This window comes from Rhamphochromis sp. 'chilingali' (assembly GCF_963969265.1).
Source record: "Rhamphochromis sp. 'chilingali' genome assembly, chromosome: 9".
Classification (NCBI taxonomy): Eukaryota; Metazoa; Chordata; class Actinopteri; order Cichliformes; family Cichlidae; genus Rhamphochromis; species Rhamphochromis sp. 'chilingali'.
Window position 1 is genome coordinate 32,035,660 of NC_137936.1, and position 144,179 is coordinate 32,179,838.

General features: G+C 39.1%; 4 protein-coding genes across 10 annotated transcripts in view; 2 read left to right on the plus strand and 2 right to left on the minus strand.

The window, feature by feature from the left end:
- Positions 1-12,678: 12,678 nt before the first annotated feature.
- Positions 12,679-51,177, minus strand: pacsin1b (protein kinase C and casein kinase substrate in neurons 1b). Of its 4 annotated transcripts, none has more exons than XM_080892285.1 (10): positions 51,037-51,177; positions 21,677-21,802; positions 17,779-17,935; positions 16,663-16,898; positions 16,412-16,567; positions 14,815-14,990; positions 14,607-14,727; positions 14,201-14,319; positions 13,907-14,103; positions 12,679-13,747 (listed from the first exon to the last, which is right to left on the minus strand). In XM_080892285.1, the coding sequence occupies exons 2-10, from the start codon at positions 21,734-21,736 to the stop codon at positions 13,638-13,640; spliced, it is 1,332 nt and encodes a 443-aa protein (XP_080748411.1). In that variant the 5' UTR covers positions 21,737-21,802; positions 51,037-51,177; the 3' UTR covers positions 12,679-13,637. The 4 variants fall into 4 exon arrangements, with proteins under 4 accessions (XP_080748411.1, XP_080748414.1, XP_080748412.1 ...); XM_080892288.1 differs by lacking the exon at positions 51,037-51,177 and adding an exon at positions 38,612-38,732; XM_080892286.1 differs by lacking the exon at positions 51,037-51,177 and adding an exon at positions 29,299-29,559.
- Positions 51,178-52,259: 1,082 nt separating this feature from the next.
- rps10 (ribosomal protein S10) lies at positions 52,260-56,555 on the plus strand. Its single transcript, XM_080892690.1, has 6 exons — positions 52,260-52,374; positions 52,829-52,978; positions 54,284-54,458; positions 55,103-55,180; positions 56,142-56,197; positions 56,470-56,555. The coding sequence occupies exons 2-6, from the start codon at positions 52,829-52,831 to the stop codon at positions 56,509-56,511; spliced, it is 501 nt and encodes a 166-aa protein (XP_080748816.1). The 5' UTR covers positions 52,260-52,374; the 3' UTR covers positions 56,512-56,555.
- Positions 56,556-57,556: 1,001 nt separating this feature from the next.
- nudt3b (nudix (nucleoside diphosphate linked moiety X)-type motif 3b) lies at positions 57,557-69,519 on the minus strand. Its single transcript, XM_080892673.1, has 5 exons — positions 69,221-69,519; positions 67,890-68,000; positions 62,384-62,428; positions 62,210-62,294; positions 57,557-61,882 (listed from the first exon to the last, which is right to left on the minus strand). The coding sequence occupies exons 1-5, from the start codon at positions 69,317-69,319 to the stop codon at positions 61,686-61,688; spliced, it is 537 nt and encodes a 178-aa protein (XP_080748799.1). The 5' UTR covers positions 69,320-69,519; the 3' UTR covers positions 57,557-61,685.
- Positions 69,520-83,680: 14,161 nt separating this feature from the next.
- Positions 83,681-144,179, plus strand: part of LOC308402357 (metabotropic glutamate receptor 4-like) — a 202,232-nt gene continuing 141,733 nt past the window's right edge. For all 4 annotated transcript variants that reach the window (XR_013972741.1, XR_013972742.1, XM_080891126.1 and 1 more), the window contains exons 1-2: positions 83,681-84,092; positions 118,646-119,698. Coding sequence is in view for 2 of the 4 variants with exons in the window: in XM_080891126.1 (XP_080747252.1) it covers positions 119,132-119,698 (567 nt within the window). In the remaining 2 variants the exon portion in view is untranslated. The remainder of the gene's footprint in view (positions 84,093-118,645; positions 119,699-144,179) is intronic.

Below are 144,179 nucleotides of genomic sequence, written 5' to 3' on the forward strand. Positions count from 1 at the left end.
TACAGGGCGAACATGCAAATGAAACACAGAGAGGTCCCAGGCAACCACTAGAAACCGCTGCGAGTCACGGGTTAACTTTTGTTTTTAAATGCTCAATTGTCAAACGATGTCACGATCTCAGTGTCAACTTACTGCTGCACCTGTTAAACAATCAAAAAAGTCAAGATAAAAAATAATTCAACTGCACCATGACAACAAAACTGTAGGTAAACTTTTGAAATGAAAATTTCAAAAGTTTAGCATGTCATTCTTGCCATAAAGTCTGGACACAGAGTTTAACAATCTCACATAATCTCACTGGAGTTTTAGTAGCGGTTTGTTCTGTTGTTGCGGACGGCAGCAGGGTGAAAAGATTGTGGCTGTGGCGAGTATTTCTTTATAGGGTCCATTGGGATCTGCACAAAAACCTAACCTTCAAAACGGTCCTGGGAAGCCGATCTCTACAAACTAATGTGGCACAAAGAATACATTTGTGAAGGACAAGATGCGGCTTGAGCTAAAGCTGCGCATGGTCCCAAAGTATTGATGCAGCTGTTTTTTGTTTTTCTTGTATTCTTACACCACTCTCTCCCCTTTTATGTCCCAATAACTGTAAAAACAGTTAACTGCTCTTCCACAGATTGGCAGTGTTTTGAGCCAAAGGTGCCTAGTGACTCACATGTTGACTTTGCAAACAGGAGCAAATTAAACTAGAGCCAAGAGAGAAAAACAAAATGTGCAATACAATAGGACACCGGGTCACCCTGCTCATGCCAGATGCTTTCTGTTGCTCCTGAGGGAACAAGAATGTAGCACATGAACTTAGCCTTCCTTAGAGCACTTAAAAAAACAATGTGTAATTTTTCTGAGTTTTCTTTACCAGAACATAGATGTGTGATGACTGGCCAAATGGTTGATAAAAACCAAGGCTAGGCCCATGGCAGCAGATATGGTGCAGGCCTGCTTTTGTTTAATCTACAAATGAATTTGCCAGGCATTACATTTACACAGCTCTCGTGGTTTCCACCAGCAACAATCACTAATTGGGAAACACCTGCTAATGAGTCTCACTTTGCTTGTATCATGTTTCCTTTTTTCACAAAAGCGATGTAAAAATGTCTTATATTATAAACTATAATGAAAGCTGTCACCAACACCAGACATAAATAATTAATTTACACTTAAGTAAAACACTAGTAGAACACTAAAAAGGCCAAGCAACTCCCCCATACGATTTCATACTTGGTCTCTGCCAGAACCTTTCAATGATGTTCAAACCCCCAGAGACACAATGTCCATATGTCATAACACAGATGATTCATTTTGCACACATAACCTATGCAAATGTGCTTGCATGTGGTGATCAATGACATTCCTGTTGCCAATATTGTGTTTTTCTGAAAGTGCAATATCGCCTAAATAAGAAGCAGTAATGACATACCGTTTATTTACAGGCAGCTTCTGTATTAGTCATCAGCTTTGGTAGGCCTTTACCCAATAAGCGTATCCTTGATTATCCTCCTCACTGACTCTGAGAATGATCGGGCATTGCAAGATAAATTTCATATTTTATTCAGCAGGATGTGAAACTAGTGACTGAACCCAGATTGTTACGAGAAAAGGTTTTGGGTTTTTTTAGTTTTTTTTTTATTAAGGTCAACCAAAGAACTCGCCCTTTGATGACTTCACTTTTCAGACTTGAATTTGATTTGATTTCTTTTTCATTCAGTGGGAGGGGATACAAATCCCTGGGTGGCTGGGGGAGGGGTGGGGGGGGGTTGCACCAGGAACCGTGTCAAAATCTACCAAATCAAATATTTGGAGCTACATACCACGATGACCCCTTGTGACTCGATGAGCAGCCGAAAGCAATTTTTTACTGTAGAAAAAAGAACAAATTGTTTTGAAACGGCCTTACAAGCCCTCCCAAATTGATCGACAGCAACGATATCTGCTCTGACATCATTCTTGATGTCTCTCCTCCTCTGCGTTGTGTTAGCACATACATACCTGTAAACTCTCTAGAGGGCACACATCACATCTGTCTGATACAAATTCACAGGAGACTAAAAGCTGCTCCACCCCACAACTATGTTCATGTGAACATTACTTGAAGTTTATGTTAGTTCCATGTACTCTGATTTAGCTCTTTCACACCAGTTTAACACATCTAGTTCCCAAACGTTTTTTGCTGGGCCCCCCTTTGTTTTACAAGAAAAATATTCCCCCCCTCCGCGCGCACGCACAAACACATCCTCTAACCACACACACCCATATTTTGCTCCATTGCGGCTTATTTCACACCTCAAACATTTAATAAACAATTAAGCAAATACAAGTAATCTGCAGGTAGTAATAAAATAAACTACTAAGTCTTTTACGCTGCGTCCCCACGTACACGGGTGATTTTGAAAACGCAGCTGTTTCGTCCACACGTAAACGGCGTTTGGAATCACCGAAAACTGAGATTTTTTTAAAACTCCTTTTGGGGGTTTATGTGTGGAGATGAATACAGAGTTCATCACACAATGTTAAAGGTGCCTTTTTCCACGTCACGCTGTGCGCCACGTTATTGTTTACATGAGAGGAATTGCAGAATGGCAGATAGTCAGATTAACAGTATTTTGTCTCTATCTTCAGGTTTTACACGCTTACATTTACACGCAGTTACTGTCCCTCTATTTAGAAAGGCAGAGGCGTCATGGTGTAATTATTTTACATGTAGTTGTTTTTTCCCTGTGTAATAATATTCAACATTGCTATCAATACATTTTTCAAAAAATGCCTCTGTGCAAAATGGGTTTAAAAACACTAACAACTGTGGGATACTGTTTGTCCGTGATTTGAACCGAGGGAACAAACCCTGGCAGGATCAGCCTGATATTATTTGTATCCCACTTAGGGTTGCCAACCGTCCCTTAAAATACGGAATCGTCCCGTATTTAGAAACAAAAGTACACGTCCCGTATTGAGCTAATAAGGGACGCACTTTGTCCCGTAATACAGTGAGAATCAAAAGTAGTCTATAAATGTTTATGGAATTAACACTTTGTTTGAAAACATAATTCCCAGCCCCTCTCCTGCTTTGTGACCAATGAGCTGACAGCACACTTATGACAATTCGAGTATGACAATTCAGATTACCGCTCATCTCATTGGTCGAGGAAAGGTCGCTTACGGAGAAAATACCGGAAGACAACAGATGACCACAACAAGAAGCATGGCCAACAGGGAAACAAACGCCGTCACTGCGGTGCAAGTCTCGGACGACAGTACACCTAAAGCTGGGCAAACACTGTGCGATTTTTTCAGTCACGTTATTCAGCTCCTGCTCAAACTGCACGATTGACTCACAGGGGTTAGAAGTTGGTAGGTCACGATGCAGGGTCTCACACTATACCGCCCGATGCTCTGATGCGACCTGAGTGCTCACACTGTGCGTCCATAAAATTAAGGTTATAACAGAAAATCTGTCGCTCGCTCTCTCTGTCTCTCACTCACACAGACACACCACCACCATCAACTTTGCTAAATTGCTAATGAAAAACATGATCAGGCAGCTGTGATTTAGCAGCGATGTAGATCCAACTATTTTCACGGTTGTTGTGGTCGTGATAATTTTGTGAGGCCACATCGAAAAGGCTCGGATGAGCTTTTCAAAGTTCTACAAGTTGTGCCTCCATCGCTTGTGTCCAGATCACACGCTGCACAGCCGTGCTGCTCCGTCTTTTTCACGGCGTTTACGTGTTTGCGCGCGCGCAGTGTGAGCGGCTCACGAGCGATTGATGATCGGGAGCTGGTCGTGAGGTGTTAATCACTTCTCGTTACCCCACGTATACTACACGATGAAGGCCAAAATCGGTCCGATCACTCAAAAATCGGCTCAAAATGGGCCTAAAACCGCACAGTGTAAGCCCAGCGTTAGAGCAGCAATGTTTGTTCCCCCTCAGAGAAAGGGAAGAATGGGAAAAGGAAAACACCTGGCTGGAAAAAGTTAATATGGGCATGTGCAGTGAATATCAGCGCTATGTGGCCAGAAGTGTGATAATATAATTTATTTTGTGTAATAAACGACTGCAAGGATAGATGATTACAACAAATAGATGACTAATACATAAAAGTAATACATAGATGAATAATGATGATGAGTTAAGATGCGTAATCATGGGAACAAGCGGGTTTACAAACGGGAGCAGCTGATTAGCATTAGAAAAGCTGAAATAATACCTCAGCTGAAGCCGATTGTACTAAATGCACTAAATGTGCACTGTTACAAGAATATTTTTCTTTCTATTGTTTTCTATTATTTTAAGTTAAGCAGGACAGAGTTCTTTTAAAGAAAGATTTACTTATATTCTCAAAAGTTAAGCATGACAGGCTTCTGTTTAAGAAAGAGACCTGTTTTACTGTGTTAATGTTGTCATTTTGAGCTAAAAATAAATGGCTAAATGATCATTTGTTTCACATGTGTTCATATCACAAAGAATACACATCTACTTAAATCAAATTCAAGTCAAAGGGTTAAAAAAAATAATTTCACACACAAAAAAAGAGCTAGAAAATTCACCACACTGGGAAGGGTGAAGACAACTGGGTCGCCCGGCCCTGGCCACGAGGTGTCCCTTATTTATTTTTCAGGGAGTTGGCAACCCTAATCCCACTGTAACTTTACTGCAAGGCTGGAACTGGGACAAAAAATCGGCCCGGGCATTTTGACTAGAGACGGCCCACCAGGATAAAGATTGAATATGTGACGTCATTCAGGGGTAAAACCGCAAAGGATTCTGGGAACTTGTGGCAAGAGGTACTAAAAAGAAACCCAAAAAATGGCAAGACGCTGTTGTATTATTAACTGCAATAGCCGGTCGCATGACAGCCACGGGAAGCCGACGGGTAAAGAGATCGTTTTGTTTTTTTTATCCGATTACGTCGTTGAAGAGAAATTTTTTAAGCCATGTTTCCGAAGTAAGAGCCGACGGATGGTCTGGATATACCAAATATAACGTCTCAGAACACTCCAGCTCACATGTTAGTCTGCTCCAAGCATTCCCACAAAGGTCAGAGTTTTGTAGTAGTTAATGCGTCATTTTTCTTAACATAATTGGTGATATAGGTTACAAGCAAGTCTGACGCTGAACAGAAATTGTCGCGCTATGCTCCTTTATTTATTGTGCATAAATAGTGAATTGTCCTGACACAATATTAAATTCAAATTCAAATTCAAATTTTACGTTTCGCTTCTGTTATTACCATGGTACACTGACAAAAACATATATTTTTATTCACAGGATAAAAAAGTTGTTTTGTATCACTCATTGTCCTGTGCGATTACAACATACAATATTATTGTTACTGCTACATTTCTGTAATGCTACCAGAAATTATTTCCACTACTAATTAATTACGGTTGAGCTCAAAGGTCCTATTAATAAACGGTTAACGGATGTGTATTTATGACGACGATATGTGAGACTGGTAAACTTACCTTTGTTCATACGATGGTCTTTCGTTCTACACGGTGCATTTCAAGGTCCTGCACCCATCCGTCGGTAAACTGTACCTGGGCTTGTTGCAGTGACCTGAAGTTACTAAACTTCATGAGTGTATGCGCTCACTCCAAGAACCGTGAAAGTTGGGCAGCACACTGACGTCTTTTGTCCACTCTGTGTGCTAGTAAGGGTCTGACCCTTTCACTCGTATCTTTTCTTTGTCTTTTCGTCGAGTCTGTCTTTGTACGGACCAGCATTGTTCTCCTTTTGTTTTGTACATTCCTTTTTTGTGCGGCAAAGAAAAACAAGAAGGTATTGGAACCGGAGAATGAACGTTTTGCGGTGCTGCAAATTCTTGCATTTGATGCAGTACTTGGATTGTTTTGCCACGAGTTCCCGGCATGCAATGCGCGAAAATCACGTGATTGCTAAACAAGGGGGAGGGTGCATCCGGCCTCCTCGGCTGTAATAGGTCCAGCCCAGAGTCGATCATGACCAATTGGCCAATCCAACACCTTTTATTATATATACCCTTCCTAAAAAAAACCCCAAATCCATCGGCCCATAAAAACAAAAAATCGCCAGCGGCCCACCGGGCAAATGCCCGGTATGCCCGATGGCCAGTCCAGCTATGCTTTACTGTATAAAGAGCTAATATTTCCAAAATGTCAGGAGTAGTTATTTATTACAACAAGTGTTTGTGAACTAAAATCAAGAATGTGGGATACTGTTTGTCAGTGATTTGAAGAGCCCAGCACCTGCAGGGAAAACCAATTCTGCAGGGGAGACCTACCTTGGCACTTGTGCAGGTGAAGCCAAAAGGAAGATATGCTTCACCATATTTTCTAGTCTTTGGCTTAGAATGAAGTTGGTTTGGAAACATATTCAGCGATGCTTCATCTCCTGCTTTGCGTTTGTGTGGGCGCCCCGTGCTAGCAGTGTCCAAGCGTTGTTTTTTCCCTTTTCATGCCCCCCGCAATGACTCTGCGCCCCCCTTAGGTGGCGGGCCCCACACTTTGGGAAGATCTGGTCTAAGCAAACATCTGTGGGATCAGAACTCTTTGTTCAAACCTTTTTTTTGTTGTTGACTGGATCTGTTTGCTGTGTCTAAGTAAATGAAGTGAATGTAAAATCAGCTTTGTGACGTTCCTAAAAGGCTCAACTCTTATCATCTAATTACTTTTTATGTATATTCTTTTCCGGTTCATGTCCTTAGTGTCATGTTAACTTTTCCCACCTCCAACTGTGCTCTCGAGAAGTCCAACAGGTTTTGAGAGATTTCACAATTGCACTCAATCTTGCAGCGAGTCAGAGGGAGAACATCTGCCAAAACGAGGTGGCCCGGAGCTATGCGGACCAGTTTACTGTTGTAGATGAAAAGCGGTTCTTTTGATGAATAAGAGGTGAGCCTATCCCAACGTGTTGTATACACGTTGGGATAGGCTCATGAGCCTCTTGATCCATGTTTCCCTCTGGGTAGTTTGACACATAGGGACACATGTTTTAAAAGGCTTAAGTGGAATTACGATGTCATCCTTTCAGTCAAAAGCTATGACTGTGTGATATCTGTGATTACTTTAGTCATCTTCACCATGCTGAAGTGACAGATAGGTAATGTAAAGCTTCAGAAAATTACAGTATTTTTTTTTTTTAACCCTTCTGACAAGATATAAGATCAAATACAAGATAAACCTATAGCAAAACATATCAGTGTTTGGTAGGTGTTAGGACTACCAATAAGATGTGCTGTTGTCTGTTTAGAAACATCCACCCAACCACAAAAGACAGAGACTAGTTTTGTAGCAGGTTTTTTTCCATTGCTGAATTTCCCTGTAAGTCATGTGACAACTGTAATGTGAAAAAGCATAACCACAAATTTGATCAGTAGCTCCATCAGCGAACTGACTTCGGCGCAGTGGTTAGCACCTTTGCCTGACATTAAGAGGGCTCTGTGTTTGAATGTTCTCATCTCCTGTCCCTTCTGTGTGGAGTCTGCATTGATTTCCTCTGGGCACTCCGAGCTCTCCCCACAGTGATATAGATTACTTTAGGTTAACTGGTGATTCGGACTTGGCCATAGGTTTAATGCAAGGTGGATGAAGAGTTTAATAACACAGACAAAAGTGCTGCATGAATATATATGAAAAGGCCAAATATGGCTTGGAGCATAATGTTGTCAGTAAGACTAGAAAGTGCTGTATAAGTGATTGCAGAATAAACAAGCGACAAACAACTACTTTCCTCTACATCATGAATCACTTGGCTTGGAAGTGCTGTTTTACTTTTTGTTTTTTTCACTGCTGCTTTTGTTGGGTATATGAAAATTAGAATATATGTTCTATGACTATTTGTTGGAACATCTTTAGTGAGTCTTGGGTTATGCTGCCCTCTTGTGGCAGGCTGCAGATTTTTTGTGAAATCATATTAAATGATGAAAATCATTATTAAATACACTGCTAGTTGCGGTTTATAAACGAGCCCCTCTCATTAAAGATATTTAGATTTTTTTCCCCTTTTGGTTTGGATTTTTTTTTATTACCGTGTGTCAACAATGCAAAAGCAGAAAACTAAGAATCCCACTTTGTTCATCACAGCTGACCACACTGTGGTCACAAAGGGTTTGACGTGGTCGGCAACAATACCCAGGTACACTGCATGCCACGAAAATAAAGTATTTGTGATGACTGATCATAAATGGTTTGAGCATCTCCCAAAACAAATAATTGGTGTGAAGCCAACCTGTAATTTTGTCCTCCCCTTAATTCATCTGACAGCCAGATAGAGTATAAAAACATGACGCTTTAACACCAACATATAATTTTTGTTCAAAGTGGCTAAACTTTAATTTCCACATTCACAGTAATCAATCTCTTTATGCTAACAGAGGCCATTTTTCTGCACACTAGACAATTTAACCTTTATACCTCTCTATAATGCCACGTCACTTTGAATGCTGGACCTTTCCCTGCAGGGTATTTCCGCTTTCTCATTCATATCAAATTGCACCATAATATCCATGTTTATGTGCAGCATCACTTGTTTTGGTCCGGCGATGAATCTAACCTTTGCGATTAATCTTTGACTCAGACTCTGTGTGTGCCTCAGTTTTCCGATGACATCTTTTATTTTTGCTTGAACAGGCACTACAGTTGGAAAATTACAGCACTATGCTAAATGAAAAAAGAAAAAATCAAGAAAGCCCTCTAATTCGCAGCATGAGCACTAAACAGAGAGACAAAAAGAGGAGTTGGAGGTGCTTGAGCGTTTTAAAATATGCTTTCCCATCCTTCAGGAGTTTCACAGTGGATGCTGCATCTGTAGCTTTTCCTTTTTCCTTTTCATTAAACTTGTAAATAGTCCCATTCAGCTTCAAATATAAAGATACATTGAGACAGTAAAGATGCTGTAGTGTTTAAATTTATATAATCTTCAATCAGTCAGAGAGCGTCTGTGTGTCATGTTGGTGTAAAGTGATCTTCATAAGCTGGAGTCAGATTCTCTGGTGATGAGCTCTCTTTCACTTCATTGAAGGCGGCGGCTGAGAGTTTTTGGAGTGGCAAGATGGTAGATTTTGGTAAGGCAGTACATATTTCACTCTGAATCCAGTGTTAACAGAGGCAACGCTTAAAAAAATAGTACACAGAGGCATTAATACGACAACAAGAGACATTTCCCTTCTGGATCCCGTGGAAATGAATTTAGTTCATGCAGCAGAAAAGGCGACTGTCTCATCAATATTTCAGAGACGGATCCTCTTTCCGCTTTTCACATTGGAGCTTTCTCTAGCTGCATCAGTAAAAGAACACCTGCCTTCCTCACTGACAAGAGAGCAGTCTTCACCAGTAGTAAAGCAATCAAAACCACGTATCGCGGGGCCACACACACACTCTGAATTCAAAATATTTAAACAGAAAGACACAAAACTGAATACAGTCTGCACAGGTGCTAATAATGCCCACAGCCTAGGAGTATTAATTTAATCAAAATTCAGTTGATAATTTGGTGGAAACTCATAAAGGCCATGCACTGCTTCAGTTCAGACAAGATGAGCAAGCAGTGTGTGAGAGCATCAGCATGCACCTAATCACGGAGCTGATAATGCCAAAACACCCACATTCACTCAAATCTCCGCACAAAACAGCTGCAGCTTTATATCTCCAGACAGGTTTTAGCTCGTGCTGTTGACGTTATTAACACACGTAGATGAAGAGAAACTTGGTGGAAGGTAAAAGTCTTAAACAGACACACTGCTGTTGAAGGGCGGGACAGCGGAGGTTAATGTAAACAATCCTCGCAGTGTCTGGTAGAGCACATATTTCCATTTCAAAGACAAGCTCGGCTTAGAGTGGCTGTGGTGTGCGTGTGTGTTTTTGTACTGATGGGGAGCAGTCTTTTATCTGGTTTCAAAATGCTAATTCAGAGACATGCTGCAGAGTGGAGCACGAAAACAAGTCAAGGCATTAAAGAATCAGTTCAGCATTCTGGGAAAATATGCTTCTCGCTTTCTTGCAAACAGTAAGATGAGAAGATTGACACATCTCTCGTGTTTGTATTCTACATTAACTCAAAACCTCTAAATAACCTCTTGTGCTATTGCAGCTGGTTTGATTCCAGCCAGAGAAACAAATCCTCTTCGAGGTTGCGTAAAATCTGCCAAATCATGCTTACAGAGCAGCCTGCTGTGGCGACCCCTTGTGACAAGCCAGCCGAAAGTAACTTTTACTTTTTTTGTCTGTGGTTTGAGGAACTGGACGTATTGCATGTATAAGCTGTGTGTTAAACCATTGTAAACTTTCACAGGTGAAATATGAAGCCACTGCTTCTATATTGCTCAAGCCTTTAAATCATATAAGGGCTTAAATTCATACTATCCAGCTGTTTGTTAGGTGGCATCTCTTGGTGCCTTTTGGAGCATTTAATGAAATTATCTGTTGAACATGGCTCACTATGTGGTTAAGTGCACTAATAGCCTGTCGAAGAAGACTGGATTCTAGTTTTTCTCAGGTTTTTATAGGTAAGCAACAGGTTAACCTGCCAACCAAGGTAGCTAGTGTTAATTCCAGGAGAGCAGTAACCACTGAAACAGCCATTAGTATGTTGTTAAAAAGCACTAAGCTGAGATGAACACTTTATGTTTGTAGCCTTCACTTTGTTCCAACTTAAAAAGATGCAATTTGGAAGAACTAACTTCCACCAGAGAAGAGAGTATTTGTGGAGTAAAGGGGCAAAGGTTGACAGAGTGGTTGCAATTGCTGACAGTTGCCAAGGGTTCAGTCACACTAGAGTAAAAACAGGACAGCAACCTACTTTTCACTAGGAAAAAGCAGTGGTTGCATTTCATTTTTCAGGTGTCAGAAACCAACTGAAAGTACAGTGACCAACTGGTTGTATGCAACGCCGCCAACTCCAGTAGCTGGCCACTTTCGATTGCATGTAGACTGCACAGGTTGAATGGTGGAGGCAACCTGACTTCACAGTCAGACTCAGACTGACTGCAGTCACTCTGAGAAAGTTTAGTGAATTTTACAAATAACTATCATCTAATTAATAAATCCAGCCACACTGCAACAATGTTGCAATCAATCTGAATCTGGTCTTTAAAACAACCACTTCAAAGGCGACAAGATCACAAGTTCACTGCAGTCGCAAAACCTTTTGGGAGGCTTAAACCACTGCTTTCCCTAGTGTGACTGTAACATAACTATATATCTAATTTGCTGAGATTTTAGCCAAAAGATATACCTATCTTTTTTGAGTTTGAACAACGAGCTGTTTTCAGACTCACATTCAAGCAGCATAAATCTTCTCATCTTGTCAGTCAGGACGAAAGCGAACATGCGCATTTCCCAAAATGTCAAATTATTCCTCAAAGGCTAAATGTGTAAATACTGAGAATGAAAACACTGTACTCAGTGAGGAAAAAAACTGTACAAGCATCCCAACTGTTAAAAAAATATATACATGAAATGCGCAACGCACAGCTCATTCTCGCTATCCAGGCACAGCTGACGTTACCACATCAATAATACAATGAGAGAACATCTTGTATGGCGTGTTAGCGTCACAACCGGTGTCAAACACAGCTACACACGAAAGACACAATAATATTTTGCTTCAGTTTAGGGCTGCCACGATTAGTCGACTAGTCACGATTATGTCGACTATTAAAATCGTCGACGACTAATTTAATAGTCGACGCATCGTTTGAAGCTTTGTAAGATCACAAAGGACGCAGGAATGAGTAGTAGGATTTAAGGGTGTAATAACGGACTGAAACAGAAGATGGCAGCACTGCATGTACAAGGATGCCAGCTGCCGTTAAACCCCGAAGAAGAAGAAGCTGTGTCCCATCCGGTTGTTCAGTGATGACGCGACGAATCCTACTTCCGGGTCTAAAGTAGTCTGCGTTTAATATGGCTTTTGTGTTGTTAACATGTTTAATGTTATGTATTTTCTTCTATTTGATCTCAAAAAGCTCCTAAAACAGTCAGTGATCACTGTTGACCTCCCTCGGCTTTTATTACCGCTAATCATTTATTTAAGCTCAGTTTTTAAAACCTTACGATGTAACTACAGCCCAGCCCATGCAGCAGTATATGAATGACTAACCTCGTATTGTGGATGGATTATCTCAGTTGTTCTCCTGGCTGAAGTTTGGTCCTTTTACAGCATCCTGCCATGCGATTACATTTGTTCCTGACCACCGAGAACACTCACATTAACTTTTATCGAGTGGAAAAAAAGTTAGCTTGTTTATATTATGCTAACATAGCTGTGTCCCTAGCGGTCACGTAGCACATCATTATATACCAGCTAGCCCAACTTCAGTAACCCTACAAACGTCACTGCTGTTTAGTTTTCTGTCTTCATTTATGCTGGAAGTGATAGCAGAGCTGTACGTTTTAATTTGTTTCCAAAACCCCGCAGTCAGGACATGCTATATTGTATTTAGATAGAAGCTAGCGAGCTAACTCCCTGCTAACTTCTAACTCCGTTAAATGTCATAAATTCCGTTTTCATGGATGCCTGGATGTTAAACTCAATTGTTACACCTGGTAGAGCAGAACGCTGATCATTTTATTAAAGATGAAAGACTTTAGACAGTTTTTCAACTCTCAGTAATCCCATAGTGATCGTTTGATATATGGACCTGCAGCGGAGTTTAGACCCAGACACGGCTAGTGACGTCAGACTGAACAACCGGATAGCGCAGTTGTCAACAATGGCGGCAGCTAGTTAGTTTTAACTTTACTCTTATTATTCTTTCTGGGTCACAAAATAAACGTTTAACATATTTTCAGGCGAGAATGTAGCTGTGTAAACCTCAAATATCTGCTCAGTTTATCAAGACACCACATATTTTCAAAAGCTCTCCGACGTTTTCGGAGACGTCTGTTACCCACTAGCTCGTTAGCTAGGCGGGGGCAAGGCTAACTAGAGCCGTGAGAACACCGGACTCCCGGCAAATCGTTTTCAAACCCACCACTGTCTTTCGCTACTCAGGTTAAACATGATATATAAGTCACTTAGATAACTTAAAATGTTATTGTTTGGCTTTCTTTAGTATTTTATTTGTTTCTGAGTAAATCGGTTTGGCTAAGATTAAAGTTATAGTTTTTGCACAGCTAAATAAACTTCAAGCAGACAGCTGATCGTCAGAAGTTTGAGACGCTGGATAATATACTCCGGTGTCCTGTTATATTTTAGAAAGCAAGGAGTTTATTAAACTTCATCGAAACAATCTGCAAATTTCATTAAAAATTAATAAACTACCATCTTGTCTTTATTTTTAGTTAGCACAAACACTTCAAGCTGTAAGCTAATGATAGTTATATAAGACCAGATGCTGCTGGTGCAATAAGCTGTACGCTGTACGTCCAATGGATGATGATCTGATTAGTCGACTAATCGCAAAAATAATCGGTGACTAGTCGACTATCAAAATAATCGTTTGTGGCAGCCCTACTTCAGTTGCAGTATCTGGAGGTGAAGTGATCCTGAACAGATTGAGCTGTCAGTCTTCCCCACCATGAGTGCAGAGATGAAGACAGCTCACTGTGCCTGACAGGAAGAGAAGGCTTTGATTTGATTTCAGGTCTCTGGCAATGTGCAGTTATGACCGGACGGTTCAGTCTGGGTTTGATGAGGAAACGTCCTCAGCTGGAACTTCTAAATTGTCTCCACGTAATTGGCTGGGTAAAGACCGAGCTTGCCGTTGTCCAGGCGACCTTTACACCAGCCCTGATCATCCTCATCCTCCAGTTTCGTCAGCTCATCACCTTTAACAGAGGAAGAGAGTCTGAGAAACAACGCCAAAGTGCAATAAAATTACATAAACACTGCTGATCTCAGATAAAATAAAAACTTGCGGCGTCACGCAGGATCCTCAAAAGCTTTTCCAGTGGTTTTCATAACATTAACCATTTTGTCTCACTCACCAACTCTGAAGCTGAGCTCGTCCTGCTCTTGGCCATCATAGTCATACAGCGCTCTCACTCTCACACCTGTGCCCACATCTTCATCGAAGGGGTTCATCCCTCCGTTGGTGTCGTTGCCTGAGTTCGGGGCTGTCTGGTCCTCATCTGACCACTCTGTGGAGGCTGTGTACGGCTGGTTTTTATCGTAGCTGCTTACACTGAAAGAAATTTTTTTCACAAACAATACAAAAGGCACTCAGAGGATGATGTGGATTAGGATATGCATTAAAGCACTGATAACTGGTAAGCTGTTACCTTCCTCGGTCTACAGCGTGGTCTCCTGCTGTTGTAACATGAGTTAGCATGACTACATCATTTCCTTTCTTTGACTTTTCTTTCTTAGAGATGTTATGGACAAGGTCTGGGTTGTATTCCTGCAAAAAAACAAAACAGAAAAAGATGGAAAAACGGTTTAGATTTGGATGTAATAGATTTAGAGTTGGATTTCATATTAATCATATACATCTTTTTTATTATACAATCTCATATATATTCAGGGATATGCTGAATATAAACATAACTATATATAGTATTGTTTTTTCTAATATGTAATAAATATTTAACACCCTGCTTCATCCATATACCGGTACTGCTTTATAAATCGTTATTTCTCTGTAATGGTCCACCCGCACACGTGCAGCCTGTTCTAGTGTTTAATTACCTCAAACTGTGGCCAGTTCATGTGCATGCCGGGGCCGTGAGCGTTGCTGAACCACTTCAGATCTTCTTGTGGGCTGGCTGATGTGATGGTGCGTTCAAGCTCTCTGTACACTGTAGCATAACTGTGAACAGAGAGTGGGGATTTGGTGAATGGGTAATGTTTACATGATTGCTGTCTTGTTATCGTAACACTTTCAGTCATGTCAGACCTTTGGTTCTCTGTGAGGTTGAGGTGGCGTTTGACATCCAGCAGCACCTCCCTGAGGAAACTCAGCCTCTTCTCTTCAAACTGCTGGCACTGGTCGAACACCTGCTCCATGTTCTCCATGTATGAAGGGGTGCATTTACTCAGCTCATCCAGAGCCTTCTCATACTTCTCCTTAGCCTGTGTTGCAACACACACGGACATTACATGATTAAAGAATCATTCCAGAAGCAAAGCTCTTCACGGTCTCATGCTTCCATGTATAAACCTCTGGCATTAATATGCTAATCGTTGCAAAGTACCCTTGGCACCGCTGAACCATGGCATCAGGCATCAAGTATTTATGCCTCTTAATTTTTATTTTTTAGTTTTACTAAAAATCCATCCATCCATTTCTCCATTTATCCAACATGCAGCCTGTGGTTTCAACTTGCCTGCTTTTTAATTGTTGTTAATTTTATCATATCGTATCACACTCTCTGCAATGTTTTGGTTTTAGGTTAAATTGCTTATCTGTGTCTATTATCTGCTTGTTTTATTATATTTTCCTGTCCTCAGTCACTTCTGAAGCACATTTAGCAACGTTACCTAGCATGAGGTTCAGGCAAGGTTACAAATAAAATTTGACTGATCAGAAATTGCTTCTTGTCATGGACAAATAACCAAAAAGAACAAAGAAAGCATCCTGCTTATTGTAGTTGATTAATTTTGGCTTATATGTCTGTGGCATACTACTCTACTGATGTCCAAAAACAGTTAAAAAAAATCATATCCCTATTGACATTGCTCCCTTACAATCACCACACACACAATTGGCTGCTTTATCACGGCACCTGAACCATTATATGAATGGAAGTAGTGGCTGGTACCACGAGAAGAACGTTGCATCTGTAAATTACCCTGTGAATGTTTTGATGCAGCACCTCCTAGAGGCAGTTATATCAGTGTTTCAAACTTTAGGTCCAGCCATTTTTGAGCACTGGCATTAGCCTATTTGTTAGTTGAAATTAATAACACTGGTCCTAGATTAGTGGTACAATGTCAGTTTAATTCTGTTTAACTGAAATGGTTCTGCTCCAGAAGTTCTTCTACTTCTGGTGCCAAAGAACCAGTCTCTAACTAATGTCAGCTTTCTCCTGTCTCCTGTTTTAAGCTCCACCCCCCCCCAAAAAAAAGAAAAAAACCACCAAAAAAAACCCAGATAATGTGACTGAGCTGCTTTTAAAAAATGATTACAATTATTTATATTTCAGTCTGTAATAAGATCAAAATGGCTTGGGGTGACCATTGTTTTAGTTTTAATAACACACGTATTCCACGTGTTCATATAAGTTTCATTTATGGAGTCAATTTGAAACGGACTAATCTTGAGAGAACAGTATCAAATGTTCCAGCACTGAGGCAGTAAAATGAGACTAGAGTCCATGTCAAGAGCAGTGAATGAGAGTTACTGACTGAAGGAGTGGCATACTGTCACATATTAACAATGCTGCACTGGCTCCAATCAGACAGCCTTAAAATAGCCTTATTTGCCTTTGGCATTATTGCAGAAAATATCTTTTGCATAATGATGCTGGAGCAGCGGCAGCTGATGTTCTCACCTTCTGTGAGTCCTGTTTACATTTGTCCACTTTCTCATGGAGTTTCTTCTGCTGATCAGCTGCCACAGATGACTCTCCCTTGATGTTGGCCTCTCTGGTGGTAGCCAGCTTCTCCTCTTTGCAGGCCATGTGGTATGTTTTCTTGGCAGCCTCGAGCTGAAGAAGGAAATTCAACATAAACAGAAGAAAGCAGTATGTAATCAAACTTTGAAGATTTAAAACGAGTCCTGGTAAAGTCCACACTCCCTCACCTCTTTCAGCTTTTTGGCCCATGGTTTCTGAGCCTTCTTGAAGCCTTCCTCTGCCTCTTTGGTTTCCTTGAATCCACCCATCATTTGTTTGTGGTACGAGTCTTTCTGCCAGTTCTTCACTTTCTCAAAGTCCTCATTGATCAGGTAGTTCTTTATGTCCTGATGGAGCTCGCTCACGTTCTCGGCCTCTGTCATCATCGCCATCCAAGCTCGTTCTACTGTGCCGTACTGAGGCCCTAGTGAAAGAAGGAAGTGTGGGTAAAGTATCAAAACTTTATTTGACATGGACTCAGATCTGGGGGGTGAAAGACGACACTGAGAGCAGAAGCCTAGAGGAAGGATCGGTCTATTCCCTAAAATCTATAAATGGGTATTGAGGAAAACTGTTCCCATATTAAATGCAAAAGATGTCTTTCTGTTTACTGCACTTTGAAGGCAATTTGTAAATAAAGACTAGTAATGTATCTCCATGTTAATATGAAATACAAACCCAACCCTGAAAAAGTTGGGACTCTGTGTAAAATGTCAATTAAAACATAATGCAATGACAATGATTTTAAAATTTCATAAGCCCATATTTTATTCACAATAGAACAAAAAATATCAAAAGCTTAAACTGCGACATTTCACTATTTCATGAATAATAATAGCTGATTTTGAATTTGTTGGCAACAATTTGTCTCTGGAAAGGTATCTGGTACTAAAAAACAGTTGGAGTAACTAACAGCAGATCATTAACATGAGTATAAATGGGTTTTATTAATGGAAATAAAAAAATACCTCTGCAAGGCAGAGTTTCATAGAATTAAAGATTGGCATCGATTCATCAGTTTGCAAAAAACTACATTCACAAATTATGAAACAAAGTCAGAATAATGGCCCTCAACATAAAATCGCAAAGATTTTGAATATCTCCCGTTTACAGTACATAATATCATTTTATATAAAATCAGATATTATCAAAATGCACATTTTATCAATTTAAACACTTGATACGTTTTCTGTGCTCTGTCTTAAATAAAATATGGCTTCATCAGAACTGCAAATCTTTGCATTCTGTTTTTATTTTTACAAAGTATCCAATGTTTTTTGGAATTGGGTAAAATGATCTCTCACCTTTGTCTACCAGCTGCTTCCATCTCTTGGACCACTCGGTCAGTTGCTGTGCGTAGGATTTCTCAATTTTGGCACGCTCTTGGATGCAGTTCATCAGATCATTGCAGAGCCGATGACCATCATCAATCCGCTTCACCGTGCGTTTGTAGTTCCCAACCTTATATAAAAACAAATAAACATCACAGTGACATTCAGGTTACTCACCCAGTATTTATACACAACCAAATCCCAACTGTTGCCTGATGGCATTTAATTTTGTTGTAACAGAGCAAGTACTTGATGGCAGTGGGAAGGAAAAACTATTTTTTTGAACAGGAAGAAGTGGGCTTGGGGAGGAACAGCCATCTGCGGTGGGGATCACTAATGATTATGTTCTTAAAATATTCGTGTTCTGCCTCATCGAGGTTCTTGGAAGAAAATTCATCACCTAAGGCTTTGAGCTGTGAGATTTAGTTAATTTATAATCAGTTCAGACCAACAGCTTTCTATGAAAAGCTGCTAGTCAAAAAAGGCTGCAGACATCTTTTAGGTATCACAATAAATAGACTGTTAGTCCAATAATCCTTTTTACACAAACTTGTCAGTTAACCGCATAGCAAGTGACACAAACTGTTTGCTGGCTTAAAACATCCTCAGTCAAGCTTGTTTGTCCACCTCAGTTTACTGATTTGGTTCACTGATTAGACTATCTGAAGTGAGCCTGAAGTGGATGATGACAAACACAGCTGATCAAGGACGGTCCAGTGGCCTTGAGCATAGTAACCCCACACACGTCCCAGCCAATCGGACAAAAGTTGACTTAAAGGGAGGGGAGCTAAAATAGCTTGTTTCAGTCACAAAAAGGGCTGCACAAAGGCCAATTATATGATAAATAAAGATTATTCTAAACTGCATTTTATGCAAAGTCACTCTGGTAGGGTCCAAGAATAAAAACGTGTTTGAAATTTGCACAGTAAGTCTCCTTTAACTTAAATGTGTCCTAAAATGTTCAAATCAGGACATCAGAATTCCCATAGCATCACTGGGTTATTAGGACCCATACTGTGATTTCAGATAGTTTTCAGATACCCCCTTTGTTTGTAAAAACTACTTTTCACTAAAACTACTTGCAACTGTGGACCAATGTCACACGGTTATCTGCTGTCATGTCAACTGTACACATTTGAATAAATGCCTAAATATATATATATTACAAAACAAGAAAAAAAATTGTCTCAGACTATCTCCTAAAATATGGGTCTTTTCTGGTTCTAGCTAAAGCTATATAAAGGATTGGTATTAAAGTGATAATGGATTTACATGACCTGTGTACTTCTACTGTTATTTGGTGCACCTTGAAAAAAAACCCCAAAAGCCTGTCGGTGAAGCAGGAAGGATCAGCAGGGAAATGGCTGCTGCTGCTGTGCAAAGTTATGCAATGAAAGCAGGGGATGGGTTAATGTCATATAATGTACAACTCTCCATGGATGCAGGAGCAGCAACCTCATGGAGAGCTCTGCCGAGAGACAGAGCCCCTGTGAGAGAGAGAGAGCTACACAGAGGCTGAACCCCAGTTTACTGGCTTCATTTTACACTTTTAGCAGGACTGCATCTTTGCTGAACAGGCACTAGATGTTTACACTTAATACACCTTGAAAGCAACACCCAACAAGCCTAAAATCGGAACTAAATGAAAGCAGCTGGGGGGAGCAAATGATTGCATTCCAGACCAGGCCTCTGCTGGAGCAGCAGTGAGCTGAGTCAGCGATCAGCAGGCAGCACTGCAGCAGCTCCACAGCAGTAATGCAGTGGCTGACTGTGATAAAGTGACTATGTGCTGGAAGCAAATACCTCTGCTCCTCCACCTGACTCCCGAACATGAAGAGACATGATGAGGATAAAACTGAACCGAGTCTGAGAGGAGATCGAATATAAAAAACCCGAATGTATGAAGTCTTCTGTCTAAAGCGCCTCCTGAGTACATTCATCAAACAAACTCCTGCATCTGAACATAAAGCAACAGGACAGTCTGTACTGATGAGGTGAATAATTTCAACAGCAAATTGCTACCTTACCACCTCACCTGAGTCACCACCTCTCATATATAATGAATGAGCTTCTTGGCACTAGTTTCTCAAATTACTCAGGGCTGTTTTTGCTCAGGAAAGGTTGCAGCTGATGTAATCTTGTGGGAAAAACCCAGAACAACAAATTGCAATTGAAACAACAGACAAGCAGAAACCATTAATATTTACGCAGAAAATCGCCTACTTCCAGCATTTCAGTTTTGACAAAATGGTGCAATCCTTCAACTTAGCAGATGGTACACTGAAAATCTTTGATCTGACAGACAGATGAAATAAGCAACAAACAGACCATAGGAAGTTGTGCTGGAAATTTCCTATTTTTCATATACAGAAAACAACAGATTAATCAAACAAAGTAAGACTGATCTACAGTGATAAACTATCAACCTGTTGGGACCAATAAACACAGTTTGGACTGCCTTTGTCTATACTGGTGCCAAATTCAGAGATTATAAAATCTTACTCTGACTTGGCTGATAGACATGGACGATGAGCCAATCACAGCTTGGAATGCTACCATTTAGAAAAAGCCCCCTGAAATAGTGTTTTCTGAACTCAGCGTAACCCTCCTGTTATTTCCGATTCTGCCCTGCATTAACCGCAGTTTGTTCATCTGGTATCCCACACCCACTGACTCACCTTTTCCTCTTCCCTCATCAGCTTCTTTATAAATATGCTGGTCAAATTCCACTTGCATTGACAGGTCGTCCAAGATTAATGTACAGTGCCAGGGAGCTTTTATCTTTTCACCCCTCATCTAACCCCTTCATTGCTCTTGTTTGCAACATTTTATGGTAAAGTGAACTGTATTTACCTTTAATTTGTGTTTATTAGTCCAAAGAGTCAGTGTAGGTAGGTACTCATTCATTACTGTGTGTACATGCTCTTGCTATGTTTCATGTGAAAAAGGCCCATTTATTTTCCATTTAACAAAGATAACCACAACTCAACAAACTGTCCCCTCATGCCCTAAGTGCCTGGGCTGATCAAACCTTTGAGGCCCGCGGCAGGCTCTGCCTGCACCCCGGAGGTTTTGCTCTTTCTGTGGATTGTTTTAAAAGGCAGCTAAAGACACATTTGGTTTATAAGCTAAGCATTTTTATTTTAGTTCTTGTGCTGATTTTATTTGTATTTTTTTCCTTCATTTTCTGATGAGCATTTTAATATATGGTGACACATTTCAGCTTGATGTCTCATCAGGATCACAGTTTAGCAATCAAACGGGTAAATGGGCTGGCATTTATGCACCACTTTTCTAGTCTAATGGACCACTCGAAGTGGTTCAAGAGCACTCTCGCGTGCACAGTGGAGGAGTTGGGTTTGAAACACCTGATTAATGGCGGACTCGGTCTACCTCCTGAGGAACAGCTTTTTAAGGTGACTTGTCCACAAAGATACACAGGACAAAAAAAAAAAGACTACTGGTGAGGAGTTCTTACACTTTGAGAGCACAGGTTGGGCCAACAATGAAATATTTCTGTTTTTCCTTTCATTTTAACTGTGCCATAATACAAGATGTGGCTTGATAAATCGAGTCAATCAGAAATAATGGCACCAACATAGAGTAATTTGTCATGCTGAGGAAATGTGTGCGTCATTTTCTGATCTGAGTTTGAGGCACCCGCAGCTCAGTGATCCATTCCAGTCGATAAATCTGTTGCTATGCGCAGTGGCAAGTACTTGCCTGATTTACGTGCAAATCTCCAAACGGCTGACAAATGAGGCCCTGTATCTTTCTCTCAGATAAAGTAGGTTTACTGAGAGTTCATTACTAGGTCGTGTCACTTCCCAGCTAAGTTTAATCTGTCAAATGTTGCTCCTAGCTGTCTCACCTCCCAGAAACTGTCTGTGGTCTCCTCCAGACTGGCGGACTCATCGTAGGCTCCAGACATGGTCCCCGATTTGGCAGGGTGGCTTTAGGCTGTGGTAGTCTGCAGCAAAATAACTCTCCTTATGCACTGTAAGACAAGACAAGCGCAGAGGAATGTAAAACCCTCTGATGTGTGAGACACATAAAAACTCAGTTCACAACTCTTTTAGAATTTATAAATCCGATTAGAACAAATCCAGCATCTGCAGTGAGATTCACTAAAAAACATTGTTTAAAGCAAAACCAATTAGTAATAGTAGCATAATATCTTGGTAACAATATGATAACCTGCTAGAAATAAGAAGGTAATGTCTGTGATTTTATAGTTATAGTTATATTTGGGACCGTGTACTTATTAACTTAAACCATATCCTATTAGCTTATTTGACTAACAGAATAAAAACTAAGGTTGCATAAAAGTAAGGTTTCTCAAAATAGCTGACAATTATTGAAAATACTGATAAAGAACTAGATGTGGTTAGTTATACTGTTACTTAAAGTATTCACCCAAAAATTAAGCACTCCAGTTTCAACAGTTTAGGCGAGAGTGTTAGAGGTGTGGTGTACTCAGAATATAGCTATCCATCCCTAGTGAATTTTGCTGTGGTTTATTTCTAATAATACACATTAAATATTCAAATGTGTTCCAATATACTATTTTGGGCAGAAAAGAAAAAAAGATAAATTAATTATTTTACTGTATACACAAATTATAATAGTGGATTTTTTCTTTTTTTTTTCTTTTTAATAAGGCAATCCGTATCTCTGAAATGGTTGCTCAAAGACCTGCCAATTACATCATGCTTGCTTTAACATTATTCTTCTTTCAAAACTTCTCATTTACAGTATGCAAGTGGGCAGTCTGATGCTACTTGCTGCAAGAGAGGCTGGATCTTTGGATGGTTAGAGATCAGTGAAGAAGACGGCGCAGCCCCCCTACAAACCTGAATTGGATAAGCGGGAGAACATGGATGAGATCCTATTTTTGTATACTGGACATTTGAAATATGCATTCCATGATCACTTTCCTTCCTACCTGAAATATTTTTACCATGTTACGTGTTGTCATCCAGATATAAAATATGCTGTGAAAGGTGGTCCTGTTCATTAAGTTTGTTTTAAAAGGTTGTTAACATGGAGTAACAGGTGGGTTTGAATTTTGCAGCATAATATTTACATTATTGCTTTTAAAACCAGCAGGGTGTTGGGAATCTATGGTAGAATAAATTCAATAAATATAATATAGTAATACTATCCAATATGCAAAAAAATTGGTCAAAATTACATTATTATTACGAGGTTATTACAATTTAAACTCTGTATAAAAATGTGAAGATTACCTTCTTATTTCTAGCAGGTTATCATGTTGTTACCAAGGTATTACCCTACTATTACTAATTACTATTACTAAACTATTACTATCACTCGGATGCCTTTATTTCCACATCATTACCCCCCTTATTATCCAGTTACATCAGTTTGAGTAAGGGGTGGGCGATATAAACGATATACGATAGAAACTATATAAATTTGGCCAACGATAGAGATTTTGACTATACCGCTCTACCCCGATAGCGCATGTTGATGATGTCATCAAGCTGCGCCTGTTTTGGCCGAAAGTGTCACAGCGGCTACAACCATTATCATCTGCAAATTATGCCGGGCAACAGTCATAGCAAAGAGATGAAGCACTTTTGAAATACGGGGAAAGCCAAAAACTGCGCTTCCTCCACTTCCGTAACATTGATTCATTAATGTTGAATTCTCTCGCAGCTGTTCTATTCCCATGTTGTTGCAGTATATTAATAACTAACCTCGTATTGTGGATGAATAATCTCAGTTGTTCTCCTGACTGAAGTTTGCCCCGTGTATAGCATCCTGCTATGCGATTGCATTTGTCCCTGACCTGTCATGTTTAGGTGGAAACCAGCGAGCTAACTTCCTGTTAACTTCTAACTTCGGTTAAATTTAATAAATTCTGTTTTCATGGATGCATGGATGTTAAACTTAATTGTTACACTTGGTAAAGCAGCAACGCTGATGATTTTATTAAAGATGAAAGAATTTAGACAGTTTTTAACTCTCAGTGTTCGTTTGACTTTGGGACCTGAAGCGGACAAAGTTTTGGACCCAGATTACTGGGTCCAAATTATTACAAAGCTCCTCACTACGGCAGCCGTAATGCTCTGACAATCCATCAAGCAGTGCGGCTTACCAAAGTTGTACTAAAACATTTTTTAGCAGATTTCTGCATGCCAAAATCGGTTTGAGGTCAGTAAGCACAACCAGAATTCATAGGCACACTCTCGATTTTTGAGAAAATTAAAGGATTTTAAGTGTGCCTTACAGTGTCGAAAATACATTATACAGAAGAAAAGAATATATCGCGATATATATCGTTACTGCACGTACTTCAAATTATACCGCAATATGGATTTTAGGCCATATCGCCCAGCCCTAGTTTGTGTGTAATATTACTCAACTGTAACCACTGTTGCTACCATGATATTGCTTGATATTAACTGTTATTACTTTGTAATTGCATTGTAATAACTCAGAAATTACCACATTATTATGTAATTTTTTCTGCTTTGTTACTCAGCTACTACTGTAATAAAAGGTGCTGCCACAAAAACTACAATAATATGCTAATAAACTTTATTACAACGTACAAACCAAAGGAAAATAGAGACTGGCATCAAGGGACATCAAAGGTTAGTCAATCAAGCAGGTTACTTTATACATGCTGATATTAGGTGAACTCAAATGCAGTCTTACCCTTATAGCCTGAATGCTTCCAGCTATTTTCTACCTGCTCTCGTGAGATTACTCTGTCAATAGATTTAATGACTAGCTATTAATTTTCAGTGGCATAGACTCAGGCGGCTATTATCAGAACACTGCTGTAAAATTGCAGGGTAATCTTCACTCATTATGGTCACTTAATATTATCCCACGGCCTTACTGGAACACCTGCTGCAGAAGTTAATCAGTTGTGGCTACTAGTGATGGCACAAGATTTTCTATTTGTCTGAAAATATCTAATATTTATATCTATATTCACCAGATTACAAAACCTCAGCATAATTACTAAGCACACAGACTGCCTAACGATATTTAAACTCATGCCTCACGCCCACCAGGTTCAGTACACAATACAAATTGCAGTTTCAGAAAGACTACACTGTCAAACTGCCACACAGCATACCACTGGATGGAATTAAAGTCGTGAACCAGCAATATAAGTAAGTAAATAATATTAACTTCTATAGCACCTTTCAAGAAAAAAAAAACAAACATCAAGTGTTTCACAAAAAAAATACCAACGCATAGATTAGTGAGAGATTACCTAGGGAAAACTTCAATATCCCCCGATAATAATAAACGTTCACACTGCAGGCGCAAGTGCATCAAATCCGACTTTTTCGACCCTATGCGACCCATATCCAATCATGGTATGACAGTGTGAACGGCACAAATCTGATATTTTCAAATCCGATCTTGGTCACTTTCGTATGGTATGTGAGGATTTTGAGAAAAACTCTGAGAATCTATGGCTTCAGGTAATGAACCATACTAAGGTTATAGATCAATTTCAGCCAGAAACACATATTTCAGATTATCAGTTGGATCAAGACTTATGGCTTTTATCTACAATGTTTTGTCACTTCTACACGACAGAAAGTGCTTTTTTCATTGTGCACAAGCAGAACCGGCCATCTAGTCTGCAAAATCTGGAGAGCCTACAGGTGTAAGTCATGATATGAGTAATGTGAAATGTATTTAAAATGCTCAGATAGACATTTTGTGGGTGCAATGACTGCCTATGAAATGGGGAAAAGAGTGTCGATGTGTGGTGACGTGTTGAAAGGGGCAAGAAAACAGAACACAGGGAGATGCAGGAGAGTGCATCTGGTTGTGGCATAAACATTAATTACTCCCCAGCTAAAGTGCAAGAAAGGCTTGACGACAAAAAGCTCTTAACTGGGCATGATGTATACACACTGTTTAAACTGTACATATATTTTTATGCTACATTGTTGTTGTTTCAGTGCTTTGTAATTTTTTTGTGTTTACTGTAGTTTCCTATGTTGCACTGTGGTGTGTGACTACTGCAGTACATTTAAAGAATATCCACTTTTATTAGTCAGGAAATATGAAAGGCAATACTTTTAGGGAATTAAAAGACAATGAACACACTTCCTTTCATGCAAACTAAAAAACATGACTATTTGATGGTGAAAGGAACTTGTTGTTTTGTTGTTAAACTGAAGGTCTGGGGCATTTATTAGGTTAATTAGAGTGTTTTGCAGCAGCTACCTCTATCTCGTTTTGGAAATATATCTTTAATATTTCAATAAATGTGCCTGAGAACTACTCAGTTTACTTTTGTTGTCAGGGTCCTGTGTCTCCTGACCCAGCGTTTTTAGTTCTTTGTGATTTTTTGTATTATTGTACTTGTGAGTTATTCTATCGTTTCTAGTTTTGATCCCTTGCCCTTCATGTTTCTCTGTGCCCCCTCTGTTCTGTGTAAGTGTGTGTCTTTGCATGTTTGAGTTTCTTGTTTTCTGTCACTCTGCAGTGTGCATTATGTTCTTATGGTTGGTCTTTTGTTACTCCCTCAAGTCTAGTTTCTTGTGTTCCAAGCTTAGTATTTCCCTCTGTGTATTTTGGTTCTTAGACCTCTGCCTTATGGTTTATGTCTCTGTGTTTCTTAGTTGCTGTCTCCACTGTGTCAAGTTCGCGTCTCTGTGTGATACTTCCTGTTTTACCTTGAAGGTCCGTGTCTTATGTGAATGCGTCCTGCTTTGCTTGCCTCGTCAGTCCTGATTTCTCCCAGCTGTGCCCTCCTTCTGTGTCTCATTCCCCTCGTTACTTCCCAGTGTATTTAAACCCTGTGTTTCTCTGAGTCAGTGTCGTGTTGTCCCTCAAGCTGTGTGTTTCCTCGTGTGCCTCTCTGCAAAGTGTGAGTTTATATTTTCCCAGTTTAGTTTTGTATGCTCGTTTTCTGTGACCAGCAAATAAAGCTGTAATTTTGAGTTCATCCCCTGAGTCTCTGAGTCCTACATTTTGGGTCCAACTCCTGCCTGCCGCACAGCGATTCATGACATTTGTAATACTTCTACACTACTATACTTATACACTTGTGTGGCTACAACTGTAGCTTGCCTCCACCAGTGTGTGAATGTGAGAGTGAATGAATAGTGGAATTGTACAGCGCTTTGAGGGCCCCGAAAAGCGCTATATAAATGCAATCCATTATTATTATTATTATTACTCGTACACTGACAGCTTGTGTAATGAGAAATTCCCATGTTTGAGAAGGTACCAACAAAAATGACATCGCTTTGCTGTTTTTTTTGGGTAGGTTGCCAAACACAAACTCATCAGTCCTGATTGGCACTCTTTTAGCCTTCTTGTAATTGTAACCGCATAGGGTTGGGAATTTGGTAAGTTTCAGTTTTACAGACAATCGTTTAAAACACTTCAGTCTGAACAAAAGGAAGCGCATAAAACAGAATCCTGGATTAGCCGTTGTAGCAATAACTGCAGGATAATCTCCTCTGGGAGAAACCAGACTGCTTGCGTAGGCATAGGCTGCTAGTTTGTTCCACTGCATATTGATCAAAACATTCCAAACTTAATTTTCTTTAGATATTTGCAAGCATCAGAGACACAGGGGCTTCCTTTTTAATAAATATATGTAGCAAGATGTGAATGTCTGCATATGAAACAAGACCTACAAACAACATTTACAAACAAACCACAATATTTGGAATGCTGATCAAGATAAAATGCAAATGATATGAACATGAAATGCAAGTAAAATGTCATCTACAGCCACCGTGGGAAGACAAAACATCCCCAGACAAGTCATGTTACAGTCAGAGAATCTAATTTCCTCTGTGACACTGTATTGATGTTAAATATGGAGCAATTTATTTTTACATGTATTTTGTAGGGACTAACCAGGAATGCAGAGAAATGGACCAGTGAATCTGTCAGGAATGACAAACTTTGTATGTTAAACCAACATTTTGAGAAATATTCTCTTTCTTTCTCTGAGTTATATATACATAGATCTATATGGATCTATATGGATATAAATCAACGCTGCTTTAATGACTCTTGCTAAACATAAATCTAATGACTTGGCTTTGCGAAGTAGATTGGAAACCGGGTGAAACAGTGCAAAAGGGAAAATCCATAGCTAACTTTGGCTCCATCTAAAACAAATTCTATTATGTTTTTTTAAGGTTATTGTTTCACGAGGGGGCTGTGTGCCAGGTAAAAAGCAAAGAAACAGTCCTACCTCTAACTCTGCATGAAACCACAGCTTGTAATATTTACATTTTGCCTTGTAAGGATTACACAAACCTGATATATTATGTGGATGGCTAATGTGTTTTGGCAAGAGCAGGCTGGCTGTTTCCACCTGCTTCCAGTGTTTATGCAAATCTAAATGGTTACTGATCACAGACAAATGAGAGTAGCAACATGTAATGATTGGCAAGACATAGCACTTTTCTTGACATGTTAAATTATTTACATCATTTTGTTCCACACACCACGCACTGTGAATATGGAAACCAAATTAAAATCTGTTTTGGGAAAGCTCAATATATTAGCAGACAGATTACTGTTGCATTAAACAACAAAAACGATACAAAAGCTATTAAGAGCAAAATGTTTGATGCCCCAGAGAAGAATATGAAACAATGGAAAGAGAAGCACCAGTGATGTGTTTTGATAAGAAGTCAGGGGGAGGGGCAGAAGCTGCGTGGTTATTTGGGTCAACCATGGAGAAAAGGATGGAGTGACACCTTTGACAATAAAAAGCCGAGATGAAGTGAGGGAGGAAATTGGTTGGACACCCCCACCCCCCCAGAGCTTACTACTCCATAAATAAACAAATAATCAAGGGGAATTTCTGCTATGATGTAACCTGGCAAATCTGGGCAAAACAAACTGGGCAGCAATGCAGCGTGGGGAGTGGGGTAAAGAAGTGGGTGTTTATCATGCCTGGTTAATCCATTAGCTACATGCCGAGAGGGGCTTTTGTTGTGGATAGCCCTTTGCTTCGCGTGCATAAAGGCAGATCGCAGTGCGGGAAAACAACCGCTGAACAGCTTCTCCCACTTTTCATTAAAGTCAAGTAACGATAAAGGCGACACAGACACTATTATATAAATATGACTGTATCTAAATTGAAGTAAAATCATGCAATGAGTTATTCATTGTGAGCAGAAACAATGCATTCATACCAACCCGCACATGCATATACAACCTCAAACAGTGGCGGCAACCTCCAAAATGAATTACCATCACGCTGCTTTGTTTAACTCTTGACTTTTTCCCAAGTATAACCTGCAATCTTGGATCCGCATCCTCAAAAAACAAGGAAGAGCATCAGGAATTCCTATCCCTCCACTGCAAGTGCATAAGCATCAAAAAGCATTACAATTTCCAGGGTGAAAGGCCAGTGGCATCAACGCATCAAAAGAGTAAAACCCCCAGACAAAGGCTGTCAAAAGACCGCAAGAGTAAGAGAGCACAGCCCACCAAGAAGCAACAAAAGCTTACCCCGAGTCCTCCATCAACAGCGGCTAATGGCTAGGAGAAAAAAAAGACACGTGGGCTTCTCCAGAAGGCAGCCCCTCTCTTCCTCTCCACCCCTCGTATCTGTTTATTATTGCTCAGTGCTGCCTGCCGTCCTCTCTGTCTGACTAAGCCACGGTGCATCAGTGTGCATAGCAGGAAAACAGGAGCCGAGAACTCAAATCTCTGATATGATCAGCAAACTTTACGTGTGTGCCTGCTTCACTGAGAGAGAGATAATCCTATGGTGTTGTGCCTGAATGGCTCAGACAGAGTAGCAGAGGACAGAGAAGAGGAAGAGAAAACGCAGGGTGGGGGGAGACAAGCTGCAGGGCTGAGCACTGGGGATGCTTTACTTTGGTGTGTGAGGTGTTCAGTGATCATATTGTTAAATAAAATGCATACAAAGATTGTGTTTAGGTAACCTTTGACTGGTCATGTTAAAATAAGACTATTCAGCAAAAGAGAGACATCTATATGATTGTATAAAAGCATGAAACGACTATAAAATAATTATTGAAGTTGATAATTGGACTTTTTCAGATTTAGTACAGGCAGAAACTTAAAGTCACATTTCTTTAGACCAATACTGGAGGAGCTTTGTAGTGTGGCATAAGTCAAGCTTACGAAGCTTACAAAGTCAACTTCTACAGCAAATGTGGCAGATCACTTGATCTCCCCGCCAGCCCCCATCAACTGAAACCCTTCAGAAAATGCAACCAAGCTCCACCACAGTTCTCAGGGCTTGCAAAATTGCTAGCCCGACGTCCCGGGGCTAGCGATTTTTCCAGTCGGGCTACCAAAATCCACCTCAGCCTTGCCCGTCGGGCTATCATAGGAAGGAAGGATATGTCAATGCTTTTGCATTCTTTCGCAAATGTAGCTGAGTAATTATGTCATCGGCATCAATGAGCCACTGTCAATATGTGACACATTGAAATCGCGTTTAAATTTGTGCTTGTTTTTTGCTTTCACTTTCACTTTGCGATGGCGCAAACTGTGTATAAAGAACAGCAGCACTGATTGGTAAGTTACAGATTAATTGCGCACCAATTCCTCTGGCATCGTCTTATCAATCGTTAGCTTACTATCAAACATGACAAGTGAAATCTCCTGCAGCAAGCTTAAACATGTGAGAGGTTGATTGCGCAGAGAATTGCTGATTGTTATGTAAGTATGTGTGTAAAAGCAGATGGATTTACGCAGGTATTTTAGTTCTTTAGAGCCAAACAAGACAGGTCAGGGTGAAGAAGGGACAGCCAAAGAAAAGCTTACCACAAAACGGAAAAGTTATGACAAATCAGACTACGAGGCAAAAGGAAAGCGCAGCTTTTTTGGTTTAATGGACAAAAGAATTTATGTGGCTGGAATATGACGAGCTAAATAACATAATGTTCTGCCGGGTGTGTTGTGAGTTTCCCTCGATTTCTGAGTCGACAACCGCCTTTGTTACTGGGACCAGTCATTTTAAGAAAGACCCCATCAGAACCCATGAGAAATGCAAGAAATGCATTATTGCTCAGTCTGCAGTATCTTTCCTAGAACAAACACCAATTGCAAATACCATACTAAAAATAAACCTGAAAATCAGTTTAAAACAGCGTACTATGTTGCAAAGAGTGAACTACCATTGGCAAAATTTAGCAGTCTTTGCAAACTTCAAAAAGCAAATGTCCTAGATCTTGGTTCCACTTGCCTCTTACCTGTGATTTCAGTGGAAATTTCAAATTCAGGATCTGACATTCATATTCTACACAGTTCTTGCAAGTTCATAGAAATTTCTGTTCAATTAGGACCAAATATTTGAGTTGATGATTGTAATTTGTTGTTGTAATTTGTGTTTTGAATATTTTAGATTGATGTTTTGTTTCCATGTATAATATTGTAAAGGAAACAAAACATCAATCAAAAAATTGTCCTCTTTTTTTTATTCGGGCTAAATAAATTATTTTGGGCTACCAAAAACTGAAGAGTGCCTGCTCGAAGGGCTATCAGGGATTTTGAAATTTTGCGAGCCCTGGTTCTACATGGTTTAATCATATATATCATAATCATATATGATTTAATCACTGTTAATACAGACACTGTTACTCTCAGGTTCTATCAGATGGTGTTGAGGTCTTGGGTCTTTAAGTGGACCTAGCTTGTTTAGATTGTCCCAGATACGTATGCATATCGATACGATTTCAGTGACACCAATGCAATTATCAGGTCTACAAGTCTGATTCTTTATTGATTTCTGATCAGTTTTCTGTGTAAAAGAAAAAAAATGTTCACCTACGGAGGTCTTCAGCATCGTGTTGTTAAGCGAGTCTGTACACAGTGTAGAAACAGAAAAAAAGATTCAGGTACGCAAAAGTGCAACTGCTATGACTGTGATGCTACTGACTCTCAATGTCCAATTGTAAGAAAAACCTGTGTCTAACTAACAAGGTTGCAAGGGGAGGATGCAAATACAGGGCAAGGAGAGGGAAAGCATAGTCAAAAATCTGAGCACACAGTGGTCATCCACAGAAATGGAAGTAACGTCTATAAATCAGTCTAAAAGCATATATTTTTACAGGATATACTAACACTAAATTAACAGAGAAGGAGATCAATATATACCAAGGAACCTGAAAAGCTCGACTAAACACACAGGATGATTAAAGGTCTGTACAAGGACGCTTCTTACTTGAGTACTTCACTGTAACTTATAAGGCAGACAAAGGAGCTTAGAAAAGCATCTGGACTTCTTTAAGTTACTTGAAGACGTTTCACCTCTCATCCGAGAAGCTTCTTCAGTTCTAAGGTCAAATGGTGGAGAGTCCCAGATATAAACCTAGTGGGAGTAACCCCCCACAGAGGGACAAAAGGACCCCCTGATGATCCTCTAATCGCCTGAGCCAAGGTGTGAAACTGGGTGTGGGTCCCAATCAGCCAGAGTTTCGGGTGAGTTCATTGTGAAACCTGGCCCCACCTTATCATGCGAATTCCTGAGATCAGATGGCCCAGGATGTGAGTGGGCGTTAAGGCATCTGGGAAGGGATCTCAAAACTGGATTATAGATGGCAGAGAGTTGGTGTCGTAAACCACCGCCTCTGTTCAAAGATGGTCGCTCACAGTGGACATAGATGGCTTATTTCACTCCTCTTTCAAACCATCTGTCCTCTCTGTCCAAAATGTGAACATTGGCATCCTCGAAAGAGTGTCCTTTATCCTTAAGATGCAGATGGACTGCTGAGTCTTGTCCTGTGGAGGTGGCTCTTCTGTGTTGTGCCATGCGCTTGTGAAGTGGCTGTTTGATCTCTCCAATGTAGAGGTCTGAGCATTCCTCGCTGCACTGTACAGCATACACCACATTGTTAAGTCTGTGTTTTGGCGTTTTGTCTTTCGGGTGAACCAGTTTTTGTCTGAGCGTCTTGCTGGGTCTGAAATGCACCGGGATGTCGTGCTTGGAGAAAACTCTCCTGAGTTTTTCTGATACACCGGCTACATGGGGGATGACAATGTTGTTGCGTCTGTCTTTCTTATCCTCCCTCGCTGGTGTCTGATCTTCTTTTCTGTGCCTCTTTGCTGACTTTAAGAACGCCCATTTAGGATAGCCGCACGTTTTGAGTGCTTCCTTTACATGTGTGTGTTCCTTCTTTTTTCCTTCAGGCTTAGAGGGAACATGTTCTGCCCGGTGGTGTAGGGTCCTTTTGTCCCTCTGTGGGGGGATACTCCCACTAGGTTTATATCTGGGACTCTCCACCATTTGACCTTAGAACTGAAGAAGCTTCTCGGATGAGAGGTGAAACGTCTTCAAGTAACTTAAAGAAGTCCAGACGCTTTTCTTTGCAAGCTCCTTTGACTACGATGACCTGGATGACTGAGAACCTTCACAGACTTATAAGGCAGACCCAACCCGTTCCCGATCAAGTTGTGTTCAAGATAAGAGATTAACAGGTATGAAATTGCAACCTACAGATGAATCAATGTTTTTCTGTTTCTGTATTTGAATAAATGGACTTCTATTAAAAAAAATGATTAAATCACAGTTCATAACGCTACTCCTACGCTAGTTCAGCAAGGCATTAATCATAAATTGTCCGTGTGATCTGTTGTTAACATTTAAAATGGGTGATCACAGTACGCTCCACGACCCACACAAAGGCTTCATAGCTTCACAAAGGCTGAGAAGATGATGCAACGTCAAAGTTAGTTCTGATTTCTAAACAAAAGGAGGGAGGGAAGATCAGAAGGAAAAGCTACAGAACTAGGAAGGACCAAACTCTTTCAAGATTTAAAACAAATCCTTCAGAAGTAAAAAAGAAAAAAAGCTTAATTTTATTACGGCATTAATTCCTTCAGTAGACTGCCGTAAAAGGCAAGTATTGATTATGTCATAGGGAGATTACAATGATACTAAGTGTGTAGGTGACCCTGAGATAAACTGACGTAAGCTGCTGGGAATTTGTATGATGGCCAGAGAGCATTCCTCTGCTACTAACAGGGCAGCTATAAAATATTTAATAATTAACAAGGAATTCAGAACAAAAGTTAAGCATATAACTGAACATTAATTATTATTTTTTTGTTTATCAGCTGCTGGGTGGTTACAGTTAGAGATGGCAGGCTAGTGAGCCCCAGCTGCAAAAGAGCTGCCTAATTGGTGTTTGCTGTTAATTGGATTGCACTGTGTTATTCTGGCACTGGGGTTGGAAGGGCAGTTTGTTCACTTCTTCATATTTCTGCTAATTGATTGCTTAGTTATTCTTTACAATAGTCTTACTTAATCCCCCGAATGTCTTGCTAGCTCATTTCTGTTGATGCTGGAACTCAGTTTTTAAGTTTTGTAGTCATTTTAATTTTTTATTAGGGGTGCAACGATACACAAAATTCACGGTTCGGTTCGGTTCGATACTTTGGTGTCACGGTTCGATATTTTTTCGATACAAAAAAAAAATGTTCATGCCTTTTTAATTTGTCATTTATTAAAATTATAAATATATATTTTAACACAAAAGTACAGTTTTTAAATTTAACCCTAACCCTTGTGCGTGTTGTTTTTTAGCTCGTCATATTGCAGCCACAGAAATTCTTTTGTCTATGAAACCATAAAGCTGCACTTTCTTTTTGCCTTATAGTCTGATTTGTCATAACTTCTCCGTTTTGTGGTAAGCTTTTCTTTGGCTGTCACTTCTTCACCCTGACCTGTCTTATTTGGCTCAGCAGAACTAAAATATATATCTGTCTGTGAAGGTTCTCAATCATCCAGGTCATCGTAGTGAAATATATATCCTGCCGCACTCACATAAGCTCAGCGATTCTCTGCGCGATCAACCTCTCACATGTTTAAGCTGCGGGAGATTTCACTTGTCATGTTTGCATAGTAAGCTAACAATTAATAAGACGATGTCAGAGGAATTGGTGCACAAATTATCATCACTCACAGATCAGTGCTGTCGCTCTCTATACACAGTTCGCGCGATTGCAAAGTGAAAGCAAAAAAACAAGCGCAAATTCAAACACGATTTCAATATGTCACATATTGACAGTGGCTCACCGATGCCAATGACATAATTACCCAGCTACATTTCTGAAAGAATGCAAAAGCATTGACATATATTTTTCCTTCCTACAATAGCCCGACAGGCAGGGGAGAGATAGCCCCGGGACGTCGGGCTAGCGATATTGCGAGCCCTGTATCTGATTGAGGAATCACTCATCTTTGGAAAAGAGAGTTTATTACAGAGAAATGTCTCTTTCCAAAATAAAAGCTACACTATCCGCTTCTTCTGGGCTATATTCTCAGCAGCATATTAAACATATCAGGTCTCCATAAGGAGAATCCTGTGCTAACAGCTGTCTAAATGACTCGGCTAAAGTTTGTAGCATGCATGCTTGTTGTTTTTGTCTTTGCACTAGGATGATGTCGGTGTAAATGTGCAGTCATATTCGTTGTGTTCCCACTAGTGCTTTCAGGTTAATCTCGTTGAAATAACCTTAACGCCACAACACGGCAAATCTCCGTTAACGAGCTACCCTATACAGAGGGGCTAGACGGCCAACACGTTAACGAGCTAACTGCGCTAACACACTAGCTCCCACCCATGTAATTGAGCATTGCATGGCACATCCAACATACTGTTTTACTTTAGTCCATGACTCGCTTACCTTCAGGGTCATACGTCACATGAAAACCAAAATAATTCCAAACGCCAGATCTGAATGAGGGTGGGGAGGTCCACTTCTGTCTCGCTAGCTTGCCCTGCGCTCTTCCTTCTGACCATCCTGTCTGTGTTGAGTGCTCAGTGAATCTGCGTTCGACTACTCCGCCTAGGCTGCACTCTCGAGCCTAGGCGGAGTAGTCAAATGCAGATTCACTGAGCGCTCAACACAGACAGCATCGTCAGAAGGAAAGTTGATAAAATAAATTACAAATTTTGTATTGTTCTTTTTTTTTTCTCCCCTTTGGTTTTCTTTCTTTCTCTCCCCCTCTTTCTTTCATTCTTTCCCCCTGTCCTATCCCACAGTCATGTCTGTCCCGTTTGCAACTGAAAATAAAATAAATTCATAATTATAATAAAGGTCAATCAAATGGACCAATATGATGATCCACTTAAAATAAATCCTCTTGGATTTTTCTTTCTTTTTTCTTTCTTGGCCTCAAGACAACAATTCTGATGGCTATAGATCCAAACGGGACACAAAAAAAAAAAATTGAAAAAAATTGAAAAAAAAAAAAATTGAAAAAAATTGTATTGTTCGATACATATGCGTACCGAACCGAAAGCACTGTATCGAACGGTTCAATATCGATACGAATATCGTTGCACCCCTATTTTTTATGTATATAAAAATATGTGTGTAATATGTAATGTAGGCCAACAACTCAGTTCCTCACAGTCTGTATATGTGAGACTCTTGATTTGTTACAAAAAGCTGACAAAATTAACGAAAGAAAGCTGACAAAAGATTAGCAACACTGCACCTTGCCTTATGAAGCCAGTTAGACAAAGATCAAATAATGATGTCCACTATGTGAAATTTTAATACACTCTAACACAGCGGTCCCCAACCTTTTTTGCGCCACGGACCGGTTTATGCCCGACATTATTTTCACGGACCGGCCTTAAGGTGTCACGGATAAATACAACAAAATAAAACTAGTACCGGTACCGAAAAAAAGAAGATTTATTCATAACACACATGAAAAGACCCAGGAAAACCGAGTTAACGATAAAAACGATAACAAAAAAACGCTGAAAACCGATAAAAACCCTGAAAACCATACATTTCACACCTGAGCCTCAACTCTCGCGGCCCGGTACCAAACGACTCACGGACCGGTACCGGTCCGAGAACCGGGGGTTGGTGACCACTGCTCTAACACACATCCTCTGCCCCTCTCAGCTTGTGTACAGTCCACATTATTCAAATTCAACTCTTTTTCTTCCCTCAGAACCAACCTGTTCATGCTGCCCTCATCACATTCAAGTCCTATAAATAGAAACACATTCATCAATTATTCACACTGCTGTGTAAACAGTTAGACGAGATGAACAACCCCACCTCACGTGGAGAAACTCTGTGATCTCACATCACTGTAAAGACAAAAAGATCAGTATAATACAGGTGCACTCCAACGGGCCTACACATAACATTTACATGTAAAAGTATTTTACATCTTGAAGAAAGTTAGATTTGAATCCTAGTACAAACTTTATTCTACAAACAACATGACTCCAGCTCTGCAAAATACTCTGGAATCACAGCCGATGTCTCAGCTGAAAACACGAAGTCTGCAAGTAAATAAAATGTGTATGATCAAAGAGAATCTGGATGCCTCTTGCCTCCCTTAACAGCTGCTGTTATAACAAAATAAGCCTTGACGAGAGGCACTTCTCCTGAGTGACTGTTTTACCATTCCCCGGTACAAATATGTTACAAAATTCTTTACTCAGTCAAACAAATGGAAAACAAAAACAGTGTTTATACCGTAGCAAAACAGACTCCAAACCTAAAGAGTTCTAAAAGAATGAACTTGAAATCAACGAGAACAAGGCAGTCTGTCAGCTCAAATCTTCTAGGCCTAGTTTTGAAGCCACATGCATTATGTTAATTTCTTCTATATTTTCATTCTTGGCCTGCACCAAACTTGTTTTTATGAAAATAATTCATAGCTATGTCATACTATTCTTTGTGAAGCCCCTCAGTTGAGCATCTGTCTAAAACAAGCAGTTCTATCTCCACTCTCTTTAAGGCTACCTTTCTTTTAAGCCAGTTTTCAGCTGACTGATGCCCTGGCCCAAACAGAAGATTGGAGCATCAGGTTTGAGAGCTCCTCTACTCAACCAGACCGGGGCATCCTAGATATTAAGGATTAACCATTTTAAGGATGTTAATTCACACTAACATCACACAGAGCCTAGAGCAGAAGAAAAAGAATGGTCCAGACCACCTAAAGCCTAAGCATTTGGTTTCATTATTCAAAATTCTAGCCATGTTTTATAGGACAAGCCACCCTTATAACAATATACATCACAGGAAATAAGGAAAAGAAAATTAGGTGTACATTTCAGGTATGATCAGTAGGATGCAAACAGATTGTTAGCAGTTAAACATCTAATTGACGAGTAGGAGAAAAAAGGTGTTTACTAACTCTAAGGTTACTTATCCACAAATGAAATATAGCTACAGATGGTCATCAACAGAGCCAGAAAATAAACAAAAGCAGACATGACTCATGTAGTAGCTGGAAACACCTTATTTGTGCTATTATTCTGTCTGTTCCCCTAATTTAATAATGAAATCGTCTGTGGTTATATCACTAAGAAGCCACTGTGAATACTTACAGTGGCACTACAGATCAAAGTCTAGCTGCAGGCATTATACAGAAAAAATTGCAGAGACTTTTGTGAATCCAGAGGTGACTGTGTGGAGTCTGAAATACCTGCAGCAGTTACACAGTCAGAAAAAAGGCAGCTTACCAGACACTTTGGCCATAGGTTACATTAGTCACAGGTACCAAATAGTAATAAACGTATGAACAAAATGTTGGTAGTTGAATTGCATAATGTATGAAGTATGAACATTTATTTAAAACTGTTGTCTGACAACGTCACAGGTTACATTGGTCTTTAATGCTACTAATAAAATGGTATTTGAAGGCATGCAAAGTAATGCCCATTCATAATTAAAGTGTGGCACAGGATCAGTCATAAAAAACCACAAAACAAAACCCTCCACTGCAATTTCACATTAAATACACACACACAGCAGACTAAAAGCAGACATTCAGACACATCAGTGCAGATCATAGTGGCTACTGAACCTGGTTTATCGTCTTTGTGGCCTCTCAGTCCTCGACAGCGTTGCCTCGAGAAATTCTGACAGAACTGACACCTGACACTGAGAGACAGTGTCTGTTTACCTGCAACTCTGACACATCCTGCAGTCTACCACGCCTTTTACAAACACACACTGCAAGAGTGAACTTTGACGTATGCCTGAGAAGACACATTACGCCATCAATAATTAGCTGAACGCGAGAGAGGGTGGAGACTGTCGTTCCTTAAAAGGCACCTTGTAACCAGGCACAACTGTTACTGCATATCTAAAGGAAGGCCGACTGATAGAGGGAAGGCGTAAAATTACTCGTCACAGGGATTAAAACGGGCAGAAAGGACAAAGGGAGGAGACAGTCACACGGGTGGTCAGATAAAGCCTGATCTGTGGAGCACAGACAGGGATGAGTCAACATCAGGGTAACAGTTCAGCTGCGCTGCATCCACTCAATCAATACAGATTTGCTGATGCGAACGCTGCAGTCTGAGCCATAACATTTCTTTTAGAATGGTGCATGAAAAAAACTGAATGATAATGAGTGCCGCAACACATTTTAGGAAAATTCTAAATAGCTCTTCTGTTATTTAGCGTGATGCTGTGAATAAGAGGACTCAGAGCAAGCAGGTGTGCTTATGTGCTTCAACAACAGACAGAGCAGTGTTAAAACATCAGCCATAAACAGCAGCAGATAACAACATGCAGGGACCCCAGAATCAAAGAAAGCTAACTGCCTATCCACACAGACAGGCACTCATCTCCTCTGTACGTGCCATCTGTGGGTCATCTACTTGTGCTTTTCCCAGGGGGCGACTGCTCTGTTTGACCCCAGTGTTATATCCCATAATTGCACAAAGTAATTTATGACCAGTGTGCTGGCAAATAAAAACGGAAAGGGCTAGAGGTCTGGCTCTATGCCCCTGTACAAAAAACACAATCTTGTAATGCAGTCTTTTTTTCCTGCTGTGATTTGACAATTTCTGTTTTATTATTGTGCTGGGGCATGGCCGTGTGTGAGGCACTGGTAAAACTCTTTGAATACTTTGGTTTTATTGATTCATTGAAGACATAAAAGCAGCCTAGTAAAGTCTGGCTAGAATGAAAGTCACAGTACATTTACTTTCATTATAATACCCACGAGCTAGTTCCTCTTTAATTCTGTATAATGTTTTGATGACAAGCGGTGAAAAATATTATGTCCAACCTTGTGGTTTTAAACGCCATTAAGTGTTCAGAGCTGAGCCAGTTTTCTTTCAAAGAATTCAATCAATAATCCAGGACAAGTTTTGAGGACCCCAGTGCTCTTCATGCCAGTGTTTTGCAATGAATAATCTTTTTTTTTTTCATCATCCACAGCAGAGAGGCAGTGTGAGCTTTTTATTGAAGACCCCTGGTTCAGCTGCTGGGGTTAAAGTGTGAACCACACACACACACACTGAAGCCTGGACTGAGCAAAGCTGATGCTGGGCAGGAAAATGGAAGTTACTGATTCAGTGCAGCTGCTAAAAGCTATGAGATGCACACACAAAAGCCTCTGCTGTTGATCTCATGAATAAACGTTTCACGCAGCTAGAAGTGAGAGCAACTCAGAGGATACACCATCAGTGATACAATCAGGTGAGGGCAAACTATGCCGGCTGCTGTTCAACCGGCAACTTTGGGGCAGTCAAGTTGGAATCTTTTATATTCAAATTCGGTTCTGCAGTGCACATATGGTTTATGAACACAACGTGTAGGTTTAATTAATTAATTAACTTTTTCCATGCAGAAGAAAGAAACGTCCTTTTCAAACGCGCACAGTGCAGCGCATTGACACTTTATGACAAGCCGAAGAAACACTTAGGTTTAGAGTTAATCTAATAAAAATATTATCAGAAGACAGTTCATTACTGTTAAGCTTTCTCTATCATAAAACCCTTTTGACGCTGGAAAAACACTGAATTGAGTATTTCTGGGTCTTTCAGTAAGCCAGTTTAAAGCTCATTTTTGGCCTTGGAACATCTGACAATATCTTAGCTATTGTTCTGCTTTGATGATTTTACATGATGACCTACATCACTACAACAGGATGTTTATTATATGTAAATATGTGTTAGTGTTTGGACAAAACACCAATTCAGAGGCTTCATATATTTTTTTTAATGTAAACGTATCTTCTGACATTTTAAGTCATTAAATTAACTGGTGCAGTTCTAATCCATACAAACACGCATATATTTTCATACACAAAAACAGACCCCATCTTTCACAAACCCAGTCACTATGGCAACATCAAGCCCTCTTCCTTCCTTCTCATTTGACTCTTAAGCTCTTCACTGATGCTATAAATCTGATGGCCGGAACCTCAGAGGACCGAAGCAAACCTCCAGCCAACAACCTCTAATAGCTTCTTCTTGTTCCCCTAAAGCTGTGAGGTCCTTTTGTAACGTAACACCTACAATAAAGATGCCCCAGAGATACGCACTGATATATTACACTCCAGTAAATAGAGGCATGCACATCACGTGACACATATCACATCAACTTATCCAAGTGCATTTGCTCAGTGAAGCTCTCACTGACACTCACAAAAACCTGAGTTGTGGTAAACTACAGCTAAAGAATGTCTTCTCGGGAAAAACACTGTGCCTGATGAAATTATTACATTTCAGAGGCATCTGACTGAAAGCCTGTACTGCCCTAATGGGTAAAAACAATTTGCGAATGAATTAGAATTTGAGGAAAAACAAGAAAAATAATTGCTTTTGTCTATAATTATTTTTAGATCCATTTAACTTGGGACAACTTTCAGGGCCCTGAGCCCCAGTTTGAAATACAGATTTTCATAAAGACTGCAACTAAGTATTATTTTCCTCATTGCCTTTTTAAATTAAATGTTTAGTCTTGGGCTGCATGTAATTAATTTTTTTCCCCATTAACTGTTTGGTCTGTAGCGCTTTAAACCTCTGGGGGGAAAGGCTGAGTCAGGTTAACAAAACATACACAAAAAACAGAATATAAACCTATGAAATCACCCATTTACCTTTAAAATACCTTTTCTCACAAAAGGAAAAAAAAATCAAAACTGAGAAAAGGTAATGGCTACAATATTTTGCTTCTAACATGTCTGTTTATCAAGCACTTCTAGTTCCTGGTAATGAAAGAGCAGCTGAAGAACTGAATTTATATGAGTATAAATGTGATGTCTGGATTGTGCTAGGAGCTGATCTGCACTGCACAGTCACTGTCAGACTGTGCTGATTAAGAATCTAAAGGCACAGTGCAGTGAAGTCAGACAGTACCTAAACACAAGCAGTATGGAATGCCAGGACTGCCATAATGAATTAATTAAATACACCATTAAATAATTAATTAAATGTGGCAATAATTAATTAAAATTGGAATTAATTAATTAAATAAATAGTTATGATATATGTAATTAATTAATTATTGACACATTTAATTAATTATTTATGTATTTCACGTTTTAATTAATTATTGACACATTTAATTAATTAATTATTGACATATTTAATTAATTATTTGTGTATTTCACATTTTAATTAATTATTGACACATTTAATTAATTATTGACACATTTAATTAATTATTTAATGATATATTTATTTATTTCATTTTGGCAGTCCTGACGCCTGGCTCTCATCATGAAATAATTTTATCTGTCAGCCTCACCCATCAAACTCAGGGGGCGGGGTTAACGCTGATCGAGTCAAAACCATTGCTTTGGCCTGGTGGCCATTGTTTCTAGCGCACAACAACCGGCATGTGGAAGCTAACAGAACTGAGCTTTGAAAAACCCTGTTTGTGTGTTACCAAATACCGTTTTAATATTTTTTTAGCCGAGAATGTAGTGGTTTAATCTTCATGTGTCTGGTCGGTTTGTCAAGATACAGCCTCTTTGCAGAAGTGTTTCGATGATTTCGGAGATGTCGTCCCAGTCTCACGGCAAAGCGTGGGATAGACCCGCTCGCCTCGCAAGCAATCCCACCGACAAAGCGCAGGCCCCGGTACACAGCTGTAGTAACCCCCGCTGACTTCTTTTACTGAGGTTATATTTATCGGTGTTTTATTTCCTGATGTTCTTATGTGTCCTACGTGTTTCAGTCGCCAATTCTGAATTATAACTAACATTAAAAACATGTTTAAGGAGGAGAGAGAGCAAATAAATCTGTTTAACATCTGATCTTTGGGTTTTTGTTCAGTAATCAGCGTGACCTGTATAAACACATAAAAGAGATAACGTTGGTGTTTCCGTCATGTAGTAACTGCTGGCTTTAACTGTACAAAGGTTGTTCGACACTATGAAACACATACAGACTTCATGATGTTCGGCTAATATTTTTATTGTGAATATTAATCATGCTGACCTCGCTCTGTACACCACGCAGCGAGGTCAGCATATCCACGATATCCTCAGCTCCATGAGTTAACACAAAGTTTCCCAGCTGACTATCTAACTGCCAACTATTCCAGAGACGTGAAAATATACAGCATAAAGAAAAGTGTAAGAGACTCAGCAGCAGATTAGAATAACAGTTATACATTTAATAAATCACCAAATGAATCCAAGAAACGAGCAAACCTGTTCCGACAATTTGAGTTTGTATTCCCTCAGCTGCAGACTCGCTGCTGTTTAAATGTTTGAAAAGGAAGATTAGATATAAACAAACGTCAAACATAGACTCAGTCTGCCTTCACATTTGATATGAGGCCAGCACGTATAGTGGCCTCAGCAGGCTATTACTGAAATACACGTGCTATATCATAAACTATGATATAAATAGGGAGGTCCTATTAACATGTTTAGTTTTAAAGGACACCTTCCTGCCTTTAGTCTCATTCATGAGCAGTATTCGTTTTCTTCTAACATCCAGAAGTCTGCACGATGTGTTTCATAGTTTGTAACAAGCCTTTGACAGGTAAACATAACATGACCGAAAAAGCAAAAAAAAAAAAAAAAAAAAAAAAAAGAGAGAGAGAGAGAGAGAGAGAGAGAGTTGACATAAGAAGAGAAAATGCTCTCAATTATGGAGACAGGCAAATGGTTCATTTATGTTTGATGTGTGTTTATTCCTCCCTAAATATCGTCGGTGAAGTTCGCCATGCACGTCAGATTTTCCTGCGCATTTTTATACCTCTGCCAACAGAGAGAGAAAAAAATCACATTCTAACAGACAGCTGGTGCTTAGAATACAGTTGAATAACTATTAAAAAACAGATGATATTTAGATGATAGTTCAGTCTAACACATGTGCCAGTGAACCATTAAACGTCTGTGAAACTATGCAGTTATGAAACGTAACTTTAACCTCAGCCAAACCGATTTGCTCAGTTGTAAATAAAACAGCGAAGTAGACGTGACCCGACAGACAGAACCTGAGTGAATGAAGTCCAGCGTTTAACCACTGAGAGCTAAAACTCAGCTGAGGTTTGAAAGCTGTGTGCCGGTGATTGGACATCAGCCGCTGATAAAGCTGGCTCGCCTATAAAGTGCTCTGTAAGGAAACAAGCTCCAGCAGCTCTGCGCTCGGGGAAAATACTATATTTACTTATCTTGTGCAGAAAAATGCGCTGACATTGCGTTATATCGAGCACCGGCTGCCCAGTTAAACTGTGACTATCACCAGGTAACGTAGGCGTGTTTCTTGAATTAGCAGCAGGTGTTAAACAGCTGACAGATGAGGAGGAGGATGCATGCAGGTAAACTGAGGGTCTGCTGAGCTGATCGCTGGTTTCGTGAGAAAAATGTCAGCTCGTTCTTTATGTTACAGAAGCACAGAGACACGAGACGATCGTTCGGTGAAAATGAGAATCTGCGAATGCAACATGTGGAACACGGAGAGTGGAATATGTAAACAAACCGGTTAATGTACCCCCTCGGTGCGCTCTGCATGCTAACTGTTAGCAGAGCTAGTGAAATCTCTGAAAACATCTGAGCACTTTTGCAAGCATGTTCTATGTTGACAACCTGACCAGACATACGTCGCGACATTCACGGCTAAAACACTGTTAAAAGTGTAGCTGGTGACAGAAAAACGGGGTATTTTAAAACTACACCACCACCATTGCTGCCTGTGATTTGATCTGCATTCTGGGATAACTGGCTGCCCCAAGTCTACACAAGCAATCGATTATCTAGGATCGACCTGTTTTGACTTACTTTGCACGGCAACCAATCAAATGTTAGAGAAGCTGCATGGGCAGCGTTAACCCCGCCCCCTGAGTTTGATGGGTGAGGCTGACAGATAAAATTATTTCATGACGAGAGCCAGGCGTCAGGACTGCCAAAATGAAATAAATAAATATATCATTAAATAATTAATTAAATGTGTCAATAATTAATTAAATGTGTCAATAATTAATTAAAATGTGAAATACACAAATAATTAATTAAATGTGTCAATAATTAATTAATTAAATGTGTCAATAATTAATTAAAATGTGAAATACATAAATAATTAATTAAATGTGTCAATAATTAATTAATTAAATGTGTCAATAATTAATTAAAATGTGAAATACATAAATAATTAATTAAATGTGTCAATAATTAATTAAAATGTGAAATACATAAATAATTAATTAAATGTGTCAATAATTAATTAATTACATGTGTCATAACTATTTATTTAATTAATTAATTCCAATTTTAATTAATTATTGACACATTTAATTAATTATTTAATGGTGTATTTAATTAATTCATTATGGCAGTCCTGGCGTTCCATAAAGCAGTGGCTGGGCAGACAATTTTGAAACAGAAAATGAGTCATTAACATATTACCCATGTAAATAAATACAATAGATTTGGCTTTAATTACTGGTTTGCTTTTAAGGGGGATCTGAGAGGTTCATACCAAACCACATATGTACAGGCAGATGCTGCATTTAAAACATCTATTAAGCTGAACAGATTTGTTGACTGATTAGTCGGTCTACAGGAAAATCATGAACAAAGTCAGTTTTGACCAAAGCTCAAAACTTAGTCTTAAAAGAGATCCAGATAGCAGACACGAGCCTAATCATCTTACTATTGGAACAGCAGCAGAAAAAAACAAATTGTACTTTTCTGCAGATTCTTTTTCTACTCTTTTTCTGGTTGAAACCACACTACACGAAAACAACTGGATCACAAAACAACACAACTCATCTACAGGTATTTAAGGAGAAGCTAAGTGAAAACGACATCATTTCATGTGTCACTTCAGCTCTAAAGGATGGAGGATGCAAACCTTTAAGGGTTTGCAAAACAGCCCTGCTTTCTCTCACGATCCCCTGTGAGGATCCTATCTGAGACACCAATTACCTTCTAGTTCACAGCAGAATCGAAGGCCCTGCTCTCTCAACCGTTTACCTAAAAGCCTGAGCCACTAAAAATATATTGAGATAGCTATAAGTGGATCCCTTCCATTCAGCGACGGAAATTATTACCCGGAGAGTTTGTCCAAACACACAGCAGTTTTCAAAACATGCAGCAAAAGCACTCATCTGTTTTAATGTTGGGGTAATTCTCAGAGCAACTAAGATGAAATTAAAATTTTAATTGCATTCATCCAAAGCCAGACATAGATGGAGTAGCTTAGGATGTCTGAAGCCATATTCTAGGTTACAAAGGCTAAAGGGACACATAGAAAGAAATACTCAAGCCTAATTGCTTTCTTCCAATCGTCTAACATCGGCAGGGTGCACCAGATGTGACGTGCCAATCATGGAAAGTACAAATGACAACTGGAAGCAAACTGTTGTGTCTATTCCCACTGGGAATGACATATCCCTAATTATTCATACAAAAAGCAAAGACGGGCTAGGTTTTAGTCTAATTGATTACGTTAACAGTGATACTTCATCTGTCACCCTTCCTACAAAAATGGAGAGGGGCTGAACCACCAGCAGCAAATCAAATGAGTGTCACTAATTTTTCAGATAAACTAATCCAAGCTGGCACTCAAATGAAAGCTCTTTAACATGTATGCACTCAGGCCTCCCTCTTTAAGTTTGTGGTCCTCAAACTGTGGGGCAGACCCCACTGTTGTGGTGAAGCATCAATTCATGATATATTACACTTGCTGGCAACTTCATTAACTACACCTTGTTAGTACTCAATTGGATCTCATTTTGCCAGCAGAACTGCCTTAACTCTTCTTGGTATAGACCCAAAAAGGTGGTGGAAACATTCCTCAGACATTTTGATCCATATTGAGATGATAGCATCACACAGTTCGTGCAGTTTTGTTGGCTGCAAATAGACAATGAGGATCTTCCATTTCTCCAAATAGCAAAGGTGCTCTGTTGGGTTAAGATCTGGTGACTGTGGAGGCCATTTGATTGCAGTGAACTCATTGTCAAGTTCAAGAAATCAGTTTGAGATGATATGAGCTTTGTGACATGGCACATTATCCTGCTGGAAGCAGCAACCAGAAAATAGGTACACTCATAAAGAGCTATACATGGTCAGCATCAATATTCAGGCAGGCTGTGGCATTTAAATGATGCTCAATTGGTACTAAAGGGTTGGGATCAAAGTGTGCTGAGAATCCCCCCACATCATTTCACCACCACTATCAGCCTAATCTGATGATATAAACTAGGGTGGATCCATGTTTTGATATTGTTTACACCAAATTCTGACCCTAAAAATTAAGACTCATCAGATGAGACAAGGTTTTTCCAGTCTTCTGTTATCTGATGTTGGTGAGCCCATGCAAATTATAACCTTAATTTGCTGTTCTTATCCAACATCTGTGGCACCTAGCGTGGTCTTCTGCTTTGCAGCCCATCTGCTTCAAAGTTCAATGTGTCGTGCACTCAGAGACGCTCTTCTGCATACCTTGGTTATAATAAGTGCTCTCCTTTCAGCTTAAAGTTAAAGGTTGTGAAAAAATCCCAGTGTCTACATGCAGGGCTCTAGAGTGCGACCAATTTGGTCGCAAATGCGACCAAATTTTTCAGTGGTGCGACTAAAAATAAATATTTGGTCGCACAGGTGCGACCAACTGTTCCGGTAACAAAAAAAAAATCTCTGTAACTCTCCTTGTGGTCAACAACAGACACACATTTTGCCCCTATCGTGGACTAAACCAATCAGAGATAGTCAGGGGCGGGACCTCTCTGATTGGCCGTGGTCCAGTTAAAAGTGCAAGTGGAAGAGAGAGGTGAGTAGCTTGAATAAAGCGATATCAATTCATTAACGGATTCCACACAAAGACCTAAACACGGAGCGGACCCAACACATCAGAATCAGCTTCGTCTTTCTCGGCTTTCTCACCCGACGGCCTGAACACGGACACGCTGTCGGAGCTTAGCGATTCTTCGGGTCCGCGCTGTGTTTACGTCTTTTTGCGCTGATTCTGAGCTGCAGGTTTTGTCTCTCTCCAACCAAAATTCACCGAGCCTGCAGCAAAAGAAGCAGCAAACTGCGCTTCACATTTGATCAATGTCGTCATGAATTCCCTCTGACTTTTGCTGTTTTGCTTCCACCACGATAAAAATCACACTTCCTGCACAGCTCTCTCTCTCTCTGTACTTCAGGAACAGTTTCCCGTCTCAAATCTGTTTTCTGCATTATTCATTCGCTTATTACCCACCAGTCTAGCGTTGTTTACAGCGCTTTTTCTTTTTTCACTTAAATGACCTCGGACAAGAAAGCCTAATTTCTGCTGTTCAATACTGAAGAAATTTAAATTTCTTAAAATTATGCAAAATTGCAGAATATTTTTAAGGTTATCTGCTATAAAAAAGCCAGACCAGGAAAATCTCCTTCATGTTTTCCTGTGTTTTATTCTCAGTTACTTTCACACAAAGGCATCTGCTGTGATTTTCACAATTCTGATGAAGTCTCATGTGTATCAGTACTGATAAATGATCAGAATTATAATATTTCTGACTGTCTGAGGCTAAATTGAATCAAATCAGGACTTTGAGAACCGGAATTGAATGGATTATAGAAATCAGTGATGATACTCAGCCCTAGTGAGCAGCCTAGGCCTGAGAGAAGTGGATGTACTGTAGCTGTGGGTAATAAGAAAAGATGAAAAGAACTATTGATAACTTTTCTGTTAAGTTAAGGCCTGATCTGTCTGAAATTCATAGCCAGTGCTCTGACACGGTGCCATCAATATTTGAATGCTGAAAAAGCACAGTGTATCCAGAAAACACATTATATGCTGCAGTAAATGCACTGCCCAAGTGTCCCCTCTCCCCACGGCCTTTCAGCAGCAGACAGCAGCAAACAGGTTGTCAGAGGAGGCCAAGATGATGATTAAGTTTTTAACATTTTCTACAATATTGACAAAGCACTTTAAGCACAAGTTTGTTAGTTAATAATTTAGAAATTAATATTGTCTGTATGGACTTCCCCCCCCCCAAAGAAAGTGCACATGTAAAACTGCGGTGTTAAGCGATGCGGTTGAAAAATTTGAGTGCGCCTAACTTTTGTGCCGGTACGCCTAAATTTTTAAAGTTAGGCGTACCGGTGCGCCCATGTCAAAAAGTTAGTCTAGAGCCCTGACATGCCTAAATGGACTGAGCTGCTATCATGTCTTTAGTATTTTCATTACTGCTCCAGTCATCGTAGCTGAATAAACCTTCCTAATATTCACATAATAAGTTTATAGACAATACACTTTATTTTTCCAAAATGTGGGAAATTTCCTTGGTACAACTGCTAGAAGAATAGAATAAAAAAGGACAAAATACACATCTTAATAAGAGAAAAGTAATTTCAAATAAAAAAGAATAAAGTTTGATGATGAGAAATGAGCTGCAAAGACTTCCTTATAGTAAACAACATGAGAGGCAAAGGATTTTGAATAAGCTTATAGACTCAAAGCAAAGCTCAGTCCACTGGATGGACAAGACTGTGCTTGGAAAATAATTAAGGTTTAATCTTTAAATGTTTATTTGTAAAAAACAAAAATTAAAAAAAAGCACAATTTCATCAATTCTCCAGAAACGTGTCACAAATGCGGTGTTTTATCCAACTTTTAGCTGTCAGATCTCAAGTGTTTACAATTATGGAGAAGATAAAACATCAGATCCTCAAATTGACAAATAATGTGAATAATTAATAAATAATTGACACTGTTGTCACCAAATTATTGGTTAATTAACTCACCAGGTTAACATATAGCAAAGGACATCTACCCACATGTACACAGTAAGCTTTCTGTAATGTAGAAGAAGTGGGGGTTTTTTTGTAAAAAATAAAATAAAAGTGACTTTAAAAGAGTATTTTGGGAAATAATTACTTCAGGAAGTTCAAAATCAAATTAGCAGTACACCCTCGACCTCTTTCAGGTAATGGATTAGAAGAGCTGCAGGCAACCCCAGTTGTCAGTTTAATACACAACTGTTCAGCCAGATATTAAAGCACATAGTAAATGGAGTGGTACTTCCACAGTGCCTTTCTACTCAATTCGGGCACTTCTCTACTTTTGGTAAGTCTCATTCAGCCAATCACGCACACGTTTATACAGCACTTTTATCCTTACAGTATGAACATGTTTATGTAACTGTTAGTCCTCCTGGTAAAATGACAGACTTTGGAGTTTGCAAGATCAAACTGAGAAGGTTTCTAATAGCTGCCTTCAGAACCACAGGAAGTGAAAAAAGGCAAAACTGTTCTTTGAGTGTTTCTTTTTTTAATTGCACATTAAATTGATGTATGATGCACATTTTAATCTATGGTTCTTACACAACTTTTTCCCTTTTGCATTCTAGATGCACAGTCTCCAGTGGTCTGATCTCTCACGGTCTGTCTGTACAGCAGAGCCTACCAAAGATCTGAGTTCAGAACCGTGGACAGAGCTCACTAACACTTAGAGATGAGAGACTCTGCTCAGGGGGAGGTCAGCAGCCCTGTCTGGCCTGATTTACCACCAGCTGATCTCCAGCGATAAATCAAAGAAATGTGCTGGTCTGGAGGAAGCACGGGCTTTTGCCCAGGGACAAGCTTTTTACTTCAGACGTCCCTCCCTGCCCTCTGCAGTAGCCCGCACAGGCTGCTGCCGGCCGGCTCTCCAATGCTTCATGCACTTTCTTCACAGAAACTCCTACTAAGGACTCAGATTGTAGATTTGCTGATCTTTGCTCATTTTTATATGAATAAGTGTCATGAAGCAGCAGAACAGAGCAGCGGTGTTAGATACAAACTGCGGGTTTTAGGCACAGATAAGGGAGGCAAATAATAACAAATCTTAGGCAGACTTGTATTTCTTTTATAAAAAAAAATAACTTTTAAATCTGTGGACTTTAATTGAATCTCGTTGGCAATCGTCGCGGTCGCTTGCTGCCTCGTTATCGCCGACAGCAGTAATATTTGCTCTGAATTAAGCTACTTCATCATAAAAATCAACCGCCGGTGGCTAGCTGTTGATAGCAGACACACGGTTATGAAAGAAATCAAGAATAACTTACAAATTTATACGAATTGATAATCCAGCTTCCTTTGAGCTCTCAAAAGGTAATAATTCCGTTCATCACCCGAGACTGCCTCCTTCTGTCGCCGGTAAACGCGCCGCTGAGAGGAGCCGCCAGATGGGGGAGGGTGAGACGGCTCAAATCAAACCAACCGTAACGGAGGGGTTGTTTTCCGGGAAGGTCTTTCAAAATAAATGCCCAATTTTCTTCTTCCTATTATTATTATTATCATCATTATTATTATCATTATTATTGTTATTGTTGTTGTTATTATTATTACAACGTTTCCAGGAAAATGTGTCAAATATGTATAAGATGAAATCCTTGTATTAGAGAAGCTGAAAGCACATGTTTTCTATTTTTCACTGTACTAAGAACAAGTATTTTTGGACAGTGGCAAATTGCTGTTATCTAAATAATCTTATTTTTATTTCTTCTTTGATTACTCACTCTTGCAGACATGACTGCCACAAAATTATCATTCATTTATACCAAGTTTTTTGATGTAACTCAACTGAAAAAAAATTCTAATTATTTGCTATATATTATACTGAATATACTTCATTGCCTGTGTGTTAACACACTGCGACTGTGTGTAGTCTGTGTAAAAATAAAGTAAAAATGGAGTAGAAATAGCCCATAATACTGTTTACTCTTAAAGGAAAAGTATGTATGTATGAAACACACCAAATGTATTTCGAGTCAGGTTGGGAAAATACCCAGAGATTTTTACTTCTTTATTCTGAAAGAAGCTTCCATGCAAATAAATGGACTGCATACAACACATTTCTTGGGGTTATTGTTTTGTTTTGATTTTTAAATGCCACATCCCTTCAGTAAAAAAAAGGTCTGTCTGCTCTTATGCATATTTAAAAATATTCCAGGTAGATATGAAGATTTTCTGCAGGAGTAACTTTCTTTTCTTGGAGGGCTGCATCTTGCTATCCAGGGTCCATGTTTCTGAAGCCTTTGAATCACTGCTGTGTAAAAAAAAATCACTGTATTTATTTATTTATTCATTATTTGTAATATTAATATTACAAATAAACAAAGTCATACAGAAGGAGAAGAAGCACCGAGCACTAGTGGATGATTTTGTTGAGTTTTGAAATGCCCTTCACGTCTTTTTTAAACTAAGAAGAAGTCGCTGATCAGCTCGTGCAGCTGGTTTTAAAGGATGACCCCAAACTTTGCAGCTCCATATTGAACACAGGATACGTTTCCCCTCCACACCAGCAGAGGGCGAGCCTTTCCAGCCGGCCCGCGCCACAGCATAAACCTTCCTGATCGAAGAGAAACTTTCCTTCCGGCTCCGGTCCCTTAACAAGTGGAAAGGTAAAGTGAGACTCGGCGCAATAATCCAAATATATCTTCACCATCTCAGATTTTGTGAAATAAAAATAATAGTTTTTTCATTGTTATTAAAATTATAAATGGAGACATATGCGTATTTTAGCCTTAAACGCCTCTGAGTCGTTGATATTCGGCTTAGAAGTAGAGAAGTAACCCCGGCTTCAGCGTTCACGAACGGTTGCCATTTTTCTCCTGTGACGCGGTCTTCAGATATTAGCTTTTAATTTCTATAAAACAGAGTGGCTGTTGATGTGAATGTGTCCAAAAATTCGTGATGTGTTGAATTATTAAAGCGTCCGCTGATTGTCTCTTCAGCGATTTGATTTTCATTACTAGATGTGTCTTAGCACGCTAGCCAGTTAGCATGCTATTATTGAGGCTGCTGTTAGTATGGGTTGAGTTCCAGGGATCTGATGCACGTTGTCTCTTAATGCAGATGCTGATGCCCAAGAAGAACCGCATTGCTATCTACGAGCTCCTCTTCAAGGAGGGAGTCATGGTGGCCAAGAAAGACGTCCACCTGGCCAAGCATCCTGAGCTTGCTGACAAGAATGTACCCAACCTTCACGTGATGAAAGCGATGCAGGTGAGAAAGAACGAAGGTCCAGCTTGTAAAGTTCTCACCAAGACTAGAATTAACTGAGATGTAGTGACTGTAAATGGGCTTGTGGGGAGAAGAAAGTGGGGGAATGTGACAAAGTGATCATGAATGTGTTTTGAGCATCACTTAGAAGTTCTGGGTTTGTGTTTTTAAGTGGGAAGATGTCATTTGTCAGTCCAGATATCAAGTCCTGGTTGTGTACCTGTAAAATTTGTTTAGTAGTTTAACAGTACCATGCTGTCTGGACAATGTCCCCCTTACATGTTTGGGTTAGAGAAAGTTAAGGGATGAGAATTATATTTTTTTTCAGCAGTTAATTCTGAAGTGAAGCTCCTCTGCATTAAAAGGAGCCAATTTAGATGGTTTGGGCATGTTGTTATTACACCTCTTAGGGAAGATTTTTGTTTAGGCGTGGTCCAGATTGGGGTGGCTAAACCCGAGGCAAATTCAGGATACTCTAATTTGGGACTCTCTTCCTATCCTCCCAGAAGAGCGGGAGTGAGTGCAGATTTAGACTTTTCTTTTTATATTTATAATATAGAGCCGTTAAGAAGAGAGGAAGTAAGGGAATGCATGCAGAAAAAAGGACTTTGCTTGAAGGCGAACCTAGGCTGCTGCATTTAGTTCTGTGGCATGTGGTCATCTGGTACACCTATGAGTCCTTAATTTTATTTTGAGTTTACTGTGTAATGTATACAAGTGGCTGATGCCATTGCCACCTTGTGCATGGCGCTCACATCCCAGTGTTTTATGCAATGCCTGCCATAATGTCAGGACCTGTCCCCTTTGTGTGTGCCCCACCACTTTTTAATAGACGGTTTGATTTGGTCCACTGTTGTATGTGGGGGAAACATCAGCATGTATCTGTTTATTTTTTATTTATTTTTCTTTGGCTTTCACAGAGGATGTAACATTTAGCTGATTTTTACTGCCGTCACACTCATGGCAAATGGCATTTACAGTAGGATATTACTGATGTGTATCTTTTGTGCCCTTTCAGGTTTCGTAAAGTTGTGTGGCTGATTATTTGCTCTTTCAAACATTTTTCACATGGGTGTTGGTGTCGGCTCAGAATCTATTGCATCTGAGTTCATTTTATCTTTTGGAATGATTGTAGGGCAGTATGGTGTGTGGTGGTTAGCACTGTTGTGCACTTACTTGCTTTCTGTGCACTTACCTGAGCAAGAAGCCTAAAGATACTTTCTGCATAGTGCTGCCATACCAACCTAGATTTTGTACTGATTTATTGTGGTAGTCAGTATAATGTGGTAATTGTGCTTTTCCGTGCAGTCTCTGAAGTCCTGTGGGTACGTCAAGGAGCAATTTGCCTGGCGCCATTTCTACTGGTACCTCACCAATGAGGGCATCCAGTACCTGAGAGACTTCCTCCACCTTCCCCCTGAGATCGTGCCCGCCACCCTGCGCCGCCAGACCCGCCCTGAGACCGCAAGGCCCAGGCCCAAGGGTAAAACATCTATCATACATGCTTGTTTCTAATAAGTTTTGATTTTTCATTTCCTGAAGCCAGAAATACTAGTAATAGTATTTAATATGTTAATGCTTCCTGAGGTTATAAATGATATTGAAGCTGATTGTGAACTCAAAATCTGGTGCTCAAACACAGTTTTCCAGAAATCAAAGTTGCTAATCTAAACTTCAGCAGATTGTTTTAGATGTTCTGGATCCTGAGTGTGATCTGTTCTAAATAAGGTTTATTTTTTTCTCTTTATCAATGAAAGTTTTTTGATTGACTTCTGAACTAGATCGTAACAATCTCATTTCATAATTTCCTTGCCTTTCGTTGAAGCTGAAGTTGCACTTTCAATTGGCATCTTCAATTGGATCTTATGAAAATATGCTAAAGAGGTTTCAGCAATTAAGTGCCACATAAAATGTTATGGTCTCCTCTTGCTGTTAGAGGGTGTTGTAAAGCATACAAATTTAAGTAGTTCATTAATAAACTCAAAAGAGGGACCTCAGAGTCCAAAGACTTATATTTAGTGAGAATTGTTAGCATTAAAATTAAAGAATTTTAAAGCCTATTGAATTTCCTCTTTTGGAAAGCCAGGAAAACTGGAGCTTAATGTTTTGTCATCTTTTTACCTGCAGGAGTGGAAGGAGAGAGGCCCGCCCGCCTTAACCGTGGGGAGGCTGACAGAGATGCTTACAGGCGATCTGCCGCGCCCCGTACGTATAACACCAACTACACTAGTCACATTATGAGTTGCTCATGTGGTCTTGTGATGTTTACATGAATGATGCAAACTAAAATGGTAATTTTGGATCATTAAATCATACGGTGGTGTTATTCATTAGTAAAATGTCTTGATTTTTCAGAGTGAAATGTGAAAATGCAGTGATGTGACCCATCACATGTTCCTATAGTTTGTCTACTCTTGTCTGAATGAGCACCTCAGTCCTCATTCTTATAGGCTGGTCACGCAGATATTAACACCAATAGTTGTAACCGCACAACGCTCTGAAATGACCTGCCTCCAAAAAGTACAGGCATCTGCAGACATCCGAGCACCTCGATAAACTTTGAGTAGATTTGTATAAAATTTTAAAGTTGGAGGACCTCTAGTGGCTGTCTGAATCACTGCATGTAAAAACTTTACACTGGCTACGTCACCTTTAGATGGCGGTAGAAACCAATGCCCTGGAAAATGTTAAACGTTAATGGTAAATGTAATGTTGTAAAATGGTTTGTTTTAAGCCAAATCACAGCCTGTTTCCAAACCAGTAGTGCTTGTGCCAAAACAAAAGCAAATGACATGTTAAATATGTTCTTAGGTGAGAATCTAAATCATGTTTCCTTTAGAAAACTGATCACAATGATTCAGATGAAACATGTTATCAAATATATATTATTGAAAGGATTGAGCTTGTATGACAAAGACAAAAATCGATGTATGTGGAGGATTTGGATTTTAAAAATGAGGCATATGAAGCTCCCATCACATCATTCTGATGTTCAGAAGGCAATTTGCTTGTTTATCAAAGAAAAACAACAGTAAAAATTATTATTACTGCCCCACCCCCCCTGTCTAATTTTGGTATATATTTGACATGTTATGGTGAAGTTTTAACAAGTTTGACATTTCTGAAAGTTACTGGCTGACCTCTTAACTCATAACTTCTCCTTTAGCTGGTGCTGACAAGAAGGCAGAGGCCGGTGCTGGAGCTGCCACAGAGTTCCAGTTTGTAAGTACATTTCCTTTGTTTCATGCGGGTATTTTGAGAAATGGGCTGGCAACAAAAACCTTGTCTTGATCTTGAATGTTTTTCTGTTATAAGAATTGTTTTCTACAGCAGAACAACAAAGGCTCTCCTCCCTAAATTTGTGGGTGCGGTTTTACATGGGTTTTAAAAAGGAATGTCAGAAAGCTAAAATGTGGTTTATACAGTGCAGCTGGAAAACTTGTAGATTCTTGTATTGAACATGTTGGTCGACTGACAACATTTTTCTGTTGCAGAGAGGTGGCTTTGGACGCGGCAGAGGACAGCAGCCTCAGTAAATTTCACTCTCTCTTTGTGTACAATAAAGAAAATCCAAATACAACTCGGTCTGTTTGTGCTTTTCTTCTTAAAGTATTTTGTAAGATGAGCAGGCGAAAGTCCACATACGTTGGTTATAAATTTGAGCAATGTGATGGTGGACCAGCTCAGGATTGAGTATTAAAATACTTTGATAATTAATGAGTGTGTCAAGAGAGGTGCCACAGTGAGACTGAGATGGTGTCAAATGAAAAACAAATGCCTTTGTTTTTGGCAGGAAGTTAGTCTGGTGGGTAAATTGTGTGGAGGGTCATTTTTACAGTTATCTCCCTCACTGTTAGTCCACACAGAAAACATTAGGTGGTTATGGTAGCGTCAAGTTGAAATGATCTAGGACTCAATGACTCACCTGCATACTAAATTGGGCCTTTTTGCCAAAGTTATAATTAACCCAACATAACCTTTTTACACAGAGGAAAATTTCTTTTTAAAGTTTTTAACATTGACTCTCATAGTTTTCCTGAAAGCAAAGATGGATCTGGGCTCTTGTGCGTGATGGACTGGTACCCTATCCAGGGTGTAGTGCGACCCTAAATTGGATAAGTGGAAGAAAATGAATGGATTGATTTTCCTATGTTGACAAAAAGTACTACCAACCCTGGAAAGGATTTCAATCTACCCTGATACTACTGAATATGTCAGGAACTATACTTGACCATGAGAAACCCAATTAGGTTGTAGCTGCTACTGAAGACTCTCAAAATGTTAACCAGCTTATCTTTTAATTTTATCTGACATTTCTACGATGTTTCAACACAAATTTGACTTGACAAATCTGCTTGTAAGCAGATTTATCTAATGAAAGAAAGTGTCTTGACAGTCTTGAGATGTCCTGCTGCTGACATCCTGAAAGTAGACCTAACTCTTTTTACACATGAACCTCAAGAGTTAAAACAAACTGATGGGTGAGTTGGCTACAGAGTTACAATATTTCAGTTGTTGTAAATACCTACATACTCTAGAAAGAGCACACTTGGAGACGTATTGAACACACACACACCAGCCTGAATGTGAAATACTGGTGTTTATTTGTTGGCACATTTATATTACAATCTTCAGTCTTCTCACACTGGTCTTATTCCACAGTCCCAAATGACAAAAGAGGAAAAAAAAAAAAAAAAATTCCAGTGACACAGACCTTGAACACAAATACAGATATGCAACTTCAAGGCTGAGGTCAACGGTTCAAAAGTGAAGTTATCAAATTCAGAGTTTGTTTGGTTGTTTTTCAGAGATGGCAGCTGTCTTTTTTTTTTCTTTTTTTTTTAATTAACATTTTTCCAGTCGTTTAGCAGGTGAAACGGTCATCATTGTGCTAAAGGAAAACTGAATGTTACAAATCCTCAGCTGCTAAGTGATGTGCTTTGTTTTATTCTTTTGCTTTGGCCACAAGATGGGGCCCAACTAACTGACATGGCAACACATTAATAAACCGTCCACTTTGGTAAATTAAATGAAGTGACTTTATCTGAAGCTCCAGTGGTTTCAAGTTAGGAAGCGTCATTATTTTAAAGAGGCAATTTTATAGCCAAGAAGTCCAAGAAAGGGTGAATGTGTTTGTACCATCTAATGATACCATCAGTCTAATGTGGAATTCAAGTGAAAACCTTTACTTCCAAATTTCCCGCTAGCACTCCAACCTAAATCAGTCAATTTGTGACAGAAACTGTTTGAATTTTAGTAAGAAGGGTTAAAAAAGAAAAAAAGAATTACAATAATCCTTTAGGACCAAAGCCAAAGTGCATTCTCTGGCTATCAGATTGCTGTGTTACCTATATACAAGACATCAGGTTGTCAGTAACAAGAGAAGACAAAACAAAACACAGGATAAGGAATAAGTGGTTATTAATAATTAAAAATGACTGGCTGTTTACTTTACTGTTTAAATCCTCCTCACATTCATTTTGACAGTACCTGTCACCCGCATCAAACTAGAGAGCCATAGTTTATTAGGCTTTTGTTTTCTGCCATATGTAGTTTCATCCCGTTTCTATTTAATTGTACCTTTAGATGATGACTAAAAAGTCTAATCAACACAAAATCTCATTTCAAGTGCCAGGTAGAGCATCATAAAGCAAGACTTTGACCACCACACCTTTCTAAAACAGCAGTAAAAACAGTCCAAAGTCTCAGGCTGGAGGAGACTTTAGACCCTTTTCACCTTAACTGTCATTCAGAAGAGATCTGAATTCCTGGATTATTGCAGGGCAGTGTTAGCAGCTGTGCTAGCATGTGGTGATTTCCACCATAATCATAAACATGGAAGAAAAGACTCAGTCCACCACTAAAAGCCACTCTGCTCTTTGTCTAGATAAACTTTGCTCCGCTTGCTTTCAGTTCTCATTTCCTATCAAAGGGTTTCTCATCAGATTGTGAATCATAAGACTGGAGTTTTCTGTGCATATTCATTGTTAAATACATAAGTACTGCCAAGTCTCCCAACAAACCCTAATGAAATCTTTTTAAATCTATGGGCATCAAATACTTTTTTAATGTGGCTATAATCAGTTTTTTGTTAACATGATTTTTTTTAAATGTAAACTGTGTTTCTCTTATGCAAGAATCAAAGACCTTTTGCCTATGTACTTAAACTCAACTTTACACTATTATTCAGCATCTTTTAGCTCCTTCTTGTGGTTTTCCAGCCTGCAGTCCCACATTGCCTGCATTTATACAGTTGTAGCATAGTTTTCAGCTGCAACTGCTTAGCAAAAACAGAGTAAACAGCCATCTGGTGAAAGTAGTGGCGGGGTTATAAACTAGTCAGAAAGAGATAAGGGAGAGCAAACAAAAGATGAATAAAAGGAAAAACAGAACCGAATGAAATTCACCAGTTAGAAAAAGACAACTCCAAACAAATGCAAATGTTTGTTGGATGTGCAAATTTTGTGTCCTATAAACTTGGAAGGTGAAATGTATCAGATCTGCTTATGCAAATTTTTCCAAATTTATCAATGTGGGGAAAAAAAAAGGCAGAACACCAAAGTGGGGAGATCAATGAAAGAAACCCTCTAGGGGAAAATTCACTGATTAAACCTAGTGGTACAGAGGAGGAAAAGACTCCAGGCTTTCCAGCTCAGAATGCAGTTATACTTCATTTCATAGTTTGACTAAAGATGATAAACAAAAAAAAAAAAGAAAAAAAAAAAAAAAGAAAAAAAATCCTTGCCATTACCAATTAATTTTGGTCTAAAACAAAAACATTAAGGTTGTTACAATTTTCTATTATAAATAGGCTCTTTAATCTCACCCACAGCCACATTCCTTGTTCTTTAGCCTCTGATGTACTGAATGCTATCTCAAGAGAAAATTCCTCACAGCTTTAAAGCCAACGCAGTGAGTTCAATCAGGTTTTCCAGCCTCAATTGAAATGACATGTAGCACTCACAGATGTGTAAGAGGTGTTTTGTCATTTGTATTCTCATCTTTGATCTATACAGAAATAAACAATTTACAATAAAAACCTCTTACATGCTATCTACAGCGCCTCCAGTTTCACAGTATTGAGCCAGCTGCTTCACGCCACATCGCAGCCAAGTGATGCAGCTGAGCTAAAGAGACTTTTGCCAAACGTTAGAGAGGAGGAAAAAAAAAACCCAAAAACAAACAAACAAACAAACAAAAAAAAAAAAAAAAAAAAAAAAAATAGTATCCAAAAAGCATTTTACATGTTAAAAACAAGGTCTCAAACTGTACAAGGCTTGTTTGTTCTGCATCTTGCCAAAATCAGTTTGACATCAGTTTAATGTCAAGCAGGTGTTTTGAGTATTTTGGGGGATGCAGAATAAATACTAAGGAGGGAAGGTTTAAAAAAAAAAAAAAAGAGTCATGACCATAATGAAAAGTGCCCGCTAAATTCACCTGTACTATGTTACAAACACAATGTAAACAATTGCTTTTAACCAATCTGAATGTGAGGAGTAAAATATGGAAATTGTTTTAATAACTTAAGTGATATGTGCTGCACTTTGAAATTACACAAGTCCATGATTCTGAAATCTACTATTTCCACCCTCTCAGTGTTTGGAGGAAGACTCTGTAGTCAGTCACATGAAAGCGTTTTAACAAAGAAAACAAAAAGGGATCAAAAAGAGAAGAGTGAGGACAAAGATGGTTTTTACATTGTCTGCTGACATTCTTTCAGTCACTGTGCAGCGCATATACATATATACATATATGCATGCTCTGAAATTGAAACCTGTAGTGCTTGGCTAGCTTCCCAAATAGGAAAGAAACACAGCTGAAAACAGAAATGGAAAGAATATTGAAATTAAGGGGCCGTATCCTTCAGGTTTAAAAAAAACACAACAAAACAAAACCACAAAAAAAACATAACAAGAACAACTACAACAGGAGAAGAGTGAAGAAAAGCCAAAAGACCTTACCCTGTCTGTCACACAGTCAGCATCAGGTCACTCGAGTGAGTGAAACGCAACAACAATAGCGCTCATGCAAGACAAGTCACTTCCCACAATTCTTTTCGTTCAGATACAATTTTTCCTATCCTTAAAACAGGGGAGGGAGTACACTTATTATGGGCACATTCATTCACAGAAAAATAAACAAACAAAAAAAAAAAAAAAAAAAAAAGATGGAGACATTAAAAAGACCACCAAAAGCCTTCAGCTTAAGCACTAAGTATACACTTTTACATTACAACAGTAAAAAGTAGTTCTTGCATTCAATAAACACCACGCTAAGGGTGTGTTAAGGAAAAGGGAATGAGGGGACACTTCATGCAGTTGTCAGTAAAAACAAAAACAAAAAAGAAGAGGGGTCAAAAATTACATTTACATTTACAAAGTGTTTTGGACTATTCATCCAACACTTGTTGAGTCTGCACCAGATTTCTGGCACAAAGGAGTTGGCAAGGCAAACCATGTTACTGAGACAAAAGAAAGAGAAGAGAAGAGAAGAGAAGAGAAGAGAAGAGAAGAGAAGAGAAGAGAAGAGAAGAGAAGAGAAGAGAAGAGAAGAGAAGAGAAGAGAAGAGAAGAGAAGAGAAGAGAAGAGAAGAGAAGAGAAGAGAAGAGAAGAGAAGAGAAGAGAAGAGAAGAGAAGAGAAGAGAAATAACACAAGTAAGAGCGCAGGTGGTGGCGAAAGCTCCTGGGGTATTCAGAGTTGTGGTTTTAGTTATCTGATCCCAGAAACAGAGCTCTGATTGATGCTGTAGGTAGGGGAGAGGTCCCCACCTATCGTGGTCACCAGTGGAGTTCCATTACTGGTCAGACAACTCTCCTGGAGAGCCTCAAAGTAGGTGGCCTGCACAGGCTTGTGACACTGCAACACTTGTATGGCATCGTCTATTTTAAACCATTCCCTTTTTCTCCCTGTTTTGCAGAAAAAGAAAGCATTGTGGAGAAGGTTAACATGCAAGAAAAAAAAAACAACACACGGGGAAAAAAAAAAGTCATTATGAAAAATGGGTTTTGACTGATTATTAGTACTGTACACACAGCTAAAGTGAAAATCACAAGGGCAGGAACAAAGCTGGTTTTATAATCTTCCCCAGTAAACACACACTAAAAACTGTAATATCACTAAGGCCAGGCAAAAAAAAAAAAAAAAAAAAAAAAAAGCTACAGTCAAGCATGTGACTGCCTGAGAACTTTGTCCGTATGATCCCCATTCTGACAAGTAAACAAACAGTGCTTTACCAATGTTGACTGAGTCCTCCCAGTCCTCCAGCACCTCCGTTACAATAAGAACATACACATAGGTCCTGTGTTTTCTCTCCTGGTTCTGTGGAAGAAAACATTTGCATAATTAACCAAACAGTAAGGTGACACTTAAAGACACCCCCCCAAAAAAGTCAACACACAGCAGCTCACCTCAAATATTCCCACCAAGCGACCTAAAGTCCCCTTCACACCAGCCTGTAAAATGAATGAAAAATGATGAAATGCTCAGTAAATACTGTCACAGGATGAAGTCACAACAGACGATTAAAGGCTTTTCGTTCAATATGAAGAGATTGAGGTCTATGCAAAAACACTTGTATAATTGAATGCACTCCAACAGCCTAACAATAAACACCCATTTGAACCTCATAGTGTTTAGTTGAAATAGTTTCAAATAGAGCTGATTTAATTTGTACGGTAATTGGAAATGGTGTTTGTTGTGCACTGGATTATATTACATCATAAGATTGTGTTTATCCCCACACATTCACTCCATCTAAATCCTGGATTGTGGTTTTTGCGTCCACAAAATAAAAACAATATACAGCATATACAAAGACTGAAGTCTTGTTCTGCATGCACTTTCCTGCAACGAGGCACATTATTTAGGGCTGTAAAACAAAAACAATTGGGGATGTTCTTGTACACTAACTTAATAGGCAAGAGAGATTTTTAGTAGATACACTTATCGTATCCATTTGAAAATTTGACTTCCTTCGAGTTATGGCATTTACAAGATTTTCTGAAAATTTGAGCCATGACCTTGCCCTTGAGATCAAGGTAACATATTCAATCTCATCCAAGATTTTTAGCACATACCTATGGCATCAATTTGAATATCCTACATTGCTTTGTTCTCAAGTTATCTCATTCACAAACTTGGGAGTCCACATTTGCCCTTTAGTGTCCACTGGCACTAGTGTTGCACGTTGTCTTTTGCTTCGGCTGAGTGTTGCACATTAAAGACATATTAGCCTCACTGACAGAAATTTTCACTGCTGACAAGCCAGGGAAGCAATGTTCAACTGTCCAGTCAACTGATTGTGCACATTCCTACAAAATACAGTCATGTGAGTCTTGTGAAAACCGAAGTACACCCTTACTGCCTCCAAAGGAATTAAGAGGGTAAGCAGAAGCCAGGTGCTACTAATTAAGTGGGTATGCAAGTGTGAAGAAGTTTGAACAAGTATGGGTTGTTTGGAAGGGTTGCCAGGAGAAAGATTAATCTCTGTAAAAAGAACATGGCAACACAACTTGGGTTTAGGTTAACAAAGTTGCATATGAACAAACCACACACTTGTGGAACAATGTCCTTTCAACAGATGAGACCAAAGTGAAGATTTTTATTACCATAATACAAAACGCCACATTTGGATAAAACCCAAACACAAGATATCAGCACAAACCTCTGATACCACTAACAATTAGGGCTGCCACGATTAGTCGACTAGTCACGATTATGTCGACTATTAAAATCGTCGACGACTAATTTAATAGTCGACGCATCGTTTGAAGCTTTGTAAGATCACAAAGGACGCAGGAATGAGTAGTAGGATTTAAGAGTGTAATAACGGACTGAAACAGAAGATGGCAGCACTGCATGTACAAGGATGCCAGCTGCCGTTAAACCCCGAAGAAGAAGAAGCTGTGTCCCAGAATTCATAGCGCAGCTGTCAACAATGGCGGCAGCTAGTTAGTTTTAACTTTACTCTTATTATTCTTTCTGGGTCACAAAATAAACGTTTAACATATTTTCAGGCGAGAATGTAGCTGTGTAAACCTCAAATATCTGCTCAGTTTATCAAGACACCACATATTTTCAAAAGCGCTCCGACGTTTTCGGAGACGTCTGTTACCCACTAGCTCGTTAGCTAGGCGGGGGCAAGGCTAACTAGAGCCGTGAGAACACCGGACTCCCGGCAAATCGTTTTCAAACCCACCGCCGTCTTTCGCTAGTCAGGTTAAACATATATATAAGTCACTTAGATAACTTAAAAATGTTATTGTTTGGCTTTCTTTAGTATTTTATTTGTTCCTGAGTAAATCGGTTTGGCTGAGATTAAAGTTATAGTTTTTTGCACAGCTAAAACTGTCAAGCAGACAGCTGATTATCAGAAGTGTGAGACGCTGGAGAATATACTCCGGTGTCCTGTTATATTTTAGAAAGCAAGGAGTTTATTAAACTTCACCGAAACAATCTGCAAATTTCATTAAAAATTAATAAACTACCATCTTGTCTTTATTTTTAGTTAGCACAAACACTTCAAGCTGTAAGCTAATGATAGTTATATAAGACCAGATGCTGCTGGTGCAATAAGCTGTACGCTGTACGTCCAATGGATGATGATCTGATTAGTCGACTAATCGCAAAAATAATCGGTGACTAGTCGACTATCAAAATAATCGTTTGTGGCAGCCCTACTAACAATGCCTAAAACTTGGCCAAAATTGGGTCATGCAACAGGACAATGATCCAAAGAATACCAGCAGATCTACAACAAATTTACAAAGAAAGGACTCAAGGTGTTGCAATGGAACAGTCGAAGTCGGGACCTCAACGTGACAGAATCATAAGAGATCTGTGCATAGAAAATACCCGCAAACCTCAATGAGGTGAAAAAACTTTGTAAAGAAGAGTGGGACCAAATTCCTCGACAATAATGTGAAACTGACAAAGTCAAACAGAAAATGATTACTTGCTGCTGTGTACTTATTGCTGAGCATACTTCAGTTTATCGCAGGACTGCTTAGTCCGATGAAAACTCTTTTCATATGACTGTATGTCATATGACATGTTGTTCTTCTTTTGATTACACTGAAAAGCATGCTTTTGACAGCTGTCCAACAGTGTCAGGAGCCACTAGCATATATCTTGCCTCCTTTAGCTTTAACACAAGCCAAAAAAAGAAAAAAAGTAGAGAAAAAACAAAGCAAAACAAAAACAAGGTTTTTGCTGCCTCAACTTCAAAACCAGTTTGTTTTATTTTTTCCTAGAAGGGATTGGTTTCCAAGTTTCTCTTTAGATACCATGTTATCATTACCCAACTTCGCCCAACAGATAACACACTTGGGCTAACAGTCGTTGACATTGCTGGTCCAGCAGAAGTCATATGACAGGTATTTTTCACGCATCTCCCCTTAACTGTAAACTTTGTTTTCCCACAAAACAAAGCACTATATTTTCCCCTATTAGGCTCCCATATATGCAAATTGCCAGGGATTTGGCTCTCGTTTTTTTTTTTTGTTTTTTTTTTTTTTTTGTAGTTCTAAACTGCAAAAATTTATGATCCTCACAAACAAAAACAAAAAGAATTGGTGCACCACTTGGAAAACACTCTCCTAGCTGAAAAAGCTAACATCCCTAAAAAAGGGATCAATTCACAAAGTAGGTCAATGTCAGGTTCCCCCCTCATAATGACTGGACATAAATTACTTCTACAGCAATGAAATTACTATTAAACGCATTGATAATTGTCATTGATTTCTTCTGACAAAATGTTTAACATTAATCAAGCAACTGACAAAATAAACAAAAACAAAACAATAATATAGTGAGGAAAAACAAATTCACAATCTGTCAGAGCCCAGTCTCAGATGTCCAACTACTAGTCAAAAAAACTAAACTACATAAAACATAATATTCAACAAAAACAGAAAAACATTTTTCAGAGGCTGAAGCCACAGTTTTCTTGGAAAGTGCCAGATTAGTGGGGGAAAAGGTTCCTGATTTACTGATCAACTGATTTTTAAAATTGACTTATTATACATCTGAAAAATAACCCTCTCTCAACTTTTGGCACTTTTTGACAGCCTCTCTCTCAAAATCGTTTTTAGTTTTGTCATGTAAAAGGTCAGGGGAAAAAAGCAGATGAATAAAAACTTTGCAAGTTATTATACCTTTTCTCACAATCCTAAAATCAGAGCCATATAAATGTCACAACCTTTCTGTCATAGAGAAACTTTAAGGTCTCTGAGAGCTTAATATTGTTGAGAAAATTTTAACACCAAAAATCATCTCCAAGATTTTAACTCCCAGAGGTTAACAGTAGGTCAGGTTTTGATACAGCACCAGGCCTCTCACTGACATCTCTGCAGCTTCTTCCTCAGTTTCCAGTTTCACTCTATAAATAAATGTTGACTCCACACACTGTACCAATTGCACTCCTAAGGCCTTCAGCTTGATCATATGGTAAAGAGCAGGCACACCACTAGAAACTCCAAAGACGAGCCAGGGATTAAGTAATAGGCCAAAAGTCAACCTGTTTGTTTTTATGAGATGGAAAAAGTCTCCCAGCTCTGGCATTCATGTAACACAAGACTACTGGGCAACACTTGGGAAGAGGATGTACAGCTGAGACTTCGTTACCAGTTATGCAATGCGTCTTCAGGTTGCAGGGTCGGGGTGCATCTCCAAGATACAAGGATTAACAGAGATAGTGAACAGTCTAACAAAGAAACCCTCTGTAAATTTTGGCTTGCTACTGCATGCCTTGTCTTCACTCTCATCCCTGGAGAGACTCCAAACCAATAAGCATAAGCAATCACTTATCACTTATACGGTGATCAGAACAGGCTCACCAGGATTAGGATATGTCCTATTACACCATCGTCCAACAAAAGGCTTAGAAAGCCAGTGTAGCTGGTGATGTATCAAGCAGCACTCAGTCACCACAGAGTTTCTGAATGTAGCCTTTTAGCACATAAGGAGCCTGAGAAGTGATGTGACATTGCTTTTGACCCTGTGGAAATTTGCTGGCAGGCCTAAGTGTCCTGCAACCACCAAAGCTACCAATCAGCAGGAGCCAGGATAAGGGATGATATCAGCATCCATCAGTGTGACGGATCACACAGAGAGGATAGGCTTTATAAGGTCAGCGGCCCACTAGGAGCCAACCGCCGGGTGAGATTCAGTGTCTTATGTGCCCTGTGTCCATTCTGATCAAAATATCCAAAGGATGAACAGCATGCAGAGTGGAAGAATACCTGATTTAACAAACAGGCGTAGGCAGTATAAGTAGGATATTGATTTCCAATTAGCTTCAGAACTGTTTACTAATTACTACCCATCCACCCCAATACAGAACAACAAAAACAACATGTTGTGTCCTCCAAGCTGCCCTTGTAATGTGACCACTACTGTATACTAATATATATAGCTACGAGAAACTTACAAACAATAAAACTCAATTGTTGTCATTTTTTGCGTTTGTGTGACTTGACTGTACTGCAGTCAAACTGCTGTGCAGCCAGTGTTCAATCTCTGTGTGACCTCCTTTGACACCTAAAGACTGCTTTGTAACATGATGCTATGATACAGCTTACATGTTGCTAGGCTCTCTCTCTTACTGTCCATGCAAACAGGATGACTGCATTGACAAAATGGATTTTGAGAACAAGGTATCAGGCTCAGTGTTAAATACAGACAAGTTAACAGAACTGTAATACAATACATCTTATGAGTCTATACTCAAACAAATTTGCCACACTTTCTGAGAATTATATTTCCAGCTACTGACATTTCTGAAAAGGATCACGTTAAGGTTCCCAGTACGCAGTATACATAGAGACAACATCTGTCACTTGGAAAACCAAAGAGAAAAGGCCATCATACTACAGGCTTAAATAAGATATAACAATATTGAGTGACACAACCAACCTCTTCACACACTTCTCGAGCTGCTGCAACATTGGGCTCCTCTTCGGGCTCCATTCCCCCTCCAGGAACTATCCACTTGTCAGGATGTCGACTACTGCTCACCAGTAGCACCTGCAAAACACCCCATACAATACTGGTCAGGTATGACAGTCCAACTCTGAGTTACTGTTCACATAATATCAACTGGGACATCGAAAAATACAACTCAAGAAAAATGGAAATGATAACTCATTGGGTTTAAGAAAACTAGTACTTTTATTACTGTCAATAAATCATAGCTAGTGAACTAGTTTAGATGTTGGGGTCTTAGTGGAGATGAGCTGTGGAACCCCTGGCTGCCAGTCAAATAATCTACAGTCTTAGGTAAAAGTTTCCACTTTGGTGCTGGTAATGCTGATACGTTTCCTGTAATCAACAACCCCTGTCTACACAGTCTGGCCTTTACTTTAACCAAAATGAGGAATTGGTTTGGTCCCATCTCCTCCCCTAGAAAAATGTAAGTACAAAGACATCTTTGTGTCTCCTTTTGACTGTACGTGAGCGTCCCAAATCGCGACTGAGCTCAAGTAATCCACAACACGTTTTCGCTTTTTCTGATACGGCTAGATAGGAGCGATAAATACACAAATAGCATTAATAATGTTGTAAAATATGCACACAGGGCTCGACGCTTCCATTAAGCTGGTGCTCCAAATATCAACAGTGTCAATTTCGCAAACAAACTAATCAAAATACACAAGTGATACAAGCCGGCTATCACTGCCAGAGTCATCTTCTGGCTTAAACTAGGATAGCTACTAGCTACATAGCAGTACAATGTTTGGCTAGTAATACCAGTTGCATTAACACAATACACTTAGCTCGCCAAACTATCTGTAACGCGAGCAGATACATATCTTAGCTGTCGCTTTAAATACTAAATATTCTCTGTCCATCCGACAGCTGGTAGTGATAGAGTCAGCACTCACCACAGCCTGTACTGTGGGCTGTGGTTGCTGGCCGATAGCCGGCTGCCCACGGCAGCAACCCGGGTAGTTAGCAAGCTAACGTTAGCATTAGCGCGGAGCTAGTAAGTCTGGTCATAACCGAGGCTGCTATCTGCACTGCTAAAGAGGCTTACATAACACTCGAGTAAGTACCAGCTAAAAAATAGTGACTAATCAAAACGTCGGGAGTCGACACGAGAATAAAATAAATCATTTTCCAGTTGGGATAAAACCAAAGCCGTGTTGATAAACGTCTCGATCTACACACAACAGAAAAGGCTGGATAAAACCTACGGATGCTAATATTAGCTTGGCCCTCCAGACAGTTCACATCACCGAACTCACCTCCTCCTCGCTCTCGCTCCTGAAGCACAGGCAAGCGGCCCGCTTCTTGTAGCCATCCCCGTCGTACGTCCGGGTTTGGTTTGACTTGAGCTTCATCATTTCGGGAGCGTAAAAGTTCAAAAGTACAGCTATATTTGCCACTTATAAAGACGATGGTTGTAGACGCAAAGTCCTCCTACGGGGAACCTCGGCGTTTTACTTAAAAGAAATAACTTCTTCTTCGCTTCATTTTCACAAACCTGGGAACATCTACGGCACGGTCGCCATTACAAGGAGCCGCTACGCCCACGACGTAGTTTAACCATTAATAGCTTGGCGAGCGTAAGAAATTTACCTATCAAGGGTTGAAGAATTAGGGCAACGAAGCGTGGGGGGAAAACGCAGCACCACGCTCTGACTGGAGTGAGCCGGTAAAGGGAACTGGCACTTGAGGCTCCAACTAGATGGCCCGGTCTACTTATCTGATGCCGATATTAATTTATATGACTTTTTTATTTGGGGAAACATCGTATTTAGCGTAATCAAATTAGTTTGCTGCTCACATTAGAAAAAGAGACACCAGGTTAATTCATCAGTTTCAGCACCGCAGGTAATGGACAGCGCAGGAATGGCCCTCAAAATAGAGAAAAGCTGTTTTTAGGCAAACACAAAATTCAAGTAAGTCTTCAAATGTATTTTTGTCAAATCCTAATATACTTCAAATGGAAAATAGCTGCAAAATACCTAAATAATAGAAATTGTTAATAAATTATTAAGCGTAAAACTGGATTGACCTATAATAAAATTATATTTTAATTAAGGTGGATAGTCTACTATCATGTTGATTTTCAACCTTGTTATCCCTACATGGGAGTTTTAGTATTTAATTGCTCAGATGCTTGTCAAAACATATTTTCTAATAATACATTATAAACTATAATTATACACTGTAATGGCCTTGGGTCTCTTTTTATACAGGTTAAAAAATACATTTGAAAGTCCTCCACGAATCTTCTTTTATTCTTCATCTAGTACTATCTAATGCCCCATATCTGCAGAGCAGGCTGTGGCTCTAACAGTGCATACTAAATCAACATAGAAGCAAATAGCGTATCGATCAGAAAGAACACTTTTGTGCCCTCAGTTAGATCACAAAGACATTTCTGAATCTTTATCTTTGCTTTCCAGGAAAGGTCGACCAAAGTTTGAATCTTATCAGGGTTTTCTGCATTGTTATAACTTGGATAAGACATATAAATATGTCTTATAAGTCCAATTTAGGAAACAGCATTGGATGGTCTGGGCTTTTCGATGTTGCTAAAAAAGCACCTTGCTCTGCATTTGCATTATTATAAATGAACAAACAATGAGTCACAGTCTTACAAACCTGTTCAGGTCCCTAAATAATCAGTTTAATCTCATTATTGCAGCGACTTAATTGTGGGAACTCCAAATTGAATTTTAAATTGAATTTGTTACATAAACTTGCCAACCACACAACAAAACCCTGTCCTTAACAACAGAGGATGAATCTGATGTAACTGCAGTGCGAAGGAGTGGGCCACAGCAAACAATAAAACAAAAATGCTTTGTTGTTGAATGTCTCAATTTCACAAACAAACACAAAAAGCACAGACATGAATCTCAGCTTTCATACAAGCAAACAAGTTAATTTACAGTATTTTATGATGTGTGTAAAGAAAAAACAAGAAACCACCACCACAAAAAAATCCACAAAAAAAAAAACCAAACAAAAAACAGTTCAAACAGTTCAAAGTTCATGGAATAATAAAGCCCAGTTAAGCAGACATGAATGAAAACTCTTTAGTGTCAGTTGAAATGTTTTCTGTGTGAAAAATTGGGGCAGGGATAGCTCAGTTAGTGTGGTTGCCCCCCACTGAACAGCTACCCTGAGGTACCCCTGAGCAAGGTACCATCCCTACACACTGCTTCCCGGGCGCCTGATTAGTGGCTGCCCACTGCTTCACTGAGTGAATGGGTTAAATGCAGAGAGCATAATTTCCCCACGAGGATCAATAAAGTATACATTATTATTATTATTATTATTATTATTATTATTATTATTATTATTAATAATAATAATAATAATAATAATAATAATAATAATAAATTAGTCAGGTCTGCAAATACAAACAATAAACCAAACCAGAAAAGAAAAAAAGGGGCAAATATTGAAGTTATTTTAAGCTGACTGGCACATCATGATTTCCACCAAACTCACACAAATCCTCAGCATGCTGATTTCTTACAAAAGCTCTTATTCAAGTCTTTTCTATTGATTGTTCAAGTTGTCATTTCATTGCTTTTGTCATAGCTGCAATAACTCAGTTTCCCACCAGTAATCAACGCAACGCATTTTCTCCTTATTCGATTCACTAACTTCTCAGTTTTCTACCCACAGATGTTGACATTTGAAGTGGCTCTTACCTTCTTCTCAGCACATCTCAGATTGCTCTTCATTAAAGGGCAAGTCTTGCTTCGATGACATAATCAAGAAGAAAAACAAACACAAACAAAGCTAATCAAAAACTAGTATGAAATTATGGTATTGAATCTCTGTAAAATAAGAATAACTCAGGCTTAACGCTTACATTTTTATACATCTAATTATTTGAAAATATGTAATACTGAGCAAGGGTGCCTTTTAAAAGGTATAAACATGGAAATACATTAGGTTGTGAAGAGGAGGCTATAACTAAGCAACAGGTTGCTTGTATTTGGACCCATTTGTCCATTTCTTCCACTTATCTAATTAAGGGTTGCCACAGGGCTGGAGCGTTTATTAAACCCTCATAGGCTGAGAGACGCTGCACAAATTGCCAGTCTGTTGCAGGACTAACACACAGAGACAGACAGTTCATGTTCACAACCCTAACCCTTTACATCTATAGCCAATTTAGAATCTCCTAACCCGAAATATGTCTTTGGACTATGGGAGCTCATGCAAACAGGGGAAGAAGATGCAAACTTCACAGACAAGGGCCCAAACCTGGATTCAAACCAGAACCTAATTGCTGTGTGGGTGACAGTGCTAGCCATCAGACCACCATGCCACCTGTATTTGGTCCTACTTGTATCATATTTTGATTTAAACACATCCCCCATTAATTATTGGGGGAAAAAGTGAAAAGCTTGAGTCCCCTAAAAGTGAAACTAATTGTACGGCACAGTAGGTGTTCATAATATTGTGTCCACCACCTCCTGTGTGTAGCTATTAAAATACATTACAAGATGGAGGAAAGAAAAATGTAATTAGATGTGTTGCCTCGGGCTAATGTAAATTATGCAACATTAACATATAAATGTAATTAAAATAAAATAACAATTTAAAAAAAGTGTTTTCTAGGAGCAGGAGTTGGGTCAGCACATTCTCAGTTGTTGAGAAAAGGCTTCATGATACTGTAATTATGCACATTCAGCATCATTGTTGTTGACTACTAGCAGATGATTTTCAGTGTGCAAGGAAAACACACAGACGTGTGGGGCCACAGAATTTTTTGTTTGTTGTAGATTTTTTTTTCTCTCTACAAAAATCTATATTATATCAGCCTTGTCTGCTAGACTAACTAATCTCTTTATTTCTTTATCAAGTCATTCATTAATCTTCCATTCTGCTAACCACTTTCTCAATTAATTCACAACCTCCCTGCTCTATAAAATGACATATAACAGTTTCAGAGAAGCACTGACAGAAACGGAAAAGGAGATTACTGAAAAGATAAATTCAGACAGAAAGTTTCACATTATGGGCATAAAAGTCAGATACATTTATGCTAAAAAATAAATAAAAAATTACATTTAAAACAACTCCAAAGAATTATAATAGATGCGGAACAGAAAATGACAATAATTAACAAAATCTAGTGAAAGAATAAAAAGGAAACAGACATATAAAACCAAGTCTATGAAATTCTACATTAGGAAGTGATTTGAAGCTTATCAAATGTATCTTAAGGATTGAGGGTGTAAGACTACAAACTGGCTTATATTCGATCCATCCATCCATCCATCCATTTGTTTTTTTAACAAATGAATTTTTTTTTTAACAAATGAATATTTCTTCTACGTAGTTTGGAGTGAAACCCAGACAGGCTTTGAAATGTATGAGTAAATTTTAAAAACTAAATTTTAAAACAGGAATCCGGTTGAGAAATCCTTCTGAGGGTCCAACACCAGGAGATACAACCCAGAAAGTATGACACCAAGCGACGGGTGAAGTTTTGATGGTTTCAATTGATGATTTTTCTCAGTGAATCAAATTTCGGGTTTCAGCTATCTTGATTTCACTTTCTCCAAGCATCTGCCAACTTCCAAGGAATCCATAAGATTTATGAACCCAACAGAAAATAAACAACACATGTTGCAAAGACATTTGAAATTCATCAGGGTCACGGTTGTTTGCACAGAATGAAATATATACTTTCTATGCCGCCTCTCTCTCTCTCTTCGGGATGAGGAAAGCAGGTCTTACACAATTAAACATAGGGTCACACTCAAGAGGCTGCACTATAACGATCTGCTGTTGCTACGGCAACCAATTCTCTTTGGAAGTCTCTGATGAACCATTCACACATAGGGGCGGTGTTACAGTTTCTGCCCTGTCCAGAAGAGGGCGCTCACCTCTTGCAGTACTGCAGCATTTCTTTTTTAATTAATTAATACATTTTTAAAAAATCGTTCATAAGGGAGCTCTTATTCCTAGACCATATGATCTGATCCATGCGTATTTTAAGGAAGAATTCTTACTATGTTCCTTTCCCCCTTTTTTCCCTTTCTAAATATAGATCTTTTTTTGTTTGAATTTTCATGAAAGGAAACATGACTTTGATGTTTATCTTCTACGTTGTGTCACTGGTACCATATGTGTGCTTAAATTAAAAGTGACACATACTGAAAATCAAAACCTAACAAGTGATGAACTCCAAATCAAGGATATTAATTTTCAGTTGATAATGATGAAAACTAATCAGAGTTAAGGCATATTAAAGCACACTGTATTAAAAAAAGAAAAAACAAACTATAGAACACAGTAGCTAACCTAAATTAGATACCAACACCTGAACAGCTATAGTCTCAGATCTTACAGTGAAACCTCCGTATAATTATGTAGGACATTAAATCTGGGTCCTTGCAGACTTTGATACAGATCTTAAGCTTCACTCTCACAGGTATTGTTCCAGTTTCAGTTAATATAACTAAACTTGCTGATTTGCTTATTACAGTTATGTGGTAAAAAGGCTTTTTAAGAATTATTTTGACAACCTGTACTTTGTGACAACTTTGAAAATTAATTAAAAAGTATAAACTTTTAGGAAGGGGAAAAAAAGCAATTTACAGCAATGCAAATGCTGTAAATCTTTTGTACTCATCAGCATCTTTGTCTGTATTATACATACAGTGGATATATTGCCCGTAATTCTGAAAAATATAATATATAACATGATATAATATAATTCTTCTTTTTTCTTTAAAGTTTCAATTGGGACATCCTTTGTTTTGGTACTTGCTTTTCCATGTGCATACATCTTCAAAGAACTGTACTATTTGCTTCAGTGACTTGGGTCCACCTGATCTCAAAAGATGTCAATTAAAAGGCTAGTCACATAATAGTAATTAGTACAAATATGACTTTGTTGTAAACACACCATATGTTGCATACAAATAGCTAAAAGAAAGAAACTGCAGAACAATCTAAAGAACTGAGAACATTTTGCTGTTTGTTTGCACAACAATAAAATTGATAGCATCCACAGTTTTTAGTTGAATGATAACTAGTGATGCATGACATCCATGGACACATGATCAGCTGCGAGACAGAGGACACTGTCGGCTGTCTTGGATGCTTGCATTTTTACGTATACTTTGTTTCTCACCAGGCGACTACCTCTGTGTGTGTGTGTGTGTGTGTGTGTGTGTGTGTGTGTGTGTGTGTGTGTGTGTGTGTGAAACACTGCCAACTGAAATGGCTGATATGCAGACACATCAAAACCATTCATGCCCAAGAAAATAGCTTTTGAAAAGCTGTCCAATGCAGTGACCACTATGCATGAAAGAGCCACAAGAGAGACTGCATTTTTTTAAGTAGTCGCATATAGTCTAAAAACAAATCAATGTTTTAAAATAAGAATTCCATTCATTCATCCATCCATTTGTTTTGTTTTTTAAATTATCTACTGCATATCATCTTTTTTCAACACAATGTGCTTATGTCTGGGTGGAACTTACTTGGGTGGAAGTTCTTGACTGATTCAATCATTTACTGAGCATAGCTGTTTTCTCACGATCTGTTCTCATCAGACCAACCTCTTCCACCTGATCTTCTGTTCTGCCACCTGTTGCACCTCTTTGGTCACCTCTTCCCACTCTGCTAATCTGTCTCCATGGTACATTGTTCGTGTCCTTGTCTGTGTTCGGCTGGCACACTTTTAACTTTATTTGTCTACCTAGTTTGGTACAACCTGTACTTTTGACTTTTACCCTTTTGTGTCTTGTTTTGTGTCCTTAGTCTCTTTCACCCACAGGTCTTTTCCAGAAACTGACTAAAATATAGCTACAGTTTTAAATAGTTGAGACATTAAGTCTCAGTGCATACATTTACATATACATTTAGCCAGTTTGAAACCACTGGAACTTTTTATTATGCATTTGCACATTTATGTGTGAATGCTGGCAGTTGCTACAACCCAGAACACTCCACATTTTTATTTTTAGAACAAAGAATGAGTGTAAAAGCTCATCAGCCTAGTTGTTACATTAGTGCTAGCAGTAGACCCAGCAGTCAGAACCAAAGCTCAACTGTGTCAAAAGTAAATGAGCAGGGAAATTCAGCTTTAGTGCTATATCTCTTAATATTGCAATCCCAGAAGATGCCATACAACCAAAGGCTGTAGCTGCTGAGGTCTGTTTAATCGAAGACTGCAATTGGCAACATTAACCTTTCAAGTACCTTTTTTTTCATCTGGTAAATATGCACGTTAATGACCAAACAAGCAGGAGATTGTGTTGTCTTGCCCAAGGCCAGAATAGATTGTGCTCGGCTTCACACACAGGAGAACCAATTTACTGGGTTGTGTTTTTCTGGGCTTAAAGTAGCATTGTCCTCTGTCTGCAAAGAATCATTGCTGAAAAGGTTGGTAACATATAAAATCATTACTTATATCACAGCCCATCAGATATTGCGCTTTAGTTTTCTTTAATTGAATGCTCAGCAAATGCTGTATTCAAAATACATGGACCACCAACTGCAAAGTATTCATTAAACTCAATGGAACACCGGAACAAGCCAAAGTGTTGGTCATCAGAAATATGGAAGAGCTGGACAAATACTGAGGTCAACTTACTCTGGAGGTATGAATACACATGTGACGTGACACACAACACAACACATGGCACAGTCCAAAAGAACTTCATCTGCATACAGCAACAATATCAACATGACTCATTGGAATTCTCTTTATGATAATCTGGAACTGAGAACATTTCGATACACAGACCATAATGTTCTAGACTTAGAAAAGGATATAGACCCGGAAAATAATTTCTTCTACAACATCAGCTGTAACTGCTGCTACTTCACTGATGAACAGTTTAAGCACACCATCAACACGGAAAATAAATTATCAATAATCCATTTTAATAGCAGAAGTCTGTATGCCAACTTCAACAATATAAAGGAATATCTAAATGAGTTGACAAATCCATTTGGAATTATTGCCATTTCTGAAACATGGATCAATGCGGAGAAAGGAATGGACTTTGGACTGGAGGGATATGAAGTGAATTTTGTAAATAGAAGGAACAAGAGTGGAGGGGGAGTAGCTGTGTATGTGGATAAAAACCTAAACTACAAGGTGGTAGAAAGTATGACAACTGTAATTGATAATTTACTAGAATGTATAACAATTGAAATTTATAAGGAAAAAGAAAAAAATGTAATAATTAGCTGTATATATAGAACACCTGGCTCTAGTATTCAAGTATTTAATGACTTCATAGAGGAAATATTCTCTAAAACAAATCAAAAAGTTATGTTTATCTGTGGTGATTTTAATATTGACCTGTTGAATCCAAAAAAGCATAAAATGACCGACGAATTCCTAAACACTATGTGCAGTTTGAGTTTACATCCTAAAATAACCCAGCCTAGCAGAAATACACCACATTGTGCCACCTTACTTGACAATATTTTCACTAACAATATGGAAAACAACATTGTGAGCGGAATATTAATTAATGACATCAGTGATCACCTACCAGTTTTTGCAGTTTATGACACTAATTATAAGAAAAATCAGCATGAAGAACAACTGAGATACAGACGTGTAAGGACGGAAGAAACGATGACTGCATTTAAGAACGATCTATTAAATCAGGACTGGGACAATGTGTACAAAGAAGCTGATATTGATATTGCATATGGCATATTTTTAAGAATATTCATGGAGTTGTACGATAAAAACTGTCCAACAATAAAATACAACAGAAAGCACAAATATTCAGATAGACCATGGCTCACTAAGGGTTTACAAAATGCATGTAAAAAGAAAAATACACTCTATAGGGAATACCTAAAACAAAGAACAAAAGAAGCTGAAAATAAATATAAAAAATACAAAAATAAGTTGACCAATATTATACGTGTATGTAGAAAGGAGTATTATAGTAAAATATTGAACAACAATAAACATAATATGAAAGGAATATGGGATGTTTTAAACGGTATCATTAAAAATAATTCTGGACAACAAAGTTATCCTCAATACTTTATCGACAATGGCAATATTATGGAAAACACTGCTGATAAGGTCAACAGCTTTAATCATTATTTTGTAAATATTGGACCAAAACTGGCAGAACAAATTCCTGAGTCACTGCCATCAGTAGAATGTAGTGAAAACCTGATTGATAGGAACCCTAACTCAATGTTCCTCACATCAGTGGAGGAAAAAGAAATAATTGACATTGTACACATGTGTAAATATAAAACATCCACTGATTGTAATGATATTGACATGAAAATCGTCAAGAAGGTCATTGAAGGAATTGTAGGACCTCTAACATATATTTGCAACTTATCATTTCAGACGGGAAAAGTGCCAAACAAAATGAAAATAGCTAAAGTTGTGCCGCTGTATAAAACCGGGGATAGACGCCACTTCACAAATTACAGGCCTGTTTCTTTACTACCACAATTCTCCAAAATCCTAGAAAACCTGTTTAATAAACGATTAGACAAATTCTTAGATAAATATAAATTACTCTCTGACAGTCAATATGGATTCAGATCAAAAAGATCAACATCTCTGGCATTAATCGAATCAATTGAGGAGATTACGAATGCTATAGATCAGAAACAGTATGCAGCTGGAGTATTTCTGGATCTCAAGAAAGCATTCGACACAATCAATCATGACATATTAATTAATAAACTGGAACGGTATGGGATTAGGGGGGTTGTACTGCAATGGGTGAAAAATTATTTAAGTGACCGGAAACAATTTGTGAAGCTGGGTGTCCATTCCTCATCATGCTTGGACATTGCTTGTGGTGTTCCACAAGGCTCTGTACTGGGTCCAAAATTATTTATTATTTATATAAATGATATTTGTAAGGCATCTGATATATTAAAATTAGTATTATTTGCAGATGACACAAATATTTTTTGTTCTGGGGGGAATCTAAAGGAGCTGCTGGATACAATTACTTCAGAAATGTGCAAAATTAAAAAATGGTTTAACAGGAACAAACTATCGCTAAATCTAAGTAAAACTAAAATTATCTTATTTGGGAATTCCCTTAGAAATGCACAAGTGCAGATTCATGTAGATGGTGTGGAAATTGAAAGAGTACTTGAACATAAGTTTCTTGGTGTGATTATAGATGATAAATTAAACTGGAAGTCTCATATAAATCATATACATAACAAAATTTCAAGAAGTGTCTCAATCTTGAGTAAAGTAAAACACATTCTGGACCACAAATCACTCCACATTCTCTATTGTTCCCTGATTGCACCGTATTTGAATTACTGTGCAGAGGTTTGGGGCAATACTTACAAATGTTCGCTATCATCAATCTTTATATTACAAAAAAGGGCCATAAGGATAATCCATAAAACTGGTTACAGAGATCATACAAATCCACTATTCTTAAAATCAAAAATTCTAAAATTCACAGATCTGGTTCATTTTCTCACAGCACAAATTATATATAAAGCAATAAATAACCTGCTTCCTGACAATATTCTAAAAATGTTTTCTAAAAGGGAACGGGGATACAATTTGAGGGGGGAATTAAATTTAAAACATCCTCGTATCCGTACAACATTAAAAAGTTTTTGCATCTCTGTGTGTGGAGTGAAGCTGTGGAACAGACTAAGTAAAGATATGAAGCAATGTCCGAGCATGGCGCAGTTTAAAAAGCGGTTTAAGGATATGGTTTTTACAGGGTACAGGGAAAAGGTAGAGATTTGATAGGGTGTTCTTGTCTAATATTTTCATGTGTGTGCGGGTGCACGGGTTTGTTGGTATGGGTATGTATGTATGTGTATGTGTATGTATGTATGTATGTATGTATATATATGTATGTGTATGTGTATATATATATATATATATATATATATATATATATATATATATATATATATATATATATATATATATATATGTATATGTGTGTGTATGTATGTGTGTATGTATGTATATATATGTATATATATATATATATATATATATATATATATATATAAATATATATAAAATTGTAGGTTGTGTATCCTTCAGGTGTTAATGGGGTTATTGAAAATGTGTATATGTGCGTATGTGTGTATATACGTAGGTATGGATAGATAGAAACATATATGTGTATATATTAAAAAAAAAAAAAAAAAAAAAATTACACATAACATATAATGTAATTACAAGGAGGTATTTCTGTAGTCTATTGATACTAGATAGTGGAAAAGGGGTGGGATTAAATAAGCTTATGCTTCTTCCTGCTCCTTTTTGAACATGGACGTTATTTGGAGTTGTGGTTGCTCGTTTTCCTTTTGTTTGCTTTGTTCATTTGTCTCTTTTAATTCTATTTTTTTTTTATACTTTTTCAACATGTTCAAAATAAAGATTCAATCAATCAATCAATCAGCAAAAAAAAAGAAAAGAAAAAAAAGGACTATCTGGAAAAGTGTCTAAAAATCTAAATATTAAATACATATCACTATTTGTTCATCTTCTCTTCTGCTATGATCCATTTAATAAAAGGCCTGACTGAGCTATAGTTATCTAATTTGACTGATGTCTGATGGAAAAGAGTGTATATGTCTCACTTCAATATTATATCCAAATTATGGTAAACCACTCTTTTTTGAGTTGAGGTTTGAGTGCATGTTAAATGACATAACCACCAGGGGCTGCTATTATGCCAGTTACAGAAAGCCCAAGCTCATATATCCAGTGATATTCAATACCTAATTTATTTAACAGCCAAGAGAGATGAGCTCATGTGTATAGTATCATAATATAAGGTTAAATCACTTTCATTTGAAAACTAATATGAATATTATCAGCATTTAATACTAAACATTAATTGCTAAATAAGTTCTCAATTAATTATTTGATGTATGAAAGCAACATCACTAAACCTACAGACAGCACTGCTCTGTATTTTTATAGCTTTGATGGCTTTGGTATTTTTGGCCACTGTTTCTCGATCTATGCTAAAACACTCTTATTAACTGTATTTTCTATTACTCACAAGGCATCTCTATACATGCAGTAATCTAATGCAGCTGTCTAAGTGTTTCGTGGTAATCTACAGATCAAATCTGTTTTTCTGTGTGCACATCCTCGGCCAATTTGGACTGCAGCCAGTCTCTTATATAAAAAAGGCTCTTGGAGTTCAAAGGTTACAGCTGCGACAACTGTCAGCCAGCCAGCAACACGACAAAAATATTTCACTCACATAAAGCATATGGCTTGTCTGTCTGCCCCGGCTGGCCTGTTTCACCATTTCGTTGCAAAATATTGCTTTAAACAAGAGTGACAAACTGACTCATTCCTTTGTCTTGCCACTTGTGGGCGTGTCAGACAGTCTCAATTTTAGATAATCAGATGTTAGCGAACAGTCTGTATGTCCTCAGAGTTCAATATTCGATGACACAGACGCTGATGAAAAGATGTGACACAAACATCAGATTCTGTTCCAACAATTAGATCATTTATTTGAATGGGGAGCATCTGTGTCATCTCCTCCTCCTTATTCTTCCACACATCATCATTTGTCTTTGAAAACTTTTAAGGCAGCTCATCCTCACTGAGATTAATCCAGCTTTTGTTATTAAGAAGAAAAAAAAAGCTATTTAAAGCCAAATTATCTAGATCACTGAATGAGTGAATGGACAAAAGCCAAACCAGCTCGGAGTTGTCATAAGAAGAGGATTCCTCTAAATCAAGTAGTGAAGTTTTGGCCTTTACTGAACACCGTCAATAAAGTGAAATCTTGTGACCTCACAATTTACATTTTGATTAATTTCCCTAATGGATCCATGAAATGAGAGATGTCTGGGGGAAGGCGATTATGCTTGAGTGGCTAGTCTCTTTGACTGGGATTTTCATTAGTGACTGGAATTAACATGGCTTAAATTCTCTCCGCCCCATAGCTAATTGAAACAAGTAATTCTCCAGAGTTGTCTTGCGCAGAGGGATGGGGAGGACTCAGTTCCATAACATGTTATCCTCAGAGCAAGCACGTTCGACAAGACCCGGTCTACTGCAGCAGAAAGCAAAGCAGAAATGGGTCTGCTGGTGGAAATAACTTTTGTAGCCATTCTCCACAGCTAAATAATTCACTTATTATGCCAACTATGCTAAACAGAAATAGAACACCGGTTTGAGGAGCTGACAGATGGAAGGGAGTCAATGCTTTGTGGAGTAATAAAAAGATGTAAAACACTCTGTTCAATAATGTGCACAAGTTAGATCTGTGATTTTTTTTCTTTTCTTATTTTTTGCATGACTTACAAGGTCCCACTACAGCTCACAAGACTTTCACTCAGTCTAGGCATGTAGCTGGAATTTGCTCCAGCAGAGGTGTGGATGAATATTCAGAGGCTAAGCTGCCTCCAAGGCCCTGAGAGACATGACACACACACACACATACCACCACCACCACCACCAAGGACCCCCACTGCCTCAGCCTCCCTCTCTCTCTCTCTCTCTCTCTCTCTCTCAGGCACAATCCCTTCCACCTTCCCTTGATGTGGTGGAGTACGTCCAACACTCCACAGGTGTGACCCACTCAGACCTGTGAAAGCCTCCACCCCCCCTGCCCTGTGATCAGGGAGGCAGAAAGAGCAGCTGCGCATATACTCGAGGCAAAGGCCAAATAATCACCGGGAGCCTCCTATTGGACATCTTGGAAAATTAATCAAAAAATTAATCAATCAGGACTGCAAGATGCACCGATGCCACCGTTGAACTGATCGATGAGGAAGTCCTTTGTCACTTCACAGCACACGTTAGACGTTTGAAGGTTAATAGCCAAAAAATGGGTGCATCAATCGCATTCAAGTCTCAAATAATAACATCCCATGCCTAGTTTAAAACTAATTTCTCGCATTTTTGCTGGATAATCTGGGACATATATTGGCATGCCCTTGGACATAATTTCATAAATGTGCTGCAGAGCGTGGCTGCTGTCAGTCAGGGAAACACGCACACGGACACACAACACACACCCAGTATCTAGATTGAGTTTTCTCACTCGGTGATTGGACTTGATATCTTCGTCATGGTCTACGCACAGCATCCCAAACCTTTGAGATTCAACATACTGCATAGACTGCGCAACAGCACCTGTAACGTGCGAGCCGACCCAAAAGCGTCACATTTGAATCATTTATACCATCTCTGCTGCTGTCACCGTGAAAATTGCATTGATTGCAAGCGATCTCACAGTCACAGGAATTCATTATATCTGACAGAAAAATATCAGTCGGATAAAACAGAATTGTTGTGACTTGTTTAATTAGTCCAAAAGGATTTGGTACGCATGAAATGAGCCTTACAACTTCAATGCTGAGATATTTTATTAAAAACAAACAAACAAACAAGCAAACAAACAAAAATATCAACTAAATCAGATTTGACTGGCAGTAGGGGTAGACAGGGTGGTTTTCTGTGTTTCTTGTTGCTCACTATATAGACGAAGATAAACACAATCCTCGACACTGAGGTCTGGGTGTGCTGAGGGGTGAAGCAGCAGGCGGCCAAATGGACGTTAAAATTAAACAAATTGATGCACAGCCTGTATGTCACACTCCAGCCAAAGCGCTGGTAGCTTTATATGCTTTAATCAGACATTCACACCTTTTCCCCCCGTCGTTCACTGATGGTGCATTTCTTTCCTGATAAAGGCGGTGTGCTGCGATGCATTTAACATCATTCACATCCAGTGCAAGGGGCGCATGTAGTCTTCCCTCTGTCAATGAGAAAGTGCTCTCGCCTCGGGTGTGGGATATGCGCTTCTCCGCTCTTTTATCCCGTAAAATCAGATCCGCTTTTCGCAGGAGCTGTATTAGTGAGTAGCTCTACTGGACGTGTCTTTTATTTTCCCTTCGCACACAGCCTAAAGTTAGGACTTGAGACTTTCAGCGCCACTTTTCCGAGGACAGCGCTCGAAATGATTTGGGGAGATTGACGGAGCCTCCAAACGAGTGTACATTCCCGCTGGATACTATTCAGAAAGAATGTTTAGACGCTTTTTTTGAAGCTCGGGAAATCTTCTCTCTACAAATTGATGCGCCCAACAAGATGCGATTTTGCCGCGGATATGGGTCACTTCTTATGAAAGGCTTCTTCGTGGACAGGAGAAAGGGGTAAGAATAGCCGCCCGAGCCGCAAAATGGGCCATGTATGACAATCAAATGTTTGTTAACGTCGTGACTTAAAATTACTTGATACTAAGTAGTGTGAACGCAGAGCGCTGGCAACGAGGACCCATGATAGATATCTGGGGGTGCACACAAAACATTTGTCATGTACATTTCAGAGCTGTATAATACTTCAGTTGATGATTCACACGGTTGTAGTTTAGAAAAGTAAATATATGTGCTGGCTGTAAAAAGGAGTGCAACGCCCTGGACTGTAAGTGCATTGATTGTTTTTACGCGTTAAGGCGCAGCGTTTTGTGTGGAGCCCTGTATCTCGCTGCGCTGCAGAGGCGCCTGAAGTCTCGCAAAAATATGATAAAAGAATGACTCAATATCGAAACTACTGGAGCTGCGGGGTTTTAATATAAATATAGTTGCAGCTTTGAAAGCGCAGATTAGACCGAAACCATGGATAAATCCTCTCTTCAATTCAAGCAAAACCCAGTTTAACTCTGAAAGGCAGCAACACAGCAGCATGCAAACAACCGCTTCATCGTTCCCAGCTCCCCCACATTTGTCTCATCCCCACCTCTCCCCCAGTGTCTCCCTCTCAGCCCTGAAACAAGTTGAGTCACGCAGGGGAGCACCCCGGCTGGGTGGTGTTTTGTGAGAGTGTGTCGGGGGTGGGGTAAACGGTGTGTGAACCATCGACTGTCAGTCACTGTGCTGTGCAGATGTGCAGCCTCCTGGCAGTGGAAGGGAGAGTGGAGACAGTAGTAGACCAGCTGATGTGAGACTGCTGCTGTACTATACCCCAGAGCAAACTTTAATAGATTATTTAGGCATGCATGGGCTGCACTTTAAGGCTTTCTTTCCTGGTTATTAGGGATGCATATTAAGCTTGATTTACCTGCACAGTTTTTGTCTGTTGTTGGCCTTTTAATAAAGGGCTTGGAGAGGCAGTGAAGGTTCATGCCAGGAGCAAATTTTTTTAATACTGCTTCCATTTTGTGCTGCCCCCTCAGGCCTTTTTGTTGAGCCAAAGATTAGCTCTGTGCTATCTTACTCTCTTAGCTTCAATTGATGGTGGGGGGCTGCTATGATTACGGCCAAATATGCCATTGTCTGCATTCCCTCTGAACTTACAGCCAAATGGGGAAATATTCTTCATATCAGTGGGTAATTATCTAAAGAGAGTGACTCAGCAAAAGAGAGATTTTTTAATTTGTTCTCGTCCAGCCTCTGAGGTCCCATGAGATGGATTTTATGTCTTATGTTGGGGTTATTCTTGTTGGCATTGCAGTGACTGATAGCCTACCTGGATCTAGCAACAAAGCGTGCTTAAGAAATCTCCCCCACAGAGAGATTGGGACGAATACTCTGTGCGCTGATTGCAGCTGACAGAGAGGTGCAGGGCTTATTCAAACAGCCTCAGATTTACTTTTCCAAGCTTTGCCTGGCTTATCATGTCCTCTGAGTTAGTTTAGCAAGTGCAGACTCAGCGTAAGACCCCTGGTTTGCCTGCTGCTAAGTTCTCTTCAATACAGTGTGGACGAGAGCGTAAGCAGCCATAAGAACATACTGTAGCATTGCCTCATTCTCTGCTTAATAATACAGAATTCACCAGCATACGTAGATAAGCTTTCCCAGTAAATTCAAATGCTTCTCTGTCTTTTTGTTCCATTGACAAAGGGGTCAAATAATGAACACATCACATTCATGATGGAAACCATGAAGATCAAAGTGATTGAAATCATTTCAGCAAGTGGGGGCTTGATGCTCTTCTCCAGTCTCCAGTATCCACGGTGTTTACTGTAGCTGCTGCATAGAGAAAGGCTCCAATAAACAAACGTGTTTTCCAAAACAGACCCATGGTTAAATTCCCACTAGACCTCTGTTGTTCCCTTTTACAAAAGCTTGCCTGGAAATGGGGAAATGTGTGTGCAGTGCATAGAGCCCAGGTTTTAGCTTTATTCTCCTCCCGGCAGGCACCATCTGCTCACCAGGGAGGTTTTCCAAACAATTCCATAGTAAAGATTGGAGGGATATGGGAAACTTGGCTACAGTACAAACACAGCATTTTATATGTGAAATAAATAGTAGGTCGTTTAATGTGAAATGAAACAGATGACTAAATATACGGATCTGTGTGTGAACTAAAACAGCCAAGTTAAAAATCCCTGCACTGATTTATGCCCTCGTGTTGCATTCACATTATGTAAGCATGCTTTCATAGATACTCAGAATATTGAATATTTTCTCTCAGTGCATTAAGAAACACTACGGCCATTCTCATAGTTGAGAATTTGTCAGCTTTTCACTTAAACTTCCTGCAATTAGTGGACTCAATTTTATCTCTCAAAGGACAGTTTTTTTTACATGCATTATACATTTATAGTGTGCTAAAATGTTTCATTTTGTACACACTATTAATTAATGGATTAATTTCATATCATATTTAAGGTATGATGAGCAAGCTATTTTAATGGACTTCTGACAGCAGTGATGGAGATTCCCCACACTTAGGGCTGATGGATGGAAATGAAATGTTTATCCTCATAACAGGCTATCATATATATATATGAACAGACACTGTTTTCCCTTTAGGTGGTACCATTTCAATTGTCTGTTAGATTGTAAATTCTGAATAAAGCCACAGGTGGAAATTAGACCGTTTTAATGTCCATAATGCATCTTTTGAAGTAATTTTTGAGGAAACGCTGGCTTCCATTAACTCGTGTGTATTTCATGCATAACATGGCTTTGGTACTTATTACATTCCTGACACATAATTTATTCTACAATAGCGTGGAAAAGTGATTTGACTCCAGATTATTAACAATGGAGAGAAACAACACGAGAAAGATGCAGAAGAGTGATGTTGTGTATTTCCTGAGTCATCATACACACAGATTCTTCCTAGGGCAGCGTTGTGTGAAATGGAGTGTGAAATGAGTGCACTTAACATCCCTGCAGTGGATTATGCACATTATCTTACACCAGGGTTCGAGAGCATCTTGCCTCCTGCCTGCGAATCTGTCATCGAGTTACATTCACCTTTCCTCAAGCCCATTTAATGTTTCCTACATGCTGGAGTCCTTTTGTTCGATCAATTTTTTTTACTTTATCTCATATTGCACATTAATCTAGATATGATCATGCCAGTCATAAATAAATAAATAAATGATAGATGGACGAAATAAGACTTGATACTGATAACAAAAGCACCCATCCACCGAAGTTAAACTAAAAATAAACAGTTTTTGGACCCATTTTATTATTTGCTGTGTGCATAAGTAGCCAAAATTAGGATTTTTTTTTTTACATTTGAAACCCTTTTTCCAGTGTTGGTTGGAAAACCATGTGAGATTTTGTGTCTGCCAAAAAAACAGGAGTAGCTCCTTCGTGCAAGAGTGTTCAACAGTCATACAGGGAACACTGGACCTACATCACAGAAGAGGAAAGGTGTCACTTCTTCACTTTCACTTTTAGTTCCTCCATAAGTGGCCTCGACAGACCAAAAGGCAGTGGTGGAAAAATAGTGCATTTGGAGTAAAGGAGAGCTAAGATCACAGGTACAATCACATGTTCGAGAAGTTGTTGGAGAGCTTGTTGTATCCTTGCACCTGCAGGTCTATATTTTCTGGAAATGACTGTAGCATTGTAACTCTTCTTCTGTGGCTGTCATCAAAAGCCATTCTTTGAAACAAAGCCTGTAGAGAAACAGTGTGTAAAGCAAAAGCTGTAGCTGGAGCAGATGAAGTAGGTGGACATATAATAGAAATACAGACTGTTTCCCCCCTCTAAACCTTCATTTAATGTTACAGAGAAATACCAAATATTTGAAGCCAGATTTTTAGGGACCCAAAATACAATCAACACCACTACCTGACAATATTTTACAAATAAGGAAATTATCATACGGTAAGTAGTAGCATTGTTGCTGAAATTAAAGATACACCTATTTTTGACATGGCCAAATCATAGTTCTTCAGATCTTAAGCCTTTCACCCCCTTTGTGTGCATTTTCTTGTTTCAGAATGTGTTCAGATTTTAATTGAGTTTAAAAAAATAAATAAATAAATTTTTTTAACTTACTTTTAGTTTTAACTTAAACAAGAATGGAAAATGAAGTCACTGGCTTTATTATTATTAGGTCAGCAGTTTAGGAAATAAATAGGTCAGCAGTGAGTTGTTCAACAATCACACCTTACCAAGTAAATCCACAAAACAAAGACAGAAGTGTCCCAGTATTTCCCTTAGTCTTAGCTCCATCCCACCCGTAGCTGCCTTTAGCTCCCATTGGCGTCCCTCCACGATTATCCAAACGACCTCCCGTCCTCATTTGCCTCCTGCTGTTCCTCACATGTGCAGTTCCAATATAATGCATATGAACAGACTGCACCTGAATGCATTCTTTTCTTGACATGAAATTACCGCTGCTGCAAAAGAGAGCTGCTGACTTTTGTGTCAAGCTTCTTTTTTCCTTCTTTTTCTCATTCAAGGAGTGACAATGACAACGACACCAGATATGAGAGCCTTGGCTGAGAATGAGTGCTGTGACAGTGCTGATGTTACGAGTTTCTACCTCCTATTTTCCCCAACCATCATCTGTGATTTCTTTTCCTGCTATTCATGGATGGTTGTGTAATGTTTGCTGATATCAGTGCTTCTCCTGTACTGCACCCGCATAATAAAATAATAGAAAAAGAAGCTTTGGTAACATACAAACTATTCAAACTCTGCATGTAGACAATATCCTAACCCATTTGTTTTCTCGAACCCTCTTCTCAGATGATCAGCTTTCAGGTTGTTCATGGTGCATTTTTCTCTCTGTTATGTTTGAAGTTGTGAATCCATCATTTATTATTTAGAATGTGTGTTTTTTTTGTTTGGTTTGTTTTTTAAGCTTTAAAAGCGTTAAATTCTTACATCATCCATCCATCCATCCATCCATCTTTTAAAAACGTATCCACTTCAGGGTCATGGGAAGGCCAATGTGGATTACGCTCTGGACAGGTCGCTAGTCCGTCACAGGGCTAACACAGAATAACAGACGTGCATTCACGCCTCTAGGCAATTTAGAATTACCAGTTAACCAAACAAGCCTCATGGGACTGTGGGAAAAACTGGGGTACCTGGAGCAAACCCTTGTTTTTGGAGTGTGGGACGAAACTGGAAGAACTGAAGGAAACCCACACATCACAGGGAGGACATACAAACGCCATGCAGAAATGCCCCAAGCCAAGCAGAAGGCGTAAATGCCCCCTGAGTTGCCCCTTAAATCTGCAGTAAATTATTTTTGTCTATAATGGGGCAGCTTAAGCTGTTAACACATCGCCTTACAAAAGGTGAATGTTTTGGCAGTAGTTGCTTATTTACCCATCTAACACACAAGAACACATAAACCATAAACTCAAGTCTTCTTTGTACAGACACTGATGTGGGAGCGTGTATGCTCTAAACAGAAACAGGCCTCTCTCCAGAAATTTGCTGCTCGCTGTTGAGACCGGCATAGCTTACAAAGAGGCTGCATGGCTCCTACCCACAGAAATAGAGCTCAAGTCACAAACCACATTACCTCAAATCCCAATCTCTGGTATTTGTAGATAACAAATTGGTTTGCAACCAAGCAAATGAGGGACACATGCTGCTGCCTAGCCAGCCTAAAGGAAGCAAATGTTTATGATTTGATGAAAATGCTAAGAATCACTGCCTACTCATACACCTGATTCACAGTCATACATCTCATGTGCTGCTTTATTTATACTGCTAATTGCACAACTGAATTTATGCCATTTACAGTATTGTGCAAAAGTCTCAAACCATTTCTACTTTCTTTATATTTTGCTATCTTTTAATTTTTTAAAATTTTTTAAAAGAAATACTTCTCCAGAATTCCTGAAGGATAGTCAATGCTCTTCTTTGGATATTAGTTTTGTTTGTTTTCTTTTCTGTCATAAAAGATACCAGACTACGGACTTGAGGTATGGGCTTTAAAGAGTCCAGTGAATGACTTAAACTGCCACTGTGTATTGTTCTACCAAGATATGCTTTTACCTCCCTGGCAGTATATTTGGGATCATTGCCATGTGGAAAAGACGATGCCAATCAGACACTTTCTAGATGGTGTTATTGGATCGAAATCTGACAGCACCTTTTTGCATTAATAATTCCATCAATTTTGACGATCGTTTTCCTCACTACGACTGTCTGAAATGCAGTTCCAAACCATTATAGGCATCGACTGTGTTTTACTGGTTGTGCATTAAACTCTTCTTGCATCCTCTGTGTACACTGATGATCATTTGATCTAGAAATTTGATTGCATTACTCCAGAACATAGTTTTTTGTGTAACTGGGCATACCGCAGGAAGGAAAATTTCTCCCAATTTTCCTTCCTTAATGATGACTTCTTGACAGCTGCAATTCTACTGAAACAATGTCGGATGAGGCTTTGGTGAACAGTAGGTGGACTGCTGGGAATCTTTGTAGAGCCACTTATGTAAGTGACCACAGTTGTTGCCCTCATTTAAACTTGTGTTGGTGCATTATATGTTAATTACCTTGTGGTTGTGTCCCGGTGTTTTTTAATAACCAGACAATAGAAATAGAATATTGCACATGAGGAATCAGTGGTAAAGCACAGGCCAATCAAACAGTTGTGGGCTGTGTTGACCCAACGTTTAGTTTCATATTTAGGGAGGGTTACACTTGAGGTATGGGCAATAAAGAGAGTTTCAGAAGAGTTTGCAGTTACAGTGTAGGGATGATGTAAATTTCCCACTGAGGCATAAATCCCCAGTCTGAAAGAACATATCCACTTTCAAATTTTGCTCATCAGCATTTTAGCACTTTCTTTTGTCCACTCGCTCAGTTTTCCAAAATTTGGTTCATAAACACTGATTCATCCATTGAGCTAGGTGTCTTTTCACTGCTTGAATGATTCATAGATCACTGTTAAGCAGCTTATCAAAAAGAAAAAAAAGGAACATTCCTTTGAAAATTTTCTGGATTGAAAATGAAGGAAAAAGCAGCCAAATAATGAAAAACTAAGATTTTTGGACTTTACAAAATGACTGTTTAATTTTCTGTTATTTTTTTTTCAGTAAATAACATTACAGATTTTTAATTTGCAAAGTTTGACATCTTCTATGACAGAAATCATTGTTTGTCCTCTAGAACAACAGAGACGAACTTTTTGATTTGCGGTATAATCTCATTTTGTACCGACCTTCCAAAACTGTTTCTACTTACTGCAGAAATCCAGATGAATAAATGTAATAATGTTTTACTTTAGATAAGGTTTGGTCAGGCACAAAAAACACTTAGATTCAATAAAAAGGTCACAGCTTTAGCTGAAAGTCATGTAACTGACTTACTTGAACCTATGACTAGAAAAAACTAATTAAACATGCTGTCAGTTAATGTGTCTCTGATAAATTTGGCAGATTAGTAATTGTTTCATCATTTTCATTAATTGTTTCTTCAAGTTTGAACTTATATCTGTCATCAGAATCACGATTAAAACATCAAAAGTGAGGATTTACACTGCAGTAATGCTGTCTTTATAGGGGCAGGCTTTGCATGTTATCCCTGTCTCTGCATGGGTTCACTCTGGGTACCCCGGTTTATTTCCACAGTCCAAAGAACCTTTTCGGTTAATTGGTGATTCTAAAGTGTCAGTAGGTGTCAATGGTTATCTGTCTCTCTGTGAGAGATTGCAGACTGCTCCAGGGTGTAAACAGATATGAGAGCAAAATGATAAATGTTTCATTTCAAGTAAATGCATTTGTATTAAAATGTGAGCCTAAACATTTTTCAAACCCCAAAGTTTTGATTGTTATGCAACTTAACACTGAAAGATGTAAGACACATCTCTCTTGATCAGATTGACAGCTTGTTAGCAAATGAGAGTCCATCCATGGAGAAGACACGAGAGCAAAGACAGAAAATCAATTCATAGGCATGTTTTCACATCACTTCCTTCAACATAATAAACAAGAATGTTGGGTTTGAACTGGTGCATGTAGATTGCTTTTATTTAACAGTCTTTAATAGGCAATGGGTTGTAATGGGTCTATTTTATAAATATTCTTTTAAGTATGTTTAAAGCATTTTAAACTTTGATAAAAGTTAATTTTATTAATAACTGCATATTGAGTTTCTGTCTTCTCCATGCACTCTCCCTCTCATGTATTACCTCAGTTGCAATCTTACCAACCTGTTAAGATTAGCCAAGAGAATTGTGTCTTACAGTTTTTCAGTATAGGTCCCACCCACAAGATTTACTTTGCTACAACATTTTGCTTGCCTTCTTTAATTGTTAGTGTATTTCACAGCAAACTGCACAAAAAATAAATTGCATGCAAAACCATATGGTTTAAATGCTCCTTTTGTACGTCTAAAATGCCTCTTTTGTTCTAGCTATTGGAGTGTCAACCAAATAAGATCCATTTTAGTGATAATAACACCCCACTAGGATTTATGCTGAAGGAACCCAGTGTACACACAGATGTTAGGATGCTCATGGTACAATAAAATGTCTCTCAAAGTGATTTACTCTTTATCATGGGAACAAATCTGAATGGTATATTAAACTTTAGAATGCTCAGACTAACCATTCAACACACTTAAGGTGACATGCTTGCTGAGTGGTTTTCAGCTGAGGTGGGAACTCCAGCCTATAATGAAGTCTTGCAGATGAACTACTTTTAGCCACCCTCTTTGCTTCTCTGCAGTGAGGGGGGAAAAAACTGGAAATAATGTCAGTAGATGCAGATTTTCAAGTTTTATGTTGTTTCTTCTATGGCCTTTTCTGCACCAGCTGTCTACAAAGCCATCACTTATCAGCACAGGTGTTGATAAAGTGGCTTCAATTATTGGTTCAGACATCTGCATTACAAATGGATGCCTGGGCCGTTACCTGGGGATAACTCCGGTTCACACAGTCACACTCTGCCAGTTGAGAGGAAGGTGTTTGATTCAAAAATATGGCTCTACTCAGAAATAGATTGCTCGGCTTGCTATGATGAGATTAGTGTGTTGCAGGTTTTGGTGTTTTGACAGAACATGAAGGGATCGCTATAGCTCCTGTATGGCTGACGTGCCCTAGCATTAGTGTCTATGGGCACTAAGGCGAAGGCTGAATCCTCTGATGTCCTGTGGTTATTCATTTAACTTTGCAACGGCTGATTAAACTACCTCTGCCTTCCTTTTATCAAAGCATGACATGATGACAGCTTGACAATGAAGCCTTTTTTATTTTAAATCTGCATTGCACCATTTACTGCTATCAGTGGCACAGACATATTAAAGTGAAACTTGCTGTCATTGATGCAGTTACACATGCAGGAACACAAAGGAGAACTGGCAATTTTTGCGATAAATTTACACTGTTGCAAGTCAGATCCTGCTATTGAGCTTTCAAATTAGCGTTGTAGATGAATGTGCATGTGCTATTTACAAATTGCACACACATACTTAATTTATGGAACATTTAACTAAAAAAGGGGGGCATGCAATAAGAAATGTAGAAGTTAAGGTACAAGTAAAGAGGGATCTGTGCAAGGTGTGGTTTGTGTTATTCCCGATATATCTGAGCAAATGGGAAAATAGCTTGATCAGACTTATCAGCATTCACACATGTGAATATTCACTGAAGCGCTGTGCTATTGCTTTAATCCTCAACACGTGGGCTATCATTAACAGGAGCTTCCTAAAATAAAATCAAAACCCTATATCTCTTCTGACCAACTGCTGTGCACACACACATAAAAGGCAAAAAAATGATTTAAGTTCTCTGAATATCTGTCTCAACCACATCCACCTACACTTTGCACACAGAGCACAAAAGCATATGTACATCACGTTGAAAGGCATGCACACAGATGCTCACTGACACATGGAGAAAATGCTACAGAGATACTTATGACCACATGCTACAGATATGAGAGATTAGATAGATCTACAAACATGCAAATCACAACTGCACGTAAGACTAAGGGGGTGGATGCAAAGAGAGTGTGTCCATGAGCTGTATGAGAGCTCTTCTGAGATCCCTCTAGCCCACCGTGGGTGTTTTGTCTTTCCCGCGAGGGATGCTCGTTGTTTTGCGGAGGCAGGTTCAGCTCTAGGATTAATGAAAAGCTCCATCTTAGTCATGAAAAGAGCATTTTCACAATCTATTTAACATCATGCATACCAAAGGCTCACATTAGGCGCTGTTGACTTATGCTAGCCTACAGCAGTGTTTTCTGATGCATTCATTGCCACTGCTGTGATCTTCTGTGGGTAGGCTGCCCCCCCTCCAGCCGTGCCCATTGAGTCTCTTGCATTTCTCATGTTCACTGTCAGAAAAGTCATTCTTCAGCGCTGAGATGAAATATGGTGCACAACTGGAAGTCTGAGGGAGTTATTGAAGAAATGAGAGTAATAAAGCTTCCCAGGACTTCAGCGTTCTTTTTGGATAATGTCTTTTTTTTCATCTGGCGATGGATGATTGTCCACAGAAAGAGAGGATTCACTGGCACACAGCATGGTATTAGCCAATTTAGCCAAACCTTCAGGTCAAACAGCACTCTGTGAACTTGCTGAGAGTGGGGCTAGGTCAAAGGATTGCAATGCAGGATGTTTCTATCTCAGTGGCCGGGCTGACCTAACCGAGACTAAAGTGGTGTAATAGGCTGCAGTGGAAAAGCTCACAGAAGTGCATTCCATGAGTGCTGGATGTTTTTTCAGCGGTTGCTCCTAGTGAATTATTTAGTGAACATGCTTGTAATTACACAGTGAATACAGCGAGGCCGATTGGGTTGTGGTGTGCCTAGATCATTGCAGGGATCACAGGACAATGTGATGAACTCAAAAGCATTCCAGGAACTGCTGCATACTGCTGCTCTCCTCTTCCCCACCGCCCTCTCCCCTTTAGCACTGTCAGCAATTTTCTCCTGTGAATGGCTGGCGTCAGGGCAGCCTTCTTAGAGCTTTTAAAAGGTTGTTAAAGGTCCTTGTGAGACATGGCCTCTATCCTTCCATTGCCACCCACACCCTCCACTGCCCACAAAGCCCTCAAAGCAATCACAGCTTCTCAGGATGTCAGTTAGCATTAGGGTATCACCCCCACCCCACCCCTTACGCCTGCGATCAGGGCTCAGCCGGGCAGGGTAACTGGGCCACTGCGAAGGCACTCACTTGTAGCAGCCAAGGGAGAGACCGGTCATCTCTGCCACAGTAACCTTTAAGAGCTTTTCAAGGATCGGGATGTGATGGCGTGGGCGATGAATGATGGTGAAAGTAATGCTCTGATTCATCTGTTGGTGTAAACGCAGAATGACTAGCACAGCAGAACAAGATGCAGCTATGGACTCAAATAAGACACAAATGTCATCCAATTCAGTTTTTTAAGGGTAAGACAACTGGAGGGCCCATTATGTGGCCCTGCTCTCCAGACCTGTCCAGGTTGGTTCGTCTGTCAAAGTAAAATGGCAGGACTGCAAATTCTGCTTGACAGCGCATACTCCCCTTAGGGAGACTAAGTGGCATCAACCTGTCCTAGTCACACACTGTTGCTGACAAGGTGATGATGAACACCTTTCATTAAAAAGAGGAAGCTGGGGTTTTACTGTGAGAGAGCATGTTCCGGTCTTAATGTCAAAGAGAATGGCTGGAAGAGGGAGCCTTGGGGCCCAAACTCTATACTGTTTTATATGCCAAGAACTCCTGTATGTCGCCATGATGTACATTAAAAAACCCATAGGACCTGCAATTAGAGGCACACAAAAAGGTGGCTGCTTGGATTAAAGCACTCCCACGAAAATAGTTTGGATCTTGTCACAACTGCAGGTAACGTATGATATTTGGATTTATTGCAAAAAGACTAATCGTTCCAAATTAGAGTCCACAGATTGTGGAGCTTTGGTGCAATTAAAAACACAGATTTCTAGGGGGCAAAACATTGCAATATTGATAGATTGATTGTCTGGTATGGGGGAAATATCCCACCCCACACTCCTTTGCATGCAGATAGCACAACTAGTAAAAGTGGAGGTGGCTGCTGTCTCAGCCTGTAGCAACATTTACAAGGATTTACTGTGAAATTTGAAGATAAGTGGCAGATAGTAGTCTGTCTGCATACATACAGCTTTAGTTTTAACTTGTTTTTAACAAGTCGTGTCAACCTAGCAAGCATAAAAATTACACGAGATGGATGGGACCGCTTTACATGTAACTTCTCTCCTTGTTAAAGGTTATTAAACAGATGATGAGATAGGAGTCAGTAAAAATGAGTAGTTATTGTTAAATCTAGAATAAGGTTATAGCTCAACTCAGTTGTGTAAAGTGCGAATGGATTTGATTTGGCTGCCTGACTGCTGTCCACTAATGAAGCTTTGGCTGCTGCATGTCTAAGCACTAATTGGGTACATTGAAAAAAGCCCCATTAGAACCCATACTAACTGTGTCTTGAGATAGCAGACTTATTTTTGTAATAATAGTGAGTTCTGGGTTCAAGACGGTTGAATTTTTAGTTTGGCAAATCCCATGCGCATTGGAGCTGGCAGGCTACACTGAAGATGCCAATACAGAAGCCGCTTTGGTAAAGCAGTTAAAAGCTGCACAGCTTTAGATATAGGATGCTGTTTTCTGGGGTTGCTGATGCTGCCCTGTTTATACACAATTTTCATTTTACAGTATATTGCTTTCAATTGCATTTTAATCAAATGCAGGGAAAGCGAGCCTAGTGTAAACACACAGAAACGTCAACTGTGATTGCTTGACCCCAAGAGCTTTGGTATTAGGTGAAGAATTTTAAAACATCAGCTGTTGAAATAATTTAACATTGTATAAATCATTAACCATCTGTGGCAGTGGCTGCAAAATATTTTGGCAACTTTAAGCCCAGTACTTAGAAAACATGGCTTGATAAGCAATACTGACTCATCTGTAATTGCTTTATAGGGACAGGAGCTCATATCTGGCAAAAGAAATATTGCAGAGACTATTTTCCCCTGGTCACTGCGATAGCTTTTTGCTGATTATGATACATTTCCCCCCCTTAAATGTATGTATATATATATATATATAGTTTACTTCCATGGGCACCAGAATTAATCAGTGTGGTCTCATTTACTTTTGAGGGGGCACTGGCTTGCAGCCTCCAAACACACATGTGTTTTTAAATGGAAATTTGATGTGCTGTAGCTTCAAAATGCAAAGCAGAACCCCTTTTGTCAATATATATGTATATAGAACACTGCAGCTTAAATATCGACTGTCTTTGCCATCACTATGTCACAGTGCTGATCATTTTTGACAGATGTTTGTTATCTCTTAGGGAGGTAAAGAGTCATACTGCCTGGTGTAAAAGCAAATCCCTGCCAGGATGTCATCACATCGGGTGTCCAAACTATAAATATATATATGATATACAAAGCTAATAATTATTATAACAGTAAAATACAACAACTGCAACATCTGGTAATAATACCATCATAAAACAATTATATTGAGCTGCAAGGTCAAAAAGATTAAAACTTATTTCCATTTCCCACATTTTGATTGTTCAGCTGAACAAAGAGGGAAGATGTGGAGCATTGGATCCATTAGAGTCCACTAGCTGAATGTAAATTATGACATTAGAAGCAATAAAATAGCTTGGATCTCCCAGTAAACACTAGTGTCTGAAGTACCCTGGCTGCCAGCATATGGCTTCAAACGAGACACAGCTCCCACACCTACAATCCATCCACAAATCATTACTGGCCTAATGAGCAACATCAAACCCTGACATTACAACATGTTACTACTACCTCCATGACAACTAGGATGGCAGAAAAAAGAGCAATCCGTCCTTGGCTTTTCCTTTTCCTTTCCTTTATACAGGTTTCATACCCTGAAACTATATCAACAATCTTAGCACTCCAGAGGCTGGAATTTGTACAGTTTCTGCTTTGTCTCTGCTGGTTCATCTAAGTGCAGGATGATGATAATGCGTGTTATTTTACAGTAGAGGATTGTATCTACCCTCGCTATCTCAGTGGCCACACAGTGTTCAATTACATTGATTTTTTCCCCCCTTCTTCCTTTGTTGTCCAGCTGGATAGTTTATAGGCTTTGAAGGTGCACCATGGAAAAGAAGGCAAGAAACACGGGGGCGTACCTGATATCACTTTATTACCAGAGAATCTGAAAACAGCACAAAAGAAGATGAAAAGAATTTAAAATGACCACATTAACATATTACCCTTGTCTAGTAAGAGCTTTGAAATCCCAAATGATAATTTTTTAACCTAAAATATAAAGGTAGAAGGACACCTGTAATTACATAACCCTGAAAAAAATGCATAGATGTCAAACAAGACATCCTTGTTTCCTTTTTCCCGTGTCCACAGTAGTCATTGTTGAGATGCAAATTTCAGTGTTGCCCAAAATAATGTTCCTCTTTTTTTGTGTTAAGAAACTTTGCATTTATTGTAAGATTATGTTAAGGATAAAAAAGGTGAGATTGTCACAAATGTAAAATGGATACATGTATTGTGAAGTTTACATTCACCTGTCACAATTAGTGTTTACTGTGCAATTACACCATTGGACTGATGGCAGTGTCATCACCATGGATCATGCCTGGCATGAAAAATGCAAAAATAAAGCGATTACAAGTGTAACATGAGTAAAGTTGTGTACACAGTGCCGTGCTTGTTAGGATAATTAGTATTAGAGAAAGCATAGGTTGAGCTCTTACTGGCATTCACAGAGCTATTTTGAGACATGTTAGGCATTGTCTTAATGGAAAGTCTGAGAAATGTATGCCTAAGTAGTGTTCTCCTATGACATGTAAACTGCATTATTGTGATACATTATATGCACAGAGTGAGACTTGCATAATCAGCTTAACTGCAGTGTTGCTCTAGTTGAAATATTAGTAAGATGCGTTATTATTTTAATGCATGCAGAACGTGAAAGGTTTTATGATGGGACTCCAGGTTTGATTGATGATCTATCAGTTTTATTCAGAATTAAACAACAGCTCAACTCACTGTAAATATACTGAAATTTTGTATTGACATTTTCTGTGGAGAGAAAAATCCTAATGACGCAGGTGATCCTGTGATGTTCAGTCTTGTTGCCAACAATGATTTTTTTTTTTTACTCATCCAGGAAAATGTTGCAAAACTTGGCACAAATATTCAAACATTTTTTTGAACTGCAAGTTCAGTATTTTCACTTGAAATTGAATTGAATGGCCATCAGCGGTTTTAATCAGTTACATAGATATGGCCAGCGGGCACCCTCTCCCACGAAGCTTGGTATTCAGTTATCGTCCACTGTAATCAGTGATAAACAGAAATCAGCTCAGCTTATGAGTCTAGAAAAACCTTTAGCTGTTCTGTGATGAAGTGCATGTAGTAAATGACACAATTCAGCTTGGAAACACGTTGCTTGCTTACTAAAGATTGTCCATTCATTTTCTTCTGCTTACCCCAGCTGTCATAGGGCCAAAGATGAGGTACACCCTGGAGTGGTTGACCGCCTTCTGCAGGAGAGACACGCTCACATTCATTCCTATGGCCAATTAAGAATTCCCAATTAATCTAGCATGGTTAGGCTTCAAAAGAGCAACAACCTGGAATACCCAGGCAGAAGCCATAAACAAACAGGGCAAACATGCAAACCCCACCCAAAGAGGCCTGCTGGTGGATTCAAATCCAGGACCAGCTTACAGTGCAGCGCTAAACTGCTGCATCACTTTCTCTGAAGGTTGTAGGTTTTTCTTTGTGTTTTTTTTTTTTTTTTTTTTACAGTATTTTATACTGAACCAAACAGCCTAAAATCAACCAATAAGCAGTAAGCAATTTCATAAGCAAAATGTGATTCAAATCATTCAAGTCCAAAAGATATTTCTTAATCTCCTGGCTCATGTGTGACCAATGTCAGCACCACTCCTGCCAGTGGAGACACTCCACTCATTACGGAGGAACTTCTCCCCAGTGGAAAGTGTTATAATTTTCCACTGATCCTGCAAATAAGTGGAAAGAGCCCTCCTACATGTGATAAGTATTGGACTGATAACAGCTGATAATGGCCATTTATGAAGTGAGCTGATAACATTCAAAACAGGTCACTAATGACATCAGCCTCCCCTGTATTTTGTATCTTTGAATTTTGAACATGGTTAACATTTTTGCAGAGAAACATCAATGTGAGGATATTTCAAATGTATCCAAGGAAAGCTTTAGACTTGCTACCCAGGCTCTGGGCAATTAGGCATCTCTTTTCTAATTTTATTCAATAGTATGTGAGATAAATATAATATACAGGCAACCTTATGTTATATAAAAGTTCTTTAATAGTAGTGCTACAGTTCTGAAACATTAGACGCTGACCTTTCTTTTACCAAAGGTGTATGTGCTCTGCCACCTTTCTCAAAGCTTTTCTCAAAGGAGCCCTGGACAGCCGTGTTCAGACACAGAAGGTTATTGTCTATATGGCTTTATGAAGTCAGGGCAGTCATTCAAAAGAAAATTTTAAAGACCATTCAGATGCCTGTTGTCACTGGATTGTGTATTGATATTGACAAGTCACTCAAATATGCTTATGTTTTGTTATTTTAATGTTCAAAATGATATTTAAATTTTGTTCTAATTTGTAATCCTTTTGCACAGCATAGTTTAAAAATCCCCATTAAGCTTATATTTATGCTAATAAATCCAATTCATTTATACTTTAAATACTTTAACATACTTAATTTCATTGTTGTTTATCTCACAGTTATGCATCAAATCAAGTTTATTACTGTGTTGATTTATATGTGATTGAAATACATAATCCTTCACATTAGTCCCAATATTTTTATATTGTTGTCTTTTTATCTTTAGCATAATGTTATTGCACGCATATGAACAGGAACATTGATAATTTGCAGTTGCTCCTACTTTGTGCTGAAAGGCCATTTCAAGTTCTATTTTTTTCAGAACACATTACACCTGTTCATGAATATATGCATATCTCATCAGCCACACTTTGCAAGAGGCAGTTTTCATGCTCACAAGCATTGTTGTGTTGCATGTGAATGCAGGGCTCGAGTTGACGTGCTTGTATAGTTTAATACTTACACTCATTGCTGCAAATTGAATGTAGTTAGTAAGTCGCGCTAACTTTTCAAAATGAAATTCATTTCCAGGCACAGTCATTTTCTTGTTTAGTTATTACTTCAGATGCAGACAAAATAGGACCATCTTCCAAATGTATTTCTGAACATATCTTTGTTAGACGTAATGGGTTATGAATGTGAAATGAAAATAATCACAAATTGGTTTCCAAGGTTGTGTCAGTTAATTAGCACCTGCTTAAGTGGTCAGTGGAGATGTCCACGTCATACTGTGGGATGAGGCTGTGAACAGCATCAAAAGAGCGCCCATTACCCAAAAATGTTCTGAGTAATAGTGGAAATTATTGAAAGTGTTTCACAGGGGCACTCTAAAGGCTGCATAATGCAAAACAAAACAATGCCACAAATTAGCAATATTACACAATACATAAAGTAAAAAAACCCACAACAATAACAGTAATAAAATGGAGAATTAATATGAGCTGATTTAGTTTAGTACATAACAAGAGCACAAATGAAATCTTAAGGAGCATCACTGCCATGTTCTCTTTTTTTTCTTTTTAAGAAGTGGTCTTTGTGCAGGAAATGACTACTTATATTTGCTGCTGGTAGAAAAAGAAATCTCATTAGCAGTCGAGCTTCATGCTCTGCAAAATTGTCAGTGACATCCTTCTCTCCTGCCCCCTGAAGACTTGTTACAGTGTTCAGGGCAACTTGTGAAGGCATGGCAGTGTAAACTGATGTTTGAACTGTGACATGAATGCAGACAGAGAGGCGGTATTATTTTCTAGAAGAGACATCTTTCTCCTCGAACAATGGCCCCCTTCTTTTTCATTCAGATACTCTTATTTGATATTGCATTGTCGCGCTGTCTTCAAAAGTGTCACATAGCAATTACACACTTGTAAAGACCTATAGGCTGTGCAGTTCAGACATTTGCACATTATGCTCACTTGTTGGCTGATATGCAGGGAAGGTCTGGTGTTTGTTCTTTCTTTGATCTGTTTGTCTCACGTCCAAAAAGATGCACTGGAATTTGTTAGGCTGGCCTCCTACTCTTCTCTTTGTCAGCATAGTCTCTGCTACAGCAGTATTATTTGACTTCAGGTTTATTAGCAGGGTTCAGTTGTGAATAGCTGCTTACAGCACAACAGATGATTCACCAATTTTTCATTACTCATTCTGACAAATGCTGAAACTAGTATTACTGTCTGACACAAATTCCTGCCACAATGTTTTCATATTCTTTCTCAAACAATGCAAGGCAGTGATCACATTTAAGGTCACTGCTATCTCACATTGTATTGGGGGTATTTGGCAAGGATTTCTTTTTTATCTCCTCTCAAGCAATACCATTTATCTTATCCAATCATCTCCCCTTACAGATCAAATAATGTTATATACTTACTTTAGTCAGATCTATGCGCTCCTACTTCTTTTCATACAGGACTTTTTGCTGCTATACCCAACATTCACAGTCTCAATTTTTACTAAGCTTGAATTGAGCTTGGGTCTATAGGCGACTTTCTGTGACATTTCAATAAACAATTTCTTAGTCTTTATTGACAAACCCTGTCAAAGACTGCCAAAGCTGTTCCGCTGTAACAAAAACATCAGCTATGACTTAGACACAGTTGCCAGGTACAATTTTGCTGCACTTATGGTAAGCTGAAGCTGGTGAACAGAAGGCTTTCCAGCCTACATTCTGCCTGCCTGTGCATTTCGTGGTGAATGGCTACTCTCACTTGCAGCTCCGGAAGGAGTGCCCGTACTGTCAACATCTGCTGCAGGTCTCAAAGGACCTGCAGGCTGTTGCACTATAGAGAATGTATGCTTCTAATTCATACAAGCATTTGGATAATGGGAACTCTGTTCCTGAAAAACAGAAAAATAAAATTCATACTCACATCATCAAAGAAAGTCAGAGAAGATGGGTCATAGTGAAAGGTGTCTTTTCAGGTTAGTGAACGGGTGTCCAATCTCATGCTGAAAGCATAAATATAGTAAGTATGCATAAAAAAGCTTGTCTGTATGCATGATAAAAAGATGATTAAAATTAGCCTTCAAGCCTACAAACAAAAACAGACACATTTTCACAGTAGCCATTACATATGAGAGGGTCTGTGATTTCAAAATTAGAGGTTTGCAAATTGATGAGCACTGGTCAGTGGACATTCAGAAAAGGAGGATGGCTGCATCAATGGGATCGTGGTGATGAATTCTAGTCTGACAGAGCAAGTGTAAAATTGATTCGAATTAGACACAGAGAACAATTACATGTTTTGTGTGGACACTATCAGTGTGCACGAAACAAGACTCATTTTCTCATTAATTTAGCTATAATCCTGTGTTGCATACCCAAAGGCACAATACAGTACCTTACTGCAGGGTCTCACGGTACAAAGCGCCTTGAGGTGTCCGTTGCTGTGATTTGGCACAATATAAATAAACCTGAATTAAACTGAAAAGAAGAATGTGTAAACAAAAGGCAGACATTTCATTATGGTTCTGGACACGTGTCAGCATTGTCCAGTCATTTCACTCAAAGTAAAAAAAAAAAGTTGACTCCTAACTAATTATTCTTATTAACGTAAAAATAAAGTTTGCTTCTGAAAAATTGCGCAGCTGTATGAATCTTTGCTATTAGGGGAGAAGAAAAATCTTAACAATAAGCATTAAAGATAAGATATAAGATAAGATCATGAAGAAAAGGCTGCTGAAAAATCACAATGGCATGCAAGAGTGTAAGAAAAATAACACATGCCATGTATACAACATCAGTAAAGATAAGGCAACGTTAAATAAAAAAAGGAAGTAGCAAACTAAGACAAAAAATGGTGCTTTAGTTTTACTCCTACTTGCAGAGTTTAATCCCTATATAAAAAAACAAAACAAAACAACACAAAAACCTGCCTCTTTGCCCTTTTGTAAATGTTATTGATTTCTGTTTGGGGGAAAGAGCGCCCTCTACAGCAACCCACATTTAATACCCATTCACGACCATTTAAAACCGTGCAGTCAAGCCAAAAGAAGCCAGGTGCACATTTTAATTAAAAACACATTTTTCCAATTACAGCTGAAACCGTGAACCTAAAATAAAAAGCGAAGCAAATGTAGTGAGTTCAAGCAAGCTAATTATGGTAAATTAAATGGAAAGTTACAAAAGATAGAATCAAAGCTTAAGGCTACCTAACTTTATATGTTTGCTTAACGCCAGGCTGCAGCACTTGGGAGGTTGATGGCTTCATTTTTATTTTAGCATTCAGGTCTGGGCTGCTTCCTAAAATTTTTGTCTTAAGTTGCATTCATTGGGAACTCTGGGTACTTTAAATCTGGATCTAAGAAGGCAGAGAAGGAAATAAGGAAAAAAGATGAATGTTTTCTCTTAAGGTACCTGGTGAGTCTTCCCAATAAAATAATCGGTGAGTCATTGTCTTTTTTGTTTGTTGGATTTACTGATGGCAGCCTAGTGTAGCGCTGTGTATAAAGTGGGCTGTTGTTAGTGCTGTGCAGCCTGTATTGCTTAATTGTGCAGTTCCATTGTTGGGCTGGATTTGTTAACAGTCATGTGTACAGAGGCTGACAGAAGGCTACATGCTGACAGTGCTGTGTACCCACAAAGCTCCAGGATGGAGCTCATTAAGGTGGATGAATGAGTGGTCAGATCACCTCTTCAGTGCATCATTTTCATGTTATTTCATCTTTGCTTTGCTTTTAAGATGCTCTAAATTGGGTTTACTGTATTGAAAATGACCCGAACAATGCTGGACATGGATGAAAAGAGCATGGCTAAATTATGGCTGGTTTTACATTGAGGATTTAGGCTGTTGTTTAAGCATTTATAATGACTGAAGCTGTTATTTTACTATTTATGGAAAGATTGTTTTGCATTTACGTGATCAGGAAATTGGGCAGCTTTTCATCCGAAAGTCCAAAATAAGTTGGAATTTAGTAAAAACAAACATTCCCCCCCCCCCCCCCCCCCACACACACACACACACACTTATGTCTAAAAACTGTATTGATAATATTTTTAATTTGAACATTTAACATGATTAATTTCTTGCATTTTCTCAAAACTTTAAACACAAAACCAGTTTCAACAGTGCTTAATTGGTACTAAGGGGTCCAAAGTGTGCCAAGAAAATATCTCAGACACCAATTCACGATCGCCAGCCTGAACTATTGATACAAGGCATCATCCATGCTTTTATGTTTATGCCAAATTTTGACTCTGCTACCTAAATGTTTGTGAGGAAATCAAGACTCATCAGACCAGGTAGCGTTTTGGCAATCTTCCATCATTCAGTGTTGGTCAGTCTGTCCAAATATTAGCCTCTGTTTGTTGTTTTGAACTGCCAGGAGTGGCACCTACTGGGGTCTTCCTCTACTGTACCCCATCTGCTTCAACAGTTTCTTCAACGTGTTTTGTGTTCAGTGGTTATTTGAGTTACTGTTTCCTCTCCATCAGCTTGAAGCAGACTGGGCATTCTACTCTGATACCTCTGGCATCAACAAGGAATTTCTGTCCAGAGAGCTGCCTCTCACTGGAAATGTTCACTTTTTCACAGCATTCTCCGTAAACACTGGAGATGGTTATGCATTTCCTAAAACACTCAAAACAACCTGTCTGGCACCAACAATCATGCCAACTTCAAAGTCACATAAATCACCTTTCTCATGCTTGGTTTGAGCATTAGCAAGTCATCTTGACCACACCTGGGTGCCTAAATGCTTTGCTGCCATGTATTTAACAGAATAGATATTTGAATGAGCAGTTGAACAGGCATACCAGTGACCGATGAGTACGTTTCTTTTTCTTATGAGTAAATCATTGTGTGAGAAACATCATACTAAACAGTTCTTCTATTACTTTACAAATGTGGTCTGTTGCAGCGGGTCAAATTTCTTCTGAAATTACTGAGATGATTTTGCTCTTTCTCCTCTACCTCACAGTTAGTTTCCATCCACTGATATTTTCAACATTCAGCTCAACGTTGCTGGCTGTGGGTTCTGAACTGCCTCAGTTTCGGGCTTCAGGTTTATCATCCTTAGCAACAAGTGCGAACAATTCTGTGTTTAAGAAATGGCATCTGTGCTGTAATTTAACTTTTGCTTCCTGTGGTTACCATTATGCCTCATAACGGAATCACTGTGCAGAATGTGTTTTAGTGAGTGGGGATGTACTTAGAGTTTTACAAAAAGGTTAAAGGAGAATTGCAAATTGCATCTAATTAGGTGAAAACAGTTTAACGTTTTGCCAAAAGAGGGATTGATTAGTTTAGGACATTGAGAATTTGCTTCAGAAAATGCGAGTTAGTGTTTTAACAATTCAGGAAAGCTGTAATAAAGCAAGGTTGTGAAAGCTGAACTGAGGATAGATTTTACTGTTGGTTGTGCAGTCTCTTCCTTCCAGCTTATTTTGTGCTGTGTTGCAGAAATTACAGTAGAAACACTGTCCTGTTGTTAACATTGGGGATATATGGTGCTCTTTGTTAGCTTGTGTCCCCTGTTGACTCTGTGGTTTTTGCTTGTTTGCAGGTCCACTTATGTGTTTCCAAGAAAGGACAAGGTGCAGAGACTTAAATTTTCACATAATCAGCCATCTTCTCTGAGATACACTGAAAGACTACGTTTCTCACGCTGCATGTGGTGGAGATTATGAGCTTGTACTCAGAAGGGAGGCCTTCCGATTCAGGCTTTTACTCTCTAGAGTCCCTGGGCCTTATGTATTTTGTATTAGCTGCTATAGATTAAAATTGTTCATACAATTTTCTCTGGGGGATTGAAGGTGATGGCTCTGCATGAAATTTGTGTTGCATTTTTCTATTTCTCTTGCAATTTATATAAAGAGCCTGGTAGGATTTGGATTCGGCAAACAGACTTAAGACCAGATGAACTGAACAGCGGCTGTATCTCGTGCCCTTAAAGTTTGTGTGACTGCACATCGCTTTGTTCCCATTATCTTGAAAAATCTAACGAGCAGACACTATACTTGCAAAACACTCATTCTTACAGATATGCCCTAGTTTTCCATATGTTGCTGCTTCAAGTGATTCAGTTGGAATTGGGTCTGTCAGGGGAACAGGTTTGATAAGACATAATTCCTTAATCCTGACAGGCAGGCAGGTCTAGCCCAACAGATACAGTAAATCAATCAGTGTGTCTGAGAAGTACCTGCCTTCAGTATCGACTGTGACCCCACCACCCCCATGCTATTCTCACGCACACACTTTCTAGGACATGCTCTATAGTCTCTTTTCGCATTCACGCTCTGTAAATATGAAGCTTTGGTACATTATAGTCTAAAATACAAAGTTGAAAAGCGAGTGTATTTGACCCACAAGATGAAGTATGGTAGGCATCATTACCAAGAGCCGCTTAGTGTCAACAGGAGACTGGAGATGGTTCACCTCATACCATCTTTTTACTGGGCCATTAACCAGGCTCACATAGTGCGTAAGAATGAGCAGCCTTCAGTGCCTGAGGCTTTGAGAGACCAAGGTGTTTGGATATATTTTAACCTGTAGATTCAAGCCTGCCTTCTGAATCGTATTCAATTCAGGCCCCCAGGTATGCATGTGATGGCTGGTAGGAACTGAAAGCTTTATAGGGAAATATAATGGTGATGAATACTAAGCAGAAATGGCCCCCCTGTGTTTTTTTTTTTTTTTTTTTTTTTTTTTTTTTTTTTATTCCCCCCCCCCCCCCCCCCCCCCCCTAAGATGAGAGGCTAAAGAATGCATTGGAGGATAAGACACTGTGAACCATAAGGGTGAGAACTTGAGGATTGTGGAGGTGTGTGTTTCATTGTTAGAGCAAGATAATAGTCATTGAATCAGTCAGTCAGCGAACAGGAAGTCAACAATTTCTCCCTTTCGCATAGTGTCTTCAACTTATTCAAGCAGCATTATATTTCTCCCACCAGACTTCTGGGATAGGAGAATCAGGGCTTCTTCTCACATTTCAGTCCATTTATCTCTTGCTAGATGTGGCTCAGTGGCCTTTAGCCCTCCATTAGCCTGCACCAAAAAACATCCAGCGCAAGTAACCAAAAAAATTTAGGGATGGCCCACTTCTTCTCCCCCCCTCTGTTTTCAACTTTGACTTCCAAATGTCTTCCAGGATCTCCAAAACAACACATTGCATTCGCTGTGTTTGGGGAAAACACAGCGACGGCCTCATGTTAATAAGCCTTGTTTGCATGTTCTAAAATTTCTGTAGCTGGCACAGAAATGGAGCGGCTCTCTTGTGCGGTTGTCATAAAGTTGATATTTCAAGAGATAAATTACACCCTGGTTTCCTGAGGGTTCTCAGCGAAGGGAAATCAAACGACCACAGTCAGCTATTGCATAATATCATGTCTTAGCAAGATTTACCACATATCTCAGGGTTCTAAATAAATCACAACTGTCAACTGCATTTTGCTGTTTCTGTAATTAATGCGCCCTGGAGATAAAATATTCAAGCTCCCATCTCTCTTTATATCTAACAGTGACAAAACACATCAGATGTCGAGGGAAAGAAATTGGGATCATTTCAGTCATTTTCCTGTCTGTAAAATAGTTTTTCCCATTGGACCACTTTGGTAGTGATGTACCAAATCCATACATAATACTGGACATGATTCCATCAGTGTAACAAGTTAATTGATTCATTTTTCAGCAACATGTAATATGTAGCAGCGGATCAAGTGATCAGATGATTACTAGAAAAATCATTTACTGTTATTTATCAGCAAAAAACATGCACTGATTACTAATTTTGTCTTGCTTGTAATGTTACCAAAATGTAAAAAGGCACAGGTTAGAAATTGGACCCTGAAGAGAACAGCAGTATCTACCGTTATCTTTCATTACAGCAGCCAATGAGTGGGCTTTGCAGGGTGTAGCTCTTTTGATAGCTTTAATTTATTCCTTTGAGCTTCATACTGAGCTGATAAAATGGAACTGAAGGGGGGAAAAAACTATGAAACTTTAAAAAGTAAAGGTTTCACTCTAGATGGAATTTAAATTGCATGAGAACTTGTGAGTTTGTGAACGAACAGTAGGCTCAATTATTAATGGTGGGGAGGTGGTGAAAAATTATTTGCATATATGTGCTGATTTAAAACCACTGACCAGAGCAGGTAATAATAAGGTCACCACGTCTTCTTTTGAGGAATCATGTCTGAAAGTCACAATGCAGAATCAACATGGTCAAATTGGAGTCCAGCTCCATCTCACATGCATTTAAACAAAGTCCCCAATAAAACCTCACACATAGTACCTAAACAGTTTGAATATTTTTACACAGTGACATCCTACTTTAAATCATAACTGGTAAATAAAGCTGCAGTTTTACATGTAAGGGGACAACATCTTACATTCAGGTCCTTGCCAAACACGTTCAAACAATGTCTGTGCAGACAGTGGCACAGAAGTGCACTGGTAGTGATGCACTTTTCATCAGCCAGTAATGATTGGTTTGCCAGAACTGAAGGGGGGAGTAACGATTGTGCAGGATTCTGCAAATAGAGGTCTGGTGGAAAAACCAAGAAAGATTTAAAAAGAAACTTGCTGTTCAAAGAATTTATTTTTCTTTAGAATTCTTTTCGATAATTCAGTAGTCTGCCCCTTTCTCCAAGTAGCGCAACTGCCAAATTTGAAGTCTTTCTTCTTTGTTGTGTTGAACTAGAGCGTTGTAGACAGACACTGATAAATATTCTCCTCATAAAAGATTAGAGAATTTAGAGTCTGGAGACCTGACATTGTTTGGCAGATGCTAAGTACTATAAAGTGAAGCACCAGTGTAGACGTCGCCTCGTGTCTCTGATGGACTTCTGAACTCACACTCTATCCAAGAGCCAAGGCAAAGCAAGCTAGCTACCTTTATAATGATTTATGAAGTTTCCACTGCATTTCTGAGCTCACAGCTTGTCCAACCTAATCATTTAAACAGCAAACTGTATATAAAGCTGTAATTCTTTCATTTGGAGACTAAAAGGAATCCTTTATCTGATGGGTTTTTAGGGTATATGTATTGTTTTTGGCTTTGCGGTTTTTACAATTCAAAACAAATCTGTCGCATATAGTATTTTATTCTTTTTAGATGTGAGCATGCATGTGCATGCAGTTAGAGTGGGGTGTTTTGCTTCACACACACACACACACATATATACATCTCGAAAAATATTTGCAGATGCATGCTTCTGGGCTGACAGTGGCTGGCTGGAAAATTTCAACATTTCGGCCAACCCTGACTGATACTCTAATTATTTTTGCAATATACACACTCCCTGCTGATTTTTTTTTTTTTTTTCTCCTGAGAATTGAAAAGATGATATCAGTAGGTAAAAAGCTGTTTGAATAATTACTGTGGAAATTGTGCATCCTGACTCTTCAGGAGTATTTATACCTTGGGCCACTTTTGTAAACAATAATTATGGTAAACTGGAATAAGTATGTAGGCAGATTGAGCCAAACTTTTTTGTTTTTATTCTAATTAGGCAAATTAACACCTATATTGGAAGCTGTCGGTATTAACTGCATGGCTTGGCTGAGGCACTGCTGCTTAGAAACTTGACACACTCAAGAGAGAATAAACCTCACATTCAGGCTGCACAGATCTGAATGAGGCTTCTCTCTATTGTAAAGGATGACACTAACGAATATCAAGATTGCTCTTTGTCTCAGATGCGTAGTTTGACAGCTGGCAATAAAAACTCTTGTCATCAAGAACCGTTCTGTAGTTCTGCATGGAGGCGTTTGAAGGCTTGAAGATTTGTATTATCAATATTATGCAAATATGCTTTAGTAGTAACTTTGTGCAGAGCTGGAATTGTATCTATACTTCTCAATAAATTCCTTATCTGAAACCTGTGTAACAAAAGAGTTTGCATTGTTTTGAGCGCATTAATGGTTATGCTTTATAGTTCCAAAGTTTGGGGCACTAAGAAATAAGGTTCATCTTTAAAGAGAATCAAATTTGCTGTTATATAACAATGAGTACACAATGAGTCATAAATTATTTTTGATGAATGTCTCCATTAAAATATTTCTGATGAGTTTATATTTAGTGAGAACAAATGTGCTCGATGTAGCACTAACACTCATTATTGACTAAAAAAGAAAATCTAACACAAAACTGACTCACAAAACTGCTCTATAATATACAAGAAGAGAGTAGATGCAGGTAAAAATAATCACTGTGTTTTCTGTTGTAACAATACTGGAATTACTGTATTGTGGTGCTAAAAATCAGCTCAATGACAGATGGCCTAGCTCACCCTAGTGTTGTGCACCGATTGTATGGCAATTTCTTTTTCTTTTTCAGTTCAAGAAATAATTATTTTCCCCATTCCACTTTTAAGTTTGATTCACCCGATCAATATGTCCTTTTAAGGCTTATTTCAGTAATTTTTTTTCTTTCATTAGAAACATAGTGACAGCCTCTTCCAAGCTCTCAACTCCTTGTGTGCAGCTAAGCCCTCCTCTCTTCATTCATTTTCCTCAGGGCAGCCTACTTCTGCCTTCCTATTGATCTGCTGTGCAGCATCAACATGCTGGAGTGTCAATTAGAGAACCCATCCTGCCCATCTGTGAGAGGAGAGCTGCAGCATTTCTCAAACTTTCCCTGGCTCACTTGGCCATCCAGCAGCTGCTCAGGTCTCTGAAGATAAAGAGGGGAATAATCGTTTTAGAATAAATAATAATTTATCTCAGCTATACCCTTGTTCATATTTATAATGTTCCTTTCACAGCACTGATTAGAATGTAAAATACTTGCACTAGCGGTGTGATTTCTAATGTAAAGTGATAAATATTATGAGGGAATTTAAAGGAATAAGGGCAGATCTGCAGAACACATTTGTCTGCTTCAAAGAGAACACCACTTATTTATTTATTTTTTCTCAGGTGGATTGCATTTGTAAGGGTAGGCATGTTGAGGCGAGTGAAGCGAAAACGTTTTATTTATTTATTTCAAATCAAATCAAATCAAATCACTTTTTATTGTCACATCACATGTGCAGGCACACTGGCACAGCACATGCGAGTGAAATTCTTGTGTGCGAGCCCCACAAGCAACAGAGATGTGCAAACACAACAACACAAACGAGCAAAATACAAGAATGGCCAACCTGAAACTAATAAATATATGTACAATATATAATAGTGTATGCATTTCTGGATGTGTATACTAAATATTTTCCTGTGTGTGTGTGTGTGTGTGTGTGTGTGTGTGTGTACACACATTTTTACAAATTAAATAGTAAAAAAATAAAATAATAATAATAATAATAATAAAATATATAAAATATACAGAGTTGAATATGTGCAAAACAAGTGGCATTTATATACAGTGTGGAGTGCATAATGTTGAAGTTCCAGTAGTGAAGCTGAGGTGTCTATGACGTGTTCAGCAGTCTGATGGCCTGATGGAAAAAGCTGTCTCTCAGTCTGCTGGTACGGGACCGGATGCTGCAGAACCTCCTTCCTGATGGAAGCAGTCTGAACAGTTTATGGCTGGGGTGACTGGAGTCCTTGATGATCCTCCCCGCTTTCCTCAGGCACCGCTTCCTGTAGATGTCTTGGAGGGAGGGAAGCGAACGCAGGCTGTTTTCAGCATTGTTTCGCTCAGTAACCAAAGTCTGGTGTGTTGCAGATCTCTTCCAGTGGCTTTATTATTTCCAAGACTGGTTTGAATACAAAACAGCTTTCTGGAAATCAGGTTCTAAAAGATGGGGTTGAATGTGAAAACAAGATATTCAACATCAGGTTGTTTTTATTTTTATTTTTTTCAAAGGAGAGCGTGCCACTGTGACATTATTGGTCTTAATGTTTCCTGACCTCGTCAAATCTGTGTATATATTTCTGTCATCCCCATCTACTCTAGGATATCAGCAAGAATACAGCAGACAGGCACTGGTAGAATATCATGAGTCTTCTTGGTTTTTGAAAATGAAGTTCAGTTTTTAAGTATATAACCTGAGTCTCTTTCTGTCTTTACCCTCTGCTTCATGAGAGAGGACGGCTAATGTGCAGCTGCAATTTAAATGGCCAGCGACTGTGTTTCTGAGTAGAAACTAGAGATGGCACGATTTTTAAAAAAAATTTTAAAATTTTTTTTATGTCCGATATCATATATTTGGATATCTGCCGATACCGATATGAATCCGATATAGTGTATTTTGTAATCAATACAACTTTTTTTTTTTTTAAATAAATCTCTATAAACCTACACCATCCTCCCTATTCTGATATTTTAAAGAGTACTTAGCAGAAATATTAAACAACCTAACTAATAGGGTTGCCAACTCCCAGCAAAAAAAAAAAAAAAGGGAACCACCCCCCACCCTCCGCCTTGTGATGTTTAATCAACATAATCAACTTTAATTTAATACACGTGCATTTAAAAAAAAAAAGCAGCACAGAAATCAATTATTTTTCTACAATAATTAAACAGATTCAACATCTTTCTTCAACAGAATTGCAGACTGCAAAGATGGAAATAGTACTATAGCTTACTAGAGTATATATTAGACTTAATAGTTACTATATACAGTAATGGATTTCTATACATTTAATCAGATGAAAACTTTGGTTGTAAGATTCAGATAATTATTTATTAGTCATTTTAAATGAAATAACAAAGAAATATTTTTGTGCCCCCCTTTCCCAGTTAATGCCCTACCTGGCCCCCTGGCAAAACTTTGCTAGACCCGCCGCTGCACAGTTACCAGCTGTGCGCTACGTAAAAAAAGGATCTTGGTGTTATTTGTCTCTCAGAAATAGTTCATAACTTCCGTTCATGTCACCTAAAAGGTAACCCTGTTTCTCCATCACCTGTTCAGCTCTGATGATTCAGTAAGGACAGCTCCTGGTTTCATCTTCATGTTTCCCTCTCACCAGATAACCAAACCGATATCATGACCAGTAGTTTTTACTGCCGTGGCTCCAGCAAACAGCAGCTGATACTAGAAAATTAATATTAAATCAGTTCTAACAACAGCTTATCAAGCTTAAACGTGCTGCTGTTGTTTATCCGCTGGTTTCCTCTTTCTAGCGCAAAGTGAGCGATAAACAAACAAGAAAGACGGGACTTGCGAGAAAAAAGCCGACCAGCTGATCATTGATCAGTTTCATGATTAAAGTAGCAACAGGGGAGGGAGGGGGAGAGAATGAGAGAAGAGTCAGCTTTGCAGCAAGGACAGAATAACTCCAGCTTTGTGTCTGTTTTTCATTCTAGCTGAAGTACAGGGCAAATCGCTTCCTTTTCACCTCAATATGGAACTCCAATGGCCAGTCCAGCTGTGGCTCCATATATCAGTTGTTAAGCTTGATGTGGAAATACTATGCAAACATTCAGAGATGAACTTACGAACTTGCTTTACTTCTCTGGGATAGTTTTCTCCGAGATGAAATGTGGCGGTTTGGAAGCATAGTGAGGCTCCAAATGCTCCACCAGACCACAGACAGGTCTGGCAGACAACAGCCGCTCTATCACGTGATACTGCTCCGATGCGCTGAGCTGGGTTACGCCAAAAAGCGCTTTTTGTGAGGTGATTTTGCGATACCTCGGATCGGATTGCATTTTTTATTTCTCTCCGATATTCGATCCAGTAATTTAGGTCAGTATCGGACCGATAGGTAATATCGGATCGGTCCATCTCTAGTAGAAACCTGGCTTTTTAAAATCAAAGTACACCTTTTTGGCACAGTCATAACAAAACATCTTTTAGTGTGTTAATTCATGCCATTTTGATCCCATTGAGAGTACATTAAATTAAATTATCAGCATTGACAGTGAAAATTTTGGTAAACGCTGTTTGTGGTCAGCATTTCAACGCCAAGTTTTAACTTCAACAGGTTTTTGCTTTTAAGCTACACCCATTTCTGACATGACTCTTCATCTCTTGCAAAGATAAATTTTCATGACTTCATCTGATACGTTTTACTGCAGAAGCAAACAGGGAGCAAATCTGACAGCCAAGATGATGAGGTGCTCAAAAAACAGTGTGAGAAGTGGTAGGAAGCTGTCAGAGAAAATCATTCTGACCATTTCAAGAGCCTAACGGGAGAAAGTGGGAGTATGGGACTGATAGGACAAACTAGACAAATGTGCCATTCATCTGTCAGCCTATTTCCTGTTTCTTAAAAAGCTTCAATGACGAAAACTCTCCTGTGTTTGTTAATAATCATATCTCAGAAAAAATAACATGGTTTTCCACAACCAGGTCTAGTTGTGATAACAGACATTGCAGGACAAATGTTATGGTATAGAGGCTAATTTAGATTACAGTGTGAAATCAGCACCATCTCATTCCTTCCAGTTCCCACTTAAAGTCAGATTATTAGTTTTTTGTTGTTGTTTTTTTTAGAATATTTCCATTAGAACTCTCTTTAAATTGAACCCTGTATATATAACTGACCATCTTGTTTGTGTAGGGTTAATGCAAGAAGTTGAAATTCTTGAAAATATATTATTGCTAACATTTTTGGGTTTATCAGTATTAAGGAGTTACTGCTTCCACTGTCGCTTGCAAGGCCGTTTAACATTACACACTGATTTGCCTGAAGGTTGATGGCCTTTTGAAATGAATACATAGTCTGCTCTGAAATATGCTTTTGCACCTGAGGAAAGGTTGTTCTCTGATATGAATCTCCAGTAATTCCTGCAGCTGTCTTTGACATTTTCTAGCTGGTAAACATTTTGGTTGTTTTGCATAAGTCTGTGCTTCGTATGGTTTTTGAGGTATGCTATTAAGGGCTCATCTGTGAATGTGTAAACATTTTGTACTTTCATTCAGTACGTTTGTTTTTCTGAAAATGAAAACAGCGGAATTCCATAAAATAAAGGCAGAACATAGATTTTGTGCATTACATGGAGTATATTCCAGATGTTTTTATAAGCCACACAGTAAAAACACTGATTGTGCTTTCTGTGAGATTCTACGTCACTACTTATCGTGCTGAATTGAAGTCTGACAAGTGGTTTGTTGTAACCTCAATGCTTCATTAAAACAGAATTCATAGTTTTGGCTGAATGGTGATTGCGTCTGAGATGATTAATTCTAAGACAGCCCATCCTGAATGCCCTGAGATCTCTCAAATATCAGAAAGAATTGTCTGCACTGTGGCTGAAGATGAAACACCATAAGATATTAATCTGTAACAAGACAACACAAGCTGATTAACAAGATAATACTTCATGTAATCTTGTGAGATATAAGATCTTCTTCCTTCAGTTGCACATGAGCTACTTCTACAGATTAACTGGCTTTCTTCAGTCTGAATAAGACATAGGAGCTGTCACCCAACCAGCTTTTCTTCTGTTCAAGCAGAAGTTTGATGACATCTATCTTCAAATCTGCAGCCTTGCAGAACCGTTTCTTATTTGAACTGTTCAATGTTTACACCTGTATTTTATTTATTTATTTATTTTTTTAGACTATCTGTACCATGCTATGCTGGCAGCAGCACTCCCCGCCTCAATCTTAGTGTTTGCTTTAATGTCAGATGTGCTGCTGCATGGTTTGCGTTTGATTATGGGGGCTAAGGTGAGTTGGCTGGCTTTCCAGTTGTCATCTGCCCTGCAGCAGTTTAAGTGGACCTGCAGTGAATCAACTCTGAAAAATTACTTCTCACTCAGTAGGAGATAGTTGGGTGTATTCAAAGTACCTTGTCACTTCCAATATGCTCTCAATGAATCTCCGCCGTTGCCGATGCAAGGCCTCAACCCACTCTGCTGGAAAACCAATGTCTACAGCTGTATTTTGTGACTGTGTGCAGGGAGATTGTTCCTTTAGAAGTTATTACAACTTCAGGAATGAGAAGGGTGTAGACGTGTAGATACAAGATGGTTAATAGTGGCATATTTTGTGTGTCAGGCATGTGTGTACTTTTTATCTCAGGCAGAAAAAGGAGGAGGGCAGAAATAATAGTGCAGGGTAGTGATGACCAGATGTGCGTCACAGGAATCAACTTAGAAATTAAAAATCCGTCTTCAAATTTAAATTCAAATGTAACCAATGAGCTTGTTTACGACACCTGAATTTGCAAAGAATCTCGTAACATCATCTAACAGCACTCATAGCAGCAAAACAAAAAAACAAATGCAGTTTGATATAACAAGAAAATAAGGTTTTAATGACTCAGAGTGCTGTTTCTACATGTTTTTGGTTGACTGCTCTAAATGTTCTGCTTAGCAATTTTTCCCCTCTTCTTTTTAATCTATAGCTATCTATATGATGTCAGTGTGAGCAGATATATACCTGATACGATTCTCTCAGGCAAACAACTCTAGCTGTGCACACAGACGTGCCGCCCACATGCTGGTCAAAAAAAAATTCTTATTTTGTGAGGGGCAGCCAATCAGAAGAAAGGTAGTTTAAAGGGAGGGGGAAGGGAACTAGAAATGGCTTCTTCGCTTTCATACACTCCAAGGATAAAAAGAAATATGTCATTGTTCCCCTTTAAGGTAGACCATCTTCCTCTTTTGGCTGCTCACCACAGCAGATGATATGCCTCCATCTCACCCTATCCCTACATCCTCCTCTGTCATAGCAGCCTTCCGTATATTCTTTTTTACTTTCTCCATCAATTGTCTCCGTGGTCCTTGTGTTTTCCTTCTCCCTGACAGCTCCATATTCAACATGCATTGTTTCCTTTAAGACAGATGTTGGACATAAAAGTGGCTCTTCATAGTTAGTTTCAAACTCAGCCCATAAACCTGTTGCTTAAAATACTTAAGTGACTCTGAGGCCCACATATGTATTTTGTTATATTATACTGAATCTATATGGAGTTGGTTTTGCCTGTTGTAAGCAGAAATATATCCAGGTAATGCTGAAGTGGTTCTTTAGGCACAAAGGGAAATCTTCTATATGAGAAGCTTATTCAGCCCCTTGGACGTTTCTTTAAACTCTTGTATTTTTAATGAAAAGATTTGAAGACGTGTATATATCATGGTGGAAATGCTGATAGACTGATAAATACTAATTTCTGAGCAAAGTACTGCCACAGACCAGCAGCCTCATTACTACCACCAATGCTGTCAGCGCAGTCTTATGTTAGTGGAACCATAAAAATGTCAGTACTTTTTCAATTTGTCAATTTGATGGAAAATTGACAGAGAAATGGGAAATATGATAGTCTGAGAATGTCACAGCATTGTGATTGTGGCTGAATGTGTTGCTGACATGGTTGATAGGTGAAAATGAAGCATGTGGGATCATTCTCAACCTTGAGAGTCCATGGCAACCCACTGAAAGCAGAATGGTAAACGGAGGCAGGCTGTGAGAGAAAGAAATTAGTTCTGGACCAGAACTGTCTCTTCATTTCCGCATAATAATACTGCAGTAAAAAGGTTGAGAAAAAAGTATTAAAAAATCTTAGACCAATACAAATCCCTGTGCTTTTTTGCCCCTGTTTTCTCTGTGCTATGTCTCACTTCTCTACTCTTTTTCATCTTTCAGGAATTCACTCTGAAGACTGTGGACCTAAGCAGGCCTGAGGGCTCTGACATATACCAAATCCCTGCCCAGGGGAACAGGGGAGATTAAAAACTTCTGATTGAGGTGGAGAGGAGAGAGACACAGATAGAGGGAAGGAGAGACAGAAAGAAAGCTTATCGTTCACCTTTGTTCTTTTTAATGCCCCAAGTGAAAGATCTCCATAGGCATGTCTGTGAATAACAGCAAACACAAGAGCAGCTGCCCACCACTGTGGTCAGAAGACGGAGTGAGAGAGTGAGGGAGGAGACGAGAACAGGATTACATCCTGTGAAAGAGCCAAGCTCATATTCTACTTTAATTGAATGTTTGGGAGAAAGGAGAGGCATGAGAGCAAGCCTTTTCAGTGCCAACTGCTTCAAGAGGTACTGCAATTAACCCTCTGGCCATCATAAAGTAATACCTGGCTTTTGCTGTTTTCCAATTGCTGGGTTTGGTTGTACACTGTGGATGTGTGCTTGGGCCGTGGTCATGTTTCAGCCCCTGGTGTGTAGACCGGAACGGACCGGCTCTCAAAGAAACGGCCTGATTCCTCCTCTGTTGCTGCTGCTGCTTCTTTACACCTCCCTTAAGCCCGCTCAGGCGGCCAAACCCAAAGGGCCAGGACACACACATTTGAACTCTATTCGCATCGATGGGGATATCTCCTTAGGTGGGCTCTTCCCAGTACACGCCAGAGGGCACGATGGAAAGCCGTGTGGGGAGCTGAAGAAGGAGAAGGGTATACATAGACTGGAGGCCATGCTCTTTGCCCTTGACCGCATCAATAATGACAATAATCTACTGCCCAACATCACACTGGGAGCACGAATCCTGGACACCTGCTCAAGGGACACTCACGCCTTGGAGCAGTCTCTCACCTTCGTGCAGGCTCTGATCGAGAAGGACGGCACAGATGTCAAATGTCTCGGTGGGGGGGCGCCCATTATCACCAAACCTGAGAGGGTTGTAGGTGTTATTGGAGCCTCCTCCAGCTCTGTTTCCATCATGGTGGCCAATATATTACGCCTGTTTAAGGTAAGATTATCATTACTTATTAGCTTGGTTTGTTGGGATGTGCGAATTGCACAAAAAAAAAAAAAAAATGGATTCCAAATTCCAAATGATGTATTAGCCTGAAAAATACTTTTGCTTCAGTGATGCACGTAGATACTGTATTTGTTTGAATAATTAATAACACCGGATGGAAAACAGTACAAGCCGCTGAACAATGTGAGAGAACAATAAGTGTTCGATATCTGCTGCCACACAAAGACCAATTTCATAACTTTAGTGAGGAGATGCCTGGGTAAATCTCATCCCGGCTGGTGCCCTGGAGGAGCTGGTTGCTAAGCAGTGAGAGGTATTGCCTGTCACAATACAAAAGTGATTAATAGGATTTGATTTCATTTTTGGCCTATAGCCTTTCCCTTGATCACAATAGTGTTTACATTTGTTTACACTACAGAAAAAAATATGTTCTCTTCGTGGACATTTGGACATTTGATAAATTATTCAATACAGATTTTATTATCACGCCAGTCAGCCATGGCAGTCATAATAGTTCTTTTTCACTTTACCAAAGGTATGATTGCTATTTAACGCTTGGCTCACTACAAAATAGCAAACCTTTTTTGACTAAAAAGAACTAGTTTTTTAAAAGTACTGTCATATGGTAAATGGTAAATGGCCTGCATTTGTATAGCACTTTTCTAGTCCCTAAGGACCCCAAAGCGCTTCACACTACATTCAGTCATCCACCCATTCACACACTGGCGATGGCAAGCTACATTGTAGCCACAGCTGCCCTGGGGCGCACTGACAGAGGCGAGGCTGCCGGACACTGGCGCCACCGGGCCCTCTGACCACCACCAGTAGGCAAACATGGGGTTAGTATCTTGCCCAAGGATATTTGGCATGCAGCCAGGAGGCAGCCTGGGATCGAACCACCGACTTTCTACCGACATATTTGAAAAGGTTTCATGGGTAATTACACCTTTTTGCAAAATATTAGACAAATCACTTTCAGTGAGATGAGGTAGTGGCTGATTTAAATTCAGTGATAATTAAAACCAGGAACTTTTCCTCACACAAACTTGGGGCTAAAAAAATATTTTAATATTTATACAAGACCCTGACTCCAGATTTTACCTTCACCTTGATCTTGCATGGAAATTTGTGTCTATTACTGTCCTTTTCTTGCTTATGCTGCAAGGTCAAAGGGGAACTCAATCACACTCAAAAACATTCTTTCAGCTGATTCAGTGTTTGCCCAAGGACACTTCAACAGAACAGGTGTTTGCTGTCATCAATTCTTTTAAAACGTCAGTATCTAAAATGTTAGATGAGGAGCTGCAGATTCAACTCGAAGCACACTGCTGGACATTTTTTCAGTGCTGTATCACTGTACACAACACCAGATGAAAGCACAGCAAGCCACACATAGATTTTACTTGGGCAGGACACGTGGGTATATTGAGGGCTGCCCAAGTATATTTTGAAACCAGCCTTTTTATTTAAACTTCTGTTATATATAAGAGTCCTAGTAGCTGCCTCCGACGCTGAAAAGTGAAGCTAATACAAAGTGTCAAAAACTCCTCTTCCTAGAGTGGCCACAAAAGCCAGTCAGTCCCCATAGACTCCCACTTTTAAACGTGGTAAAAAGCATGTTTATGGATATTGTACCTTTTTATAACAACTATATATAATTTTTCTTTTTTTTTTTTAATAACATGTTCATTTGGATACTGGTTAAAGTGCACGTTAAGTTTGCAGCATGGCTGCTTCATTTCACAGATGTGGTGGCACCTGCAGCCATTTGCTGTCTACTAGATTGTGCCTCCTCTAATGTGGGTGACAGACAGTCTTTGTGTGGTTGACATCACTTGGCAATTAGAGATGTAATTACTTTACAGACAGCACTGTAATTCAGGTGTGCTGCACCTGTGGAATTTCTGGCAGCTGACCAAACACACTAGCGTTAGTTCGTAACTTAGAAGTCTATCCTCTTGTCCAAACATGGCAACCTCAGGCTCCAGAAAATCAACATGGTGGAAACCAAAATGCTAATACTAATGCTTCAAACTGTGGAGTCCAGAATATTATGTGATGTAACAGTGGTTACTTCCATCTTTTATATACAGTGTATGCTGCCAACCAGCTAACTGAGACCCTTTATCTCGTGCACGTTTCTGTACTGGCAACCAAGTTGCTTTTGTTTCAGCTCTTTATTAAACACTGCACGCTTACATACAGTACTGTGCAAAAGTTTTAGGCAGGTGAGGAAAAAATGCTGTAAACAAAGAATGCTTTTAAAAATGGAAGTGTTAATCATTTATTTTCATCAATCAACAAAATGCAGTGAATGAACAAAAGAGAAATCTAAATCAAATCAATATTTGGTGTGACCATATTTTGCCTTTAAAACAGCATCAGTTCTTCTAAGTACACTTGCAGACAGTTTTTGAAGCAACTCGGCTGGTCAAAACATGTTCCAAACATCTTGGAGAACTAACCACAGATCTTCTGAGGATGTCGGCTTCCTCACATCCTTCTTTCTTCATCTAATCCCAGACACACTCGATGATGTTGAGATCAGGGCTCTGTGGGGGCCATACCATCACTTCCAGTACTTCTTGTTCTTCTTTACGCTGAAGATAGTTCTTAATGACTTTGGCTTTATGTTTGGGGTCATTGTGCTGCTGCAGAATACATTTGGGGCCAATAAACAATCATTTATATTTCTGAAAGCATTCTTTGTTTACAGCATTTTTCCAAACCTGCCTAAAACTTTTGCACAGCAATGTCATGAAAATATCAAAGGGTGTTGGTGAAATAAAGAGTTGATCAGCCTACCATATGTTCATTTTTCATTCATTAGTTTATTAATGATTAGTTATTTGTAATTTTTAAGCCAAATGCTTAATTCAAAGTAGAACTGGGCGATATGAGATTTTTTTCATATCACGATATGTTTTTTTCATTTCAGGCGATAACGATATCTATCACGATATAAGCCAAATAACTATATTTGTAAGATTTAAATGTGCCGTTGCTCACAAGTAAAATGTGAAATAATCAGCAGCTTGTTTTTATTTAAATATTTATTTCCCATAATAAGTTCAACAGGGTAGACGTACTTAAGGAACATGAGACTTTTTCAGATAAATAAAGGCAAATATTGCAAACTACACAAAAGGCAGCCGCTAAAGCGTTTAAGTTTCAAAATAGAACAAACGAAACAGACTAAATTGTCAATTCCACTTAGAAACAAAATATTAATTCTAAAAATAAATCTTAGTTTGTGTTACAGAAGAACAGACAAAACTGACTAACTTTTGTCAATATCAAATAAACTGAGAACTAAAAGGAAATTCTCAATCTCTCCTTGTTGTATAGCTGAGCTTTTCAAACAGTTTTAACAGTTACATTAGTCTGACAAAAGCCGAATGACGAATTAGCGCTTCCAGTCAGAGACTGAGGCTACGTCCACACGTACACGGGTATTTTTGAAAACGGAGATTTTCCGTTTTCGTTTTAAAAAATAATCCCGTCCACACAAAGGCAGAAATGAAGGAAAACGCTGCTATGAACATGCCAAAGCAGCAGGTGGCGCTAGATTCCTAACCGTGCAGAAATGTTGGCCAATCAGAAGTCTAGAAGCCTCGGTGGGAAAAAGTAAACAAAGCTGGGGCATAGAAGCAGAACAGACCGTAACTGTGTGTATATGTAAGCATTTAAACACTGCAGAGAGTAGAATTAACAGTAACAGTATTGTAGAAATTCATTTCACCGAAACAATAACGTGGCGCACAGTGTGACGCATGCACCAGTTTATTGTATTTCCAGACTTGCTTTCGGCACAATTTACAGTGCACGCTACTCTGTTTTTTGTCAGACTTGAAATAGCCGAAATACCTTCACACTACGGAACTTCTTTGGCTCTTCCGTTCGACAATCTCTCCGGCATTGGAACCATCATCTGTTTTCTCTTCGGTCACGCTCGGTTGATTTTTCTAGTCGGCACACTCATTTCCTCCATTACGCGCTGGCTCCATTACCCGCTGGCTGCTTCCCAGACAAACACACGTGCGGCTTGGCACTTGTGCTGTACGTAACAAGTCACGCGACGTGACGCTGCGGCTGTGATTGGTTCGGCTCTGCGCTACTTAATTTGGATTGGCTGATCTTTTTTTTTTTTTTTTTTTTAAGAGGACAAGAGCGGTGAGGTCTATCGCGATAGCTTAATTTCTCTATCGAGTAAAAGTTATATCGCGATACATATCGTTATCGTTCTATCGCCCAGCTCTAATTCAAAGCTTTGTTAATTCATGTATTTTTGCTTTGTTTTATTTTGCTACTCTTCTTTGTCTTATTTGATGTATGAATTCAGTATCTCAGGTTCTGGAGTGTAGTTTTGAGGGTCGGAGGGTCGGCAATTTGAATTTGTTACCTTGGGCTCTGGGAAACTCCGGGGGCATTTTTACTATTTGCGACATAACTTAGAAAATAATTGGCTGATGGATGTGAATGAATGAATGAAAATGAAAAATAATCATTAGCTGCACTGTTGGATGATGTAAATGAAAGCCAAAGGAGCATGATGTACAATGTGTTTCTATACTTCTTTTTTTCCCCCCTTGATCAACCAATCAGTGTTCTCATTACCAGTACCAAATCCTAGACAACTGCTGAACCAGACCAGACTCAATGCTTTATCTGCTACCTTCCAGTGTGATGTCATTCGCCAGCGGTATGCAGGAGAGATGCTCCGCTGTGTGATTTTCCTTTTTTTTTTTTTTTTTTTTTTTTTTTCCTTTTTTATTATAACTGGACTATGATTAGGACATGTTTCTTTTTTATTTCATTGCCTGTGAAAATGTGTTCATTTTACAGGTGATGTGAGTGAAGCCCAAAAAAAAAGGGGAAAAAAAGTGAGATGTGAAGTAAAGCATGAAAGCTGATATATATACTGTAGGAGTTTGGTGTGGGGTAGCTGGTGTGTAGGTGTGCTGCACTGCAGTGTATCTGGACAGAAGCCATTAATACTATAGCACCACTCATACTTCCAGATAGGTTGAGTAATTTTAAAAATCAAAAATATGTAAAGTGGAAAATGAAAAGTAGTATTCACATCACTAAATAAAATGCAATGCAAATGACCTGGAATGCTTAGATTTAGCTACGGCTCTAGATTTAGCTGAGATGGATATGAGGCTTTTATTTTGTTTTTTATGCTTATTTATGTATTAGTTAATCTAATACTCCACAGCAACAGCCTGCAGTCTGTGTTATTTGATAAGCTCCCTGATTCCAGAGTGTTACAAACCACATGGGATGTATCCTCCTCCTCAAGGCCCCCAGCATTAATCAGTGTGAACCCAGTGTGATGGCACACACGCACTTCCTCACACACGCCAAGGTCTCGTGCATTCTTTTATATGTTTTAATGTGTGTAAATGTTTTTGTTAAAGTCTGTGTATAGGTTTGTGCATCTCCGTACGGATATGTTCAGTACACACCAGTAGAAAATATACTCTAGCACACAGAACCCTGTGCATGAACTTTGCATTTCTCTCTGTCTCCATTTCATAAAGTATGCCTATATGTGCACTCACACAGGTAAGAGTCGGTGTGGGCCACAGTAATGAGCATCTCCTGCAGTGCGTTCCTGATCCCTTTCTCGCATGGGAGCCTCAAATCCTTCGTCATTAGCACAGTGCTCATTGCTTCTTCATTAATGCATGTAAGCGTTGTCCTTGCATATTTAATCTGAATGTCTCTGATCTCCTGTCTCTTTATCCTCAATGCATATAAGCAATGCATTCCCCTCTTCTGCTTTTTTATATGCAGACAAATGGAGGGTGAGAAAGCAGCACTAGACTGATAGCAAGCCAGTCCATCTTCAATACTATCACTTTTTAATCGCTCTTCTGAAAATCAATCAAATCACAGTGATAAATCAATCAAAGACTGTTGCAACACTCCAAAAAAAAAAAAAAGACTGAACTAAACTGTTACAGTTACACAAATTTAACAGCAAACTTTTAATGCGGAGCAGTGTGTGGTCATTTAGGCCAAGGCTTTGAGTTATAGCTTCCCAGGGATCCATAGGTCAGCCAAATGCCAGCCCGTTCTTCTGGCCCTGATGGAGCCGTTGATGGGCTCAGAAAGTTTTAACTTCCTCCTTGCCACCAAGACCCCCCTCACCCCCCCCACCCCCCCCACGCACTTCCCCCAAAGAAGAAAAATGTCTACTTATTATAATAATAATAAGTAGAAGGAGTTCAGGGAGGACTGTGTCTACTAGCTTTGTTGCTAGGCATAAATGCTTGATTTAAAAGAAGGCAAAGTATGTACACAACTAACAACTCAGGATACTGGTGAGGTAAAACCAACTTGTACACATGCTTATGCATCTGTGTGCATATCTACATACATAAACCATGTGCAAAATTGCAGCACTCAAATATACCAGCTATATAAATGCTTCACACAAAGAAACAGTCTCGTACAAAAGTAATCACGCGCATTTGCACACAAATCACTTTAAAGGCAGCAGCAGCCACCCTGGTGTAGTTAGCAGGTTTTCTGAAAAGTGTTTCCTCAGCACTCAGCTGCATACAGATGTGATCCAGAGAAGCTGATGAATATTTTACTTGAACCTTATGTAACGGTACATGGGGACCAGGAGCTGCAGCTCAAGAAGATTTTAGTGCATTTCACAGAAGAGGGAGCTGCTTTGACAAGCATTTGGGGAAAAAGATAATTTGTGATCACAGAAAAACCATGTCAGATGATTGCATTATTCATTTACGCAGCAGATGTGTTCATAATGTGTTGACTCATGTCACAGATTACACTACCAGGTCTGTCCTTCCCAATCAGCGGGAGGTACTGACAGGGATATTATTTTAAATTCAACCACAGCAGAAGCTTGGCTCTCGTTCAGTGAAAACAAAGTAGTTTTCTAAATTTCATTTGATTTCATTTGATCTGTTCTGTGGTACACATGAGTAGCAAAACAGAGACACATTGACCCAGGAATAAGATGCTCAGAACCTTCAAGCCTTCAATGCTCACTGGAAAGCATTTTGCCGGCTTTTTGTTGCTCTAACATTACAGTTTAGTGCTGGCTGGACAAAGCATCTCGCATTCACTTAATGGTTAGTTTCAGCAGTAAAAGGGTTCAGAGAAGAGTAAAAAAATATCCATTTCGAGGAAGAAAAGTAGAAGATTTTTCATGCAAGAAAACACAAGCCTTCACTTCAGCATCCCACTCAATGTTGCATTATCTCTGAAATTTAGTTCACGCCCTAATGTTATTTTCTTTTTAAAGTTTTGTATTGGAAACCTAAAAACTGACCTGTGTTTATGCAACTCCACATTGTGGGAGCATTTTCTAAACTGTAAAGGTCTCACGAAAAAAAAAAACAAGAAGCACAAAATAAGGCATTAGGACAGTAAGTACTTCTGACCTTTTAGTGAATCTTGTTAGGCTGCACCTTCGCAGATTAAATGCTTTAAAAACTCAAAAGTAAAGCAAATTATTTTTATTAGTTTGGGAGATTGGAAGGAAAGAACACCAAATATTATTAATATTTCCCATGATTTATGGTGGATGATTGCTAATCATATACATATCATATACCCATTAATCATAAGCATGTGAATAAGATCTATGCTGAAAAGTGCATTGTTGGGCAGATCAGATTAAAAAATGCTGTCAGTTACTCTATAGAGCCTGTGATCCTAAAAAGTAAACCAATATATCTCAAATTTAAGTAGTGATTCTAGCTTATTTTTGTTTTATAAAAATACAGAGTGGGTGGTGTTTTTGAAGGAGAATAAAAACCATACTTTAAAAATCAAATTTCAGTCTGATGCTGCTAATGTTTGCTTTTTACTGGCTTCTTTGGCTACCATGACTCATTTCTGAGTGTACTTGTGCACTTGGGAGAAAAGAATATCACTTATAGTGAAGCTACAATTATGTGGTGGCTTGTAAGGTAAAAGCTATCGGTGTCAGTCTCATTCAGAGTATGTCCATGTTGAAACCTAGTCACAAAAGAAACCACGAAGAGGGTGGCAGCTATCATTAGCTGACTGTCTCTATCGTGGTTCCCTGAATGAGCGAGCTGATACATTCTGCAGCTGTTATGTGGTCAAAGCTCCACCACATCCCTTTCTCCCAGTGGTGTTCACCATCTGCTTTGTTGTAGCCTCTTTTAGCAAGTTAATGCTTATTTCCCCCCAGTTGATCCTTTGCTCCTGAGCTCATTTTGGCTTCGGACCAGTTTGGCAAAATCTGTTAATGTTATGCTGGTATGGTCATTTGTTTCTTTTTTTCCCCCCTCTTTAGTTAGAAAGAAAGCATGTGCAAATGAAATGAAAAATTTGATTGGGACCTACATTATTTTGTTTAAACTTGTACAAGGAAAAAAAAAAGATTTTAAACCAGAAATAATATATTAATACCTACAATATTAGATTATTGTTGCAATAAAAAAATGCCTTGATTTATTTTACTTTTTTAGAAAATTTGTTTTGATTGTTGTAGTATGACTGCTAAATACAAAATCCGTGACATCACTCACTGGTTTGCTGTTCTAGGCTTCAAGATTTTTTGCACTCATCATCTTGATGCTATCGTTACATTCTAAACCAGATGTGACGATGATGAGGGATCCAAACGCACACAGAGCTGCGCACTGAGGACATAAACCGTGTTTGCAGAGGTCAAGTGGGCCATTTTAGCAACCATAGCTATCGCCCCCCTAGCAAGTTTAAGAAACTTACGCACTGGCTTTACTTCTCATAACCGGAAGTTATGCTCGTCTTTTATGCTGTGTATGATTTTTGCTCTAAGAATCAGTAAAAAAGTATCAAAAAGCAGTTATTGTATTCAAATTCTAGATTCACCTTGTTCCTAAAATGACACTGAGGTGGTACTCATGGACAGTGAAGCTGCGTCTCGATGTTGGGAGAAACTTTTATTTTTGAACTGTATTTTCAAACCTACATTGTCTTTGACCGTTAAATATAATTCAATTGAAAACCAATGAAACAGAAGTGGTGGAAGATGTATGTTCATCTGGGTTGGAATATGGCCCAGATTAGAGGGTATTTTCAAGTGTGAAGCCTGTCTTTAAATGGCAACTACTGATCCACATAGGTCTATGAATAAAAGACTGATCAGAATCAGAATCAGAATCGTGTTTATTGGCCAAGTATATGTGCAGACACATACAGGGAATTTGGTTCCGGTAGATGGTGGCTCTCAAGCACAGCAATGTAAATCTCACACACACAAGTGTCTATATATACACATTACACATACATACACAAAGCTATGTAAACCAACCATAAATAACGAATCTAAACTTATATACATAAAACACAGAAATGAATGAGGTGGAATGAATACTACAAAATGTACATAAGGTGCAGTTGCAGTCTGGCAGTGGGAGCAGTGTGACAGGTCAACTGTTAAGAAGGGAGATGGCGAGGGGAAAGAAACTGTTCCTGTTTCGGGTGGTCCTGGTCTGCAGGCTTCTGTACCGTCTGCCAGAGGGCAGCAGATCAAAAAGTCTGTGTGCAGGGTGTGAGGGGTCTGTGATGATTTTCCCTGCCCGTTTCCTGGTTCTTGAGAGGTACAGATCCTGGATGGAGGGCAGGGGGGCGCTGATGATCCTTTCTGCTGCCCGTACAGTCCGCTGCAGTCTGCTCCTGTCCTGTTTAGTGGCTGCTCCATACCAGACTGTGATGGAGGAGCACAGGACAGACTCAATGACCGCAGTGTAGAACTGGATCAGCAGCTCCTGTGGGAGACTGTACTTCCCCAGTTGTCTCAGGAAGTACATCCTCTGCTGGGTCTTTTTGAGGATGGAGTTGATGTTGGTCTCCCACTTCAGGTCCTGGGAGATGGTTGTACCCAGGAACTTGAAGGTCTTCACAGTTGACACAGGGCTGTCTGATATGGTGAGGGGGAGCAGAGTTGAGGGATGTCTCCTGAAGTCCACTGTCATCTCTACAGTCTTAAGAGTGTTCAGCTCCAGATTGTGCTGACTGCACCAGAGTACCAGCCGCTCAACTTCCTGCCGGCATCACCATCTTGAATGAGGCCAATGACAGTGGTGTCATCTGCAAACTTTAGGAGTTTGACAGCCGAGTTATTGGAGGTGCAGTCGTTAGTGTAGAGGGAGAACAGTAGTGGTGAGAGGACACATCCTTGACGGGCACCAATACTGAGGGACCGGGTTTCAGAGGTGATCTCCCCGAGCCTCACTTGTTGCTTTCTGTCTGTCAGGAAGCTGGTGATCCACTGACAGGTAGCTGGTGACACGCTGAGCTGGGAGAGTTTGGAGGAAAGAAGTTCAGGCACAATGGTGTTAAAAGCCGAACTAAAGTCCACAAACAGGACCCTGGCATAAGTTCCCGGGCGGTCAAGGTGTTGCAGGATGTAATGCAGCCCCATGTTCGCTGCATCATCCACCGACCTGTTTGCCCGGTAGGCAAACTGCAGAGGGTCCAGCTGGTGGCCTGCAATGTCTTTCAGATGGGCTAACACCAGTCGTTCGAAGGATTTCATGACCACAGACGTCAAGGCGACAGGTCTGTAGTCATTCAGTCCTGTGATGGTGGGTTTCTTGGGAACAGGGATGATGGTGGAGCGTTTGAAGCAGGAGGGAACTTCACACAGCTCCAGGGATCTGTTGAAGATGCGAGTAAAGATGGGAGCCAGCTGTTCAGCACAGGTTTTGAGGCAGGAGGGTGAGACGCCATCTGGTCCGGGGGCTTTCCTGGGCTTCTGTTTCTGGAATAGTCGGCTCACATCCTGAGTGTGTATTCTTAGTTTCAGGGAGGAGGAAAGGGAGGTGAGAGGTGTGGTGGAGGTCGTTGAGTCTGGATTGGGGAGGGTGGGGGTGGTCGTTGAGTCTTGATTGGGGAGGGGCAGGGTGAAGGGGGGAGAGGTGGAAGGTGTGTTGAGGGTCAATGTCTGAAGCAATGTCTCTGGGGAGGGGAGGGTGGGGCGTGGGAGTCTGTCCGTCTCAAACCTGCAATAGAAAGTGTTTAACTCGTTGGCCAGGTCTTTGTTTGCTTCAATAGTGGGTGGGGGGCGTCTGTAGCTGGTGATTTCCTGCAGGCCCCTCCACACTGACGCAGGGTCGTTGGCTGAGAGCCGTTCTTCCAGCTTCTGGGAGTAGATCCTTTTAGCTGCTTTGATCTCCTTGGTCAGTGTGTTCCTGGCTTGCTTGTACAGGACCCTGTCACCACTTCTGAAGGCGTCCTCCTTGGCCTTACGAAGATGTTGGAGTTTAGGAGTGAACCATGGTTTATTGTTGTTGTATGTGCAAAAGGTCTTTGTTGGCACACACGCGTCTTCACAGAAACTGATGTATGATGTCACAGTGTCCGTGAGCTCATCTAGGTTCTCAGATGCAGCTTCAAAAACAGTCCAATCAGTGGAGTCAAAACAGTCCTGCAGTTCCTGCTTTGCTGCGTTAGTCCACTTCTTCACAGTTTTGACTACAGGCTTGGCACCAATACAGAGTTCTGTGGGTGCCCTCTTTTCCTCATCTTGGCTCAAGCTGAACTAAACTGTAAGGTTTGAGCATTTACATAGGTTGGGTGACCTCTGCAAGAAAGAAAGAAAGAAAATAGAAATATAGCATTGCTTAAATTAATACGGTGCAATAATCATTTTATCTTCAAAATTTTAATTAAGCATAAGGTTTGATCCACTGCCCAGTCCGAGTCACAAAACAAAAGCCTGGATTTCAAATTAAGCAGTTCATCAGTAGTGTTTTATCTGGGATTTGTAACTTTTTATTTTTATTTTTTTAAATACACACCATTATTAAACACTGAAAGAAAGGGCGGGGTGGTGGGTAACACAGACACTTTGTTGGACATTAAGTTTAAAATGATTTCCTGTAAAATCCTCCCAGTCTTTGCCAGCTTTTCAAAACACATTATTTGAGCAGCTTTTTATCTTTCCGCCGTTGGGCTTGTATTCATTTGGAATGAAGCAATAACCCGAGTAGAGCTTCTATAGAAAATTTAATCAAATCTCCAAATTTAAATGCATACTTTTGGTGTTAATTTAGATTTTGTACCCAGACAGAATTACATTAGCGGTAGGAAAAAGTCCAAAACCTTCAGCACTGTAATATATTTCAGTCCATATATTTCTGCACTTATAAAAAACTGACAGGCCGTGAATTAAAACACGAATAGTTTCATTTTATAATACACGTTATTCATTTTCTGTACATCATGTTTTATCACTGTCTGGATGAAATTGGTTATCCTATTTATTTCATTTTATCAGTGCGATTGCTCACACTTTTAATGACACTGGATACGGTCATCAATCATTCGGTATCTGATACATTTCTTTGAATTTTGACCCTGTTGTAGCCCTTGCAGCGAACTCTTAAAACATGGGGAAAAAAATGGGTCATGAAATTTCATGCTTCGTCTCACCTTGTTCTGATGGTTTTTATTCCCCTATAAACCTTCCAGTGACACAGCACAATGACGGCCCTGTGCCAAAATTGATTTAGCAGCTCATTTGGGGGATGACAGCTAAATCAAGATTTACTAGTATCAGCTCATTGAAGCATCTCACTTTGACCAAGCCCACTCATTCAGTGAGCCAGTGACAACATGATTGTTTGCACCAACTGCTTCATTGCTGTGCATGTACTTCAGTTCATGCAAGAAGGTGACATGTTTAGACTTAAGTCAGACAAAAAAATCAGAGTTTTAGCATTTGCAGAGGCAGGTTTCATTTTATGTTTTGTTGGATGTTATTGACAACAAAAAATACTTTTTACCGTGTGTGTGTGTGGGGGGGGGGCATAGTTCCAAGGAAAATAGATTACATTTTTAATTAGACAGAAACCTGGACACATCAATTTAAAGATATTCAAGGGGATGGCACAGCACAGATGTAAAGATGGTATAGGGCTTTGTTACGTTATTATTTCAAAATGTGAGCCATTTTGGCCCAAGTACTGTAAGTCATTGCAGAAACTGCAGATAATAATCCTGCTACGTTCTCACAGGTGGTATTTTTCCATTTTCTCTATTTTCCTATGCTTTTTCCATCCCTATCCTTCTTTTTTCTCTGTCATCCAACTACTCCATTAACAAAATGCTGACCTATGAGGCCATCACTTTCTTCTCCATTCTTTTATATGTAATATACACATAGTAACTGTATTGTTCTGTCTCAATTTTTGATTTTGGTCAGCCAGATGTTATTCTACTTGGAAACACATTGTGCTTTGACTGCCAGAGAGGCTTCTGCATCATCCATGTCATTTCATTCTGTTCATGCAGCCTCTGCCTGCACCTACAGTGCAAGGCTCTGTCTGGCTCAACATGAGAGGGGCATTTTGTGGATATATATATATATATTTTTTGTCCTGATTTGGTCCAATCCTAAATCAGACCCCCCAAAATTTTAGTCTTTCACGGAATGGCCCAGATTTCACAGATCCGACAAAGAATCATTTTCTGCAGGTCTTGTAAGCTGTATGAAGCTAGAGGGTAGTTTGATACCATAAGAAAACACTTGTTCTTTCTTCACATCCAGGTCTTATGTAGATGTTTTTGTTTGTGTTCCCTTAAATGGAAGAAATACAACCTCAAATAACTAGCTGAAAATGCTGAATAAAGCATTTAAAAAAAATCTTGTCCTCTTTTAAATCTGCTGTGGTATAGTTTAATTACCGAGTTCAAAGGATGTAGAATCAGAGAAAAGATTAAAATGGGAAAAGATCACTTTGTGTGACGCGAAACTCAAAAGAAAGAGGCAAATATTCTGAATAAAAATGGAACACAGGCAAAATGAAGCTGTGTTTATTCACATTATATGGGAAGTAATGCAAGGCCACCTACGTGTTACACTACAGGAGCTGCTTGGCCATAGAAACTCAAGTTCCAAGGGCGCAGTTATTCTTCTAGGAGGCAACTGGACTTAAAACATCTGAATTCAAACATTAAGAATTTGAAGAGGAGAGATCAATCTCTCTGGCAATAAGACACAGATGGCCCATCATGGCAGAACGGAACCCTAGAGGTGATTGCCAATACTTTTATCCATATAGTACTATATTATAAATTATACTGAAGTTTTAACAAAAAAAAAAAAAAATGGTGTAGGGTAGGTTGCCCTGTGGGCCCCTGTATTTTTCTCCAATGCAGATCTGATAGATATTTTCCCCTGTTTTAATGTGTATTTGTAATGTGTAATGTGGTTTTTACAGTATGGAGTACAGTAATTGTCAGCTTGAGACATTTTATCCTCATCTTACTTGTCTCTGTACTGGACAGGCTTTATGCACACACTATACAATAAAAGCAACACATGCACAGTGATTTTCTAAGCAGAGACAAAGACGAACTAGCCTGGCAGTAGATTATGGCACAACACGGTAGAGACTCTCTAACTGAGCTGCATTTGGAGCTTCTCTGCTTCTTTTCTTCTTCTGATATTACTTCTGATATTTGCTAGTGTGATTTTTGTTTTTTGATCATTTCCTTGATAAATTAAACAAGCTGGTTTACCCTGAACATGACAGACAAGCCAAAATAAAGAAAATTTTTAAATATATGATGTTAATATAATCTAAAAAATACCATGCAACAAATGATGATGTGGTTTTATGACATGCAGTCTCCATGCAAAAATGTTGCACAAATTATTTTCAGATTCAGGTCTTAGCGTTCTGGTTTTTTTTTGAGTGCAATCTTTTTTACTGCCTGATTTCTTGCTTGTGTTGTTTTGCTTCTCTGTGAGTAAGCATTGCATTGATTCATGGTGACTCATTCATCATCTTAAAAAAAAAAAAGAAGTTTTAAAGATGCACAAGGCCATGAGACATACATTTTATATTAATATAGATTAGATTTCTCAGAGAAGTGATTTAAATAACTTTTAAATCAGCAGCAATTATTGATTATACTCCTTATTACCATTTGTTATGGTATGTTGTATTTCCCTTTGCAGCTTGTTTTTCCTGCATTAAACACAAATTATTTACGGCAGGTGTTTGCCAGCTCTGTAGGGTTTCGGGGAACTAGATGTTGTGTTACCAACAACAATTGTGTGTGTGTGTGTGTGTGTGTGTGTGTGTGTGTGTGTGTGTGTGTGTGTGTGTGTGTGTGTCTGCGGGTGGCTGTGTTTGAACACGAGTACATATGTATTTCACAGGCTGTTTATTTGCATATTTCTATTTGGTTATATGAAGATTCTCTTATAATAGCCATATGTTTTTGCACAAACATGAAAACAAACAGCTTGAAAATTGTCTCTGTTCCCTCACAATTCAATGTACCATTAGCAGAAAGCAAGTTTTCAGTTCACAGAATCCACTGATGAAGGTTTCCCAAAAAAGGAAAAGAAAGGACAAGAAAATGCTAGAATAGAAAACGGCAGAATGCTTGCTTTATGCAATTGCTATTTTTTTTTTTTTTTTTTTTTTTTAAAAAACAAAAAAACAAAAAACTACTTACTAGTACAGCAAAAAACATATTTAAAATTGTTGGTCTTATGGCACCCATATGGTCTCATCCTAAACTGACATTTAACTCTTTAACTTCTTTGCTGCTTCATTTCAGTAGCAAGCCAACAGAGCTCTGAATAAGTGTCCAAACCTCAAATATGTTTGGCTATTTGAAGAGAAAAAACGGCTTCATAAGTGTGATTATCAGCATTTAGTGACATTTCGTCTAGTGGCACTGTTACCATTTGCAGTTGCATTTTCAAATCTTACCTTTTGTACACAATTTTTCAATTTGTGGAGCCAAATAAAAAAAAAAAAAAAAATCTTGAATGTATTCGCTAATTTTCATTTGTTTATTTATTTGTTTTTGTAATGATTACTTGCTCACAGCTCATTAAGTTCCTCTTTTTAAGTTCTTGTTAATAAAAGAACTTGTTTAGTTTATATAAAGGGAAATGGCATATCAAATGCACCCTGCTGGAGTCATTACAGATTGAACATTTGAATTTTAATGGAATTTATAATTAGGAATAAAAATGTAAAAGCTCTGCACATCACGATATCTCCAGCAGTAACAGCCATTACTGTTAAAGTTAATATCTGCTGAATAAAATAGCTGTTAGTGTTTATTTGGTATTATTATTTGTAGTTTGGTGTGTGTGTGTGTGTGTGTGTGTGTGTGTGTGTGTGTGTGTGTGTGTGTGCGCGTGCGTGTGTGGTGCGGGTGGGGTGGGGGGAGTTATATTCTGTTATTTGTAAATTTTATGTGAAAATTCACGCAAGTAATTTTTTCTTGAATCAAGAACCAAACTATCTCAGTTGATGCTGGATAGAATGGTTGAGACAAAATATTGATACTGCAGTATTAGGGTTATATTGGCACATAGTATCAATAACTGTATTAAAACACGCAAGTGCCCTGAACTAATTTCTCCATTATTTGGACTTAAGCCACTGTTGCATGTCTTTTACTGGAAACCCTTACTGAATTCATGAAGGTAAAGTGATCTGGAAGTGTCCTTAATGATGATGATGTAGAAACAGAAGAACTGCCAATGTCTTTCTATCTTTTTGAACTTAGGTTATATAAAAGCAAGCAAACACAGTCTGTGCAAACTAATCAGCAGTAAAAATACTAAGTCCACCTCACGATTCAGGAGCTTGCAGAACCACCTTTAACCAGCAGTATCTTGAAGTAATAATTTTCTGTATGACTTTATCAGTCTCTCACGTTGTTGTGAAGGAACTTTGGCCCACTCTTCATTACAACATTGCTTCGGTTTATTAATGCCGCTTTTCCACTAGTATCTACTTGGCTTGGGTCAGCTCAACTCTGACCTGTTTCGGTCATTTTTAGTTACAGTTGAGTACATCCTCGATGTGTGTGGGGTTGTTATTGCAATGTAGCCGAAAAGTCCCATGATGTTATTTGTATGCAACACAAACACAACACAGTAATGGAGGACGTTGATACAATGGCATACCTGCTGCTCGGTGTTTGGTTTTTTTGTCTTATTCGGGAACCACAGCGTTGATTTTTGTGCTGCCATTTCCCTCATTGCTGGGTTTCAGAACTGACATTTTTGATTTTTGTGAAGGAGGTGCTTTCATGACTCATGTACCTGGTACCAGGTTCTACCACATAATAGAAAACCCTAAAAACCAAGTTGAGTTGAGCTGAGCAGAATACGTTTTGTATACAGAGGAGTTCATGGTTGACTCAGTGACTGCAAAGTGTCCAGGTTCTCTGGCTCCCAAGAAGTTCAGCAACCCTCCACCACTGTGGCTGACAGCTGGTATAAGGTGTTGGTGCTGAACTGCGTGTGTTTGGCTTCCACCAAACATCTCCACATTGGTCTCATCTGTCCAAAGGATTTTGTTCCAGATGTCTATTCAGATGCAACTTTGCTGCCATGCTTTTTTTTAATTTTTATAGAAAAGTGGCTTTCTCATGGCAATCCTTCCAAAGAAGCCATACTTGTTTAGTCTCTTTCTAAATGTACTGTCACGAACTTTAACATTTTACATGCTGACTGAAGCCTGTAGTCTGAGATGTAGCTCTTGGGTTTTTTGCAGTTTATCTGAGCATTGCGTGTCTTGATATGATCAGCTGACTCTTGTAAGCTTCAGACTCTGGGGGAGTTGGTGGCAAGGACGAAGACTCAGTCTGCTGTGTTTTTAACACAAACATCATCATCAATTTGAGTCATAGAATTAACAATAGATAGTAAGAGTTGATGCAGCCTTGAAAAACATTTGAGTAGGAGGATACACGGATACGCATCTATAGACTCAAAAAACTCAAAACACAAAAACAGACCAACAAACAAACACCCCAACACCAAAGGAGTCAGAGTATTAGCTCCCTGACAGAGGTTTTTAGGTTAAACATAACTGTGCCAAACAAAAAAGGCAATTAATTGTTATTTAAAAGAGAGTGCCTTCGAGTTTTTGATTTTTAAACTGACGAAAAATGGTAAGCAGGTTCCTAAGTGTTTTGTACTCTGAGCTTTGCTAATAAGAGTGTCAGAGCTCAAGAGTGATTTACACTGTTGATCCTGAATAATTTTTCAGCATGAAAGTGAAATGTTCACACTGTAGCTGTGGGAATTTCAGTCCATTAAAAACTAGGTTTGAATTTTTTTCTTTTGTGTACTCTGTCTATATATTTGGTTTATCATTGTATTCAGGTATTTATACATATATTTAAACTTTTTACTTGTCTGAAATTTTTTTTTTTTTTTTTTTTACAGTATACTGTTGGTTTTATTATTATTTTTAGACTTTTTAACTTATGCAAAAGATGTAATCGTGCACACAGTCTAAAAATGAGAATTTTCAACCTTATTGTCAGGCAAATTTAACTGGTAAAGGTATTTAGTGTTTTATACTGTGTGGATAACTGCATTCCACTTCTTATTGCCTGGTTTCCGTGTGCTCAGCTTATGCTAGAGTGAGCTTCTTCCTGATGCTCCAGTTTCCTCCTGCTGTTCAAACACATGCAGGTCAGTAAGGAGTTTCTAAATTGCCCATAGTTGGGACTGTCTGTCAGTTTTTTGTGCAAACCTTGTGACTGCCTTATGCTTAATGCCAACTCTTTTCCTCAAAGGACCCTTCATAGGGATAAGCAGTTGCAATTAAAACTATTTTCCCGCAGTCCTTCAGGTCTCAGGATAATTTGCATTTTCGACAAAAAAGGAGAACCTAACCTTAACCCAAAGAAAGAAAAATGCATAGAAATTTCTCAGTTTACTACAGCTTCTATAGACAGTTCAGTGCATGCGTTGATTACATTTTTTTTTATTACATTCTTCTGCCAGTGGTTGCCATAAATGTTTCAATGCAAATTTTAAATAAACACAGTTTGTTTTAAGCCCTATGTTGCGTTGTAGTACAAAATTCAATGTATTTAAATGGAATGGTAAATAGACTGAAGTCTATTCAGTGCTTTTCTAGTATTGTACACCACTTAAATCGTTCGCACTACAAGCCACAGTCACCCAAAGATCGAACCTACTGACCTTTGGATTAGCAGAGCCTCTCTACCTTCTGTCTGACAGATTCCCCAGAATTCAGCACCATTTGTATAAAATGTGACTTTATATTCATTTGCAATACAAATTATTTTTTGATAATGACACTGTATTAATGAGATTAAGGTTCCTGTTAAGGAGACGAAAGTTTGTTTGTTTTTTAAAATTTTCTCTTAAATTTTAAAATGATAAAAAATAAAAAACAAACCCTGGTTTTCAGATATGAATACTGTCTACTTTTCTTAGTTACTAGAAATAATCCACTTTATTGTTTTGTACATATTGGATGATAAAAATAATTACCAAGCTTAAATTGCTATCCAACCTTTAAAACATTATTGTTCCTTGCTTTTAAGGTTAAAAAAAATTAGAAGGCACAAAAAGGTGATTCTTTTCATCTGGATGTAGTTTTCATTGAAACATTTTGTCACTCATCCAAGTAACTTCTTCAGTCTCAGCTGATTACAAGTTTACCCAACTTTATAAAGAATACATTTTTCAGCTCTGCTGCCTAAGCGAAAACTGTGATCTCTTATGTGTCAGGAGTATCGGAACAGCTGAGACCAATTCTAAACACTGCATCTTTGTAGCTTTCAAACCCCAAACACGTTACGCCAAAAACTGATCTACCCCAAGGATCAGTTCCCCCCTGCACAAACAGAGTAATGTAGTGTTCGCTGTTAGGTGCCAGAAGGATTGCCATGATTTATACATCGGGGAAAGCAAGCAACCTCTGGCTAATTGTCTTACTGCATGCTCAATAAAGGTAAGGAAATCTCAAAAAGTTGATTCTGTTCATCTGGATGTAGCATTTTCAGAAAAAGTTTTGGGAACCTCTGGCTAAGCGGATGACACAACACAGAAGAGCTAACTTGTCAGGCCAGGACTCCGCAGCCGGTTTACACCTACAGGCCAGTGGACACTCTTTAAGTGATGAGGATGTACACATCCTGGACAGGGAGAAACGCTGGTTTGAGCGTGGAGTCAAGGAGGCCATTTAAGTTAAAAAAGAAAGTCCATATTTGGGGCCTAAGGGTACATCTTACACCATCTTACAATGCTGTGATTGCAGCCATTCCCCAACTCTCTGTGAATAGTACTCATGGCAATTGATCAATGGTCTTTGATCAGTGGGCTTTGATCAGTAGTTGTTGATCAATGGCCGTGAGTACCATTTACAGAGTTGAAAACGCTACATTCAGATGAACGGACTCAACCGGGATTTACTTACCTGGATAATTGAGCATACACCAAGACGAATAGAGTAAAAGAATTACTGTAGCTTTTCCAAAGCTCATCAGCCATGCTCATATTAACCAAAGAGAACCCACTTCTACTCAATGTTACAAAAGTTGTTTTGAAAAATTAGGGAAAATCAGATGGTTTCACCAAAACACAAACCAAAATGCTTCATTTCAAAATGTTCTTAAAAATCATACATTATAAATATCTAACAAAATAGCAGTGTAGAAACTTTTTTTTGAAAAAAGAAAAAAGTTAATGTTTTAAACGCCTTCGTTTACAAAACCATGGCTTCACTTACTATTTTACATATTGCTAACATATCACACATGTCCCCCCCACAAAGCTTTTTGTGAGGCAAAGAGAGTGAGAGATGCTAACCCAGACCAAGAATTCCCTCTTACTGTCTACACTGAATTCTGAACTACATCTCTCTTTAGAGCATATAAGTAGCCTATCTGACATTAAGAAATGGATGATACATCTTTCATTGGTTCAGAGCGCAATAAAAGTGTATTTTTTAAAATACATTTTTTTAGGTCTTACAAACCTTCTACAAAATTTAGGTTTTATAAACTTTTCACCACCGTACTGCCCTTTTAGAGACATTGTATCTGAATAAAGGCACCCTCAGACCTCTGTATTACCTTTATTCCTTATGTGCACAATAGATCCATAGATCATACCTGTTCTCTGGTACTTCTTCATTGTTTCAAGATTCACAAAGGGCCATTCGAAAACCAGCAGCTGCCTTTCTCTGTAGGAATCTGGGCAAATGTGTGAAAAACTGGGAACACAGAGAGCACTTGTGACAGTGTCAAGGCTCCCCTTGAACTCTGTCACCACAGATTCATAAAAGACGCACACTAAAACAAATGCACACAGAGAGTGATCAAGATAAGATTCCCTAAAACCTCAACTTTCCTTGATTTGCCCCCACTGGTGGATTATATATCTGAACAGAAGTTTTTCAAATTTGGCATGGGGCAGCCTCAATGTACACAAATCTGTAGCTCCTATATTAAAATATACAATTGTTAAATATTTTTATTTTTATGTATTTTGGGTCACTTTTGGAAAAGTCTTTAGAATGTTTTTTTTTTTTCTTTTATTGCTGTCAGATGTTAAATTGGATCAGATTTGACTCAAAGAGTAGGGTAAAAAAAATGTAAAAACAAAACAAAAAACACTTGTTTTGTAAAATCAGCTTTAGGATCAGTGACTTGAAGTAACGGTTTTCTGTATGACTTTATCTTTTTTTTTTTTTTTTTTTTTTTCCTCCTGTCCCGTTTGGTTCTTTTGCCATCAGAATTATTGTCTAAAGGCCAAGAAAGATGCCTAATGGATTTACTTTGCCAAATGGACCATCCCAGCCTTGCCGTATTGGCCCATTTGATTGACCTTTGTTTTTATTGCTACACACGGGACAGACATGACTGGGGGAAAGAAAGGGAGAAAGAAAGAGGGAAAGAAAAACAGCGGGGAAGAGGAACGGTGATAAAGGGCAAAAAACAAAAGCAAACAAAACAAACAGACAAAAAATACATATATCAATCGCCCGGATCACCTGTTGAGAAAGAAAAAAGAGAAAACAAGCAAAAAAAGAGAGCAATATAATAAACGCGATCGCGATGATCTATGGGAATATAACAGTAAATACTAAATATTGAATATTATTGTGCAGCATGTAGGATCGACAGCGCACAGTGTGCTTTGAGGTAGGAGCCAAAAAGGGTGTAGTTTGTGTGTGTGAGCACCCGTGTGTACACCTGTGAGCATGAGCGCGCTTGTATTTAAAAGGTTCCTTCATGTAATGATCTGCTAGAGGGTGTGGGGGGGCCACAGCCCCGTCCTCCAGGGCATGAAGCAGGCATGGAGGAGATCCAGGCTCCAGACATCCAGAGACCCTCAGAGCACAAGAGACCAAGGAAGACCAACAGAGGGGCAGCCGCGCCACTCTCCCAGAAAGAGCTGAGGAGAGCCCCAGATGAGGGCTCACTCAGCAGCCGCAGAGCAGAAGCCAGGGGGGGTTGCAGTGATGTGCCCGTGAGCTCCGCCGGCAGCCAGCCGTGCCAGAGTGACCGAGCCCCAGGCCCAGAAGCCTGTATGACTTTATTAGTATCATATTGTGGAGGAATGTTAGCCCACTCTTTAGAATGCTGCTTCAGTTCATGGAGGTTTCAGGGTCATTCATTTATACACAGCTCTCTTTAGGTCGCACCATATCAATTCAATCAGTTTGAGGTCTTGGCCATTGCAACACCTTAGCTTAAATGCTGCTGTGCTTGGGATCATTGTCCCAGCTTTGCACATGCTTTAGCAGTTGGACAGATGACCTCACATTTGACTCTAGAATACTTTGGCATACAAAGAAGCTCACTGTTAACTCAATGATTGCAAAGTGTCCAGGTTTTAGAGAAGAGTCAATCCTGCAACTCTTGGATTTTTTGCAGTTTCTCAGAGTTTTGTGTGTACTGACCTTGGGGTGAATTTATTGTTATGTCGACTCCTGGGAAGCAAGTGTTTTGAATCTTTTCCATTTGCGAATAATCCTTTTCACTAAGGAATTTTGGATTTAGAATTGTTTGGAAATGACCTTCTAACCCTTTCCAGATTGATGGGCAGCAACAGTTGCTTCGGATCATTGCTGCTGCCTCTCTTCCTTGGCATTCTGCTTTTTAGAGGTGCTCACACTTGCTGATGATCCAATTAGTCAAATGCATTTGTTTAGCAGAACCTATGGAAGTAGTAGAGGCATACTTATGAAATAAGGTTTTATAAGAGTCTTTTGAGCACTTTTTTTTTTATTTTTATTTTTATTTTTTAAAGACTCCACCTTTGTACATTTCTGGTCCACAAAAAGTAAACATGGTGAGTTTGAGGTCCAATAAGTAGCCCTAGGGCATAGATCCAGTGTATTGTATCTTTTAGAGAAAGAAATGGTCTTTTATGTATCCACGTTTCAGTCGGTCAGACTCGGTCTCCACTGTGAGGAAACATAGTTGCGGTCGATAGTTCTTCTGCTCTGGAGATGAGCAGAAGAAGCAGAGATGAGCTATGAGGTCAGCAAACTCAGAACCTGAACATGTGGATAACTGGTACATGTACTGCTACAATGAACTCACTGAAGCTGCACAGGAGAACAGCGACTACAGCTGCAGTCTAACATTGTGCAGTCTGATTTTGTTCATTTACTGGAGAGGCAGCTACATTAATCCCTGTGCTGTTATTTGTTGTTACAAATAGTCTAGTTAAATGATTAATTTAAAATGAATAATACCTCCTTTTGCACCTAACTATTGCCTCAAATAACCAAATTCTTTGGGAAATGGTGGAGTTTTATAAACAAATAGTTGTTCATTTGTTCAGATGGTAACAGTAGGCTAATAATAATGCATTAGCTAGCGTAACTGTTGCAAAAAAATCTTTTCGGTAAGCTTTCATAATGCCAAACTCTGTCTGGTGGTCAGCAGCCTGGTGTGCATCAAGTGCTTTAGATAGAGAAACATCCTGGTATAGTTGAAACACTCATAGTCACATATGCCAGTTTATCTTGAGAGCTCCATGTCACACCTTTTCCTAATACTGTTGACAGGCATGAGGTCGATGTTGTTAGTTGATGTATTGATCTTCAGTGTTCAGAACCTGTCTTTGGTGGCTCTTTACATCCTTATCGTTCACACAACACCTATGTTGGTGATTACAGCTGCTTACTGATGATGGCTGTAATAGACTGATGTCAAGCAAGAAAGAGACCATGTTCTGTGGGCATTGGCCACAAAACGTAATCAGTTGTCTATGGGAAGTCTGAGCACTTCTTATCAAGCAGCTTGGCTGAGCAGCACAGATCGATTGCCAAGATGCTGTAAGATTGACCACAGTGAAGAGAGAAGTCGAATCTTGTTATGGCACTTTTTTTTTCAAGGAGACATCTGAAACTCATGAAATTGGACTTATCAAACTCTAAACATAAAAGAGCCAGTGTTTCTCCCAATCCTGATAGGGAATGGTTGAGTGAGTGATTTTTTTTTTTAGGCACGCTTATTTTCAAGACATCTTGGACAACTTGCAATTTGGCCTGTCCCATACTGATTGTGACCCTGACTGAAGTTGACAGATGCCAAACAGTGAAGAAAAGCTCCAAACTTACTCTGTGAGCCTCTTTCTTTGTGCATATACTCCACACACACACACACACACACACACACACACACACACACACACACA

Coding starts and splice junctions, on each gene's coding strand:
- pacsin1b (XM_080892285.1), bottom strand. CDS start 21,736: ATGTCTGGAGCCTACGATGAGTCCGCCAGTCTGGAGGAGACCACAGAC. Junction 14,728..14,814: donor AACCTCACAGAGAACCAAAG/GTCTGACATGAC, acceptor CTCTGTTCACAG/TTATGCTACAGTGTACAGAG. Junction 13,748..13,906: donor CGAGCTCAGCTTCAGAGTTG/GTGAGTGAGACA, acceptor CCTCTGTTAAAG/GTGATGAGCTGACGAAACTG.
- nudt3b (XM_080892673.1), bottom strand. CDS start 69,319: ATGATGAAGCTCAAGTCAAACCAAACCCGGACGTACGACGGGGATGGC. Junction 62,295..62,383: donor GCTTGGTGGGAATATTTGAG/GTGAGCTGCTGT, acceptor TTTCTTCCACAG/AACCAGGAGAGAAAACACAG. Junction 61,883..62,209: donor GGAGGACTCAGTCAACATTG/GTAAAGCACTGT, acceptor TCTGCAAAACAG/GGAGAAAAAGGGAATGGTTT.
- rps10 (XM_080892690.1), top strand. CDS start 52,829: ATGCTGATGCCCAAGAAGAACCGCATTGCTATCTACGAGCTCCTCTTC. Junction 52,979..54,283: donor ACGTGATGAAAGCGATGCAG/GTGAGAAAGAAC, acceptor TTTTCCGTGCAG/TCTCTGAAGTCCTGTGGGTA. Junction 56,198..56,469: donor CTGCCACAGAGTTCCAGTTT/GTAAGTACATTT, acceptor TTTCTGTTGCAG/AGAGGTGGCTTTGGACGCGG.